Below are 144,179 nucleotides of genomic sequence, written 5' to 3' on the forward strand. Positions count from 1 at the left end.
CTTGGATGTACATGATTTCAGAGCTGACCGTTTGCAATTGAATAACCATTTCCCAGGCTCACCCCTGCGACAGACAGAGTCTCCCTCTCTCAGCAATCGTTAGTTTCCTGGAGCTCTGTGTCAATGCGATCCTGTGAGATGTTCCCATCCACGCTGCCAGGCCAGCTGTGCTGTCGCGGTTCAGGTCTTGTTTACACGGCCACATAGTTACGGTATGATAGGTGTAGCTTGTGCCGTTTCTAAGCACCACACTCTCAGAGCCGACGTCCTGGTCCCCTGGCTCTTCCTACTCTTACACTCTCTCTCTTTTTTTTTTAAAAGATTTATTTATTTATTATGTATATAACATTCTGTCCCCATGTAGGCCTGCACGCCAGAAGAGGGCGACAGATCTCATTACAGATGGTTGTGAGCCACCCTGTGGTTGCTGGGAATTGAACTCAGGACCTCTGGAAGAGCAGCCAGTGCTCTTAACCACTGAGTCACCTCTCCAGCCCTCTTACACTCTTTCTGTGCACCCCATTTGTGCTTTGTTCCTTAGGCCTCACATCTGGGGCTGTGCTGCAGCTGTGTTGATGGGGACTGGACACCCCATGGTCAGTTGTTGATTTCTGTTATGGCCTCCCTCTGCTACACAGAGAAAAGTTTCCTTCAAGAGGGATGAGGGAGAAACTCATTAGATCTGCGGGCAAACGACAAGCACTCAGCACGCAGCCAAGAATCATGCTGGTTTAGTAACATAACGGTATTGGGCTCTCCTCTAAGACCCTCACTTGCTTTTTCCCAAAAGAAAAACATTCAAAGTAAAACATGAACATTTAATTGCCTTTAAATAATACATGAAATAATTTACATGCTATACATCCCAAAACACAATGAACATAAATCCAATTTTATAAGACATTCACACAGACTTTTGCCAACATATGCCCTGTACATCACCCAGGATGTTATCTGTGTGTGAGCACACAAACACGTATGTGTATGTGAAGCTGGAGATTAGCATAATGAACCAAAATGATGACTATAGGAAGTCTGCCATAGAGGAGTCTAAAACCACAACCTGGTAGAACCAAGGCACAAAAGCTTCCTGGCCACAGAGATTAAGTTTCCTTTCCCAATGTCTAAACACCATTAATTATATGTTATATTTTTATAGTACATTTCTGTTACTTTTCAAATGCAGTGTTTTTATTACATAGATTTTACAGAAGTGAATTGTAAAAATAAACAGGACTAGAGAAAAATCACATACAATAAAGCTTTCTTCTTCTTCAAAAACAGATACATATGTTCAAAACTAATACAAGAAATATTATAGATACAGGTGTAATCAGGAGATATGTATGATAACTTATGTAGACTTCTTAGTGCCCTTGAACTGTACCTCATGCCTTCCATGGTATTAGACTCTGTTTTAAAGCCAGCTGGTAATACTGTCAATTGGAGGTGATTTTTGGAAAAGATGTGTACGCCCTAGTGCACAGAATAAACAATGACTGTAACAAAAGAAAACAAACCCTTCCCAGAGCTAAAGCTCCTTTTGTTGGACATTAACTGGCTCCCCTCAGTGCTCCCTTTCTGTTCCGTCTATATTTTAAGAGAAAAGAAACATATTCCACATAAAAATGATTGCTTCAAAACTCACATAACCAAGCAAAGTCCCCCACTACCAGTCCGCCCCTTTTTACTTCACCTGGAAGTTCACAGGCAGGTACACGACAGGGAAATGCTCTAGGAGATCAGGCAGTTCAGAATGTAGTTAGTACTCAGAACACGTTAGAGCTTTGCCACTTTAAACGTACAGTTATCAAAGGATTAAAGCCAACCACGAAGCAAGAATTAGGAGAATGCAGTAATCCGAAAGTAAATGCCAAATGTGCTTTACTAGTCTAAGAAATCAGTCTTCTAAGCTGTAAATAATGAACTGTCAGCTGCAGCTCAAACCAATGACAACCAGAACAAAGCCCTCAGAGGCCTTAGCGCTGAACATGGGTGGGCTTGGCCAATTGCGAACTACCAGAGTCTAGGCTCTCTATGCAGGAGCGCCGCCGCAGCTTGCGACCGTCAGGGAATGAGAGTGCAGTTCTTTTCATGAAGTAAGGCTGACTAAGGAGAAATCAGACATCTTGTCCATGGCTGTAACACCAAAAGAAAAAGCTGAGAATTTACTTTAAGGCTGTCTCAGAAGTATTTTCCATGGCACTTCGATGTTAAAATGTCACTATGTGGCAAAACACACAAAGAGTCACACATCTCAGACCCGAAAGCACATGCCGCGCCAGTCATCCAGGGGTCACACTGTCAGGTCTGTGTTCTCAGTTAAATCACACTTAAGGAAAGCTGCTTGAGCTTGGTTGTAATTAAGATCTGAATCAACAGCCTGTCGCTCACCGGTGTACCCTGTAAACCATTTTCAGTAAGTGCGCCCAATACCACCCACTTCCCACAGAAATGAATATCGCTCTTGCTACAAATGGCACTTAGCTGACTTATTCTTCTCAAGAGCAGTCATGATCCCTTTCTCAACTATTCACCTGCTGTTAAGCCCCAAAGTCATTCAAGAAATCCCCCTGCTACGTGTACAGAGCATCATCCTCCAGCGACACATTTCTTACACGACAGTCAGTCCAGGCAACACTGAAGGGGTCTAACAAGTCATTCTTGCCACACCGTACTCCAAGCTGACCACACCAGGCTCCGACTTGGAGAACTCCTCGGGGTAGTCACAGTACCGATTATCCGCTGGGCTGCTGCCCTCTATAGCGCGAAGCGTGTCGTTCACCGGGAGCAGGCTCTGCTCTTTCAGACACAGGGAGGTCTTGAGGGCAGGCGATTCAGTGTGACCGCCAAGCAGCAAGTCCTTCGTTAGGTTGCCATTTTTGCACTGCGTAATTTTCTAAGACAGAACATGGAGAAAACATTAGTAACTGCAGATACTAGGTGATCAGTCTAGGTTAAATGAAGAAAATCTGCTTCTGCAAATGTTCCCCTTGTACATGAGACACAATTATAAACTCAGCAACTAAAAATCCCAATAGTTTAAAATGTATCAAAGAAAATTTGTCAAAGGAAACTTCATTAACTTTTTACATTTGTTAACTGAGTCAACCAGATTTTACTGGAAAGATCTCTAGGTTTTCACATGCCGGAAGCACAAATATACTTAAGTTTAACAAGCAATCATTTTATAAGGACTCGGATGTAGAAGACATGCTCAACCTGAAGTCATTATAACACAACAATGATCACACATTATTCAGCTAAGGGTTCTGCTGATCATGACAAGATTCCCAGAGGGTGTCCCTCACTAAGGGCCACAAAGTGACCTTTGGGAGGTCACACAATCTTCTTACATTTTCTTTTTCTTTTTTTAAACATAAGATTTAAAGTGCCCTTTGGCAGGGCATCACACTCTCCAAATCAACTATCTCCAGACAATTGTCTCGTGCTGTCTGTCTTGCCCCTCCTTGCCTTAACACTAACATGTTCCTACAGCTGCCTCAGTGGCAGACAGGAGAGTTCCCCAAACAGAAACAACTGCTGAGCACTTAAACATATATATGTGTATATGTATAATTTGTTCATTTAGTTAATATATGATGGCAGAGAAATGATTATAGGAAAATCTTATCATGGAGCAAGATTTAATACACACATGTAACCGAGCATAAAGATAACAATAGTAAGGTGGAAAAGAGAACAGGCCAGACAAAGCTATTTTCATTAAACTGAACAGAGAATTAGTGCCTCATATATAAGGAACCCTGACAAATCATAACAAAAAAAAAAAAAAAAGGCAAACAGGCCAAGAGAAAGTGAGACAATTTGGAAGTTTATTCTCAACAGAAGGAAGTAAAATGTCCAATTAACTTTCTTCATCTGCAATTGAGGAAACCCAAAATGGAAGACACCTTTATGCAGTACATTAAACAAATGTTTTATTAGACAACCCAAAATACTTACAGCTTCTAGGTCTTTAATGTCGTCCTCTAACTGCTTGTTTTGCTCATTCATATTCATAATTATATTCAATACAGACTGTCGAGGATGGAGCGTCCGATCAAACTGGTGGTACATGTTTCTCCAAAACCTTTAAGACAAAGAAGTTTTTACCAAACACCATTGGATGGAGTAGTGAGCTCTGAGGCTCTCAGCACAGCTGAGTGGGAACAGCTCACATGGCCTGTTCTGAGCTCTGTAAACAACTGAAAGTAACTCACACACAGTAACGATGCTCCAGTCTGATTAGGACATGCTGTACCCAGGTTCTAAAATAACACACTGTTTATAAATATACACTGTTTGTTCATTAAAATCAAGAGAACAATGTGAAAGCATGGGAATGCTATCTTCATTTGGTCATACAACAATCACATTGCACCCCATAAATATGTTTAATTAATGTAATAGTTTTAGGGGCTGGAGAGATGGCTCCGTGGTGAAAAGCACTGGCTGTTCTTCCAGAGGCCCTGGGTTAAGTTCCCAGCACCCACACAGAAGCGCACAACTATCTGTAATTCCAGTTACGGGGAATCTGATGCCCTCTTCTGGCTTCCATAGGCCACACACACACACACACACACACACACACACACACAGAGTACAGATACCCACACAGGCAAAATACTCATGCAAATAATAATAATAAAATAAATACTGTTTAAAGTACCTAAAATTTGTTTTAGAAAAACCACATATAAATGCTTCAAAGGTGCCAACTTACTTAAAATTGAAAGAAACCGTATTTGGCTCCAAGACTGTCAGTCTCTCAGATTTGGAACTGTAGAGAGGATTTAAGTACTTCTGTCTGTCATCCAAAAGAAAGGGCCACAGGGAGTAAGTCTTCTCCTTCAACCTTCGAGAACAAGGACAACACAGAAGTCTCACCCAGGTGCACAGCATGCCGCTAATTCCACAGATGAGGCTGTCGCTTCCAGTGACTTCCAGCTGTAGACTAATCGCTCCTGTCTGAGCTCTCCTTTCCCTGAGTTTTCTTTCTCATTTGTGACTACGTGTAATAGATATGTCCTGAGCACAACACAGGTCAAGCACTGTTTCTCACCCTTGTTCATACGGGGATTCTTCTCATGCACCAGGACTGCCCAGCCCCACCATGTCCGCTCGGGGATTCTTCTCACACACCAGGAATGCCCGGCCCCACCATGTCCACTCGGGGATTCTTCTCACACACCAGGAATGCCCGGCCCCACCGCAGGGCACTGATGCAGCTGTTCCCCCTTGTTCTCATAACCCCATGCTGGGCCATGAGAGCTATTACATGGGACAGAAACACATTTCAGGGGAAGAATTTGAAATGCCAGTTACATGCTTGTCTAAAGCACACAGACAGCTGGTGAGCCTTATAGATGCTACAAGCATGTACCAGTGCCATGTGCCCTAAGATGTATGTTATAAGAACGACTACTAAGAAATATCCATTGTTATATCCCTCTTCTCATTGTTTGAGGATGTTTGGTACCAACTGAGAAGGTTTTCCTAAAATAGATTTTTGTACCCCAAGAAAAGTCAGCTGGCCAATTATAAAACGCAAAGCTAATTGCTCACCTCTGCACAATGCACTCATCTCTTACTCCCTGCACACCTTTAGAATTTCCCATGTCTCCTCGGTTCTGCTGTCAGCTCTCCTGGAAGTGTGGGCATGTGTCTATCTTCCACCTACAACCAGGGCCGGCCCCTCTCTACGTCACTCGGGAGATCTAGATTCACTGTTACGGTAATAAATCTAAACTCCAAATCCAAACCCAAAACACAGTCTTGTTAGGAAAGATCACGCATGTAGGCAGTGAGATTTACTGAGCTGGCTACATATCCTACATGCACTCTTTTGGATACTATTATTCTTCAAAATATATTTCAAAATGTATTTTTCCTATTACCTGGGAAGACATTAGTAGGGTACTTTAACTTCAAAACTATATACAATAAACTCTGAAGTAAATTCAGTCTTGTCTGAAATTGTCGAGGCCTTTCATTCTGCAGCCATGACCAGGGTGGGCTGACTTGGGGCGTGCAGGAGGAAAAGGTCCATTTTATCACCCACTTACTTGAGTTCCTCTCTTTCCTTTTGACAGTTCCCAATGAAGTTCCCGAACTGGCAAGAATGAACATGCTCGTGAATCTGAAGGAGAAACGCTTCGTTGAACTCAAAGGCTTGTGGGAACTGCTCAGTCAGATGCCACACACACTCCAAGAACTGAGTAAACACCGGGGAGACTTCCTTCGGGTCACCGTCCAAATGGCCACACCTAGCCCCCGCAGAGAGCACATGCTTTTAAAAATGCCTCTGAAAGACGTTCACTACTTAGGTATTGCCAATGTAAACACACAACACTAATACATACATTACACATAATACAGACATATAAAAGTCCACTTGTAACCATCATTTTAGTGCACATCTATAACCACTGCAGGAGGACCAGAAGTACAAGGACAGCATTGCTACAAGACTGTCTCAGAAAAAAACTCAATGGCCATGAGAACTAACAGAGACGCTACATCTGGTTTCATTCAATTCATAGTTACAGTTCTCGCACCACAGAGATGCAAAAATTCCCAAGAAAAGGAACACAGTGGTACAATTTTGCAAAGACAGAACTGCCACTCACCTCTCTGAAAATTTATGCCCAAACGATATCCAGTCTTTTTCTATTAAAACCTAGTGAGAGAGAGCAAAAGCAACTATATGATTATATGTAAAAAAATGTTGTGACAAGTCTGCTAAGAACAGAAATAAAAAGATAAAATACTACAGGTAAAAACATGGCCAGACCATAGACTGGAGTAAGGGCTACAGGAGAGTAAAGATCCACATGAAGTGGGCTCAGGACAGACTATTCCTGTTGTATTTAAGAGCACACCTGGTAGGGCAGAATTACATTTTTGTACCTATAAATTGATACCAAAAAGGCTAGGAAAAGCCAGGTGTGATCCAGCACTCAGAGGCTCAGGAAGGAGAACAGAGAACTCAAGACCAGTCAGGGCTTTATAGGGAAACCCTGTCCTCAAATAGAGTTTGGGCTGGGAGAGGGGAACTAGGAGAATGTAAACTAAAGCTCTAATAATGGCCAACTCTGAGTAGTACAGGGGGATGGGTGTTTTAAGCCATTTGGCTTATTTGCACATTGTTTACATAAATGTAAGAAAATAAAGAGCCAGACTCTATCTCTTGGAAAACAAAGCAAAGTCAATAAAAGTGACAGCCTTTACTCAGATCCCAGAGCTGATGTCCATACCTGGCTGAACTACACACTTGAGTCTTTATGTCATGGATTCTCTACTGAATAATCCCACCAAAATAAGAGCTCTTCCCCTTTTTTTTTTTTTTTTTTGAACCAGCTTCTTAATATGAAACCTAGGTTGGCCTGAACGCTCCATCCTCCTGTCTGAGCTTCTGAAATGCAGGAACTAAACACACACACCACCACAGCCAGTGAGGGAACACATCTCTAGTGTGTCCAGTCAGATCTGAAGCAACCTTAGACTCTCATCACACAGCCACCAAGCACGCTCTTGTCAAGATGGTCATCTTTTTTAGCATTGCCAATGTTGTCTTAAATCCATTTAACATAGCAAACTGGTCACTAATGCAGCTTCTCAAGCACATTCCCAACTCTATCAGGGATGGCTTTATCACCTCCACTCTGTGACCGTGGGTGGGAATATGGATGTCACACCGGGCCTCCGCCATCCTATGCATTCTAACTTGGTATCCTCTCGAGCCTGCTGCTCTCCTTAGCTTGGAAACCTAGGCAAGGACTCTGTTCCTCCAGTCTCATTAATCCATGGCTGCACTGGTCCTCCTTTGCCATGTCCCCTGAGCCCATCACCTCCGTCTACTTGTGTGTGCTCTGCTGCCTTACTTTCAATTCTCCCTCTTCAGTGGGCCTAACAGCTGCTATCCTGGACCCCCAGCCTCCATCCCACTCCCTTCTGACTTCAAGATGACAAGGTAACTTTATACAGAGCATCTATCTCTCATCAAGCAACTGTAGCTTTTTTGTATTACTTAAAGTACATATCCCAGCATCCTCTTCTTCAGACTCTCACCCTACAATTCCTGGGTACCAGGCTTACTCTCACACTCCCTCACGCATACCTATATCTCCTAAAGGTGCTCTGCTGTGCTCCTGGTCATTTCTTACACAGCTTCATCCAATTGCCCGGCAATGAGCTAAGAATAACACTTGTCACTTATATTCGCAAAGTAAGCTTAATTGTATTGTTATTAGCACCATTTCCATGTAGTTTCCCATTTCCAGTTAGCTTGTTATTTCCATCTGATTCAGTATGATAGCTGAGCCAAATAACAGTGTTGACCCTTGTCACAGGACACTATTTAATAATTATAAGCTTAGAAACTTCTCTAATGCCCTGTTACACACTCACCATGTATTTCTATGTAAATTTTTGTTTTTGTTTTAGACAAGGTTTCAGGTAGCTCAGGCTGGTCTCAAACTGATAACACAGTAAAGGATGACTGTGAACTCCTGACACTCCTGTCTTCACTCCCAAATGCTATGCTTGTAGGCCTAGCTTAATACAGCTGGCTTAAATGTAAAATTTGAAAGTAAATCTAATCAAATACAAAACAGAGGATAAAATCCTTACTAGAAGAAGACTGTTCAACTAGAAATTCGGTTTCACAGAAAAAAATGACCCCGTGGTGGTTCCCTTATCACCATGGTGATGTAAATAAACATGTGGGGGAAAAGATCAACAGTTTTGCTGGTAACAATTTAGGATGGTGGCCGTGGCGGGGAGATGGGGACGATGCATACCAACCCTAGATCTGGAGTGTTTTGCCAAAAATGTGGCACAAATGGGGATCAGTCTAAGCGCAGGTCCTCTGCCGTAGAAGCGCTGACACCAAGGGCCCCAGGATCTTTAACCAGAGCTGTCCTTTGCAGGGTCAACTGCCCAGCAGCATCTCCCAGCTGTACGACCTTAGTATAAAACTGTCTTTGAATATTGCCAAGCATCCCCTGGGCAGATGGATAAGTCCTTACCATGAATCCTTCCATCGTCCTGTAGTAAGGCTCCAACAAAAGCGAACCCAGGGAACAAACTTGGGAAGTCCGATCCCAGCCATCCGAACAGTGCACCAGCACACTCGCATTTTCAACCACTATTGCCTGAGGGGAAACGACACGTTCAAAGTCCTGTAAAACACCCTTCACACAAATCAGCAAGGTTTGGACTGAAACCACACCAGAAGGTATACATTATAAAGAAGAGCTGGCCCTGCAATGACACTGTGGCCACAGCAATTAAAACAACAAAAAGCAAACGAACAAAATGTTGTTTCTAAGTACTTGGGGATTGTAAACCTCTGTATTAGGTACCACTTCAAACTGAAGTGAATTCCATTAAAGAGGTGAAGAAGAGCGAGCAGAGGTTGTTTGAGCAGAACAAACCTCTATACCAAGGCTAAGTCCATTCCTTCCCAAACATGACAAACCCCAAACCAATGAGAGACAGTTACCTTGGCTAAGAAGATTGCAGCATCCAAAACAGCCTTGATATGGCGAAGCCATCCCGAGCTCTCCAAACCAGAGTAGAAATCGTTGACAGACAGTCCCTTGTTGCCATTCACTATGAAACAGGGAGCAAGGTGTTCAATTAGGACGGGGCTAGAGCTCCCATTCATCCTTTCGGGATTTCTCAAGGGGAGTGAAGTGGAGAAAATGCAAATAAATGAAAAGTGCTATAGAGGCTGAATAACACTTTGGGGACATTTTTCAGTCCCTAGGTGGAAAAGCAATGTTCAATCACCTTAAAAATCGTAGTGCAAATGTTTAAATGTTTTTAATTACATCATAACTAGGATGTGCTGAATATTCAATGATCTCTAACAACAGCGATTTGTAAAACTATTAGAACCATGCAGATAGAGCAGCTACCACCCAAAATGGGGCCACTGAGCACCTGAAATGTGGCTAGGCCAAAGTAAGCCATAAGTATAAAAACATTACTGCTTTCTAGGACTCGATGACAAGGAAAGATGGCGCTGGCTGTGGCTGTGCAGACCGAGAATCCCAACACCTGAGACGCTGAAGCAAGAGGACCAGGCCTTCAAGGCAAGCCTTGGCTACAGAATGAGTTCACGGAAACCATGAATCAAATAAAACCCTTCTCAAAAAGATGTGAGCAAGCAACTGAGTGAGAAAGAGAGAGAGGGAGGGAGAAGGGGGAGATGGAGAAAGAGAAGGGGAGGAAAGAAGGAAGAGGGAGGGGAGGGGAGAGAGACTAATCTACCAGTTTTTATACTGACTAGATACTAAAATAATACTTTTATCATCTTAAGTATATTATCAGCATCAATCCCATGTTCTCTTGACTTTAGGAGTGTGACTGACAGAGAATCCAGAGCCCTATGTGACCACCACTGTATTTCTATCTCACAAAGTTTTCTAAAAGGTGTACAACAATCATACCTTCTAGTAATTTCTGAAGACTGGATCTCATGACATGAATATTTTCTATTCCAACAAACTGAAATCTAATATTAGAATAGTTGTCTTCATTTTCATAACCTTTTCCGGCTGCTCTGTTAGCCATTGCATTCAGCTAAAATTCAAAATTTTAGAAATTTACAATCAAATTATTTTTCTTTAGTTTATCAAAAACACTAAATCACACATTTTAGGCAGGAGAGCATTTAAAGAAACACATCAAAATTGAGTTAGCTACTACTTTAACAAACAAAACTGCCACATCCCCAGCAGTGACGAAGGGCAGTGGGGGGAGGGGGGATGTGGCTGCCGGAAGAAAAGTCTAGTCCAACAGACTCGCCAACTCAGGAGACAATTCATCTACATTCTCATCAGCTTTCCATGTTCCCATAACAACTCAGAATTGGAACGAAAGGAATGGTTCCTGGAGAGCTCGGATTGCAGAATCAGACTGTGAGCTCAAAGCACGGGTGCCCTGAGAGCCAGATGTGGACTATGGCGCCATGCCATGAAGCTTGCGCATGGAGACTCGTCGCTGTGCTGTGTGCAGCATCACCCACAGTCTGGCACAGCTCCGAGAATCGTGCCTCTCATAAACTGGTCTCTAGAGGAGAAACAGACTGTTGACTCATCGGAGACCTTTAGGGTTCGGCTTGCTGGCTTCTGTCATACAATGTTACTATAATTAGCATTCTTTTCATAGGAGTATGAAGAAATAAAATGATCTAAACTGGCTGAAACTAATTTTTCATTAAGTGAATGGGCCTTGGGTTGGTAACAAGTGCAGGGAATTGGACCCACTGACTTATGAGTTACCAGCATCTATGGCTGAAGTAAAATTTAAACTGTTTCCACATCATCATTACTTAATTTTAATGTAGAAAAGCAAGTGAAAAAATGAGTATTTTCTGTATCAATGACAATTAGATAAATAAAAACTATTAGGTCTTAAGCTGCAAATCACAGTCAGACTTCATCTTCTAAATGTACATATTATAGTCATCTTTTATATCTAACATTGCCTAAATTTTGGTTCATTAGATTATAAGTCTCTAGTAACAAGGGAACACAGTTTTTCTTATGAGACATTACCAGCTCTTGAGTCCTCAGAAAGTCTTTTATACTTAACTAAAGATTATCAATACCAACGTCTAATTGTTAATACTTTCTAATTTACTCGCGCTATCCTCATCGTCCCTAGTCCCACGGTCTTGGGTGAGGCTGCACAGCGTGAGTGTCACTGGGAAACAACGTGTCCCTTCCACAGTCTGCCTAACGTCGCTTGAGGTCTACAGTGCTCACTCGCTTTCTCTCATCGCTTTCTCTTATTTTCTCATCATTCCAGATCTTTGAAGAGATCCTCACTATAATTCTGCCAATGTCCTTTTGTGTATCCCACCAGCTCTGCATGCGATGCTATAACAGAAATCAGAATAAAGTTAGCTGTCACTGCTGAAGACTGCAATCATTCTAATTTCACGGTCCTATGAGAATCAGCTCTCTACTGTGCAGAGAAGCACAGACTCAGACTCGGTCTCAATAATAAGAATTTAGCCTCGTACCACAGATGCCAGGAGAGCAGCAATTTCCTGTTCATTACAGTTCACTAGTTCAGTGTTTCCTACATTAAATAATTGTTTCTCAAGTTTTTAATCTTTCAAATTATGGCCAAATTATTTTAATACTAAGTGTTTTGTCAATCGACAGTTTTAGTAACAAAGGGAGTAATCAGTTGGGGTTGGTGGCACATGCCTACATGTCTATAACTCCGGCATTTGGGAGTAGAGGCAGAATGACCACAATCCTTAGCTACACAGTACAAATGTACAGAGACCTTGTCTCAAAAAAAAAAAGAAGAAGAAGAAAACTAGGGGGAGAGTAATATGTAGTATTAAGATAAGACTTAATACATCTTCAGAGTTCCATATGTGGTGGGGTGTGGTAGTACACATCTTTAATCCCAGCACTTGGGAGGCAGAGACAGCAAGATCTCTGTGAGTTAGGTCAGCCTGGTCTACATAATGAGTTCTAGGACAGTCAGAGCTACATAGTGATAGCTTCTCATGAAAAAACAAAAGCAGAAACAAAACAGAATTCCATATAGGTATGTACAGATGTGTGTGTGTGTGTGTGTGTGTGTGTGTGTGTGTGTGTGCGCGCGCGCATGCGTGTGCGTGCGTATTTCAGGAGACAGAAGAAATCATGACTTAGGGCACTAAGAACTGAGAACTGGTCTCCTAATTAGTATTCTTCAGAAGATTGATTTTCTTCATAACATTAGTCTCTGTTAATTTAAAACTACAATTCAAGTATCTCTGGGCACAAATATTTATTCCCATCAATTAAAGACATAAACAATAAAGATAAGAGACTGCACTTGGATACATACCTTGGGCCTGGTATCCACAACATACATGTAATGGTTTCCTGAGTTGGCTGCACTAATGGCTTTAAGCAACTTCTCATCCTCCACGCACCTGGCACTGAAGCCTGACAATGGCTGGCTACATCGACAAATGGCAGCCTAATTTTAAAAAGACAAACCAGATTATACAGAGACTCTTAGAAGTTTTGAAAAAGGCCTAAAGTGTGAAAAACAAACACACGATATATTTTAAAGTCAGCAAGAAAATAAGAAGACACTAACTTTTGAATACCTGTCAGAATCTAGGTGTTGTCTACATTTCCTTTGGTGTCTGAATGAAAACGGCTCCCACAGACTCACAGGGAGTGGCATTATTAGAGGTGTGGCCTTGGAGAAAGTGTGTCACTGAGCTTTGAGGGTTTAGATACTCAAGCCAGGCTTAGTGTCATACTCTCTTCCCATTGCCTACTGATCTGGATGCAGAACTCTCAGCTCCTTCTCCAGCACCATGTCTTCCTGCATGCCACCATGTTTCCCACCATGACAATAATGGACTAAACCTCTGAACCTGTAGGCCAGCCCCAATTAAATGCTGTCCTATATAAGAGTAGCAGTATGGTGTCTCATTACAGCAATAAACCTCTAGGGCACTTCCCAATATTCTCTTCTCCTAAGAAAACTAAATGTTTCCATACCTAGTTTGTACACACACACACACACACACACACACACACACACACACACACACCAAATTAAAAACACCATGGCCCCAAGAAGCAGCACTTGGCCAACTGTCTATCAAGGAGGAAACACCTGTATTCCAGGGGTCCTATGAGCTACAAATAACTTTCAGCTCAAGTTCAAGTAAAGAAGATGGGCTAGTAATACATATGGAACAGAAAATGCTAAGATGCTGCTGGGAATACTATGAGTGCTGGGCACTGAACTCAAGTCCTCTGAATGAGCAGGAAACCCTCTTAAGCACGAGCCATCTATTCGGCCCTTAAAGGAACTTTTAAATTAACAACATCTCGGGCTAGAGAGATGACTCAGCAGGTCAGAGCACCTATTGTTCTTCCAGAGGACCAGGTTTTGGTTCCCAGCACCTGCACAGAGACTCACAACCTTTTGAAACTCCAGTTCCAGGGGATCCAATGGGCACCAGGCACGTATCTGGTGCACAGACATATTTCCAGGGGATCCAATAGGCACTAGGCATGTACCTGGTGCACAGACATACTTCCAGGGGATCCAATGGGCACCAGACACACACCTGGTGCACAGACATACTTCCAGGGGATCCAATGGGCACCAGGCACACACCTGGTGCACAGACATTCTTCCAGGGGATCCAATGGGCACCAGGCACACACCTGGTGCACAGACATACTTCCAGGTGATCCAATGGACACCAGGCACATATCTGGTGCAGACATACTTCCAGGGGATCCAATGGGCACCAGGAACACACCTGGTGCACAGATATACTTCCAGGGGATCCAATAGGCACCTTTAGTAATGTGGCAGGATACAAGATCAACTCAAAAAATCAGTTGCCTTCCTATACACTAAGGATAAGGAAACAGAGAGGGAAATCAGAGAAGCATCACCTTTCACAATAGCCACAAATAGCATAAAATATCTTGGGGTAACTCTGACCAAGGAAGTGAAAGATCTATTTGACAAGAACTTTAAGTCTTTGAAGAAAGAAATTGAAGAGGACACCAGAAAATGGAAGGATCTCCCTTGCTCTTGGATTGGGAGGATCAATTCTACCAAAAGCAATCTATAGATTCAATGCAATCCCCATCAAAATTCTTCACAGATCTGGAGAAGACAATAATCAACTTTATATGGAAAAACAAGAAACCCAGGATAGCCAAAACAATCTTATACAATAAAGGATCGTCTGGAGGCATTACCACCCCTGACTTCAAACTCTATTACAGAGCTACAGTTTTGAAAACAGCTTGGCATAAAATAGGTATTGGCATAAAAACAGAGAAGTCGACCAATGGAATTGAATAGAAGACCCTGACTTTAACCCACAAACCTATGAACACCTGATTTTCGAGAAAGGAGATAAAAGTATACAATGGAAAAAAGAGAGCATCTTCAACAAATTGTGCTGGCAAAACTGGATGTCAATTTGTAGAAGACTGAAAATAGATCCATATCTATCAACATGCACAAAACTCAAGTCCAAATGGATTAAAGACCTCAATATCAGTCCGAACACACTGAACCTGATAGAAGAGAAAGTGGGAAGTACTCTACAACACATGGGCACAGGAGACCACTTCCTACGTATAACCCCAGCAGCACAAACATTAAGGGCCTCATTGAATAAATGGGACCTCCTGAGACTGAGAAGCTTCTGTAAAGCAAAGGACACTGCCACTAAGACAAAAAGGCAACCCACTGTCTGGGAGAAGACCTTCACCAACCCTGCAACTGACAAAGGTCTGATCTCCAAAATATATAAAGAACTCAAGAAACTAGACCATAAAAGGCTAATCAACCCAACTATAAAATGGGGCACTGAACTGAATAGAGAATTCTCAACAGAAGAAGTTCAAATAACCAAAAGACACTTAAGGTCATGCTCAACTTCCTTAGCGATCAGGGAAATGCAAATCAAGACAACTTTAAGATACCATCTTACACCTGTCAGAATGGCTAAAATAAAAAACACCAATAATAGCCTTTGCTGGAGAGGTTGTGGAGAAAGGGGTACACTCATCCATTGCTGGTGGGAATGCAAACTTGTGCAACCACTCTGGAAAGCAGTGTGGCGGTTTCTCAGGAAATTCGGGATCAACCTACCCCTGGACCCAGCAATACCACTCTTGGGAATATACCCAGGAGATACCCTATCATACAACAAAAATATATGCTCAACTATGTTCATAGAAGCATTTTTTGTAATAGCCAGAACCTGGAAACAACCTAGATGCCCTTCAATGGAAGAATGGACGAAGAAAGTATGGAATATATACATATTAGAGTACTACTCAGCAGTAAAAAACAAGGACTTCTTGAATTTTGCACGCAAATGGATGGAAATAGAAAACACTATCCTGAGTGAGGTAAGCCAGACCCGAAAAGAGGAACATGGGATGTACTCACTCATATTTGGTTTCTAGCCATAAACAAAGGACATTGAGCCTATAATTAGAAGGAGAACCCAAAGAAAAACATATAGGCATCCTCCTGAATATTAGCCTTCATCAGGCGATGAAAGGAAACAGAGACAGAGACCCACATTGGAACACCGGACTGAAATTTCAAGGTCAGGAGCAGAAGGAGAGAGAGCACAAGCAAGGAACTCAGGACCGCGAGGGGTGCACCCACACATTGAGACAATGGGGATGTTCTATCGGGAACTCACTAAGGCCAGCTGGCCTGGGTCTGAAAAAGCCTGGGATAAAACCGGACTCGCTGAACATAGCAGACAATGAGGACTACTGAGAAATCAAGAACAATGGCAATGGGTTTTTGATCCTACTGCACGTACTGGCTTTGTGGGAGCCTAGGCTGTTTGGATGCTCACCTTACCAGATCTGGATGGAGGTGGGTGGTCCTTGGACTTCCCACAGGGCAAGGAACCCTGATTGCTCTTTGGGCTGACGAGGGAGGGGGACTTGATTGGGGGAGGGGGAGGGAAATGGGAGGCGGTGGCGGGGAGGAGACAGAAATCTTTAATAAATAAATAAATAAATAAAACTAAAATATTTAGAAGCATATATCTTTCTTCACTATTCTCCACATCCCTATTAGCTTAACTCTACAGAAACACTCCAATAGAGTAGCATTGGGGGAAAGTGTTACAAGTACATATCTGTATATTTTTCTTGCACACACAAAATACTATCATAAAAACTACAATGGCAGAAGAAAATGAGGACTGTGATGTTGTTTTTAATGTTATCCCCTATCTTCTGACAATACACAACTTTTAGTCAGTTTCCTATTGTCTAATGTGGTGTCCTAGCTCTCTGAGCATAAACAGGCTTCTTGTTGGGTTTTTTTTGTTTGTTTGTTTGTTTTGTTTTTGAGACAGGGTTTCTCCGTAGCTTTTTGGTTCCTGTCCTGGAACTAGCTCTTGTAGACCAGGCTGGCCTCGAACTCACAGAGATCCGCTTGCCTCTGCTGGGATTAAAGGCGTGCACCACCACCGCCAGGCCTTGTTGTTGTTTTAAAAGAACATTTTACATGCCTTTTACACCTAGCCTCTATTACTAAGTCAACCACTGACTATTTTTAGCATCTGTCCAATAAACAATGTGCTCTAAAAGGGTGTGCCCAAGAAACTCCCTATGGCTTAAGGTACTAGAAGTAAGTTAGAAACTTGTTTAAAAAAATTTACCTGAGTAAAGTTCTACAAAATACAAGGCCTATGAAGCCACCAGGACAATCAAGGACAAAGAAATTCCAACAAAGGTGTGGTGGCATTTGGGGCAGCAGCAGACTGACAACAGGCAACTGGTTTGGCAGAGGAAGTGCCTGCTACAGGAAGGAGCACGGGAACCGAGCAGTAAAGCAAGGTCATAGCTGACACCTGCTGGAGCAGGGTGTAGCTCAAAAGACAAGCAGCTAAACACACATAAAGATGAGCTGTGACCTCCAGATCTTCCCTTGCTGAACACAAAGTTTAGTCTACAAAGAGGATTACCTTCACGATTGGACCCAGTAATGGATGAGAACGAAGCCCTGAACTTCCCTAACAAGAGGATAAAATATAGTCTACCCAGCAGAATGTGGGCTCGCACCACCCTGCAACTGTGACATCACACAAAGGCCTTTGGCTGATCCACCAGCAAAAGCACACTGAGAGGAAGGCAAATGCACAGAAGAAAAATAAAAAGTGCAAAGGCTTCAGACTCCTAACAGAACACGAGGGGAGAGAGAGGCACACAAAATTCCATAAACACACACACACACACAAAACCTGTCTGCTTGAGAGCTGTTGACATCAAATCAGAAAACAGGAAATAAACTAAAGAAATTCAGAAAAGGGAAAGAACAAGAAATAAAGAACATGAGAGTTGGATGAGAATACAGTGAAACTCTTCCAGAAAACAGAAAGATATGGAAAGCAGGAGGAAACCTATAGAAATGGAGGCTTACACTTGGAAGCCTCTCAACTTTAAAAACCAAAAATACAAAGAAAATGAACAGAGAAAAGAAAATGCTGCAGAGACGGAAGTGTCTTCTCCAAGCTGAGATCAGAGTTTCTGAGTTGTCTGTAAATGACATGCACATGCTTCTCTGTTGTAATTCATTTAACGTCACAAAGAGAAGCCACACCATGACACCATGCAACCAGGTTCTCACATAGGTCTACTGGAAGAGGAGAGAGAACGGACCACACATACCAGTTCCTGGGGACAAGAATGGTGGAGGAGAGAGGGGGGGGGGAGAGAGAGAGAGAGAGAGAGAGAGAGAAGAAAACAGAGAAAGAGGGGAAAGTAGCAAATGTGCACAGAGGTGCTCTTAGTGGCAGCAGCTGAGGATATAACCTGTCAGGACCCCAAGGGCAGGCCCGTACAGATGCCTGAATACTAACAACATCACGATGAAATTCCTGAACCCAGGAAAAAAACCTTCTGGGTGGGGAGGGGAATGTGTATAAAAGTGTGTTTACAAAGGCTTGGGAGTCGGAAATGGCAAGGTACTCAACCCACCCGTGTAGAAGTTGCCTCTGAACCTCAGCCATCAGCAAAGCCTGCTTTCTGAGCTTGAGAAGATGCACACAAGACACATTTAACACAGCACGTAAGCTGGGAAGGTAAGTTCCCAAGGGGTGAGGATAAAGCTCAGGGCAGAGCAGGGGACCCTGGGTTCCAGTATCAACAATAGGTGTGTACAGACACACAACATGAGCAAACCCTGCCATCACAGCAGTGTGGACATGTCTCCTCTACCTGCTCCTCACCAAATCTTCCCATGGGAAGGGCTCACACTGTTCAGACGGAGCCCAGATGCCCTGGGTTCCCTTCCTGCTTTCAGTGCCTGCCTTGGCTCAAGCAAGCGATTCATTTTCTCTAAGTACACACAGGACTAAAGGAAAACTACAGAAAAGAAACAGACCTATCTATTCATTGGCCCCATTATTAAAGAATTTCTGGAAGAGAAAGGTAGGAAAGGAGAATTTCAGGGGAATTTTCTTATAAAACTTCAAAAACAATAGTGAAAAGTCAGCATGTTTCTGTTAGCAACAGTTTAATGACAAACTTGTGAAGTAAAAGCTAGCATTCACTGCCCGGTGTGGTAGCATATGCCTTTAATTCCAGCACTCAGGAGGCAAAGGCAGGCAGATCTCATGAGTTCGAGGCCTGCTTAGTCTACATGGTGAGTTCTAGAACAGCTAGAGTTACATAGTGAAACTCTTATCTCAAACAAACAATAAGTTAATGTTCTTCTGGATACTTACAGCATTACCTGAGTTTACTGCACTTACAAAGTTAGAGAAGTCTCTTACCTCAGTGCCCTGCCGGCAGTAGGACAGGACAGGAAGTCTGCCCTTGCTCCGAAAGTTGGAACTGCCCATGATCATTGGCGGGGTGGCTGTTTTTGGAACATACAGCTCTCTTGGGTAAGTCTCACAGACCTGGAAATATCAAATGAGAGTACTTAACTCCAACTGGAAACCGTGAGGACAGTGGAAGCAGATGGCTTACTGTAGATCTTGAGCTCTCCTCCATCCATCCATGTGCAGTCCCCAAGGCGCATGCCTTCTGCTGTGGTCCCCCTCACTCTGTGCCCACATTCTCAGGAAGCTAAGCAGACCCTGGTGGAACACCCTGCTTTCCTCCCTCCTATGAACCCACTCATGCCTCCTGCCCATTCCAAAGTGTCAGCTCCCAATACCTAGAAACACATTTTACCTGCACCACCAGTGACCACACCTATCAGGCAGCACACAGTGATCACATTCTCCTAAGAACCAGAGAGGAAACAGTAACCAAGGAACAAAAGACCCACCCAAGAAAGACAAAACCAGACATCAGCACCTAGAATTACAATCACCCCAGAACTAAACGGCTAGATGTCAGAGTGAAAGCAACACTACCAGAAGGCTGTGAGTATTCCAACACCGATGAAGCACAAGAGAAAGACCTTGAAACAATCTCTATGAATATAGTAGAAGTCTTCTAAGAGGAAATGAGTAAATCCCTTAAAGAAATCTATGAACACACACATACACACACACATACAACCCACTAGAAATAAATAAATAAAACTGATCAAGACCTGAAGGTGGAAATAGAATTAATAAGGAAAACCCAAACTTAGAGAAGTGTGGAAATGAAAAATTCAGGAATTCAAACAGGAACATCAGAGGCCAGCTTCAGCACCAGAATACAAGAGATGAAAGAGAGAATCTCAGACATTGAAAACATGGTAGAAGAAATGGATACATTGGTCAAAGAATATGTTACCTAGAGAAACTCCTGCACAAAATATCTAGGAAACCTGGGACACTATGAAAAGACCAAATTTAGGAACAGAAGAAGAAACCCAGATAAAGGGCACAGAAAATACTTTCAACAACATCCTGGAAGAAAATTTCCCTCACCCAAAGGAATGACTATTAAAGCACAAGAGGCCTACAGACCAGCAAACAGACTAGACTAGAACAGAAGGTCCCCTCAGCATACATTAATCAAAGCACTAAATATACAGAACAAAGAAAGAATATTAAAAACTGCAAGGAAAAAAGAGCAAGTAACACATAAAGGCAGATCTATTAGAATTACATCTGACTTCTCAATGAAGATTCTAAAAGCTACTAGAACCTGGACAGATATTCTGCAGACTCTAAGAGACCACAGATGCAAGCCCAGACTACTATACCCAGCAAAGCTTTAAGTCACCATAGATGGAGAAAATTAGACATTTCATGATAAAACCAAATATAAGCAATATTTATCTATAAATCCACTCATACTAAAGGTGCTAGAAGGAAAACTCCAACCTAAAGAGGCTAACCACACCCAAGAACACACAGGAATAAATAATCCCAGACTAGCAAAATCAAGAGGGGAAGTGCGCACATGCTTACAATCACACATGCATGTCTAAGCATGCATGTGTGTGTGCACACACACACACAAAATCACCAACCTCACCACCACCATTAAAATGGCAGGAAACAAAAATCATTGGCCACTGATATCTCTCAATATCAAAGGTCTCACTTCCCTGATAAAAATACACAGATTAACAGAATGGATGGGAAAACAGGATCCATTCTTCTGCTGCATCCAAGAAACACACTCAACATCAAGGATTTATCGCCTCAGGAAGGGAAAAAAAATAGAAAAAGATATTCCAAGCAAATAAACCTAAGAAGTAAGCAGTGTAGCCATCTTAATATCTGGCAAAATAGACTTCAAACCAAAACTAATCAGAAGAGAAAGGGAAGGACACTACATACTCATCAAAGGAAAATCTCACCAAGAGAACATTGCAATTATTAACATCTACGCACCAAACACAAGGGCACCTACGTCCATAAAAGAAAGACTATATCTTAAATCACATATTGACCCCCACACACTGAGAATGGGAAACTTCAATATCCTACTCTTATAAGTAGACCGGTCATCCAGACAAAAACTGAACAGAGAAATGCCGGAGCTGATGGACACTATAAAGCAAATGAACCTCACGGATATTTACAGAACATTTCATCCTCACACAAACAAACATGTCTTTTTCTTTGCATCTCAAATTTCTCTAAACTTGACCACATACTCCAACACAAAGCCAAGTCTCAACAATACAGGAAAATTGAAATAATACCTTGCACCCTATCTAACCACCATGAATTAAAGCTGGATATCAAGAACAGAAATAACTGAAAGCTTGCAAACTCATGAAAACTGAACAACTCATGACCTAATATGAGTCAAGAAAGAAATTAGACCTTCTAGAATTGAATAGAAATAATATACAATATACCCAAACTTATAGGTGTTGCACAATATTTGACCACACTATGAACCCCAAGATTATGTTATTTACTGGAAAAACTTGCCTCTAGCTGTGGTGTGGCCCAGCTCTAGTACACATCTTTAATCCAAGAGCTTTCTGCTTATGGTAAACAAAATTAAATAAAATCAATCATAGGTCAAGAGGCAGAGCAAACGACTAGTTGACAGGAAGTAGTCATAGAGAGCCAGAGAGAGTCAGGAAGATGGATAGATGCACAGGAAGTAGTAGGGAGGGACTCTGAGTTTGGCAGTCCTTTTTGGTTTGGGGCAATAGCAGGTTTTCACCCCAGCATTTGGCTCTTCAGTCTTTATTGGTAAAATGAAGGACAAAGACATAGTTAAAACAACATTCATCTCTCTAAATGGAAGCGGCCAGGCGGTGGCTGCAGTGGCTCAGTCAGCAGCTGAGGCAGAGGTAAGATCGGGTGTAGCGGCTGTGCCTCAGACATAAAACAACATATGGGACCCAATGAAGGAAGTTCTAAGAGGCAAGTTCATAGCACTGTCTACATAAAATACTGGCGAGATTAAAAAATTAGACAAAAACCATGAGGCTAAGTTTAAAAAAAAAATCCAAAAAACTTCAAGACATTTAAAGAAGTGACAGCAGCACACTGTTCTTCTGATGGCTGGAGCCCTGCAGCATGCTACCCGCTGGAACTATGTCTTGACCTGCCCCAGAGGCTGGCTTACCTTGTACTCTCGGTTGGCATCTGACAGTTTCCAGTTCTCATTGGGCACGCCCATCCTCTCATATTCCTTAGCAAGGTCAATGACCTGCCAACCCTTCAGTCGTTCAGAATCATTTTGTTTGGGATTATAAGAGAATGCATAGAGATCTTCATATTTTGCTATAAAACAATAAAAATCAATACAATGTAATTTATAAGGCAATAGACTACAAACAAAACTAATTTCCAGGATTTTTCCCTCCTATTTTTTTTCTTTAGAATTTTCAACAAAGAGGAGGCTAAGACATGTACATATCTGAATTTAATATTTTCTGAGTTCCATAAAACCAATGACTATAGCTAAATACATATGTATAGACCCAAGATTTATGTCATAGCAAAAGGTGTCATCAAAGTTAAATCTTCTATTGCATGCTTTTCTTTTTTCTTTAATATTAAATTTTTAAAGTAAAAATAGACACATCTTACTCATCCTTTTCCCCAAATGCAATGGAAACAAAATACCGTAACAAAAAACTAGAAATGGCCAGGTGTAGTACCCGCCTAAAGCCCAGCATGCACAAGACCCAGGAGGACTCTGCCTGAGAGCAGCCTAGACCACACAGTGAGCGCACATCTAAGAAAGACAGGGAAGGGTCAAACAGTAACTAACAGGATGGAGACGGCAGAGAATAGGAAACTGCATTACACATTGTTCTCAATTACTCTAACGTGTATGGCTGTTCTGTTTGCACCTAAGTATGGGCAACACTTGTTCCTGGCACCTGTGCAGGCCAGAAGAGGGCATCGGATCCTCTGGAACTGGAATTACTGATGGTTGTGAACCATCTTGTGGGTGCTGGGAATCAAACTCAGGACCTCTGGAGGAGCAGACAGTACTCTTAACCACCGAATCATCTCCTCCAGCCCCAGAATCACCCATTCTTATAGGTCAGTAGAGACCCAAACCAGCAAGCTATCTCTATTATATACATATACCTTGATTCCACTAGGACAATGGAATGTATCAGGCTCTGTGTGCTCAGAGAGAGCATGGACCTGCTCCTAGGTCATTCATGAGGGCCTCCATCTAAACTGAAATCCATGCTAACAAGTAATCCAAGTCATGCTGGGGGCAGAAGTGTGGGGCCCACAGAAGGGGGTCTGCTCTACCTTGACTGGAGGTCAGAGAGCTTAAGCCTACTCTTGTTCTTTCAAAGTCATTGAGAAGAAGTCTGACGTAAGGAGCGGCTACAAACAAGATATCCTGACCTAGGGTGTGGTTACTTGGTGTTTTGGATATTAAAATGGTCCATAGAGGTAGATCTGCTCCACCTTGACCAAAGGTCAGAGAATTTAAGCCTATTCCTTCAAGGATATGACAGAGATTTGAGCCAGGAAGTGGCTGCCTACAGAATACTTGGTCTAACTGGTTATTACATATCCTGCCTAACAGAATACTTAAACTAAAGGATATAGTTGCTTGATATTTCAAGTACTGAAGCAAGAAATTGTTTCGTTTGTCCTTTGTGTCATGTTAAAGCAGTCTTTTGCCTTCTTCCCCGCCCCCTTTCTGGACTGGAGTGTATAAGCATATGGAGAATAAATGCGGACGTATTCGGTAATCACTGGATAGCTCTCCTGGTACTATCCTATGTCTCTGCATTCCTTTTGTATCTCTGTCCTTCCTCTCTAATTTTTCTAATCCAGTCGCCCCTACCCTGGAAGGTTCAAGCCCCATCAAGGCTGGACCCCAACATAGACGCCTTCAGAGCCCTAGGCCTGGGTAATGGTAAGATTCATTTTTAGGGCTTCTATCCTTCCCAGCCCTCCATCTACTAAGACGGGATTCACTCTTGTCTCTGATACATCTACCACCCTCGCCACTACTGCTAGAGGACCATGACCTTCTGGTACTTTCCATTTAGTAATACTGCTTTCATTAATAGAGAACACCCACATTTAAAACACAAGAGAGCAGCTAGGGAGGTAGGCTGGTCAGTAAAGTGCTTTCTATGAAAACAAGAAGACTTGAGTTCAATCCCCAGCGTCCAGGTGATAGCACATGGCTGGAACCCCAGTGCTGGAAAGGTGGAGCTTGCAGCAAGCCAGCTTCACCTAGGCTGGCAAGTCCCAGGTCCCAAATGACTGTCTCAAACAACAAAGCGATGGCTCCTAAGTAAAGGCACTGGACCCTGGCCTCCATACACACATGCACACATGTGCCGGCACATGGGCACACACATGAAGTGCTAATATAATCTAATAATATAATCTAAAGTAACATCAGGCCGTACTATATAAAAGTCTTCCCTTAACATTGTTCCTTCATTGGACACCATTCTTACAGTTCAAAGCAATTGTTTCTGTTATTTCTAAACCATAGTGGGGTATTTCTAGACCACTGAGGGGGTTGACAGTACATACAACGTAACTATAATGTAACGATAAAATAATAGTACCTTAAAGTATGCTGGAAACCCCATCTCAGTTGAGATTGAGAGTTTGGCTCTCTAAGAAGCACATACCTTGTTTTGACAGTTGCAGCAGAGAGTTATAGATATCATGGCAATCTCTTTCCCTGGGAACGATGAAATGCACAATCCTGAAGTTCTTGCACTGGATCACGAGTGGGCATCCAGAAGTGGTGAGAGCAAGTTTCTCCACAGAGGCAATATGGTGGTGTAGTATCTACGGCACAAACACCCGCATCATCAACACTCAAAGCACTGACGCATGCTCTTCTCCCGAGTGCATACATGGGAATGTTCCAATGACACCTAAAATGCTATGTGCTCTCATACTTAACACATTTCGATGACTTGATGCCTGAGCCAAGACTAGGTTGTCATTTTTGCTAGTTTTTTTTTTTTCCATGTCAGTATATGCTGGCTGGATGAGGAGCTGGGGCACAGTTCAGCAGCAGAATGCCTACCTGGCATGCACAAGGTCCTGGTTTCCAGCCCAAGCACCTCAAAAATTTTAATTAATTAATGTTTACCAAGTGTAGGAATAAAAAAGTCTCATTATAGACTATGGCTTGATGGCATCTTGAAAACATAAGATCATCTCCACTGCTACTGACACTTTGTTTGCTACTAAGAAATTTTACTCTTTCTTAATACCATTCCTAGCCACTTAAAACATTTAAAGAAAAATTTCTGGAGAAGAGGTTTTAGGTTCCTGAACGATAAAAACTCAGTCACAGAAGAGCTCCAGCAGTTCTAAATGCACCTTAAAATGCAGCAAAGGCTGCAGCAGCAAACTGCACCCTGCTGAGTAGGTTTTGTTTTATATCTGCTCGTCTTCAGTTGAAAGGTGAGGGAAGGATGACTTAAGTATGGTTTTATAATGCTAACATTACCCGTTATATTAACTGTATATATTAAACCTAAGGCTGACATGCAGAATAAGCACACATAAGTAATCAAGGAAAGCTTGAAAGAGCCTTAATGAGATACCGTGTCCATGAAAACTGCACAAATGGCTCACACACAGAGAGCTCACACTCAGGAACTAGCTCTACTAACATTTGCACAGAGTTGCTCATAACCATCTGACAGTGCCATCTCCACAGGGAACTAGGGACAAGAACCTATAAGATATATGACGTAAAGAGAATATTGTATCATCATTAGGATCCCAGCTAAGATCCCAGATCATTTCAGGAGAGAGACAAAGGGGCCTGACATCATGTGAGTGTAAAGGAAGCCTGTCTGTACAGAGAGAAAGAGGGCCCAGTGTCAGAAAGGCTGCTTCTAGGACCTCAGTGCTCCTGCTACACAGACCCCAGGAGAGACCAATGGGCTACGACAGTGAAGGCAGGAGAGACAGAGGAGAGGGGAACAGCAGCATCTCTTCACTGTCCCTCAGTCTGCTAACTCTTTATCTTACTCACTGCACTCACGCGTCAACGATAACCAACTCTACAAGAGAGCCTGCGTACTCTGAGCTGTACTGCAGGTGTGTGTGGTTCCCTAGGAGGCAGACACGGCATCTCATCTCAGTTCTGCTGCTCAGAAAAGGCTAAGGATAGCTGGGATTTACTGAGCTGCTACTTTAACAGATGCTTTGCCTATTTTCTCTTATTTAACATTCGCAAAAGTGTTCCATGATGAGTGACAGATACTACGCCCTTCACAGAGAGGTGTCAAGCAGAAACACTCAGTCTGCCATTCCCTTCCCTTCTCTCCTTACAATCTTCCATCTTCACCAAGATATCAAAAATGTCAGGACAATGGTGGTGCACACCTTTAATCCCAGCACTCGGGAGACAAAGGCAGGCAGATCTCTGTGAATTCCAGGCCAGCCTGGTCTACAGAGCAATTTCCAGGACAGGCTCCAAAGCTACACAGAAAAACCCTGTCTTGAAAAACCAAAAAGAAAAAGTCAGGAACCTGTATATATATATATGTGTGTGTGTGTGTGTGTGTGTGTGTATGTATGTATATGTATATATATATAATTTATATAATATTCTGCAATGTTTAGTTACTGTATTTAATTACTATACTTAAATATTTAACACTGTAAACATCATTCTGTAATGTTTAGTTACTACCCCCTCCTGAGGCTGACCACCAATGTCCATCTATCAAAGAACTGAAATCCAGCAATCAAAAGCCCCTTTGACACTAAAAAATAAATCTCCTAGTTGTAATTTGGCATTAAAATGTTATAGAATATGCTATATAATCCATATGATTATTAATGTGCACAAACATTACCTAGACTTCTAAAAAAAAAACTAAAGGAAGAAAGAGGTATTTTTTACAGATGTTAAAAAAGTCTAATATTCTACACAATTCCATATTACAAATGACATAAACGACCTATAAAAGGGAGGCAGAAGTCACTTGAGAAGAAAAAATTTGATTGATCTGTGAGTGGTAGCACAGGCCTGTAATCCCAGCTCTCCAGAAGATGACAGACTGCAAATTCAAGGACAGCCAGGGCCATTTAGCAAGACCCTGTCCAAAAGCAAAAGCAAAACTAACAAAAAAAAATGGGTTAAGATAAATAACGAGTGATTAAACAGCCATTAGCCCATTGTTACTGCGACAGCAGACAGTCCTGCTAAGGTCCACCTTACCCAGGTTTCTTTCTGCTGAGTGTCAATAAACAACAGATGTGTGGCCGTAAGATACAGGGTTCCCGTCAGTGACTTGTTGTTGGTACTAAACCGGTCAAGTAACTTCACTTGTTCAACCTAAGAAAGAAAAAGATGTTATTTTTCATTTCAAATATAATTATTTTTATTTCTGTTGCTGACCAAAACACTGACCAAAAGCAACATAGGGGAGAAACAGGTTTATTTGGCTTATAGTTCTAGGTCAAAGTCCACCACTGAGGGAAATCAGGGCAGAAACCTGAAGCAGAAGCCACAGAGAAACGCTGCTGGCTGGCTTGTTCGCGTGCTCCCAGGCTGACTTAGCTGGCTTGCTTACACAGCCCAATACCATCTGCCCAAGGAATGGTGCTGCCCACAGTGTGCTGGGCCCTTCTACATCAATTAACAATCAAGACTCAAAGACATGACCACAGAGCCATCTCATCCTGGCAATTCCTCCATGTGGATGACCCTACTCTATGCAAAGTGGATAATCAGGCTCACCAGGACAGTAGCTGAAGGGCTCTAGTAGGCCTGAGCATGGCAAACAGGGCTCTGGCAGGCCTTGCCCTTCCCCCATTTCCTCTGCCTTGCTAAACCATTAGATAACATTTCTAAAGCTGGCCACCAAGGTCCATTCCCTCATTTAGCCACTTCCTTCTACTGAGGCTGACCACCAAGGTCCAGCAATCAAAGTATTGAAATCCAGCAGTCAAAAGCCCCCTTTGACAACCCTAATTAACATGTCCAATTAAAATGAACTAACTCATCCAAACACAGGGTTTCCCCGTTTAACTTTATAAACTGCCATTTGCCTATATCTGTCTCTTCTCTAACCAGAGGCAATCCTTTGTCCCTCTGGGACAAATATCCCTGCCCTCTTCCCCTTGCTCCCTCTTCTTCTATCTCCTGTCTTTGTCTCTTATTCCCTGTCCTCTGACTCTCTGAAGCAAATAAATCTCCTTTGTGCTGAGAACTTGGTCTTGTGTCTTGTCCCAACTCTGAGGTCCTTTCAACAATATAAATGAAATTTTTCTAAGTCCAGAAACAGCATGCAACATTATGTTTTTTTTCCTCCTCTTTGTCCCCAAACACAAGAAGTTAGTTGATTAATATTCAGGGTAAAATTTCATCTGTCCTTGGAAGAACACAAAAAAGTCACAAGCAACACAGATATTATTTAGATGCCAATGCAAACCAGAGAAGATTTTAAGAAACACCAACACTAATATACAAGGAGTGTGCATTGTGTGAGCAAAGTACTTTTCACATCTAAAAGCCCATTTTACTGTATGTGTTGCTAAAGAGAGTACCTAGTATCTGTTGTGCAGCAGTTTCCTCCAAGATTGAAACATTCCCATTCTCCTTAATCAAGAAGGCAAACAACTCAAAAGAGCTTCAGGAAGTCCCTGAAACTGACCAGATTCACTAAGCCCCTCCCTTCCAGAGTAAGCAATAAAGTTGCTGAGAGTCACTCTTCAGACAAGTCAAGCTACAAAGCAGACTCTGTGCCCAAATCCTCTGCCTGAAAGAAGTAGAGACTAGAAACCAGCTGAGCTGGCTCAAAAAGGTTTAGATCAACTAAACCGCTTAGAAAGGACACTCTCAGCTGAGCGGTGGTGGCACACACCTTTAATCCCAGCACTGAGAAGCAGAGACAGGTAGATCTCTATGAGTTTGAGGCCAGCCTAGTCTACAAAGCAACTACAGAGCAAGTTCCAGGACAGGCAAGGCTACATAGAGAAACCCTGTCTCAAAAACAAAAAACGGGTATTCTCCAACCTGTTGAACTGCCTGCAGGTTGTGCAGTGTGTTCCAGGTACCAACTTTTATGTAGTGTGACCAGTGTTGGGTTGGGCTGTTGGTGTGGGAGGTCCTTCTGTAAATGTGTTACTTTTATTGGTTAATGAATAAAGAATCTGCCTTGGCCTGTGATAGGGTAGAATAGAGCTAGGAGGGGAAAACTAAACTGAATGCTGGGAGAAGAAGGCAGAGTCAAGAGATGCCATGTAGCCACTGCTGCAAACAGACATGCCGGAACCTTGCCAGTAAGCCACAGCCAGGTGGCAATACACAAATGAATAGAAATGGGTAAAATTAAGATGTAAGAGTTAGCCAATAAGAAGCTAGAGCGAATGAGCCAAGCAGTGACTTAATTAATACAGTTCCTGTGTGGTTATTTCAGGGCTGAGCAGCCGGGAACAAACCTCCTACAACAGGTTTGGTGATGCAATTGTCTTGGAGCCATGTATGATGTTGTGAGTAATCCTTCACTTACATTGCTGTAAGCAACTACAATAAAACTCATGGTTCACCAAGTTGGACTTCGGTGGTATCCTGTACTTTGGTCTGTTGTGGGCTCCCTATCTGAGCTGAGTAGAGATGTATGTAGTGTCTCCTCAGGAAGTTTTGTCACACAACACTATCCAATTATATAAAGTTCTAGAAGTATACGACTGGGCAAATTAAACCAAGAAACTACTGTTTGCAAGCTCCAGCTTACGCTCTATATTCTCCCTGCTGCACAGACATGGCTGCTGTGCAGCCAGCTCTGGTTCTTGCTCTCCTACAAGACTCTCTTCCATTCAGTCCAGTGACAAGCCCTATCCTAGACTCACCAATGCCCTACCACCAAAAGTAACTCTTACTTAGAAAGTTAATTTGTTACTTATGTCACCTTGTCTCTTTGCTCAGTTCTCTGACACAAACTATCCTAAGTTGCATTGGCTTCCTATGGTATCCAGGATGCTGGGATCCACAATATGTTATACAGGGGTATAACAGCATTCATGTCTATTAATACTGGTGTATACACACACACACACACACATACACACACACACACACATACACACATACAAAGCTGCTATAGGAGTGCAGAGTGGAACTGGGACTCGTCAGGAGACTATAGCTTTAAAATTTAATGGCATCCATTTTATAGGAAAAACATATAAAAATAAGTGTTTAATGTCCAGCTCTGTCAACGGAGGTTGTGCAGATCTTCAGACCAGAGAGCTCACCATTATATCATTAATTCTATACTTCCCTGACATGTTTACTGCTTCTCCTACCAGCTCAAGAACAATACACTCCCGTTATAAAGTGATTAATCAATAGCCACCACTCAGAAGGCTGATCATCTCACTCTTCTTCACTCTCTATAATTTTCTTCCATGGAGAATGAGCACTTTTAATACCACTGTTCGAATGAGTCAAAACTTCAATGTAATTAAAAATGTTTAATAGAAGACTTTATTTGTGTGATTAAGACAAACTTATTGTGGATACTGGAAACTGAGAGATATGATCTAATGCAACTCAGGTCTGACAGTGGATCTGACATATAACAAGTGATCATTTTACATAGACTCTCAAGAACACAGGAAAGCCAGGTGTGGCGGTGCCCTGGAGCGGCTGAGGAAGGAGGATCAGGGGTTTAAGACCAATGCATGGGGAGGGGGTGGTAAGAAAGTTTTGTGCTCATGAAGATTTCTCCTAAAGGTCAACATTTCTTTAATTGTCTAGGCCATTTATTTCTCAAGTAAAAATATGTGTAGTGATATTTCATTTGTATTTTAATAAATAAAGCATGCCTGGAGTTCAAAGAGTAAAACAGCCGCACTGATCAGCCTTACAGACCAGGCAGTGGTGACACATCCCTTTAATTCCAGTAACCACACTAGTTTGCCAAAGAAACCGGGCAGTAGTGGTGCACACCTTTAATCCCAGCCCTAGAGAGGAATATAAAATGGGAGGAGACAGCTCTCAGGCCCAGTCTCATTCTGAGATTCCTGGAGGCAGGATCGCCATTTCAGACTGAGGAAGAGGGAAGAGCCAGTGGCTGGCTGTTTTGCTCTTCTGACCTTCAAGCTGAATCCCAATTTCTGTCTCTGGGCTTTTATTAAGCATGCTATCAATATGGCTTCATTTTATCACACTGAAAACTGAAACTTTAATTTATATACCTTTAAAGACAAACATTCCTCTCCAACTGTCAAGAGCTGGCTGAAAAGGGACAAAGCCAGCAAACAAGACCAGACCACAGTGGGCTCTCAGGGCAGGCTCTCTCTTACCTCCCTTCCTTTCACAAGAGCGGTACTGAACACACATGGAGCTAAAAAGTATCAACACCACTGGGAAGATCAATGACTGGAGTACTTCAAAGAGCTCCTCAGAGAAAATAAAACAGGGTTTTAAGGGTGTGGCTATGAGCAAACAGGAAGTCTGCTTTAAAAGGAAGCCCATGTGAAGCTAAAGACAGAAATGCTTCTCTAACTCCAGCCTTAAACTGTCACTTTTTTTCATATTTGGTGCAATTTCTGCAAAGCTTGTCTGTAAGGGAGACAATCCCAGTTTCCACTCCAGTTTTAACTACTGGTCCCTCGCAGCTCTGCATTCCCAGTACAGACTAATACATCCTACACTGTGCTGGCCTCCTGCAGTGCTGGAGACAGGGAAGTGCTGCATGTGTCTCTATGGAAACTAGTGCACATCAACAGCCAGTTTCAAATTGAGGGAAGAAGAAAGATAGGAAGCATCTTATTCACCCAGATGAAGATTACACCTACTATTCACTATTACTTTTGATCGCAGGCTCATTCTCCTTTTTGGAGGGTACAGGAATAGTTTTGCTACGTAGCCAAGGTTACATTGGACCTTTCCATCTTCTTGATGCAAACTCCTGAGACCTGGGATTGAGGCATTACAGGCACACCTTGCCTTGAGCAGCTAAGGGTCTATTTTCCATATGAATCTTATCCATTACCATTATATTTCAATATATTATCACTATATCATTATATATCCCCAAACTCTGACTGAACTCTCCGAGTTCTTACTGTTTGCTATACATGTAAAAATATTTCCTTGCCGGGCAGTGATGGCACACACCTTTAATCCCAGCACTCAGGAGGCAGACACGGGCAGATGTCTTTGAGTTCGAGGCCAGCCTGGTCTACAGAGTAAGTCCCAAGACAGGTCCATAGCTACAGAGAAACCCTGTCTCAAAACAAAACAAAACAAAAAAAGAATATTTATTTCCTGACATAGTAGTATGATAAATTCTTGCCATCCATTATTTTCATTTTCACAAGCGCAGTGGGGACTTACTACCGAAACACAACTAGCAGCAGCTAGCTGCTAACCAGGACAGATGTTCCAACCTTGTGTGGGTTCACTCCTGAACTACAACACTTGGCCTGGCATTATGTTGTCTGCACTTGAACATCTTAGGAGTCACAAATCGCAGATTCCCCTCCCTCCCCTCACAAACACAACTCCAATTCTGCATTTCACACATGACTTATGTTATGCCATCCTCGTCAAGTTGCCAGCACTGGAAATCACCCTACTGACTTCCTGACTCATCCATCACCCACTCAAGCTCTGCTCCTCCCACCAATACCAGAGTACTGACAGAGCTAAGATGACCGTCTGTTCCAGTGCCCGTCTCTCCCACTAAAACTGGAAAGTATCTCAGTGCCTCCTTTTTCCTTCTGAGTTCCTCCAAAAGGCTAGAATAGTGTTTGATACAACGAAAGTTTACTGACCTAGATGAACTGCCACTGAGAACTTACTTCTCATAAGGGAAAACCAAATGGAAGATGTAACACAACACCTGATGATGGAAGTCACAAAATAATCCCACACCAGTTCAGAATTATTCATAATAAAAGGGTTTTTATTTAAGGGGAAAACGTATAGATCACTGTCCTAGACAACAGTCCTCTGCACCAACAGGAGTCAAGTCTAGCAGCCAGAAGCAGGAGCCGAAAGCAAGAGAGCGGGCACATGCTTTACAACTGCTATTACAGTATCAGAAACCACACCCAAGTGGGCTGGTACCTTAAAGGCTATTGGCTCAAGGAGTAGAATGTACTCCCACAGCACCTCCACCTTTTGTTTAAATAAGAGAGTTCTAAACCCAATACAAAACTATATACACTAGGAACAGATATCAAGTATAATTAGAATTGCAACCAGCATAAACAATATTAAGCAAGGAGCATATGTTAAATGTTTTAATAAACATTCTATCCTAAGGAGCCTAAGTCTTGTATTGGAAATGGCTTGGCTAGATCATAAGAGGGTGGTAATTATGACTATCTTATCTTCAACCCCATTGAAGGCCTAGAAAGGAGATAATATTACTTCGGCAGGCAGGAAGTATAACCCAGCAGCTTCCAAAGCAAGCAGTATATGATGGAGACAATTAGCTACCTGAGCAATCACCCAAACTCTCATTTGCAATTGGCATGGACACAGCACAAATATGATAGCAATAATCTGGAAAATGCCCTAGCAAAGATAGTCATTGTACAAGACAGCCACAGCAGCCGTCTGGCTGATGGCAATTCCAGAGCAGCCACTACAGCCACAGTGATCCCAAAGTCTCTCTCAGCTGGGGCAGATCCACCAGGCCGGGCACCACTGGGCTGGGGCAATGCGCCTCCCACCACTGCTAGGGGAGCTGAAGAGATTGCTCAGTGGTTAAGAGCACTGATTGCTCTTCCAGAGGTCCTGAGTTCAATTCCCAGTAACCATATGGTGGCGCACAACCATCCATAATGAAATCTGGTGCCCTCTTCTGGCCTGCAGGCAGACATGCAGGCAGAACACTGTATACATAGTAAGTAATTCTTTAAACATACACACTGACATATGTCCCTGAACATGTACATAGATACACAGTATTAAAGAAAGGGTACTTAATGGGTCTCTCAGTAAAAATCTATTGGCTATTAACTCAAGGCTAACCCATCTGGGTCTCATTTCCTCGCCTGGAACACAAAAGCAACTATTACTAAGGGAGGAACAGGTTATATAGTGAATGCCAAATATTATACCCTGGGTGTCCTACAAATAGAGGCAATAAAATAAATGAAACAAACCTTTGCAAAATTACAACAGTTATCTGGTAAGGCAGCCTGTGGCCTGCATGTCCTCGTTTTACCTATCTAAGCTCAAAAAGAGAAAGGAAAAGTGAACATGGTGTTTAAGGAGCAAATTCAGGGGCCGGCAAGTAAAGATGCTTGCATCTCTTCAGATATGCCCAGCTGAAGCCAATTCCTAGGCCCACACATGGTGGAAGGAGTGAACTGGCACAAGTTGTTCTTTGACCTTCACACACGTGCCATGGCAAATGTGTACCACAGCACATATTCCTCATCCTACCCTCCCCCCACACAAAATAATTTGTTTTTAAAAAGCAAATTTAGTACTTAATTAATTAGGCTATACTGTAGAGCAAACAGAACTGTCGATGGAGGAGCCACAGCAGTGTTGTATCTGATGGAGGAACACAAACTGGCTTTTAAGTGCCCCAGTGTCAACAGGGAGGGGAAATGCTGGGCCGGGCGGAGTAACCATCAGAGACTAAGGAACTGCAGGTGTGGATGAGGGCGGCAATCGGGCCTGAAGTAAGCAGAGCAGAGAGTCTAATAATTCTGGTCTAACAGCAAAACTGATGTCAGGAAGGAGAAACTGAAGAACCCTGTTTATTCATTAGTGTCGCCTTTCAGTTTGTCAGAATGGGCACCGAGAAGGGAAAGCGAGTCAGAGAACAGCCAGTCTTGAATACAGTCGATAATGGAGTTAATCGCTACCTTAGTAAGGGCCAGGTTACGTTCAGACCAGGGACTACAACGATGAAAATAATGACATAACCAGCAGGTTCTACAGCATCTTGGCATACAGAGGTTACAAATAGAGACATTTACTCTGAAGTTAAGCCAAAACATTTACTTTCTGCTTAAAGTTATAGAGAATATAAGAGTGGTTTGTGGGAAACACACTCATCATTCTGTCCTTTGCTGCAAATCAGCCTCCAAAAGACAGAAGTGCACCATTTTCTCTGCTATAATCATCAGCATACAAATGACAAGCCAGACTAGGGCCCAGCTGCTCCTTTCCATTTCCCCGCCCTGGGAGGAAGTACCCAGCTTTTCTTTCGGGTGCCTAAAGGTACCTGTTTTGGAAGCAACTACAACTATTTTAGGTCACTACCACTGAAGCATCATAAAAATAGCATCAGGACCCTTAGAAAGCAAAAAGTAAGTGGGGAAAAGGTAAAGGCAAAAGAATGAAAAAGCAATGGGGCAAGGAGAAAGAAACTGGAAGGTGTGGTCACTTTGTCCAGAGGTGATAAGTGCCAGCCACGTTACTTAACTGAACTGTTGCCAACTACAGGCTAAGGGCCTAGAGGAGAAATTTAAACTTAGCTGACACTGGAGATAAAAACACAGGCCACCACAAACAGAAAATTATAGTATAAGAAGTTCAGACCCTGTTCTTCCTTCTCTGCAAGGGGAAGGGACCAAGGGCCTCCTTCAACCAAACTTCTGCAACCATGAACTGTGGCTACTCTTAGCTATGCTACACTGTGGGCGATGGCTCCGGTGCACAGACCACAGTTAGCTACTGGGAGGACTCGGCTTCCTCCCTCCAGCCAGACCGCTCCTAAGACATTCAGACTGTTCCACAGACATCCTATGCAGAACTAGCCGTAGGAAAGGAAGAGGACATTATACTGGTGTGTATGCAGCAGACATTAAGTGAGGCACCGCCTCTTCGATTCTGTGTCCTCAGTTGCTAGGACATCTGGCAGCGTAAATTACCAGTAAAGCAATTACGGACTTCATAAGACAGGAAAGAGCAGTCTCGAATCATAAGTCCAGTGGGAGTTTTTCAGTTCTATTTCACTTGCTCTTCTGCAGTGTTGAGCACAGAACTTCCTATCTCAGAGAGAAAGCAAAGGTTTATAGAGGTGGCTCCATGGGTAAAGTCACTTGCTGCCAAGCCTGATGACCAGAGTTCAAATCTCAGGACTCGAGGCTGAAGAGAAGGGTAGAAGAGACATCTCCTGAAAGTTGTCCTTTGACTTCTATACATACACTGCAGCTTGCATGTCCCTGTCTCTGTCTCTCCCTCTCTCTCTCACACACAAAACTTTAAAAAGTTAAAAAGGTTTTACAGTAGCTTGCCCTCCCCCAATTTTAACACTCTATAGAATCCTCCTTTACTGACCCCGCTCTGGCTTCCTCACTAACTAGTTCTTAGCTACGAGGCTGGCAAAGGGGAATGTTGCTGCCTCAGCTGCCTGCCCCCCACCTCCCCCTTCCGATTTCTGTTGTCCATCCCACAGCGCCCTGGTAACCTTCAGAGTCCCTGCTTGCTTCATTTGCTCTCCCACATTTTCCACCACCTATCACAGCGTAGACCTGATCCATCAATTCTATTTATTGTTGTCTTTCCTGATTCAAAATACATTTTCTCAGAGCAGCTTTTGTCTGTGCAGTTCGCTGCCATCGGCCTTGTTTCCTAGTGTGTAGGACAGTGCCTGGCCGGAGCAGACGGCAGAGAGGGGCACAGAGAAGGGAGTTAGGGCAAGGATGGAGCTCTCCGGCCATCTCACTCACAGGTGAGGTGGCTCCTCCACCTCAGTGCCCTGACTTTGGCATGCACCTGTCTGCGGGCCCCTGGGCCCTAGCACTCCTCTTTTCTACGGAGTCTCAAAGGGTTCTCTTACACACTCTCCATGATTACCTAGACATCCACACTGCTTCTCTCCCTCAGCCTCTCCCCTCTCTCAACAACCTCCCGACTAACTGGTTACTACACAAAACCTCACTGCCTAGCTGCTCTCATGCATTTCTCGGTCTCCACCCCTACTCAGCTGCCTTGCCCCCACCGTCTAACCTCTTCACCGGGTAACTATTCTGTTACTACGCAGGTGACTGTGGTGATGAGAGAGGCTTTGTAAGAAAGACCTGGCTGGCAGAACCCAGCTCCTATCAGCAACCAGTGAGCCAATAATTCTCAGTCAGCTGATACAGGATGAGTTAATCTGACAAACTGCAGGTTTCTCACCTGTAACATGGGATAGCACTAAAGACAGACAAAATGGTGTCTTGCTTGGGGCAAGTGTTCAAATGTGTCTCAAAATCTAAGATCTCAGGGGCTGGAGAACTGGCTTGGGGATTAAGAGCACTTGTGGCCCCTACAGAGGACCTAGGCTTTGGTTCCCAGCACTCACACAGTTGCCCACAATCATCCCTAACTCCCGTTCAAAGACATGACCTCTGTGGGCACCAGGCATGCGCGTGGAACACATACACCTATGCAGGCAAAGCACTCGCACACATAAAAATAAATCTTTTTTTTTTTTTTTTTGATTTTTCGAGACAGGGTTTCTCCGTAGCTTTTGGTTCCTGTCCTGGAACTAGCTCTTGTAGACCAGGCTGGCCTCGAACTCACAGAGATCCGCCTGTCTCTGCCTCCCGAGTGCTGGGATTAAAGGCGTGCGCCACCGCCGCCCGGCAAAAATAAATCTTTAAACACAACTGGGGACTAGAGACATGGGCCATGGCTAAGGGCATTGTTGCTCTTATAGATGACCCAGGGTCAGTGCCCATTACCCACATGGCATTTCACAACCATCAGTAACTCCAGTTCCAAGGAATCCAACCCTCTTGGCCTCCTTGGGCATCAAGCATACACATGGTGCACAAATATATACGTGGGCAAGCATTCACACGTAAAAGAAATAAATCTATTTTTTTTTTACTGTGCTATACATATTTCTCTGCTCCCCTCTCTCCTTCTACTCTCTCCTGTGACCCCCACACTATATTTAGGAAGGCCATGAATTTGGGAGTATGGGGCAAAGGAGGATTTGGAGGGGGATGAAAGAAGTTGGAGGGAAGGGCAAAGCTTATGTAAACAAATACAGTACTTATGTATGAGGTTCTCAAAAAAACATTTTATTAGATTGATTTTTTTACATTTCCAGGAGGTGTTAACTAATCACATTCCGGATTGCCCCTCATCCCTGCCAGCAGTCATTTCCCAATCTGGAGCCTCTAGCTGAGACTTGTAGAGGAAGGTACTCGCTAATCAGGATTCTAGATCTAAGCCTTCGATTCTGGTTCACTGTGTTTCCTTCGGCCAGCCTTGACTTCTTCATTTGGTAAAGAGGTGTGGCTGTCACATAATCAGCATCAGTACAGCACCAGTAATAAAGTGCGACTGGATGGTGCCACAAAAATAAAATAAAAAATAAATCTAATAAAAAGAAACTTAAGGTTGCACGGCTGGGTAGATAGCTCAGTGGGTAAGAGCAATTGTTCTGCAAGCACAAGTAACTGAGCACAAGACTCTTAGTCTCAGGGTTGTCAGTTCGAGCCCCATGTGGGCACCATTTTGTAAACAGACTGCTCTTTTGTTGCCAACCACCCAGACCCGAAAAATAACACAAAAACTATATTAATTACAACACTGCTTAGCCTGTTAGCTCAGGCTTCTTACTAACTCTTACATCTTAAATTAACCCATTTCTCTTTACCTGTGTGTATCGGCATGAGGCTATGGCTTATTGGTAAGAGTCCAGCGTCTGACTCCTTCAGCAGCTACATGATGTCTCCCTGATTCCACCTACTCTTTCTCTACATCTCTGTTCAGATTTCCTGCCTGGCCTTGCTCTGCTAAGCCATTGGCTAAAACAGCTTTATTCATCAACTAATAAAAGCAACACATATATAGGACATCCCACATCAGTTTGAATTTCCAGCACCCACTTAAAAAGTTGCACGGTCATGCATGACTGTGGTCCCAGCCTTGGGGGAGCCAGACAGGAGACCAAAGGAGCTCAGTCAGCCTGTCTGAAAGGTTGAGCTTCTGGTTCAGTTAGAGACACTGTTTCGAGGCAAATGTGACGAAAATAGAGCAACATACTTAACACTGAATTTTGGAGCTAGTAAATTATTTAATTAGTACTCAGCTAAAAAACTAATCTCTAAAGCAGACCACAAAGCAAATAATAACTCTAAATGATGAAAAAACAAGAATATAAAACTATTACTTATTATAAATTTTAAAAGGAAATCCTTTTAGCCATTATTTCCTAAGTGAATACTAATTTAACAATTTTATTAAAACTATTCATTCTGGGAAAAGCACACCTAGCTTTTGAAATGAGACATCAGTTTAAACTCTGACCGCCGTACTGTATGTGGCTAACCTGGCAGGTCGTCCATACTCACCAATGTCTTCCTTCTCTACAAATGGAGACTCTAAAACCACTGCCAGCGTCCATTCTTAAATCAGTGACTGTCCTAGTTCCATTTCTGTCACTGTGATAAAATACTCTGACATAAAGCAAGGGTTGACTTGACTTAAAATTCCAGGTCACAACCCACCATTGTCGGGAAGTCACAGGAGCAGGGGCTTGAGAGTCAAGAGCAGAAAGAAAATAAATGCACGAAAGCTGTCCCCTTACTTTCTCTACTTTATACATTTAGAACCCAGACCACAAAATGCTGCTACCCACATCAGGATGGACCTCTACCCCAACCCAATTAAGAAAAAAAAAATCAATTAGGAAAAAACAAAACCCCTCACAAGCATGTTCTCAAGCCAAAGCGATCCAGGCAGTCCCTCATCGGGATATGCGTGTTCCCAGGCAATCCCTCACTGGAACAAGCATGTTCCCAGGCCAACATGATCCAGGCAGTCCCTCATTGGGCCTCCCTCCCCAAGTGATTCTATACTGTGGCATGTGGATAATTAAAAAGAACCACCATAGTCATAATATCTAATGAATTAACATATTTGTGAAATGTCAACATTGGGGAATTATGACAATATTACATAACTGTGTCCACTGATATAATTACCAACAAAAGGTAACTATAACTTTTCAAAAACAGCTGTTAAACAACATAAAACATCACTAAAACATCATACAGCATTATAGCCAATTAAAAATGTTTATTACTTTTCCTTGGGGTGGGGCAGGGTGGGCAAGCACAGGCCATGTGTGGAGGTCAAAGGGCCACTTTCAGACATCGGTTCTCTCCTTCCACCACGTGGGTTCTGGAGAACCAGTTCAGGTTATCAGGTTTGGGGCAGGCGCTTTTTCCCACTGAGCCATCTTGACAGCTCTACAAACAATTTCAGACCATGCTAACTAAACTACGCAGCAGAGTTGAAAACAGCAATCTATTTCCAGCTTTGAAATACAATTTTTTTGTAGCAAATTAAATATGTCTAGATGAAAAATACACATAACAAAAACAAAAATGTTGGCTATGTTTAAAGCAATCGTGTAAGAATATGCTCTTTTTCCAAACAAGGACTTACGGTAATGGTACGGTCTATATGATATATACACAGTATCAGGCTACATGGCGAGGTGCGTGTTGATCTTGCTGTGGTCTACCTAGTGTCAGTCAAGTACACTAGTACACTAGTATCTAGCAAACCTCTGTTCCACCGTAGTCCACATACACCCACTTAAGATTATTCCAGAGAAGTGACTGGATGCCACAACAATCACACACAGTAACAAAGGAGCTCCCCTGAGAAGCAACTTCAGTAGGAAACCAGCCGAAAAGCTCTTAGCTTTTAAAAAGACCTTAAAGGACCCTTTTCCAAACATCAGCAAAAGCAGCCTACCTAACGCCAGCATGGGCCAGCCATGAAAAGTCAGGCTTAATCAAGAACAGTCTTCAAGATCATAAAAGCTCCAGTTACACACACACACACACCCAAAGCCAGAGATATTTATCAATCATAAGCTGAAGGAGGCCATTTCTTAAATAATAAAGCGAATCATCGAGATTTTTTTCACCAGTGTTGACTCTCGCCATTCACTTAGGGATAGGGCGTGTTCTGCTCAGTGGATTCAGTGTGCTTTCACTGTGTGTGTGTGTGTGTGTGTGTGTGTGTGTGTGATTCATAGCAGCAAGCAAATGAGAGCTGCAATGAGGTTCAAAGAGTAGAAGGCAGTTTCTGCGCCAACAGCTGCTAGAGCCCTGTGACCTGTACAAAAACTGGTTCTCATGTCCACTGTTCCCTTCCCTACCTTAGCGCCTTCTCCTGGGTATCTAATCACCCTCCCGTTTCAAATTTTAAATGTCAGCAACTTAACCTCCCCAATTATTTTATTTTCCTTCTCCTTAAAGAAAAAAAAAAGTCTTGGAAAAGCCAGGAGAGCTAATTTCCCCATCTTAAAATGATATTCAAACCTATTGATCTCCGTTTCTGCTTTGGTCCCTTATGAAGCTGGAGTTTGGCTAACACATTGTTGGTAACAGTCCGGTGTCATTTCAGCTTTCAAACTTAAAACAAAAATCATTTTAAAAAATCGTTCATTCTCTAAATTCCTTTCACACAGAAAAATGAAGCACGGACTTGACAAGCTCAGTTATGGGGAAATTCCATGGACCTTTTACAATATGACACAGTCTTTCCCCTTCTGCATAACTGCTGTCAAGCTGGCTCCCGACACTTAGGACAATGCCTAAAGTTGGAAGCACAGAAGTACCAGATCTAAGTGACTGGCGGACTGGAAAAGTGAGCGGGCTCGGATGCTCTAGCATTAGCACCCCGAATGAGCGGGCGAGGTACGTAATCTAGAGTATGGCCAGTTCATCCGGCACATGATGCAGGAGCCACCCCGGCCTGGGGCGAGCCAGTCGGCGATCGGCCGAAACCCCAAAGTAAAAAGCAGCCCCGATCTTGCCCAAGAGAGTGGAGCTCCCTGGGCTGCCACCGTCCGTCGACTCCCCAAGCACCTCCGCCAAGGCGCCTGCGCCGTCCTCACGGCCTCCGCACCCCCAAACTGCCGGCCCGCAGCTGAGGCCCCGCACGCCTAAACTGCCCGCCCGCCTCCGCCGGATGGACCCCGGCGGCCGCGAGGATCTCCGCCGGCTACCTTGGTCGTCCGGATGTGCTCCATCACGGGGCGACGCCCGCAGGCAGCTGGCTTCAGGAGCGCACCATCGGGAGAGAAACGGGGCGGTGACAGCCGCCGGCAGGAACTCCCTCAACCCGCCAGCGTCAGCCAGCTCGCCGGCGGCGACCACTGCGCAGGCGTCGTCCGCGAGCGCTGTCGCCTAGAAACACTTCCGCAAACCCCAACCATCGAGGGGCCTGGCTGCGAGCAGAGCGTCTTCAACTGAGATGGGCGCTGGCAGGGTCGCACCCGTGGCAGATTATACAGCGCCCTCCCTGGTGGAGGACTGACATTGCCAAGGCCGACCCTTGTTCAGCCAGTCAAAGACCAACAAAGCTGGGTCCCTAAGGGGCTAGAAGACATTTCTAGGTTTGAAGATCAGTCCGAAATGAATTGGCCAGTGAGGGAGAGACTGGGTGTTTCTGAACTCCATTACCATGCCAGTTTAAATCACATTTAGAAACCCACGGGGCACTGGGCTGGTGTAAGGAACTATTAAAATCTATTATGGTTATTAGTATTAAATCTGAGTACATTTTATTTGATCTCTGTTGCCAAGAGTTAGGATATAACGCTTAGAGGTTTGTAGGCACGTCTGTGCTTTGACTTAAGATGCTACCTGAATGCCTTTTTTTTTTTTATTTGAAAGACATTTTTTTTTCAGGGCTGGAGAGATGGTTTATCAGTGAAGTTTGTATTGGAAACTTTCTTGATGTTTTGCTTTCCCGTAAATAAGCAAAGGCAGCTGGGGATAAACAGTTTAACTTCCTAATAGTTGTAGACCCTTGCTCCTCTGGCTGCCTTCTGCAAAAGACTCTTCAATTAAACCAATGCTTTTAAAACTGTGCCAAAGCAACACAGAGAAACCCTGTCTCGAAAAAACATAACAACAAAAAAAAAACTGTGCATGGGTGGGGGTTAGCTGACCAAAACTTAATTAAAAACCAAATATGCAGTCAATTCGAAGGATACAACTATTTCTGGCATTACTTCTCTTTGTGGACTTCGTTCATGCCAGTAACCACGGGTGCAGTGTCCCTGCTCAGATTTCATCTCTATATGTTAGGAACTGAAGTGTTTTCACCGTTTGTACAAAATGTTCTGCTCTTACAGAAACAGTGATTTAACTACAGAAAGCAAAAACTATCATATTTTCCTGTTATCATTCTTTAGTACTGTCAAATTAGTGTATCTTTTGTCTGAGCTGTGTTAGAAAAACATACCCATCTCTCTGTGAGTCCTTAATAAGTAGTTACAACAAATGTATCCAAAAGAATTGTTTTAAGAAACAATTTATGCTCCAGTGTATTGGGGCATGCCTTTAATCCCAGTGCTCCAAAGGCAGAGGCAGGTGATTCTCTCTAAGTCTCAGGCCACCCTGACCCACACAGTGAGACTGTGAAGAACAAACAAAAATATGTTCAGCAAATGTCTGATTTGTACACCCCCCCCCACGCCGTTAACACTGCCATTTTCTATGCAAACTTTTTAAAATCCCCTTTTAAAAGTCGCTAGCACATCATTGGGCAAATGTCCAGATGCTGAATTCAGCGTTATCTTTTCTTCTCCTTTCCCGTTCTTCATTTCACCATTGTCATCGTCATCTCCCTTTAAAATGCATTGTTTGCTATGTGGACATTGATAGTGCAGTAAGTCAGCGCTGCTGCGGGCGGCATCCTCCGGGCTTAAGAGCTAACATCTTCATCAGGGCAGCTGTGATGCTTGCACACTCAGACCTGTTGACAAACCCTCAATGGAGGAAGGAGCGAGGAGGGTCATGGGCCCATGAGATTCCAGCCAGACCCTCCAGTACTTCCCGTTGTCATTTGTCGTATGTTTCTGCCCCAATTGCACAGGGTCTCAAGTCTCCAGACATGCTGGAATATGTAGTGTGTGAAGGTTCACTGACAGAGGGACTTCATCTGTGCATCTGGGGAAGTAGGAGGCGAGAGCTGCTGGGAACATGAGAAGCAGCATTGGGGTCGCCCATGCTCTGTAAGTAATTCGCTAACTGGTTTGTCAGGTTAGACTTTGGTGGAATCACACTCGGGTTTGTTGGTGGTGTCCTGTAAAGAAGAGGCAGACATTTGTTTATGTCTCCCCAGAGAAAGAGTTCCTCAAACAGTTAAAAATAAATTAAATGGGGCCGGAAAGGTAGCTCAGCAATTAAGAGAACTGGTTGCTCTTCCAGAGGACTCTGGTTCAATTCCCAGCACCCACATGGCAGCTCACAACCATCTCTCACTCCAGTTCCTAGGGATCTAATACCCTCTTCTGACCCTCACAGGCATGTGGGGTACACACATACATGCAGGCAAAACACCGGCATACATAAATGTATAACATTTTTTTTTGAGACAGGGTTTCTCTGTGGCTTTGGGGCTAAGGGGCCCTACTTCTAGGCTCATCCCAGAGCTGTGACAATTACACAGCTTTGCATGCCAGTACCTGAAGCCTGCATGGAAACTTAACTCTTAGTGGAACCTGCCTGTAGAGGCTTTCACCAAGTTGTGCTCAGCTATCAGACGCTGAGGGCTACCCAGGCTGTCAGAAGACCAGCTTGTTCCTGCTCACTCCAAGATTTCTGCACAGGTCTGTGGTGAAATAACCTTTTTGTACACTGTGAAGATGTGTCTTTGCCAAGGCACCTTCTGATTGATTTAATAAAGAGCTGAATGGTCAAAAGGGCAGGAGGTTAGGTGGTACTTCCAGGCAGAGGGCAGAGAGAGAGAGAGAGAGAGAGAGAGAGAGAGAGAGAGAGAGAGAGAATAAATCTAGGCAGAAGAGAGCTGCCAGAGGACATGGAAACAGGAAATGCAAAAGAGGTAAAAAGACGTGAGGCAAAATGTAAATTAATATAAATGGGTTAATTTAAGTTATAAGAACTAACAGGACAAGCCTAAGTCATAGGCCAAGCTTTCATAATTAATAAGTCTCCATGTCTTTTTGTGAGTTGGCCGCCCAGAGAAAAATCCGTCTGCACAGATCAATTTAAGGGACCCAGCCAGTTGGTCCAAAACTCTTGCATTTTAGTTTGAGAAGCAATTCTACTACCCATAGGATTTACTTCAAAGAAATAAGACACTGTAGTTTTATTTGAAACAAATTCCCCATTTCCTCGTAACTGCAGTGCATTCATTCAAACGTTAGGGTAGACACCCATTAAAACTGACCCTGGGAGCCGGGCAGTGGTGGCGCACGCCTTTAATCCCAGCACTCGGGAGGCAGAGGCAGGCGGATCTCTGTGAGTTCGAGGCCAGCCTGGTCTACAAGAGCTAGTTCCAGGACAGGAACCAAAAGCTATGGAGAAACCCTGTCTCGAAAAAAAAAAAAAAAAAACAAAACAAAAAACTGACCCTGTGGAGGAGGACTGTGGAGGAGGGCAGGGGGGATGTGTAGGGGGGGGGAGTGAGAGAGTGGGGGGTGGGCTGGGGCTGGAGAGGTGATTGGTGGCTTAGCAGTTAAAAGCACTCGCCGCTGTAAAGCAGAACTCAGCTTTCAGCACCCACATCAAAGTCAGATGTGGTAAACCAAAAGCTGAGGGCAGATGAAGACAGGATAGCCAAGGTCTGCTGACCGCCAGCCTCACTGAAAAGCACTACCTTCAAGTCCAGTGATAAATCTTACCTCAGAGGAACAAGGTAAGAGTGATAGAGGTGGTCACCTGATGCCTGCCTCTGGCCTCTGTGTATGCATCCGCCCCCCCCCCACACACACACACATTTCATACACATAAACTAACTCTCTCTCAACCGGTGATGATGTATTTCTACAGGAACAAAAAGCTAGCCACAGTACAGCAAATTCAACGAGACCATAAAATAGTTTGTAAGGGTTACAAGCAGAGCCATGGGCAACTTTTGTAATTCCTCTGACACCATTTAGGAGCGTTTTCTTTCCATGGGAGGTAAAATCTGAAGGTGTTTTTGTTGTCTTGGCTGGGGGTTTGAACATAATACCACTGACATCTAGTGGATCCAAGCCAGCTGCAGTGTGCCAGAGAAGCCCACACAACAAAGTCCTCCTTCCCGCCCTAGAGGGCACCAGTGGAGAGGTGGAGAAGGCTGCTCCATGCCCTTCAAGACTACTAACTCAGCAGTTTCGCATTTGTAGTTAGAAAGTGGTACTTTTAGGTGGCTCAATGTGGAAAGCACTTGCAACAAAAATTTAACAATCCGAGTTCAATCCCCAGAACCTCTATACATGTCCTGTGGCACACACACACACACACACACACACACACACACACACACACACTGCTCTGCAAAGAATGGAAATGAGAAGAGTACAGAAAGGCAAATTCAACACATAGCAAGACTCCTACAAGGGAACTTTCATGTCGTTTTGATTCAATCTCTTATCTGCTTTTCACCCTCCCCCTCTTACTTCATGACAGTTCCCATTCTCTCTCTTCCAAATGATCAGGCAGTAATCCTGATGTTAGCTAATGTCTGCTGTGATTATAAGGTGACAGGAGGGCTGGAGAGATGGCTCAGCGGTTAAGAGCACTGGCTAGCTTTCCAAAGGTCCTAGGTTCAATTCCCAGCAACCACATGGTGGCTCACAACCATCTGTAATGAGATCTGGTGCCCTCTTCTGGCCTGCAGGCATATGTGCAGATAAAACACTATATACTACATAATAAATATATAAACTTAAAAAAATTAGGTGACAGAAAGGAAACTAAGTATCATTTCAGTGTTATAGGGCAAGTGCTGTGATGTCTCTTATTTCAAAGATGACAAAGCTGAAATACAATGAAGTAAGTTGTCTGATATGACAGAGTAGAAAAAGTCAAGAGTCATGGCAGAAAGCCAGACAGCCTGACTCCAGAGCCTGTGTTCTTTTGTTTTTATTTTTTTTTATTTATTTATTTTTTTCACTTTTTTCTATTTAATAAAAATACCATATAATAACTTATTTTATACAGAAAATACATAAAACATTCTATATTGACTTGCTTTTCAAAACCCCTATTAAAGTTCCATCTATTAGTAATATGAGAGGCCAGGAAATCATTCTGCTTAAAACAAAGCTCAAGTAATGGAAAACAGAAGCTCAAATTCCATGAAGCACTGAGTAACTGGTGAGATAGTAAGAACGTGTATATAGACATCTGAAGGGATGGGTGCATCCTCAGAGGCCAGCAGGACACTGACGCTGATGCCGCAGGAAGACCAATTCAGTCAGGCCAGTTGACTGTTTCGATACTCTCCCAGCACGCCCAGTTAAAAGCCCGAGTGCAGGGCCCAATTTAGGCGGGAATCTAATGGGAGAGCCACCTACATAAAGCCATAGTCAGAGAGACACTCAGACAATGCAATGCCCTGAAGAAGGAAATCTACCTGGGCACTGAGACGGGGAAATGCCTGACATTACAACATGACAATGTCACGAGACAGATTTACATCCTGGATTCATTTCCAGTTACCCAAGAACTGAAAATCAAGTTCTTTAGGGGTAAATGGAGTTTAAATGGGCCGGGGTTAATTGCACCTCAAGAGCTTATTGTAGCAAACACAAATCCTTCCTGGTAGAAAATGCCTCTTGTAGTAGGAGAGAGAGCGGGCTTGCTTTTCGTCCTGGCCACCCGGCTAGCTTACACCCGGCACCATTCTGTAACAGGAGGAGCGGGCCGTGTCCCTCTGCCTGGCTAGCTTAACCCCCAAAATAACCACACAGAAATTGTATTCATTAAATTACTGCCTGGCAGGGTTGGAGAGATGGCTCAGTGGTTAAGAGCATTGCCTGCTTTTCCAAAGGTCCTGAGTTTAATTCCCAGCAACCACATGGTGGCTCACAACCATCTGTAATGGGGTCTGGTGCCCTCTTCTGGCCTGCAGACATACACAGAGCGGAATATTGTATACATAATAACTAAGTAACTAACTAACTAAATAGAATATATATTTATATAAAAAATTACTGCCTGGCCCATTATCTCTAGCCTCTTGTTGGCTAACTCTCACATCTTGCTTTAACCTATTTCTAATAATTTGTGTATTACCACAAGGTCATGGTTTACCGGGAAAGATTCTAACCAGCGTCAGTCTCGGGTAGGAGAGCCATGGTGTCTGCCTCACTGTCTTTCTTCCCAGAATTCTGTTCTGTCTTCTCCTCCTACCTGAGTTCCACGCTATCAACTAGGCCAAGGCAGTTTCTTTAATAACCAATGAAAGCAACACAAATACAGGAGGACCTCCTACACCAGCGTTTGTAATGAGCCTCAAATAATTCTTATAATTAATCTCCTAAGGAATTTAAATTAAAACCACAGCAAAGTATCATAGGAGGAAAAGATCTTGAAGTAGGAGCAACACGATGACAAAAAGAGATTATATAACGATCAGGCTTAGCTTACTAAAATAATATGCTAGATATGTATAAGAAAATAAAAGACAATAGAAATATGTGTACTTAGACCATCCTTGAAGAAGGCCTTATTGCTTACACCAGAGTAGGTTCTGTGTGACCTTGTCCTAGGGAGCTGTGAACAAACGCCACTCACTAGGTAGAGCACAAAGGACACACCCCACCCACGTCTAATTTGGGCAGCCAACAAATTCATTGGGCTTACTTTCAGGAACAGGCTGGGGGCGGTTATGAGCACAAAACCCTGAAGTCTTAGCTCAGTACGGGGAGTGATGTCTCCACAAGTGTGTAGATGTAGTGCCTGCTTCACATGGTGTATCTTTACACACTACACACTCCAGCACCTCCTGACACCACCTGCTGCCGGGGCAGAACTACTACGAATGGGAAGTGTCAACAGAGACAGGACTTTTTAAGTTTGCTGTTCCTGGTAGCATGCCATAGGTAATACCTCTGATCAAACATTCCAGGTTGTTTTTTGTCTATGCCCCGAGTCTCTGTGGAATATGGGGCCACTTATCACTGTAGAATAACTGGACTTCGCCATACACCAAGCAAGAATATATGAAAATTTTATTAAGTTGAAAGAATAATTTTCTTGTTAACTTGGAGGGCTCATCTGAGAGCACAGCTTTTCTTCTTTTTCTATTTCTTCTCCTTCTCCTTCTGCAAAACCTTTTATTCGAGTTAGGTTGAAATTTTTAGTAAACTTTGAATTTTAAAGTCATAGATTTACAGATTACTGAGTGTAGTTGTTTTTTGTTTGTTTGTTTTCTTTTGGGGGGCCTGCCACCCAGCTCACAAAGAAATACATGAAGACTTATCTCTACTTATGAATGCCCAGCCTTGGCTTGACTTGTTTCTAGCCAGCTTTTCTAACTTAAATTATTCTATTTCTCTTTAACTACAGTTTGCCCCTGGGCTTTTTAACTTTCTTTATTTATATCTTTTTCTTTCCTTCTTACCCCATGGCTGACTGACTGTGTGGCTGTGTGGCTGGTCCCTGGCGACTTCCTCTCCTTTTCCTTTTCTTGATCTTCCCTTTCTTTTCCCCAGATTTCGCCTATGTATTCTTTCTGCCTGTCAGTCTTGCCAATCATTTCTCCTGCCTAGATCCTGGCCTGTCAGCTCTTTATTAGACCAGTCAGGTGTTTTAGACAGGCAAAGTAACTCAGCTTCACAGAGTTAAACAAATGTAGATAAAAGAATGCACCACATCTTTGCATCATTTAAACAAATATTCCACAGCACAAAAGAAAGTAGCACATCTTAAACTAATATTCCACAACAACTGTTCCAACATGCCCACAGCCAGTTTTTCTAACCATGAACTTGTTCGTCCCTACTATATTTTAACATAATCAACCCTTCCCACTGACTTCATGTGTCCTAAGTGCCAGACATGTTGCTCTTGCTAATTTTATGTTGATATCTTCAAGCTTTGGAAAGAGTACATTTGAGAATTAAGAGACTATCTTCCTATAAAAATCTGGATTCATCTTTAAAGTTTTTTTTTCAGTCAAAAGGAAATATTCTCAATTGCAAGACAGTTGTCCCACTATCCTACCCTCTAGCTATGATGTTCTCTAGAATTTAAACACATAATAACTATTTGTTTTCTCCATTTCAGCAGCTATGATTTTTCCCTGTACCAGTTCACATCCCTTTTCTTTAAAAAAAAATTATTTCTATTATCACTTTTGTTTCAAGTGCTATTTACTTTTCCTCTAGCATAAATTTTTATTCATTCTTTGATAATTTCATACATGTAGACAACGTGTTTAGGTCATACTACCCCCCATTCCACGTTCAACTCCTTCGACATCCTCCACCACCACATGCTCCCCCCAACTTTACAGCGTCTTTTCACAGTTCAGTGAGTCCCATCAGCACGCTCTTTGTGTGCATGTGTAGACCACACACTGGAGCACGGGTGCTCTTATAGAGGGCGCCTCTCTGAAGAAAACAGACTCTTCTACCCCAGAAATTATCAACTGCCAAAGCTCCCTAGCTAGGAGCAGGACTTCACGAGCCCTTCTCTCACCTGCACGGGCATTTTGGCTGCTTGATCTTGTGTAGGTCTTGTGTGGCTAACCATATCCACTGAGTGTAATGGATCTTACCTCTCTAGAAGGCAACCTTCCTAAACCCATCTTTTATCTTTCCGTCTCTTCCTTTAAGATGTTCTCTGAGCTACGTGTGTGTGTGTGTGTGGGGGGGGAGATAATATAAATATCTTATTTAGGAGTATGCATTCCAACACCACTCATTTTCTCCACTCTGATAGCTGCAGGTCTATGCTAATTTCTGTCTGCTGCAAAATTAAGCCTCTCTGATGAGGATCGAGTGCTGCACTAATCTTTGAATATAGAACTAGGCATTAGAAGGTAGTTTGTTCTGATACTATGCCTGGTTAGCAACATAATATCAGATTATCCTCTTGGCCAACCATGGGTTCTTGGCCAGTTTTACAGTGCCAGGCATGAGTTCCACCTATGGATTGCATGTCAAATTCAAGCGAAAGGGGACTGGTTACCCTATATCCTTCATGCCACTACTGCACCAATAAAGGTATCTTACCAGGTTAGTTCTTGTAGCTTGCACAGTTCACTGCTGAGAAACTGTTGATTTTTCTCACTTAGTAGACTCCAAAGCACCTTCTGGGCACTATGTACACTAGCCGGCAGGGAGGAAATTTTCAGGTCAGTACCTGCTTTATCCCTTCATATTCTGTGATCTAAGTGTGTGTGTGTGTGTGTGTGTGTGTGTGTGTGTGTGTGATATCTTCTCCAACAGGGTCTTACCACTAGTTCTGGTGAGTAACCAAGAGAAAATGGCAATAGCCTTTTTTGTTTTAGTAATCTATGGGACCCCTCTTTCAAGGCATAGATGGTATGTTAGTATGCTTGGGCTACTGTAACTAAATGTGTTCTTACAAATGCAATATACCAGAGTGGTAAAATACTTGCTTCTCACTGCTTTGGAGTTTGAAAGACTAAGATCAAGGTGCCCACAGACTGAGTTCCTGCAAACGGTCTTACTCCTACCTTTCGGAAAGCCCCTCCCAAGGTGGAGAGCTCTGTAATCTTAGAGGGTACTAATCTCATCATACGCAAAACACACCTTCTGATGTCATCTAACTTTAATCACCTACCAAAGGGAAATGATGAGGAACAGTGCATTAACATTGTAAGTGAAGGGACACTAGCCCACTGGAGCACGTGGCTCTGGCTCGCCTTGCCCTTCTCTCCCTCTGCCTTGCTAAAAACCCTTATATTATTACAGTTGGAAAGCTAGCCATAAAGTCTGTTTCCTTATCTGGTCACTTCCTCCTTCTAAGGCTGACCACCAAGGTCTAGTTATCAAAGTACTGAAGTCCAGCAATCAAAGCCCCATTTGGCTCATCTAATTAACATGTCCAATTAAAATTAAAATTAAACAGCTCATCCTAACCCGGTGTTTCCCCTTTTACCTTAATAAACCGCCATTTTTCTATGGGCCATGCTGTCTCCTCTCTGTTCAGAGCCAGTTCTTTGTCCCACTCCAGAACAAATATTCCTGCCCCTCTCCCTTATGCCTTTTCCCATCTCCCTTGTCCTCCATATTGTCTTTGTCTCTTGTTTCCTGCCCTCTGTCCCACTAGGACAAATAAATGTTTGTGCTGATATCTTGGTTTTGGTGTATCCTTAGCCTATATACCCTTACAATAACTATTTGGGGGACAGGATAGGACTATACTATGGATTTGGATGATGCCCTAATTCAGTCCACTGCAGGTCGCAATGCCCAACACAAAAGAAGGGCTGAATTATGGTTGAGTTGTAAGAAAGGAAGTTTCAAGAATTTGTCATATAGAGGGCACTGAGTGCTAGGTCTAGAGGCCTGTGAGCTTTTGTAGATTGTGCTTTAGAATAAATCTGAGGGATGGGATGATGGGATCAACTTCGTTGAACGTGACCCTGCAGGTAGGCAAAGCATTTGCAGGAACAACACGCCAACTTCTGACGGAGAGCTAAGAGCCACATCATGATGGCGGCGCCTCTAGACCACCTCTAGGAAGCTTTTCTTGGTGCTCACGTTACACCAGGTCCCTGAACATTCTCTTAGACAGTACGTTTCTGTTGTTGTATTTTCCACTTTGCAGTTCCTCCAGTAAATAGCCTAAGGTGTGGGAAAACCACGCGACCACGAAGCAGCCACTAGGGAAGGTCCCCAAGAATGGCAAACGCCACACCCCCAGAGTGGCAGCGGAGATAGGGAATGTAACGCCGCTAGAGAGCCCCTCCGGAGGCACACCGTCGGGAGCATCGGGAGAGGATCTGGCCGGAAGCGTGTGTGAATTAAAACCCGTGGGTTTCCGGACCATCAGAAAATACACACCCTTTTATATGGGGTGCAATGACACCCAACGAAACCCAGATGCCCCCTTGAAGGAATATGAGGGGATGACCAAGATCCTTTCCAATTCTGCGGAAAGAAACAGCCCTTGGGGGTCTTTATTCAGGAAATGAGGCACAAAGTACCGCGAGAATCTCTTGAGCAGTCGGCACTCTGGTGTTTATCTCTTCAAGAGAGTAGGCGGGGCGCCCAGCCGGGCAGCCTGACGCTAGCACCACCTCCAATCCTGTCCCAGGGTTCCTTGCGCGGCGGGTGCGCTTCCGGTTCTTTCGGCGCGCGCGGACGGCGGCGCGCATGTGGCTCCGCCTCCTCCGGTCTCGCCGCGCAGCTGCAGGGGTTGAACTTCCCGCCTGGTCCCTGCTGGGCCACGGCGATGCTGCAGGTCTTGGCGCGGCAGTGAGGGGACTGAAGCGTCCCAGGTCTCCAGCGTTGTTGACGGCGTCGCGCCCAGGGCCGCCATGTCCACGGGGTTCTCCTTTGGGTCCGGAGCGCTGGGATCCACCACCGTGGCCCCCGGAGGGACCGGCACGGGCAGCGGATTCTCCTTTGGGACCGGCACGTCTAGGTAACCGTGTTAACAAGTCTTCAATGGCCTGCTGCTTCCCCGCGTGGCTCGGCTTGTCGAGCTCTGACTCCAGGCTGCCTGGCTGCCCTGCCAACCCCGCAGCGGGCCGGCGACGGCGGGGTTGGGGACCTGTGATGCCAGGGCTCTGCGGTCCCCAGCCGCGCGGAGGCCCGACTGCGGGAGGCGGCCTGGCATCGCGCCTACGCCTTCGCGACACCTCGATCTCAGGAGTGAAACGGGTGTCGAATGAATGACAGCTTGTTGCTGGCTTTTCGGAGTAGAAAAATAGGAGGGGCTAAGTAAACATTTTCCCTTGATAGTTAAGATTTCATTAGTGTTTACGATTACGGTGCATTTTGAATTTGTGATTATTTTTGTTTCACGAGATTTTCAAGTCTTTGTGCCCCAGAGGAACCAATCCAGTCTTTTTAAGCCTTTATAGCACTTATTAGTAGTAATTTTGTACCGTATGCATAACATCCTAAAGAATTTTGTATTATAACCATCAACGTTATTGTTTCCTTTCACTACAAGCTTAAGTAGTACATTCATCAGTTTGTGTAATATATTCAGGTCAAGTGACAGATGCATAGCTAGGGATTTCAGACTGCCATTTCAATGAAGGAGCTACAGGTTAAAATGCAAGTCTTTGATAAAATCAGGAGCTGTGTACTTGAAGGACAGGGTATCACCTGAAGCTTAATGATAATGCGGATGTAGACTAAAATGGCTAGGGACTTAATATCCCAAGAAAGCTCATTTTTTCCCCATCCCATATTAGATACAGAAGATCAAAAATAACAGTACTATCAGATATGCCTTCTTGTACTACCTGTGTGCTGTCCAGACACAACTCACTGTATGCTATATTGTCTTTTTTTTAAACTTTCACTTTTTTCTTGTTTGATTAATTGGCTTTAGGTTTGTCGTTTTAATGGTGTATCTCACTTAGTTCTTTCTTATTGTTTTTGTTTAATATGTGTGTGTGTGTGTGTATGTGTGTGTATGTTTTGCCTGCTTCTGTGCACCATGCGTGTACATTGCCCTCAGGGGCCAGAATAGAGTTTCAGATTCTCCCCAGGCCTGGAGTTAATGCCCACTGTTGAGCTCCCACGTTTTAAATTTAGTGTGTGTGTGTGTGTGTGTGTGTGTGTGTAAGTGTGTAAGTCAGACCGTGCTTGCTACAGATCAGAGGCTGTGTTAAGTCATCTCGTGCGGGTGCTGAGACAAGAAGCACTTTACCTTGCTTTTTTTACACTGCCCCATCTCTCTAGCTCTACTTGGTTTTAATTGTAGTCAATAGTATGTTTTACAAATACTGGTTTCGAGCCGGTGGACGACCAGCACAATGGAGTGCTCCTGCTGCTGAACTCAATCCTGAGTTCCAGCTCTTCAGGAAGCTCCTCTGTCACTGCGAACCACTCATTAGACTTCATCTGCTACTTCAGCTTCCGTATTGAACCCATACATTCCTACTGCTTGAATTGCAGCTTTTCCCCTTGGGCTCCTAAAAGTGTGCCGAAAGCTGAATGACTCAACTGACTGGGATTGATGGTTTCTGGACTTCAGTAACTTGGAGTGATTAATATTCTGACCAGGACTGTGATTGTCTTCATTTAGCTAGCCAACAGTATGTTCGTTGAGTAGGAGCTGTCTTGGGGGTTGGTTGCACCTGAGGCTTTGTGCTTGGTAGGTGAGCCTCCACTCCTGAGTCATGCCCTGCCTCTTTTTAGGGTTTTCAAACAAGTATTCTGCTGCATTCAGCTGAAGGTGTTACCCATGTGCTCCATTACTGAACTGTATCCCCAACATCCTTTTTTATTTCATGGTAATCTGAGATATCCAGGTTGACCTTGAACTCACTCTGTAGCTCAGGTAGGCCTTGATTTGGCAACTTTTGAGACTCTCTGAGTTGCCTAGGCTAGCCTCAAACTTGTAATTCTTAATTCTCAGCTTCCTGAATAACTGTTTGCAAGCATGTTAGCATGCTTGGCATGATTTTGGTTTTCTGAAAGGGCAGAATTAGAAGTAATGAATATATAACGTGAGTAGTAAGATTGTAGCATGAATAATAAAACCCAGAGACAGGTATTGGGGTTCAGCCTGAAGATCCGAAAAGCAAAGCAGTCAGCCGCTGTCTCTTACCTCCTCTACCTCAGACCGAAATGGCGGTCCCACCTCCACAAATCTTCAGAATGAGACTGAGCTGAGACCTGTCTTTTCCTGTCTTATATTCATTCCTCTTTAGAACTGGGATTAAAAGCGTGTGCCACCATCTCCCAGCCTCTATGATTAACTAGTGTGGCTACTGGGATTAAAGGTGTGTGCCACCACTGCCTGGTCTGTATGGCTGTTTTACTCTCTGAACTTCAGGCCAGCTTTATTTATTAAAATGCAAATGAAATATCACTACATAAAATTTCCGATTGTGTTTTATGTGTTTTATATATAATCTATTAATTTCCTACAAAATTTTCAAGGTGTCAGATTGTTGAAACTTTTTATTTTCATAACCCCTCCCCCCATGGATAGCAAACACGGGCCTCTGAGGCTTGCTATGAACAATTAAGAAGTTTTGAACTTCCCATTCCCTGTTTTTACCATCTGTTCTTTATTCAGGTTTCCAGAAGTCTGTCCAGTTTCTTCTGTGAATACAATCTTGACAGAGGACATGGTACTTACTATAGCAGTGATGGGGTAGCAGTGGAGAGACCTAGAATATTGGACTGTGTGTCTTTCCACATGTGTGTTCTCACAACAGCTATGTGAGCAGCTGTTGTACTTAAGTGTGAACTGTATTTAGGTAGTTCAAAGGAAAAAACAATCATTTTTGGCAATTTCAATTATTCTAGGGTTTAGATTAAAAACTTCAGAGCCACATGTTTGTGACCCTGCTGCTGATTGTCTTACAATCCAGTCCTCATTGCTGAAGTAGTGAAGGGGAAGGGTCACGTGCTCCCTGCTGCACTGTACCTCAAGCCACACAGTTTTCTTAAGACGTGGTCTCATTAAGCTGCCCGGACTGACCTTGTACTCACTCTGTGGTCCAGCCGTGAAGTTGTGATTCCTTTGCTTTAGGCTCCTAAAGAGCTAACAGGTTCAGGTGTGTTTCCATATTGTATTATTTAAGATTAACTTTAGATTTGGCTTGTTTTTAAGGAGAAAAGGGAGGTATTTGAACTTGTTAGGAATATTCTTTTTAATATCTTTTGGATCAAGATGTTATGAGAGAAAACAATTCTAAGCAGTTTTTTTTTTTAATTTTTCCAAAGTAAATACTAGCCTTCGTAGCCTTTTTGTTTTGTTTTGTTTTGTTTTTTATAAACAAGCACACCTTCTGTGGGACTCAACTTTGGAACTCTCGGGAGCTCTGCCACCCCAGCATCTACATCCGCTTCTACCAGTGGTTTTGGAACAGGACTCTTCGGAGCTAAGCCTTCCACTGGCTTCACTCTAGGAGGAACAAGTTCAGGTAAGGTGGATAGTTTTGTTCTCGGGGGTAAACGAGGTATTTCTTTCCTGCTTTCCACCTCTCTTTAAGAGGCCGTCACTGATTGTAGAGCTCTAAAAAGAAGGAAAGATTTAGAGGATTGGGTGAAGGAGCAGCTCCAGACAAGCACTTGAAAGTAGCAAGTGTGAATCAGGATGATTCTTGTAGTAGATTATATAATGCAGTATATTTTTCTTCTTTAGTAAAGATTGCTTAAGGCACTTTTACCTATTTGTTTTAATTTTTGCTATTAAACCAGTTGTTTTAGCAGAAAAATGTCATTCTTGAAAATTTCTGATACACATTTGAGTGACTAGATGCTTCAGATAGCTGTTTCCGTATTTACCTTTAATTTCCTATCTTCAGAACCTCTTGCTTTCAGGTGCCGCCTTCCATTGGCTCTTCAGTGTGTGGAGCCCAGGAAATGAGATAACAGCAGGAATACCAACCAGCGATCATGATGAGCTAGTTCTCAGTCTAGGGTTCCCCTCGGAATAGCACCCCCCCCATTACCCTCCACACCTGCCCTTAACTTTGTTATAACTAATACTTGTTTACGTTTTATTCTCTTTTTAATCAAATTATACACAGCTTATCAGAACCATTGCCCTAGAAGAATTGTTTGTGTTTGTTGCTAGAAAACACATAATTAATCTTCTTAGAAGCATGTTAGTTTCTGAAGGTGGGGTCTAGAAGGAAGCTATTGTCATTGGTCATTCGATTTTATCTGTTTGTTTCTGGGAGTAGCAGCTACAACCATAAAATTAATTCTGGGTAAGAATTTTTGAGAAGAGATCAAACTCTGGATTTCTAATGAATTGAATAACTTTTCTCCTCTCATCTAGTATTTCAGAGTAGGAGCAAGGAAAATAATTATAAAGAATTTTTTTGGATCCCACATAATTGTTTTTCAAAACCTTTTCAGTATTTGAGTATATATAAAAAAACAATGCTGGTATACCGTGCCTTTTTAAGTTACAGAAGAATTTTAAGCATACATGGCTTTTGATGTGGAGGTTTATGTCACACTACATTTCCAGGTATATGACTTTAGTGGGAAAAGTACCAGACTAGGGGAGAGGATTAGGATTAAGCTCTGGTTGCATCTCTGAAAAGCTTTGCGTTGTTAATTGTCCTATCCTATCTTGGAGCAAAGCTTTTTGTTATCTCTAATATTTTAGAGTTATTGGACTTGGGACATAGCTCAGTGAAAGAGCACTTGCTCATTTGCATGTCTGCGTGGGAGGCTTAATCCTTGCTGCTGTCAAAATGAAAAAAAATAACATTAATGAAAATTTTGGATTCTCTTCCCCCTTGAAGACATGGTAGTTTCTTAGCGATAAGCTTAAGGGAACGTGAACAACTAGAGTGTCAGCCTGTCTTCAGGCTGGGTAGCAGCAGATAATGGGTGGCTACAAAATAGAAAGAGTGAAGGGATGTTAAAGCCCAGTGTGGTGTATGTCTGTAGTCCAAACACTCAGGAAGATCACAGGTTGAATACCAGTGTGGGCTATTCAGTGACTCCTAGGCCAGCCTGGGATAGCTAGCAGGATTGTCTCTAGAGAGAGGTATATTGCGTGTGTGTTAAAAGTCTGTGTAAGATTAAGGTCATCATTGGCAGACTTTCCAACTGTTTGCCAGTTAACTAATAGTTTTGACAGCATTGGCTGTGAGGCAGACAGCAGACGTTGTTCTTGTACAGCTCATCCTCACATAATTGTAAAGCACTGTGCCTGGGGATGAGCTCCCAGTTGTCTTGAGGGCTACCCAGCAGCCTGGCTCCTGACTTCTCAGTAACTCCAGGAGAAGCTCAAATATGGGTTGCATTTCTTCATTTAATATGATTTGAGCAGTTAGTGCTTCTGAACTGTGTAGCCTGCATATACATTATGCCTTGGACATTCAGTAGTAACTTGAATTTACAGTGGCGAACATGGTACTAAGAAGATGATTGTGTCAACTAGTGCAGGGACGAGGCATTTGTGAGCTCTGATATGGAGGAACATGTTCTTGTGTCTAATACAGTACTAAAGGACAGGAATGGCAGTGTGGAAGACAGAAGAGAGAAGGCTTATCTGGAGTGGGAAATATTTTACACAAAGCAGATAAAAATACAAAGTCGAAATCATAAAACAATCTAAGGGAATGTAAAAAATATTGTTCTTGGAGCTTAGGATTCAGAGGTGGAAGTGGAAGGAATAATTGATATGTGAAGATCTGGTTAAGACCACAGAAGAATGAGCAGTGTTTTGCCAGGCTCTGGACTTTTAGACATGCTTGAGAGCTCATGGGATCTTAAGGTGGACAGAGTTACCAGATGTTGTAGAGCACTGTCCTCTTAGCTTTTGCTGTTTCAAAATGAGGTTAATTGTGGTCAACCACCTGGGCTCATAAGATTGGACTCACTAACATTTCCTCTTTGGGAGGGGAGGCTCACTTACACTGGGTTGCTTGCAAAGGCAGGCCTCAGGTCCTAAGAGTATATAAACAGTTTGTAAATGCTGTGGGCAGAGAAACTGTTTTTCCAGTGTTGTAGTTGCCCATGCTCCTATAGCTAAGCCATCAATCACTCATGCTTCTTTGGGTCTCCCCAACTAAACTCATTGTTGACCAATGATTTCTTTTGTTTGTTTGTTTTCATATGGGATGAATAGACACTAGCTCATGTCTCCTAAAGGAAAGTTAATGCCAACACCAAGATGCCGTTAAAGTGACTGAGAAAATACTAAGAGTAGATGAGAGATTGGAAGAGACTGACAGGTTAAGAGGTTGTTGTTAGAGATGGCAGGTGCCAGTAATCCAGCAATATTTTTGAAATAGAATTATTAATAAGATTTGGAATTAAAGCAGTACACAAGTAGGAAAAAGTATCAAGATTTCTGCCTTGAGTGATTGAATTAACTGAGGTGAGGAACTTAGTAAGGTTTTGTTGTGAAATGCATGAGTCAAAGGGACATTAAGGTCCAGCAACCAGTGAGGATTCAGGTAGACAGATTTAGACTCATACAGAGGCTAAACCAGCAGCTTTGTGAATTCAAGGCTAGCATAGGCTACTTAGTGAGATCCTGCCAGTAAAAAAAAGAAGCTGATGGTGGTTAGGGCTAGATTCATGTACCTGTAGTTGGAATGATGACAGTGGAGAGAGCAGTGGAGGAAGCAGCAACAGAACCTGGGAGTACTAAGGCCTGAGTGGAGGAAGGAGATCTAGAGGCACAGACGGGAAAGGCAGAATAGGAAGAAGCTTGGTGTTGACAGAAGTGGGGTCCAGGAAGAAGAGGATTTTCAGGAGTATAGAATGGTGCTTGTGTAGTCTGGGAGAGCAAGGAGAGTAAAGGGGATAAGTGCTATTATAGGTGAGTGTCTCTTTTTCTTTGTTTTTGTTTGTTTATTTTTTAGATAGGGTCTCATTTTGTCTCTCAGGCTATCCTGGAACCCACTCTGTAGACCAGGCTGGTCTAGAACTCACAAGAGATCTGCCTGCCTCTACCTTCAGAGTGTTGGGACCAAAGGTGTGTGCCACCACACCCATCTTGCATTTCTTTTCCAAAGGACCATCTTTTTTTATATTCAGCAGGATTTAGTCCCAACTTAAGTCTTTTGTTTCATACCTAAAATCCTTTTATCCTATTTATGATAGAGAAAAGGATCACAGACATAAGGATACTAATTAAAACCAGCCTAATATCTATATGGTTGAGGTAAAATGAGATTTTGTTTTTTGTTTTTTATTTTTAAAACAGGAACACCAGCTACTACATCTGCAACTACAACAGGCTTCAGTTTAGGATTTAGTAAACCTGCAGCATCTGCCACACCATTTACCCTGCCTGGCACTTCTACCTCAGCGAGTGGGCTCACTCTTTCATCTGCTCTGACATCCACTCCAGCAGGTGAGACAGAATGGGAAGAAAGTTGAATTAGAAGAAAATTACATTAAAATTTTATCCAGTTAGAGAACATCAGTAACCATTTATATTAAACATAATATCAGGCAGGGGAGATGGTTCAATGGGTAAAGTGTTCATTGTACAAGCATAAAAAAATTTAAAAACAAGCATTCTTTGGAAATTTTCTAATTGGATTAGTTAGCAATTTTGTCTTACTGAACTATTGGCTTTTTCGAGCCAGGTTTAGTGGTCCACACCTAATGATTTGGGAGGATGCTTCAGTAGGATGTGGAGTTCAAGGCAAGGTTTGCCTATGTAATAAGACTTTATGTGGACTTAAGTTAGCACGACTGACATATGGCCTCTACTCAGAGTAAAGAGGACCAGAGGGGTGAAATGCAGAGATGTTTTTATCTTTGTTTTCAAGGGATTGTTTATGGCAGAAAGTAAAAAGACATTCGGAAACTCACCTGGCTCAGGATTCATTTACTTTTAAAGGCTGGGATTATAAACTATTGCTATTTAGAATCAGTTACTGGATCCATTGTAATAGTGCCCAAAGCTATTGTGTTGAGTGAAGGGACAGAGGGCAGGGTTCTGCCTTGAAGCTACCGTTCCTCTTTATTCTGAGTATTTCCAAAGCTTTCTTGAGCAAGTGGTTTCCCCCAAGATTCAGCTGTGTCAATGGGATTCTGTTTTTGAGAATGTACTGTTTTTCTGTGGTGTTAAGTGCTATTTCTATATGAAGGCTTATTCTTCTCTCTTAATTCTCAGCATCCACAGGATTTACTCTAAATAACTTGGGAACAACACCAGCCACAACTACAACAGCATCAACAGGGCTTTCCTTAGGGGGAGCCTTAGCTGGTTTGGGAGGCTCACTTTTCCAGAGTGCAAACACAGCAACATCAGGTAATTGATTGTATTTTTTTCCAGAATAGTGAATACTTGTATTTAAATTTACTTTATTTTAGCTTGTTAAAAAGAACACTTTTTAAAGATAATCTATTTTTCCTTAAGTATGAAAACCAAAATAATGGTTTTCCCATGTAAGGGAACATCTTAGCCATGTTTTAGAATAGTTGTCCTTTGTCCCCAGTGAGCCTGTTTAAGGAAATATTTAGAAAGCTTCCTCAGAAATTTGTCTTTTAAATGAATGTCAACTAAGTCTGGGGCAGGGGATGTGGCTCAGTGGTGAAATTTGCTTAGTTGGAGTTATAAGAAAGGCTTACATCCTCACTTCATGTGGTATAGCCAGGTAAGCCTGACTTTTAAGCGTGGTTTTCTTTCAGGAAGTCTAGAGAGGGCGTTTTTGAGAGTAAGTAAAGCTTACCTGTTACTTGAAGACATTGTATAATTATTTCACATAGGAATGTAATTTCAGGAATTTCTGGTTAATGGTTCATGAATTAGAAAAGGTTTATATTATATTTGTTTAAATTACAAATCTTGAAAATATATCATGGGAAACAAATTTTGTAGAAAAAGTTAAATAAAAATTACCTATATCAAATTAGATATAGTTGGGCCCTTTGATAATGAAAGATCCCCAACTTCCAAACTAAATATATTGTTAAATCCAGCGAGATTATCAATATTTACCCAAATCCTTTGCTACAGAGCTGTTTCATGTTATCTTCCTAAAACAGATAGTAAGAAAATTTGTATATTAAAGTATTGAGTCTTTGGTCAGTAACAGGGGATTCTTTTAAAGTCAGGAAAGTTGATAAATGGTATTTGGTTCATTTACAGGCCTTGGACAGAATGCTTTAAGCTTATCTTTGGGAACTACGGCACCTGTTTCAACTGCAGGCAATGAAGGCCTTGGTGGTATAGATTTTAGCACCTCCTCAGATAAAAAGAGTGAGTGATGTTACTCCAGTTTCCTGTAATGACAGCACTGTGAAGACGCTTCCTCAGTTTCCTGCCTGAAAGATCACTAGCTGTATAGCCATTAGTACCTTTAAATTTGTTTATATTATCATCCATATTTCACAGATTTGAGCATAAAGTACTGGCTTTTGTGAATAGTTTAAATTTGCATGTGTATATGTCTTACATAGCTACAGTAATGTGAATGTCAGTGCTTATTTATAAATCAAGATCATGATAAGTGTGTTTTGTAATCTACTCTTACTCAGCTAACATTGGAAATACTCATGTCAGCAATTTTAGTTGATTTTTTTTTTTTTAAACTCTGAAGAGAGGAGTAAGAGAAATGTACATCTTTATTTCCTTTCTTTCCTGATCCCTCCCCATTGTCCTACTTTTATCCTGTGTCTGTGCTGGAGTAGAACAAAGATGATGTGAGAATAAGTACCCATAGTCACATGTACCACCTTCCCTTTCCCTTCGTTGGGATTGTCTGTTAGGAGTAGTTTGTTAAATCACAGGATGTTTTCCCCCTTTCTCTGTTATGTGTATATGTGTGTGTATTGGAAGATGTAAAGGCTCACAGAGTTCAGAAAAAGAATCAGATCCCCTGGAGCTGGAACCACTGACACGGGCTCTAGTAACCTAACTGGGGTTCTGTGTGAGAGCAGGACGTGATCGTAGTCCACTTGTGCTGGTTAGTTTTGTCAGTTGAGAAAATGACCCCCTTAGATTGGCCATGGGCAAGTCTGCTAGGCATTTTCTTGATTGTTGGTTGATACAGGAGGGCCCAGCTTACTGTGCACTGGGCTGGTGGTCCTGGGATCTCCAAAAAAAACCGTTTCCCCCATTGTTGCTCCCATTGTTGATTTTGGTTGATTTTTTTTTTTTTTTTATCACAACAGTAGAAGCCTAACTAAGATACCATTGATTGTGTCTCCAGCCCTAGGTGTCTCTTTTTGTCTAGTAGCTATAGCAGTTAGCTCTGGACTTATATCTATGGGATTTGAAGAGGCAACATGGAGTAAGACTTTGCCCTTCTGAAGAATTAACAGAGGACAATATAGGCACAGGCATCAAATGTCAGAAGTTATTAATGACTTTTTATACCACATTGAGTTTTGTAATTAAACTGGAAGGTTTTGATGATTTGTTTTAAGATTTCAGAATATTTCTAAATGTTCATTTTAGTCAAGAGATGAAACCAGCCTAGATATCAGCAGATGAATGGACAAAAAGAAAAGGTGGCATATTCACAGTGCAGTTGGGTTCAGTTGTAAAGAAGAAGGAAATGATGATACTAGAGCAGAATTAGGTGATCCTGGAGATCATGTTAAACAGATAACCCAGATATCCCTTGATTCCCTCCTGCTTCCCCTCTCATGTAGGGGGTGGTGGTCATGAAAGGAGAAGAGGACTAAGGTCTAAAGGAATGGGGGGGGGGCAGGAGCAAAAAAATAATCAAATGTGTATGCCATGGAAGCAGGAGTGGGAAATGTTTGAGGGGAAGAAAGGGACCACCCGTACGAGAGATGGGGAGTGAGGAAATAAAGCAAGTTTAGTGATATGTGTGTGTGGAAAATAAAAGGGGGGAGTGGAGGGTAGAAGGATGAAGAACATTTGACTGCGTGAAAAGTAGCAAGCCAAAGACTGCAAGAGTAGGATAGGAATGTTTGTAAGTATATTTACTGAGGCAAAGTGGGTGGACGGATAGGGCCTATGATAATGTAGAGAATTATAGCGCAAAAGTAAAGTATCAAAGAAGCAGCACATGATGAATTACTCTTCTATTGCTGTGCTATAACACTGACCAAGGCAGCATCCAGAAGAGCAGAGATGGTCGGTGGCAGGCAGCTGGAACAGCACTTGAGAGCCTACATCAGGAACAGCAAACAGGAAGTGGGGAGAACAAACCGGGAATGGCGTTTGGCTTTTGAAAGCTGAGCCTGCCCCTGGTGACACACCTCTCCAGCAAGGCCACATATCCTAATCCTACTCAAAAAGCCCCACAAACTGGGATCCAAGTATTCAAATTCCCTAGTTGATGGAGAACATCTCAATTCAGACCACCATAGTACATCAGTTTTAAGAAAATGTGCTATTTGGGTTAAAAAAAAATTAAATTCTTATTTTTATTATCTTGTCTCATCAAATCTTATACATCATTTATAGAAAAGGAAGGTTCCAAATTCAGAAACGTTGAGCTGTGAATGATAATGATGATCTAATCCATATTCTCATGGGAAAATAAACATGAGTAGTCATATGGAAGAACTAAGTCAGAACTCATCTGTATGTAAAGACAAGTGACATTACAACGCAGAGGACTTGAGTTTTGCATGTGTTCTCATATTTTAACATCCCTGAAATCAATATGTGTCTTATAGATCCAATTTTAGAAACAGATGAATGAAATGTGATATGTCTGAATCAAAAATATGCTTTATATTGAATAGCTTGACAGTAATGTATGGATCACAGGCGTGAGCAGTTCACACATGTAGGAAGCATATTTATATAAAGAACATTTGAAAAAGTGTTTCCCTCATTACTGCTGTAAGAGAAAGGTAGATTGGCATTTAAGAATGATGCCCGTTGCTGAGAGTGAGATGCGTTCTGTGTTTGGGCAGATGGAAATGTACATGGACACAGTTAGCTGTCTTCAAGGATTGACAGAATGTTTTATTGAATTGTTTTAGGTTGGAGGCTTTAGAGCGTCGATACTGGGGATGGTGGTATTTAAGTGTCTAGAGTTAAATTGATGGACAGAGACATTAAAAACTGTCCATGCAGGAAACTTTTTTGAAAAGTTTCTTCTTGAGGGAAGTGGAAGCAGCTGAGCTCTGTAATGTGTTTGTTTGGTGTCAGATCACCATCATCATGCTGTGTTCTTCCGAGTTTAGGACAGGGAAAATCACATTGCATGATGTTAAAATACGTGTGTTTGTATTTTATTTAATTTCTGTCCATTTAGAACTTGGAATGTGTTAATGTATTGTTAAGTGACCTATTTTTACATTTTTATCTAGGTGATAAAACAGGAACAAGGCCAGAGTAAGTTTAAAATTTGACTTTAAAATATTTTAATTACATTTTATTTGTTGGCAGATTGTATAGAAAGAAGTAAATTATTACAAAGTATACATTTAGAAGGCAAAAATTAGTGTCTACCAAAAATGATAAATATATGTTTGGGAAAACCTGAAATGTCAGATCTTTGAGGAAATATAAAGCCGTTTTTCTTTTTTTGGAAAAGGTAGTTGACATTTCCCAAATAATACAAATACTTTAGTTTTAGCCTTCTCAGTATTTGTGCTTGCTAAGTGTGGGCTGCACTACCGAGTTATTCCTGCAGCTCTTACACTATTGGTTTTCCACCCACAAATTACTATGCCAGTACCATTTTACTCCCTCGTGTCTTCAGCCAAGATCATGCTTTCCATATGCATTATGTGCATGTCTGGAATATGATCACTGCTTTACTCTCCAGTCACTGAATCTCTTTATTGCCAATTACCCGCCCAGCTTGTGTTCTGTCAGTCATTGTGAGGACATGTCAGGTCCACTTCTCAGAAACGTGCGTTGCTCTAACCTGTTAAGGTCGAGTATCCATGACACCAGAAGTGTTTCAGATTTTGGGTATTTGTATAGATTAACAAGTTGAACATCTATCTCTAACCCCAAATTCAAAGCTGTAAAAGTTTTGAATGAAGCACCTGAGAGAAATTGGGGGTTCTAGCCAGCATTGTAAAATGACTTTCTTAGAGTGTGCCAACCTTTATTCTCTGTGTTATTTGTAATTAAGTAAGTAGGCTGTATTTTCCCATTTCAGAGAAGGTTATAAAGTACTAAACTATGTTGAGTACCTTGTGAAAAATGCTGTAGGTTTTCTTTAATTAATATCTTTCTGTTTTTTTTAATTGAATATCAGTCATAGAATTTTTGAATAAGTAGAAACATAGTTCAACATTTCAGTCTAGTACTTTCTGATTTTTTTCAGGCATTTATTTAAATATTTGTAAGGATATTTATGATGGACACCAGTCTTTAGTAACAAATGTTGGTGTCAGATAAATTAATAAAATTATTTACAAGTAAGCAAAATTATTTTCTTTATAAAGACTTTGAAATCAAAGAAAATATTAGTAGATAACATTGTTATATTTTCATTTCTTAATATAGAAAAATACAACTCTTTGTCAGTTCTTAGAATCTGCATAGTAGTGATGCATTTGTGGATGGCATTAATGTAGGTGTGACTCTTTCTTAGGGATAGTAAAGCACTGAAAGACGAGAATCTGCCTCCTGTCATCTGTCAGGATGTTGAAAATCTCCAGTAAGTACCAAGTGTAAACAGATAAATAAAACTGGAAAATTCTTGGGTACATTTTAGGGAAAACATCTTTGTGGTAACTATTTTGTGGGCTGGACCTTCCCACATTAATTAAAGAGAGAGAGAAACAGAGAGAGAGAGAGAGAGAGAGAGAGAGAGAGAGAGAGAGAGACCAACCCAACAGACTTGTCCACAGGACAATCCAATGGAGGCAATTCCTTAATTGAGGTTCCTCTTCTCTTTATAAGTGTCTCTAGTTTGTATCAAGCTTGTAAAAATTAGCAGGCACACACACAAATAATGTTGAAAAAAATTTAAGCGGAAAAGTAAGGATTATAACTCTTAAGTATCATGCTGTTAAAAAGTGTGAATTATAGTTTCAAACATTAGACTTTTGACAAACTTATTTTAAATGTACTTCTTTTTCTCTAGGGAAAAAAACTTTTTTTAAAAAAATTTTGGTTTCTTTTAATTTTTATTTATTTATTTATTTTTTTGCTTAAACTATTCTTCTGGAGATTTACTTTACATGTATGAGTATTTTGCCTGTCTGTATGCCTGCATTGTGTGTGTGCCTGGTGTCTGCTGGAAGAGGACCTTGGACTGGAGTTAGAGCTAGTTGTGGGCTGAGTGTGAGAATAGCATATTGCTCTTCCCGGCAGAGTTGTCTACATGTATATCATCTTCCTCCCTTCCCCAGCTCTAGTCCCATCCCCATTCCTGTCACTTGTTGTGTTCTTTTAGGAAATTTGTCAAAGAACAAAAACAAGTCCAAGAAGAAATTAGTCGAATGTCTTCCAAAGCGATGCTTAAAGTCCAGGAAGACATCAAGGCTCTGAAACAGCTTCTGTCGCTGGCTGCCAGTGGGCTGCAGAGGAATACCCTCAATATTGACAAACTGAAGTTGGAAACAGCTCAGGTGTGCCAGTCATCAGCCATATTACTGTGTGCATTTGGTTTGATTTTTTTTCACCCCGAAATAAGAGTTTACTTAAGTATAAAGTTTGATGTGTACACACTAATAAGAAAACTAGAGCATTTATAAAACTTTAAATTGCTATTTAAAGTTATATATGTGCTTGATACATATGTGTAACAATATCCTAAATAGCTTATACTCTTTTTAGTGTAGGTTAGTGTTCATGACAGCCATTTGGGGTAGATACTGTTGTCCTTATGCAATTAGGTACACAAAGAACTTTGTTAAGAGGCTGAGGAGCATTCCCTGCTAGTCTTAGCCTTAACCATGAGCTCACATAGAAGCTTCTTGCTGAGGTTTTATGACAAAGGAGGAAAATAACTGGACAGAAAGTGTTTTCTCTCGTTAGTTATTAGATTAAAAACTGGTGGTTATCTGCTAGTCTTGGTTAAACTCACCTGAGAATAACAGTGGGACTAATGTCATCTGTCACTTGAGCTTACCGAATTTTTCCACCTGTGGCATCATATAGATAATACAGTTAAGTGGTTCTTCTCTACACCATGGAAGAACAGTGATAATATATGACTGACTTGTGTTTTAAGTATTGTAATTAGAAAGTCATCTTTTCCTGTTGTCTTGACTGAGTTTTGGTAAGTCTCGTGTGATGACTTTTTACTGTAGACTTATCAATGCTGTGCTCTTCAGAAGTGAAGTGATAGAATTTTCACATGGATTATGTAGTATCTCATTAAGTCATTTATTAAGGAATACTTTGTAATCTTTTAAGTCATGTCATTAGGATAGTTGTTTTAAACTATGATATTTGCTGGACAGTGGACGCTCATGCCTTTAATCCCAGCACCTGGAAGACAGGGGCAGGCAGATCTCTGAGTTCAAGGCCAGCCTGGTCTACAAGAGTGAGTTCTAGGACATCCAGGACTACACAAACTATGATGTTTAAAAAGAGTTGGAAAACTTTGTTTTCTGTTCTCAGATTCCCATATCCTAGTCTCTTCATTAAATATGAATGCAGTATTCCTTTGTGTGTTTTTCTTAGTCACGTTTCCTTTACCATTAGGTACTTTTAAGGAAAAACAATGTTAATTATGCTTTAGAAGAGTGAATATTTAGGCATTGATTAAACATAAAATCATATGAAACTGAATATTGTATGTAAAATACTTGAGTTTATATATGTTTATAAAAAGTTTTAATTAGCCAATAATGGAGGTAGCAAACTAAGGCCACCTGTATTAGCCAAGGTTTTCTATAGGAAATATAGAACACACATAGACACAGACACACACACATCCATATACTTGTTCCATAAATATATATGTAGAGAGAGAGAGTAAGAAAGGAGATTTATTAGAATGACTTACAAACTGTGGTCTAGCTTGTCCAATAATGGCTGTTTACCTACTAGAGATCCAAGAATCTAGTGGTTGTTAAGTCTATGAAGCTGGATGTCTCAGCTGGTCCTCAGTATATACTGGAATCTTCAAAGAGAGCCCTCCTAGGAAATAAAGGGATTGTTCAGTAAAGGGTGACAGACCAAAATCTGATGGATACAAAGACTCATAAATACTTTGTTTATTCTTGTTTTTGGCAGAGTAACTCAAGAGTTGAAGTAGGTTCTCTTGATGGCAGGAGATGCCAGATGGTTTTAGGTGCTGTGTTGTTGGGTTTAGTTGTCATAGCATTCAGTGAACTCTGTTTTAAAAATCTATATTTTTCAGGGACTTTGGGTTTTAGGGACCAAAGGACTAATTCTGCTAAAACAACAACAAAATCCAAACAAACAAAACTTAAATAAATGAAACATAATATGTTAGGGCACAAAGGGCTTAAATCGACACTTTTACCTTGAATCTCATGTGTGATATGTTTGAATCTCGAAGGTTTGAAGTGTTGCAAGGGCTTGTGCAGGACAGAGAAGGGGCGATGGCCTGGAGTCTGACATGGGTGTGAAGACCTGCTGGCAGCTCATTGCTGCAGTGCTTGTCCAGGGCCATGCTGTGGTGGCAGGAGCCCAGGGGTAAAAAGGCAGGAGGTTGAGTCAGGGGAATTATGAGCTGAAGCTTATCTGGGTTACGTGTTTAGAGCTTTGTCTTAAAAACTAACAAAAAGGTCAGGCGGTGGTGGTGCACACCTTTAATCCCACCACTCGGAAACGGGTGGAACTCTGTGAGTTCAAGGCCACTTGGTCTACAGAGCGAGTTCCAGGACAGACTTCAAAGCTACAGAGAAACCCTGTCTCGAAAAACCAAAAATAAATAAATAAATAAATAAATAAATAAATAAAAGAAAGAAAGAAAAGGAAATCAAAAAGTAAAATGGTACAGAGAGCCAGTTAGGCTTAATAGTTTGGTAGTTTAATAAGGTAAAAAAGTTACTATTGGGAGCATAAATTTAAGGTGCTTATGTTAAAAAATAAGTTAAAGGATGTAAGTAGCTGGGTAGTGGTGGCATAAGCCTTTAATCCCAGCACTTGGGAGACAGAGACAGGTGGATCTCTGAGCGTTTCCGGCCAACCTAGTACTATAGAGGGGAATTCCAGGACAGCCAGAGCCGGGGTTACACAAGGAAATATTGTGTAGAAAAACCACCAACCAACCAAACAAACAAAAAACCACCTTGCAAAAGGAAAAGACAAAGAAAAAAAGAAAACAGTGGAATGACAAGTGTGTGGGTATAAAGTGTTAAAACAGAATATTATTCCTAAGGACTCATGGAATAGGCATTCAGATGACAATGAGCAGGAGGAGAGGACCAGTATTCAGCTCTCAGGCTTCCTACACACTGTATTAGGCAAGTGAAGTCTTTGTAGACCCACTTCCTCATTTAAGAAGAGAAGCGGCTAGCCAGGCGGTGGTTGCACACGCCTTTAATCCCAGCACTTGGGAGGCAGAGGCAGGCGGATCTCTGTGAGTTTGAGACCAGCCTGATCTACAAGAGCTAGTTCCAGGACAGGTTCCAAAACCACAGAGAAACCCTGTCTCGAAAAAACAAACAAACAAAAAAACAAAAACAAAAAAAAAAAAAGGAAGAGAAGCATCTGTACTACGGTCGGCTACCCGGATGGGAATCCCCGCTGGTACTGCCCGGCCTCTGCTTGGTTCTGCCTGTTTGCCTTTTCTACATTTGCTCCTGGAGGCTCTAAAACAGTACCATACTTCTTTTACTGTGGATGAATTCATTTTTATCAGTTTGCAGAATTTCATGCATAGTTCTTCAAAAAGAATTTCAATAAAATTTATTGAAAGTTTAATTTGTCTTCTTTAGAAAGAGTTTTCAGCAATATGTATAGCAGCTTGTTCTATTCCGTTTTTAAAGCATGTCTATCCAATTGTTTGACATCTCAGTCCAGAAATGGTTTGTATGCTAGCCTAACTCTTACCTATGCTTTTTTGTTTGTTTCCTATATGTGTTTAAAAAATCTCTGCTGTGTTAGGAGTTAAAGAACGCTGAGATAGCTTTAAGAACCCAGAAAACACCTCCTGGACTTCAACATGAAAATACAGCTCCTGCTGAGTAAGTTATTGGGTCTTTTTTTTTTTTAATGAAAGTTTTTCATTTAAGTAGAGCAATAATCACACACAGAAATTTTTTGAGAAGGCTTAACTTGAATCTTTATTTTGATTTCTCCTAATTATCCTAAGAGGCTAGTTTATTTCTGGCTCACTGCAAAGAAAGGCTAAGTAAGATCTGAATTTCCAGCCGTCTTTGCTAAGATAGCAGCATGAAGTAGTCCACATGCTCACCTTGGTCCTGTGCTACCCCATCTTTCAGTCTGTGACTTGTAGTCTTCATGACCTTGGAGTTCACAGAAGCTGGTCAGAGTGTGTGTGTGGGGGGTGTGCGTGTGTGCCTGTGTGCGTGCGCGTGTGATTCTTGCCCCTGTACTTTTCCACTTTTTACCCTGTCTCGAAAAACCAAAAAAAAAAAAAAGTTATTTTAGAATTGCAGAAAATTTCAACAACAGAAATTTCCTATGTACCTTATCCAAATTCCCTACTTCCTAAATTTATCTTGTATATTTTGTTTTTATATTCTGTATGTTTACATCCCTCCCCCAACACCTTGCATTATTTGCAAACATAATAGTTTAACTGTGAATTTCTAAAAAAATAAGGATAATTGCTTATATTATGCTATAGTTACTCAAGTTGAGGCAATAACTGTGATACTGATCTTACTCAGATTAACATGACATGCATCCATAATGATTTCCTCTTGCCTTTTTCATACCAACAACAGAGTTCATGTTGCCAAAAGCTTTCATTCTTCCTGTCCCCCTTTCCTCTTTTTCCCTCTCCCCTCCCCTCTGTCCCATTTTCCTGGAAAGTAAGTGCTTTATCACTAAACTGCCCTTCTATCTGTTACCCATTTCTTACCAAAAAAAAAAAAAATACAAATTTCCTTTATTATTCTAAAAGCTATTAAGTACTTTATTGTAAAATTTAGTGATAGCCACATTTTAATTTTAAACTTTACACTTTCAGAGAACTTATAAAAATAGTAGTACAAAGAATTTGCATAAATTCCTTATTTCGTTGTCACCAATATTAACATATTGTAGAACTATAAAACTAACTTTGATAAAATGATTTTTTTGTTTGATTTTGGTTTTTGTGTTTTCCGAGATAGGGTTTCTGTGTGTAGCACTGGCTGTCCTGGAACTCTCTCTGTAGACCAGGCTGGCCTAAAATTTAGAGATTCACCTGCCTTTGCCTCCCAAGTGCTAGGATTAAAGGTGTGCACCACCACTACCCAGCTATAAAACGTTTGTAACTAAAACAACTTATTAGAATTTTACTGATTCCCCTCCTCCCCACCTAAGCTTCTGTTGTGGGGTTATATTGCATTTATTTGTAGTTTCCTTAATCTCTACCTGTCTATAATAGTTAAGTTCTAGGTTGTGTTGGATGACCTTGCTGTTTCTAAAGACTGTGAAGTCACTTTTTGTAATTTGTCCTCCATGATTGGAATAGTGATACATCAATAATGTTTAGTGCTTGGGAGTTGCTTCAGTGCTATCTGTTAATTATATCTTCATCCTAAACTGAAAGCCCCACTTAAAAGAGGACAATTACTACTTACTTTTTTTTTTTTTTTTTTTGCTTTTTCAAGACAGGGTTTCTCTGTGGTTTTGGAGCCTGTCCTGGAACTAGCTCTTGTAGACCAGGCTGGTCTTGAACTCACAGAGATCCGCCTGCTCTGCCTCCCAAGTGCTGGGATTAAAGGCGTGTGCCACCACCGCCTGGCCTACTTACTTTTTTTTTTTTTTAAGTATAAAGGAAACAATGTTTTAAATATTTGATCTAACTTTTTATAGCTACTTCAGAGTCTTGGTTCAGCAGTTTGAAGTGCAGCTTCAGCAGTACAGGCAGCAGATTGAAGAACTAGAAAATCATCTTGCCACTCAAGCAAACAATTCGCATATAACCCCTCAAGGTAATAATCCCTACCATGGCAGATTTTGAGGGCACCATTGTGTTTATTGGTGGGTGGTTAAACTTGGATAGCAGACATGCATACAACTCCTAGTGCTTGTCCTAAGCTGCTTTAAGAAAATTTCCTAGAAAGTTTTTGGTAAGTCTTGGTTCCCTGGAAATTTGCAACGCTTTTATTGAAAGTCATTGCTGTGGTAACGGGGGTGGGGGGCTTGGGGTGGGGAGCCTTTCCAGGTCACTAATGAAAACGGCCTTCTCTCAGGCTTAGTCTACTGTCTTCTGTAGTTGTAGAGGAACATTGATAGAGTCTTTTCTAAAATAGGACTGAGTAGTAGAAAAACAAAATAAAAAATATTACATATTTGTTTCATAATTTTCTCTTATAGATTTATCAATGGCTATGCAGAAAATTTATCAAACATTTGTAGCTTTAGCTGCACAACTCCAGTCTATTCATGAAAATGTCAAGGTAAGTGTTCATTGTCAGTTCACCATCTGCGTATGTAGATGCCAATATTTACCTGGTAACGTTGCCGTGCTTATTCAGGAACAGCTCAAATGATGTGTAAGTAAAAAGGCCAGTACTACTCTAACTCATGATCATACCCAAACACATTCATTAATAAAAACTGAAAAGAAAGAAAAAAGCTTTAAATTAGTACCTTGGGAATAATTTCGATATCAATGCCCATTTTCCCTCATTACTATTTTTGATAATTTACAGTGATTGTGTGTTCGTGTGATGCCTGTGTAACCAACATTCAGGTTTCCATCTCTTTCCCAATATAAATAGCACTATAGAAAACAAACATCCATAGTGGCAAATTCTTTTTTATGCTGACCTAGTCTAATTGTGTTTTATTAATATTTATTTATCATAAAGTTAAAGAAAACTTGCTTAAAATTCCTTCTAAGTAGAGGAAATCTTCTTACCAAATAATATATTTGTTTAAGTACCGTATATTGAATAATGTAAATGAAGTAATTTTTCACTGAGTATTTTGATCTTTATGTGATAATGCTAATTTTAAATTTTGTTTATGTACAGACCAGACAGATGGCCCTCTTTTAATTTAAGTGAAACATAAAATAAAGTACACTTTTCTTATTTGCAGCTAATTAAACAAATATAAGTTTTTAGTTACCTGTACTACAGAAAAACCTTGAAAATTCAAAGAAACTAAACCTAAATCTAAGTAAATTATATGAACATTTCATTGAGTATGATCATATCTGCTTGCTTTGTGATAATGGAGTTTTTTTTAAAGTTAACTTTGAAAATGGGTCATTTTTAAGTTTTTAGCACTTGTGAACAGATTGGAAACAAAAACATTTTTAATTTAAGTTTAATTTCTGAATGAAGGTTATAAGATTCTTTAAAATCTCATCACTATAGCAAATGTTGCTTTAAGATTTTAAACTGATAAAAATGATTTTGTGTTGAGGTATGTGATGATATTAAAATTAGTTTATCATGAATGTTTCTAAAACAAACAAAATAGTAGAATGGGTGCCTAGGTTCCTCTGCTTCCCCTCAGCCATCACCAGAACCTGATTGTTTGATAATTATGCCACTCTCAGAGCTTTTGCTTCTTTGATTATTTTAAATTTTTTTTAGAAGTTATTTTTATGTGTATGAGTGTTTGCGTGCATATGTGTGCACCATGTCTGTGCCTTGTGCCTATGGAGACTGGAAGAGGGCATTACCTCCCCCTCCCCCGGAACTGGAGTTATAAATGGTTGTGAGCTAATAAGTTGCACAAGTCAGCCTTGAGCTCCCTCTACATCCCAGGCAAGCCTTTAGTTAGTTATATCCTGCTTATCCTCTAGAGTATCTGGGATTATAGACCTTTGACACTAGGACTCGTCACAAAGTTGTCTGCAATGGACTTCCTCCCCTCTGGTTTGAAAAATAACCTTTTTAGTAATGAGACCAGAAAATGGCTGATATTGCCATAAATAGATATTTGAATAGCCTGTTGTCTTTAATCTGTTTTCTATTTGAGTCAGTGTCTTGTATATCGCTAAATAGGCCTGGAGCTCCTGTTGCAGCTCCCCTAGTTGTTTCCAAGAACTAAAGATTTTACTCTGATCAGATTCGTTATGTGTTTTAGGGTTTCTAGGGTTTCTATTGGGGTGATAAACACCATGACCAAAAGCAACTTGGGGAGGAAAGGATTGATTTCCTCTTATAAATCTCTGGTTACACTCATTACTTGGGAAAGTCAGGATAAGAACTGAAGCAGAAGCCATACAGGAGTCTTGCTTACCAGCTTGCTTCTTATTGCTCGCTCATACAACTCGGGATCACCTGGCCCGGGTTAGCACCACTCATAATGGCCTAGGTCCTCTCACATCAATAACTAATTAAGAAAATACTTGATAGACTTGGCAATAAGTCAGTTTTCTGAAGGCATGCTCTAATTTGAGAGTCCATCTTTCCAAGTGAGTCTAGCTTGTGTCTTGATAGTTAACGACTATCTAGGAAAGTATGTTACCATTTATCTTCAGCTGAAGTAGTAAGTGAGCTAAACATAGAAGCTCTAGATTTGTTCATCTTTGCAAATCTCACAAGAAATTGTCCAGCACACCCCAGTGACGTTAACAAAGTGGGAAGTTTGAGAATTCATCATATAATCCGTGACTGGTGTTAGGTTTGTGGTTGGTCCCCCCCCCCACCCATGTTTTTGTAGTCTTAGGCCATTATTTCTCATTGGAAGTTGTACTATATGTGGGAATGTATATGAAACGCAGGGAAAGTAAGAATGGATTTGAAGACAGTAATGAGATTGTTTCCTTCACCTGCTGCTAATGCCACATTTCTTAATATTCAGTTCTTAGCAGGTCCACTTTGGTCCTTTATAACAGTAGTGAAGCTTGGAACTGGAGTATTAAAAATGGACAGCCACACAAAGGAATGATAATAACTTTAAGTTCTATAAGTAATAGTAAAATTTTAAGTGTGTTTCTGGTAGTGGTAAAGAGCTTAATGTTTAAGAAAGGTAAGAAATATGAAAACTCTACCTCTCTTTAGATCTATATAACTAAGTTACATCTGTAATAAAAATGTTTAATAATTAATGTGAAATAGGGTTAGTGGCTTTAATGGGGCTTTATATTGCATTAGGTAACTTGGTAATTTTTTTTACCCTGGAGTTGTAAAACTCAAATCTTAGGGGTCAGAAGGAAGACTTGGGTATAAAGGCTTACATCTCCATTGTGTAATAATAGATTAGAATTAACAAAGTTGAAGCTCTGCTTAGACCCTCAGCCTTTCTGTGCTAAAGGTGTAAAATCTTGCTTTATCATGTGGTTCCCACTCATTTAAAAATGTTTACTTAACTGGTATATATTTAGTACTTCCATCTAAAAGTTATAAAAAAAACCTGGTTGCTTAAGGGGAAAGTTAGGTGATAAGCTATAGTATCTATTTAAATATTCTGCTTGCCTATAATTTTAGCCTATGAAGCCATAATATTTTAGGTGGAATATTCTAAAGATTCGTGACAGCAGTAACAAGCATTGTTCACGGTAGTGCTAGCGCTCTCAAGCCCCACCCTTGTCTTGTCAGTGTCAGTGGGTCAGTTAGTAGTTTTATTTGTAGCTCACCTGGAGCTGGAATGTCTAATATGGCCATTGCCTTGGACTTTTGACAGCTTATTTCATATGAGTACATATTCTCAACCTAGAACCTAATTTTTTTTCCCTCCCCTCCACTCCTTTTTTTTTTTTTTTTTTTTAGGTGCTTAAAGAACAGTACCTTAGCTACAGAAAAATGTTTTTGGGTGATGCAGTAGATGTGTTTGAAGCCAGGAGAACAGAAGCCAAGAAGTGGCAGAATGCACCCAGAGTTACTACTGGACCTACTCCTTTCAGCACCATGCCAAATGCAGCAGCCGTTGCCATGGCTGCAACACTTACACAGCAGCAACAGCCTGCTACAGGTCTGAACGCATTCAAGTTATAGCTTCTTACTGTTCAAATGCAGAGAACATTATGTGCATTTTTATAAGTCTTCCTTTTGTGTGAGCACTGACAAAATTTCTATCAATAGTTGTTCTAATACAAATCTAAAAATTGTGGTAGACACAATTATAAACACACCTGAAACAAAAGGCAGGGTAGTCTAGCAATAATTAATTATACATCAGATATTGAATATTGTGAATTTAGTTACTGTTATTTGCTGTATTGCTATAGATGCCCTTTAGAACATAGTGTTTCACTGCTGAATTACATTTAAGAAAAACATTAGATTCTCAAGTTGTGATTGTATCCTTTATTGGTTTAAACTCAGAGGTAATCCCACCCATACTTTGTGTTTTTTAATGATAATAATAGATGGTGCATTCTTACTCTCATACATATTGATTGCAGAGTACTTGTATTCTGGATGCAGTATCTTTCTGTTGACTGTTGGTGTATTGAAGGTCAGTAGGTTCATTTGGATGTTATTTGACTTGAAACAAAATAACAGGTTCTCTCTAGGAGTCCAAACCAGAGTTAAAGAAGATGCATGCTAGGGTTTTTATAACTCCAGCATGGACTGAACAGTAGCAAGATTAGGAAGAAGGTTTGAGATGGATTGTACATTATGTAGACCTTAGTGGTTGAACACCATTTGTAGTGTTTATGAGGTGTGATTTCTTGGTGATTCATTTGGAATTTTGGAAGTTGCTTAGTTGCCTTATTCTTGGTAGTTTTCTTTTTTTTTTTTTTAATTAGGTTTCATGTTTGACATAGAAAGTGCAGTATTAATAGTTTAACTTTTTTCCCTTGGTCATTTACAGATTTTTGAGTGAGGCTTACTTATTCTGTAGTATATGTCTTTCTGACAAATTCTGTATAATCCAGTAAATTGCAACATTAAAAAGTGAAAACCAAACAAAATCCATGTTTGGGTTACATTCAGGCCACCTATACTAAAGAAGCATGCTCTAGTTACTGTCTTCATATTTGAATGACAGCATTGACCCTCCATCATTAAAGAGTTGTTGATGGACTTAGGCCAAACCCTCCACATTCCATCCCTGCATATGTGTAAATGGTGGCTCCCATGAGCACTATCTAGTAGCTCTCTAGCTAGCTGGAGTATAGACTTCTGTGGACAGATTGTGGGAGTCTTTGCTCTATAGTAGGATTTTTCATTTTCACTATTTAATAAACAGCTAATAAGTCACAATTAGTCCTAAGATAGGTCAGAGAAATGTGATCTGGATAAGTGTTAATAAATTATAGTTTATTTTCAAGAGAATAAACAAAGCTTGAGAAAAGTGAACTGTCCATACTCTTGTGCTTTAAGTTAATCTCTTCTATGGTAAATAGCTAAATATGAAGCAAAATCACTTGTCAAAGGGCTTTGTTTTTTCTTTTTCTTTGGTTTTTTTTTTTATAGACTAGAGTTTCTCTGTGAACCCCTGGCTATCCTAAAACCAGAGATCTGTCTGCCTCTTTCTCCAGAGTGCAGAGATTAAAGTCATGTGCCACCATGCCTGGCTTTTTTTTTTTTTAATCATGTAGACTATAATCTCGATGTTTGTAGGGTGCAGGCATGAAGACAAATGCTTATTCTATAAATGAATGTCTCCTATGAGGTAGGTTTGTGGAATGCAAAGGTAGTCCGTGCAAGAAAGGCCTTGGCTTTGTGTCATTTAAAGAATATTTGTTTAACCTTGCAGAAATTATTGGGAGCTTTTGCTCATGCGCTTTAATTTTGCCTGTACTTTTACCAGGCTTTGCCCTCCTCACACCCCACATCCTCACACCAGGGGCAATAACTGCTTTTAGTGTGTCCTTGTAGTTTTTAGGGTGTATATAAGACTTTCTAATTAGGTAGCGGGAATTGGAATTTATCAACCTCAGAAATATTACAGTATATACTTTGGAGTTGTATTAAGTTGTTGAACTATTGATAAACAACAGTGCTTACAATGATACCTTCTGTTTCTTTCCCTTTTTTATTTTTTCCCTAAAAGCTTCTCCCAGGTTCTGTAGTCACTCTATAACCCTCCCATTACAAATGCTTGTTTAGTTCTTCTTAGGACGCTGGATTGTGGCGGTTAGGAGTTTTGTTAGGTCCATGGGTAATGGTGTTATCAACTGCATCCCATTTAGTAAAGCCCTGTTATGTTTTGTTTTGTATCCAGGGAGGCACTCCTGTGCAGTACTTTTCATGAAATCCTTCTAAGTCCCAATTTAAAACAACTTGCATAATGTTTTTATACTCAATCGTTACTGTATAGATGTATTAAAGTATTTGCTTCATTTTCATATGGATTCTTGATTTAATTGGTGTGAACAGGGACACAAGGACAATAGCTTTTTGAAGGTAGCTTTTTTTTTTCTCTTTCTAGAAGGTGGAAAGGTGGACTTAATTTTAAATGACTTGCTGGGTTTTGTTTTGTGTTTTGTTTGTTTGTTTGTTTGGTGGTGGTTCTGGGATTGAACCCAGGACCTTATATATGCTAATAAACACATACTCTACTACTGAACTCCTCCCCAACCCTTCATTCTTTTTAAATGAAAACAAATACACATTTGGGCTTAGGCATGTTCAATTTGTGGCTGTTTGCTATGAAGGCTGAGTTCATAAAAACCCAATCAGCTATTCATGCATAAGATAAGCATCGATGCATGAACAAGTTCATGTACACTCGCCCACAAATGCTCCTCAAACCTCCCAAAAAACTTAGTAGATTTTATATTGGGATTTTCAATATGATCTTGATTTAGGATAGATTTTTTTCAGTGTATTGAGATTGAATTTTGTTGTTGTGTTTTCACACTTAAATGTTGTTGATGTTTACATAAGACTTTTCTCGTGTGACTTAGCTGCTGCTTTTACGGAGAGCTGAGGTGTTTGTGAGGAATTCCTGCTTTCTGACTCTAGGTGAAGGTTTGGACATTTAAGGTGTATAGTTAAATCAGAAATGTTAAGTATTTCATCTTAGTTTCTTATGGATTTGTGATTTTGTTGTTTTAGTAACCAAAGGAACATTCCCCATTAGAAGTAACAAGAATAAATTTTTCTTACCAGGGGAAGACATTTTTGTTATTTTAAAAGGTAACTTAGGAGCAAGGTTGGTAGTTACACTAGACATTTTTTGTGACTATGGAAAATTATAAGAAATTCTAGCACTTTAGCTATAAATGGAAGTTTTACATTAAATAAGGTAATATTTATTCTAGAAAATACGGATTACAGTGCAAACCTGATTTTGTTGTGTGAATTTATCATGGAAACTTTTGTAAAATGTTTCTTTACATGGAAATTTCACTCTAGGCAATCATTGGTTTATATTTATTGATTTGATTTCATCTTGTGAAACTAAGAGCCTCTCATTGAATGACTATTCAGATTTCAAAGTGACTTGAATTGTTTACATAGCTTCTACCTGAAGGATTTAGAATCTGTTTTCTGATAGTGAAACTAATATATATATATTATGGCCAGAGTATCATATGTTAACACTTTGGCGTGGGAGATAAGTCATCATAAGCTTTTACTACTTAAAATGTTATACATTTGCCTACTAGTTTTATAAATGATGTTGCCTTCAGAATTTGTGTGAAGGTAGAAACTCAAACTATCTCGCATCTATTGTGCAATGGGAGTCTGTCACTGTTAGATGCGTTCTGTGTCCTTATATGATGATTGCAGAAACTGTTTTGTTGCTCTTAAAAATGGACCCACACATAACAAAACCATGGATTTGGGTGACTCCCCATTTGTAAGGCTGAGGACTGTGGTGGGCATTGGTCTTTAGCGTCTTCACCAGCAGTGCCTCCTGCTAAAATGTGACAGTCTCCCAATGTTAAAGAAACTGGACATGTGCTCTCTCTGTTATTTTTGTTAGATGTAGAAAGTAATAAGCAAATTTTTTCCCCTGTTGTAACATTTTACAAAAGAGTTGCTAGTCAGGTCTTTATTCTTAAATTAATCTCAAACTGGATGTAAAAACTTAAAAAATATTTTTTAATTTATTTTTTTAATAGTAGTGTAAGAACTCTGGCTGCTATTTAGTTATTCTGTTTTCTGGATAGAAGCTATTTGAAAAGTCCAGTTTCTGTCCCAGGGTAGCAAAATGTACTTCCTCATTTTGTTGTTTTGTGCTTTATAACTTTACACTACCTTTTGAATATACAAACCTCATTCTTCATTGAACAGCGTGAAGACTTTGATTTTTTTGAAGTTAAATTTGAAGATGCATATGTCTGTGGCATTCCCTTGCCTCTGAGATGTACTAACCAGTGAGGGCAGAGGCCAGAGCTAAGACTGTACTGTGAGACTTACTGAGGAGTTTCCATAAATCAGTATCAAATAACAGTCCTTAAATTTTTGTATTCTGCTGTTGACAAAAAAAAAAAAAAAGAAAGAAAGAAAGTGTAGTTACTGTGAGGTTCCTAGTAATGCTGTTCTTGCCAAACAAACTCAGCCAAAATCCCTAAAGTGGCAGTGTGGAGAGGATGACACATGGCTCTGAGTGCATTTTCACGAAGTCTTGAATGTATCGGGTCTGTCAAGGTACACACGTGCCTTTGTGAATATTCATTTTGGATCTCACGAATCAGGCGATGAGTGGTGGAATGTAGCAGAGCTGGAGGATAGAACTCAATAACCTTGTGAACAAGTTGGAATTGTCATGTTACTGTGTAATTGGTTTGCTTTTAAAATGAACAATAAATTAAATAAAATAAAACATTGTCTTGTTTTTTATCTATTATATATACCATTTCTATACTATAAGAAGTCATGCCTAATTTTTTGGGTACTTTATGAAGTAACATGATAGTTTTGCTATATTAGTGTCAGTCTCTTGATTATTGGGACTTGACTCTAATACTGGGAGCTTGTTTTTTTAAAAAGGAAAGTGAAATCTTACTTATTACACCAAATAGTTCTATCAGAAAACAAATAGAACTAAAACAGTTCTAGAAATAAAAAAAACCTATAATTTGTGATGCATTAAATATTTCAGACTATTAGTACATTAAACATTTGAACATTTTTTCATTGTGGTAAGCCTCTTAACTGTGTAGCTATACGCAGATTAATTAAAAATTCTTTTTCAGATAAAACATTTGGGATAGATAAGCTAGGTCAGAAAGGAATCTTGAGATCAAAGTTTTAACATGGAATTTGTTTAAAAAGTAATCAATGTTCAGTTTTAAAATAATCTCATATAGGAACTTTAATCTTGAAAGAGTAAGGCAAATTTGTTTTCCCCCCCGTTTTTTTTTTCATACCAGGGCCACAGCCATCTCTGGGAGTTAGTTTTGGAACGCCATTCGGCTCAGGTATTGGCACTGGCTTGCAATCAAGTGGCTTAGGTTCTTCAAACCTTGGAGGTACACTTTCCCTTTTCTCCTATTTCATTGAGCGATGACATTTGAACTGCTGGTAGCTATAACACATCTCTGAGAGGATCTGCTGCTGCTTGGGAAGTTAAGGCTCCTTCCACCTGGCAAAAAGGATTCTCCAAACATAATCACTGCTTTCTAGCATTAGCTTCAGAGCTTAAAAAATTCTGTCCTCTATGGAAAGTAGATTTAAAAAACAAAATAGAAAACCTAAGTGGCAGGGAGGGTGTTTTTCAATCAGAATGCTGAAATGTGAATTTGAGAATTAGTTTAAATCAAATTAGTTTTAAATATTAGTTCTAATGTAACTTTGAGATCCAATCTACACCTAGATTATATACATACTCCTGATCATTATCTTTTTACCTGATAGTGACCTCTTAAAATGTAATTAATTGTATTGTAAATTAAATAGCTCAGCTTTTGTCATTTCTATGTATGCTAGGCATATTTGACTGTATGCATACATAAGCAATTCAGATTATTCTAATTGTTTCATAAATTAGTAAGGTAAGTCTATAAAACATGTTAATTATAAGTGCACTCACAATTCTTTGTGCATAATTGGGAATTTATTATATTTTGACAGAAGTATGATATTGTAAAGAAGGTTCCTGTATGAAGGTTTCACTAAAATACAAAGAAAGGCTACATGCTATCACAGTTATTTCATACTATCTGTTCTAATTGAGAATTTTAGAACCACGGCAGGTAGCATAATCTCTTGACTACCATCCACTTTCCATAGTGTTTTTATAAGCAGTGATAGTTCATTTTCAACTTAACTATTTCAGTAAAGCCATTGCAGAATAGCAAGAGGAATTTGGCTTTTCTGGAGGTACATCTTAGCTGTACAGTGCTTATCCAGCACACGTGAAGGCCTGGTTCCATCCCCAACTGCAGATAGAGAGTGGTGTTGCATCCCTGGAATCCCAGCACTCAGGAGGCAGAGGCAGGAGATCAGAAGGTCATCTGCAGCTACATGGGAAATAACATAAGACTGTAATAAAAATAATTGGAGTTTGTATGGAGAATTTCTGGTGAACTATCTTTGAGTACTTAGAATTTCTTCATGGGCTTTGTATGACAAAAATTTTTAAGAGGGAAGACAGTTTTGTTAGTGTTAATATGGAGAGTAACATGGCAAAATTGACTGTAACACATAGAATGAGGTAGCTAACTGTCCTGTACTTAGTAATGAGTGGAGAGCACATACCTTGGAATATTGTAGTATTTACACTGTTGTGCAAGTCACGCTTGCTTATGAATTTAGTCAGCCTTTTTATTTTTCCAAAATGAAGTAATGTTTTAGCTAGGTATATATTTAACAGTCTAGTCATTTCAGTGGTCAGAATACCAATATGATCTTGACTTTAGTAGCCTCGTTTTTAAAAATTGCTGCTAGGTCATGAACTAGTCTGGATAAAGTAGTGTTTTATTCAGAATTAATCTGCTCAAGAAGTCTTAGGTAAGGGAGTAGGTCGCAGACTTGCTGAGTCGTGTGTGAACACCGTTGACTTGACCTGTGGTGGTGGTTGGTTTTCTTGAGTGCCCTGTGAACTGTGTTTTATGCGCACTGTGTATCTCTCTGTTACCTTCCACTAGGATTTGGAGCTAGCTCTGGTTTCGGATGCGGCACCACAGGGGCCTCCACATTTGGATTTGGAACAACAGATAAACCCTCAGGAAGTCTTAGTGCAGGTTTGTGTGCTTCTGCCTGAATTCCAGGCAGGCTAAAAAGTACAAATCATTTTACTAAAGATTACATACGTTCTTATTCCCAGTAACCCCTGGAGATCCCCAATTTACTTTCTGCTCTGGGGAAGCATGTTCAACTGACAACTGACTAAATTGTGTAGCCTTACTTTTTTGTTGTATGTAACAAGACCTGTAAACAGTTAACTAGAGAGTCAATTTGAATCCTAGTGAGTGACTTTATGGTTAAGGCTTCTTTCCTCCCTAGTAACCCAGTAGTTATAGTTGGTGCTTTGTTTTTCCATGCTGGAGAACTTTTTTTTTTTGTACTGGGGGTGGACATTATGGTTTTACCCATGATAAGCAAGGAGTATACCACTGAGCTATTTCTCCAGCCTAGTTTTACCTTTCACCTTGAACCACAGTCTCACTGAGTTGTGCAGGCTGCTCCTGCCTCAGCCTCCTGAGTAGCTGATACAGTAGACCTGTACCACCAGGCAGCCCAACTAGGAGATGCATCTTAGTCCAAGCAGGTCATCTTTGGTTGTTAGTACCTCTGATTTTAAGGTATAGTGTAGTTTATGAATAATGGCTAACTTGGTTCTTTGTTCATTTTAAATAGGTTTAATCTACTCCTAGTAGAAAACTCAAAATTATGTGTGCCTTTCTATTCACTTTATATTTGTAAATATTACTTGTTTTGATATGTAATGTGTAGGGATAAGTAGCATGTCTAAAATAATGATATAACTGTTAAAAATGTGCTCAAATTTAGGAAATTCCACTTATTATAAGAAGTGTTTAAAATCAACACTGCCAGTGGAGTAAGATTTGTAATCATTGGTATCAGGACTAGAATCTAAATACTACATCGGACAACCAGGCAGTCAAAACACTTGCTCTTCATTGTAAAGGTTCTTATAATATACACTATTGCCTTCTCTTGAACATTGAGGTGGGTTGAGGCTTTGCTGAAAGGGCTTGGAATCTGAGGGCAGGTCCAGATGCCGTGAAGGCCTTTTCTAAAATATTTTTTGTGAGCTTGAGTAGGAAGGTACTAACAATGTGTATATAATGATGTAAGGTAATTTTGTACACACAGCACATAAAATGTTAGCATACAGACAAGGAAGTTTCTGGCAGCTTTAATTTCCCTGCAGATTTCAATTATCTGTGCTAGCTTGCTTTCTTGGTCTGTATCACTGGACTTCTATCTCAAGATGCTCTTTAGCTGTTACCTAAATTACTTTTCTCTGAAGTTCCATGTTAGAAATTCAAGGGCTGTAGACATTTTCTACTCTTAAAAATTGTATATTCTCAGGTAGAAATTTCCACTCATCCTTGTGTTTTATAGTTGTTTTTGTGATTTAACTTCTCATTTGAATATTTTCTTCCTTGAACATAAGGCTTTGGCAGCTCAAGTACGTCTGGGTTTAACTTCAGCAATCCTGGCATCACGGCATCAGCTGGTTTGACATTTGGGGTGTCCAATCCTGCCTCTGCGGGGTTTGGAACAGGAGGACAACTCCTTCAGTTGAAGAGACCTCCAGCTGGAAACAAAAGAGGAAAGAGATAAACATACGGGTCGATGTGTTGGGAATGCTTAGCAGGCGCCGCTCATTCTATGATTCTATTTTTCTAATGATGTAGTAATTGAACTGCATCTCGGGAGATTTATAAAGTTTTGATATTCTTACTCTGGAAATTGAACTTTGTTTACCTTACCAACATCTTTCTTGTGAATTCAAAATCCAGTTGCAGTTTTGTTGCTATTATTTTTGACTCTCCATGTAAGAAATATTGTGAAATTACTGATTGATAGCAGTTAAAAAAAAACCCATCAACCTATGATTTATTCTAGTGTTAATAGCAATGCTTTTGTGGCTAAGGTTTATGCTGTGAATACATGCACATTGATTTCTTACACAGATTGTATGAACTCCATGGCTTTTGTTAGAAGTAGTTTGTTCCTTGACAAGGCCTTTAGAACTGTGCTGCAGGGCATTTTGTGGATATGTATGTAATTATATATAGAGTAATGCACACAACGTGTGTGCACATGAAATATATATTTACACACCTACAACTCTTGCCTCAGACTGTTCTCCTTTTCTAGTGTAATCAGTTACTCATTTTTATGCTTTAGATCCTCAGTGCTTATCGGAGGAGCTCGGGGTACCTTGTCATTTCATTTGTTCACTAGAAGTGATTATTGGCATAAATATTTAATCCATTCAACTTTATTTATATTTTGACCCTTAGTAGTTACTCCAACTGAGGAATGCTCTAAGGTTCATCAAACAGATTTTAGAAACCTTTATTATCCTATATATTCTCATGGTACTACTATGGAATCTTTTGTCATAGATGCGATGGACTTTAAGGAGTGTATGTGAACTCCAGACTCATGCTCTGGGGCAAAGAGCTATTAAGCCAAATTGAATCTATGCAGGTAAAGGATGCAATGTTAACTGAGTGAGAACTTGTTTAGCTGTTCCAATACAGAATTCCTTTTTATAGGTCTATTGAGAAACCAAATGAGGTGGCTTCTCAGCCTCTTAATATCTTAAGTGCTTAATTTGGACTAGAGAAACTGCATTTTAGGCTAAGTCATTGTAGCAACCGTAAACTTCCTGGTTTCAAGAGTGGGTAGAGTTCCAGGGAGTGCCACAGAAGTATGTTAGGTTGTGTCTGTGACCTCTGTCTGTGCCACCATCTGGTGTTGAGTGAGTGGAGAACATCGTAGAGGGAATTGCTATAGGACTGTGTCAGCATGAAATGTCGCTCGATAGTTTCCCGGTGTAAGGAAAACATGCAATTGTACAAAAATAGGCTAATTTTTTATGTAGAACGTTTCATACATAATGTTCATCAGTGAATATTTTCAGAATCATTTTTCACCGAGGCACCTTTTTTCTAAAATAGGTGTGGTGTATATAGATGCATATATACACATATATTTTTAGTATAATGTTAGTTGGGTTTGAAGTATTGCTGGTCTGTTTTATTTATCTGCATATAACTGATTGGCATTCCTGAATTCAATATTTGCATTTTGATGTATTAACATAAGGAGAGCTATCTGTCTCTGAGTACTAAACTTGTTTTTATTTGTATATTTTTGTAATTCTGCAATCCTCAGTCTGGATTACAGGGGAGGATAGGAAAAAGGTGTACTTTGACATTTTAAATTACTGTCAGTTACATATACCATTACAAAAATAATACTGCTTTGTTGTTTTTTAAGGACATTGTAATGTGTGCTGCAAATACCTGAATATTTATATTTCTCTTTTTTCTTTATACATTTTCATATGTTGAACCACTGGAGACTTGTAATGTTCATTTGTGGTAGGAGTCAGTGTTGTCCTTGTCTCCTTTGTCTTCACCTGTCCAGAGCCTGTTATGGAAACAATAAAATGGTTAGTTGCTTTCAATCCTTGTAGGTCTCAGCAGTTGTACATATATAATTTTGTTATTGCTTCTTTGTTCTCTCTCTCTGTCGTTTCTTGAGACAGAGTTTCTCTGTGTAACCGCGGTGGCTGTGCTGGAACTTGCTCATGTAGACCAAGCTGGCCTCACTTCCTTATTCTCTTTGGTTGACTTTTAGTGTTTTCTACACTAGTAAGTTATAGTCTTGCTTTCTTCTTTTGTTTTTAACAATCTAAAGAAAATGGAGTACATTCTGTCTGGGCAAATGGCCCAGTTGTTAATGTGCTTGGCAAGTGAGCGCTCTGTGTGTGTGTGTGTGTGTGTGTGTGTGTGTGTGTGTGTGTGTGTGTGTGATGGCCCGCCTGATTTCAGCCACGTGAGCTGGTTAGGGAGACTAGCCACACCAGCAAGCTCTGGGTTTGACCAAGAGACCCTGCCTCAATGAATAAGGTAGAAAAGCATTCAAGAATGAGTTCTAGCTTCAACCTAAATGTACCCCCCCCCATACATATAAATGGGAAGAGGGAAAAGGAGGATAGTAAGTTCTTTGTTTGGTGTTGTCTTCTAAAAAATATCATTACACATCATAATTAGGCAGGTGGACATGGGAGTAAAAAGCTAAGGCTCCTTCAGTTAGCCTCAGTCTTACCTGACCAAGTGTGCTCTTTAATTGCTTGGGTCTGTCTTGCCACACTGTTCTACAAATACCCTTTCAGTGTGTATGAGTGATCATTCTGCTTTTTTTTTCCTGCGGTATTCTCATTTTATTTTCTCTTAGCTTCTTTTCAACAAGCAGGTTGCTAACAACAAAACTATCCTATGACTTTGATTTCCTTTGTGGTATATTAACCCCCTCTTCCCATGTCAGTTGACGGAGATCGCCATTCGTACACTTTCCCTCTCCTCCCTACCCCAATGGCTATTCTCTGTTGTTGGTCATTGGGTTCAGTTCTGTAGTTGTGGTGAGTATCCTTGCACGTGGCATGGTAGGAGGCCCCAAGAAGTTAACAGGAAATGCCGCAGCTGGTCAGCGCTTTGCGGTATCTCACTATCCTCTGTCGCTAGATTCCTTGCCCCTGCACGACAAATGGCTTGTGGTTAATTCTGCTGCTTGCTTATGGGGCAGTTGAGCAGTCTCTATTAAACAAGCACAGTATAACCAATCAAAATACCTATCCCTCTGAGTTGCTCTGGCTGTGGATAAGGGATCAGAGCAGGTTAAAGGCTCTCTGTTCAGCTGGATGGCCTTCAGCCTGTAGACTGTTGTCTGCTGGGCTGTTGTATGCATACAAGTAAAACTACTTCTTGCTCTCAGCTTGGGGTTTTCATCCCTTGGTTTCCTGTGGCATTTCTGATGAATTGACCAGGAAGTGGTTTCACTTCTTTTTTCTTTCTCCTCCCCCTCTTCCCCGGTGTGTGGGGGGCTGTGTTTTCAGGGCTTCGGGAGTGGCTACTTGCCTGGCACAAATGGGCCATTTAATCTGTAAGATCTTGATTGGCTTTTCTTATTGACTTTTCTGGGGAACTGGGACAAAGCTGAATGTGCAGCTGAATCCAGACCCATGAACCAGGTCAGATCTCATCAAATTGGTAAGAACTCAGTTCGTATGGTTTTGGTTCTAGTTAGCTCACTCCATTGAGTGGGAGAGAACAGTTGTCTAAGAGTCCTAGAGCTGTCTGTGTAACCTGGTTACAAACAACAGGACAGCGGCTCTGCAGTGACTTCTGAGCATCGGGCAAGGGGTGGGGGTGGAGTGAGTGTATTCTAACTGTGGACAAAGGGTGGAGAATCCTGTATATTTGAAGAACTGAGAAAGAGCCGAGTGTCGTCTACTGGGTGGCCAACAGTAAGCCTACACCTGTAGATTGTATTACAAACAATTTCCAAAAGGGGTATTCAGGGTTTGCAGTGAATGCGAAACTCCCAAAAACGTGGGCTTTTTGTGAAACATACTGGCTGAATTTGGAGGTGGGACAGCCCCATGATAAAGAGATAGTAAGGTGTTTAAGACAGGAGATTGAGAGCACCCCGGCCACAGGACACTGCCCTCTCAAGTATGTGCTGCCTAAAAGCCTGCTTGGAAAAGAACTGTAAAACATGGTGGTAGGATAATAGTCTTCTTAATATAGATCAGAGCATAAGCCTGCCATGGAACCTCTTTGAGCTGAGGAGCCAGGAGAAGTCCTACCATATATACAGTTGTACCCCTCTCACTGCCGTCACCGATGCCATCCCCACCTGTGGGAATGGAGCCCCGATACTCCAGCCCTGCCAGTGCCAGCATCATCATGAGCACTCTTCAGCAGAACCATCATTTCTAACTCCCCTCCTTGGGAACAACCATTCCTTCCGAGACCCCTGGAACCACTAGATATAACTTCCTACACGCCAGTGGGAAAGAGTAGAGAAAGCCAAATCCCAGCCCATTGGACATGATAGACACCCTGGATGCTCTGCAGGTACCATTCTGAGAGATTTGAACAAATAAGAACAGGTCCTAGGAGACAGTGTACCAACTTTTCTGCCACTGACTTCTTAAACTGGAAAAATCACACCCCTCACAAAAAAAGGCCCAGCCTTGACTCAGTGCATCTCTTATCCAAACCCAAGTTGGTAACACATGGACAGGTTGCTTACCACTACTCCTAAGCATGCTTAGCCCCAAATGATGACATCCAAGGCCTGCTTCCTCAGGAGGTCCCTTTGGGACCCCATTGATGGGGGTGGGGTGGGATTGGAGAGGTTCAGGTGATACACTGGAGATGCTTTTAATCTGAAACAAAAGAGGTAGAAAGGCAATAAACATGGGGGGGGGATCTGAGAAGTGCTTTGGGGACCTGTGGAGAGCCTCTGAAGCACCCCACACTCCATTTGACTTAATAGCAGCTAAGAAAGTTGCTTTCTTGGAAGGATAACAAAGTCAATGCAACCTGGGTTGGCAAGGTTTAGAGCCTTCAGATGCAAGTTGCAGAAACTTGGGGAGGTTTTGAATGGGTGCCTTAGAAAGTTTCTGAGACTAGGAAGCCAAATGTGAGGCCGATCAAAGGTTAAAAAGAAAAGTAAATGTGCTGTTGTTGCCCTGGTAGAACATTCAGGGCACACATGGGGCAGTGTTCACCAAACTGGAACTGAGGCCAATAGGGAGGATGGCAGGACCACCTTGATCGGAGGTGGAATCGGTTCAGCCAGTGCATATTGCCATAGAAAAACTATTGGAAAAATCAATACCCATGCAAAGCAGAGAATGCCTGCTCAGGTCCCAGGCAAGGAGAGCCTGGATGGTAGCAGCCTAGACTCTGAAAGTCAGAGGACCCAGGAAAATGAGATTATAGGCTTAGCTGATAGAGAAAACTGAGGAAGAGTAGACTAGGTCTATTCCATTGGGCCTGAATACAGTCAACTTCTGGAGCTGGACAGTTGACCTTATATGGATGCTGGGACCACCTATTTGTTAGTGACCATGGCCCCATGACTGGCTGTTGGGCGTCTAGGAAACCATGAAGTTATCTGTTACTTTCTGTATCATCCTGATTGTATAGTGTCCCTGCTGGGTCTACCTGGGAAAGCTGCAAGCTCAAATAACCTTTATTTAATTCCCCAGGACCAGGAAACTTAAACTCCGGGAAGACCTGAAACAAAAGTGTTGACTCCTACTGTCCACTGAGGGAAGGAATGATGACTCTTTGGCCTGGCTGAGAAGCCACAACAGGCACCTGAGCTCCCTCTCACATTTCTTGGGTTATGGACTGGGGTCAGCTCACTAGGGCTCTCCTGAAATATTCCTCCAATTAAGACCAGGGATAGCCCTCTCATCAGAGGCAATATTCCTCTCAAAGAGGCATAAGTTGGGCTTTAAAATGTCTAGAAAAACTCCTAAAATACAGAATCCTTTAGTCCTGTCAAAGAGGTTGGGGGACACCTCTCCTGCCAGGCCAGAAACACAGGACTGATGATCACAGGACTTAGGGGCAGTGAATCACAGTAACGTTTCATCCAACTGTCCCCTGCCCTTACATCGTCCTTGAGTGTCTGATCCTGCTGAGGCTGTTCACTTTAGATGGAAAGAATCAGCTTCTGGATTCACACCCCCCCATCCCAACAGCCTATTTTTGCCTTTCAATGGGAAATTCCTGAAAACAGTGACAAAAGTCAATTAACTTGGACCAGATTGCCCCAGATTTTAAAATTCCCTTACCATTTTTGGCACTGTGCTCATTGACCAGTGTAACTGTAGGCTGCTCCAATATGTAGATGATTTACTGCTGGCCGGAGCCACCAAAGGCTGGAGAAACATAGCACGCTCTATCCTGCTATGGAAAACTGAGTGTTAGCGCTAATAAGAAGCCCCTATCTAGCCAGGTTTTCTGACCTTCAATCCCAGGACTTGGGAGGCAGAGGCAGGCAGACCAAATTGAGTCTGAGGATTGTCTGGTTTACATAGCAAGTTCCAGGCCAGCCAGAGCTACATAGAGAGACTGTCTCAAAACAACCCCCATGCCATACACACAAACACACAAATCTGACAAGAAAAGGTTAAATATCTCAGGTTCTAGTCGCAAGGGCAACTCCAGCTTAGTCCTCAGAGAAAGCAGGCCATTCGCTCTGTTCAGTTCTGCAGACCCCCGTGTCAGAGGTTTCTTGGAGAGATTTGTCAGGGTTACCAAATTTCTCTGTCCTGGCAGGGGGGTGGGGGACACGTCAACAGCTTTATAAAGGGGCAGAGCAGGGAGAAAGCCTTGCTGTGGAGAAAAAGGCCAATAAAAAGCTTTAGAAGAAATCAAGCTTCTGGTTTCTTGTGTGTAAACATGCTGTCAGATGTGGGGTCTCTGCCTTCCCCCATAGCTTATCTTCATAGACTGTTGGGGCTGTGACTTTGTGCCGGCTGCCCTGCCTATGTGCATCCATGCCACAGCACTCTTGGTAAGGCCGACAAATTGTGAGGATTTAACTCTTGGCTCCATTTCTTTTCCATATTGGGTTTCATAGTCTAAGTTGATGAGGACAACTGACCCGGTTTCTTCCTCAAGAGGGCAGCAGATCTCATTGCAGATGGTTGCTGGGAATTGAACTCAGGACCTTTGGAAGAGCAGGCAGTGCTCTTATACTGACTCACAAATGCTAGGATGGCCAGATAGCAGGGAATGCTGTGTGAAGCCCATGCATTTGCCTACAAATGGTTCAAAATCTAAACCCTGCAGCATTGCCTGTTGGGCCAGGTTAGCCAAGTCATGACCCGTTGATGCCGTGATGAGGTATTTTCTGGCAGGCCAGATCTTACAGACATACCTAAAGATCCTGATGTAGCCTGTCTTATTGATGGCAATAATTTTATAGAAGGAGAAGGGTACTCTGATGACCCTCAATTCTTCCACAGAGGCAAAGAGTCTGCCCAAGGGGACCAACACAAAAGGTAGACCTCAGCTTCCATAAGAGTGCCGCAGGTGGCGGTGGGATGAACGGGAGCAGATGTACAGGTTCGTGTGCTGCACCTTGTTGCTTGTGCTCAGGGCTGTATATAAAGACAGGGGTTGATCAACTCGGGAAGGAAAGGTATAAAACACAGCAAAGAAATCAGAACTCTTAGAGGATGTGTAGCCCCTAAGCAGATGGCTGCTGTGCAGTGCTGGGGACATCAGAAGGGAAGTGCTATAACTTCCAGGGGAACTGCAGAGAGGATCAAGAGGTGAAACTACCGGAAGGGCAGGGCTGGCAGGTGCTACAGTCCCATTATTACCCAGCCAGCCAGGGAAAATGGCTTGGCTTAAGACTGAAAATGGGAACTCCCGTGGGGTGGTGGAAATTTCAAAGATGAGGATCACCATTGCTGAAGCCATTGCCTCTGTATGGGACCTCATGTCAGCTGGACATCTCTGGAAAGTATGTTAGGTTGATACTTATATTCCTGTTTCCCCATGTGGCTTGACGAACTTGTGAACACCCGTGCCTGGAATAACCTGTTGGAGGAACCCTATTTGAGACTGTGGTTGTTGACTTTACAGAGCCCCCCAAGCTAGGGGCAGCAAATGCTTGTTTGTCTTTGTATGTGCATCGTCAGGTTGGTTAGAAAGAAGTCTTTTTTATGCTTATGGGAAGGGCATCTGAAGTAATATGGCTTCTAAGAGAAGTAACTTCTGGGCATGGGATTCCTATTGCTCTAGGGTCAGACATTAGACCAGCATTTGCAGCAGAGGAAGTACAATTGGTAGCTAGGGGGTTAAAAATCACCAGGAAGCTACACAAATCCTACCATCCATAGAGCTCTTGAGAGGTGGGGTATGTGAACAGTAAAATTACAAATAAGCAAACCGGCAAAAGGCTCACTAAACATTGGGACCAGTTGTTGACAGTTGCTTTGTTAAGAATCAGATCCACTACCAAACAGACAGGGTTTTCTGTTTATGAAATCCTTTGTGGGCATCTTCTTGTCAGAGGAATACAGGGGAATTTAAAAGGATTGGGCAATAGCACTTTAAGACAGTAGATGCAGGGGCTACGCTCAGCCCTGCTCCCATTCCTCACAAAGCCAGGAAGCCTAACTCCAAACACACACTCCTTTAAGCCAGGAGATGCAGTCTGCATAGAAGAATGGAATGCCCAGGCCCTGGAGCCTTTGTGGAAAAGTCAACTCACTGTTACTTTATCCACTCACACTGCAGTAAAGGCGGCCAGCGAGACTCCCAGGATTCATCACAGCCAAGAGAATCCAGCCTCCCATAGCTGGGAATGTACTCTTGATCCAGCGACGCCGTGCAAGCTGACCATCCGAAGGAATCTAGCTGCACCACGAAAGGACTTGAAGAGATCAAGAGACACAACTAGACCAGAGAACAGCAGCAGCCATCTCCAGCAAGCTGACTGACCCACTCATGCTGGAACCTTGGGGAATCAGCCATCGGTGGGACAAAAGCTGCTGCTCTTCCTACTGGCTCGTGAATGCATTACCAATACCTTGCTCTTAGCTCTTGCAATCCTCCTGCTTTGGGCGTTAGCTACAGGTGGCTGCCCCAGCGGACTGGTGGCCAGAGGCTCCTGTTAGCCATCTCTTACCTTTTGCAATCCTCCTGCTTTGGGCCTTAGCTACAGGTGGCTGCCCCAGCAGACTGGTGGCTAGAGGCTCCTGTTAGCCATCTCTTACCTCTTGCACAAGATACATGGCTGTCAATCTGTTTCTGGTAACTTGGCTCTCTGTCACGGTCTCTGAACCATTCTGCAATTCTTGCATGGGGTTACCTGGATTCTGTTCTGTCACACTCATTTTGAATCTCAGGAAAATACCTGAAGAACTTGACTCTGAAGACCAGTGTACCTGTTTTAACCCCTAGTACCTGCCCCCTTTTGTGAGTGGTTAGAAATTCAAAGATGGAACAAAACCCTTTTACAAAAACACAGCCTCTGATCCCTCTGCATCAAAGACAATCTCTTTTGATGTATATGGAATCGTAAGACAAGCTCAGTCCATTACAGCAGCTTATGTGGCAGCCTCCAACAAGGACAGTCATACAGTCAATAAAATAATTCCCATATAAACAATCCTAATTTGTGCTGGGTCTAGAACAAGCTAGCTATAAAATTCTCGGGGGCGCCCGGTTCCCCAAAGAAACTGAGGACAACAGAGTAATGACATATCTTCAGTTGAGTAGTTGGGGTGCCTCCAGGTGGATGTAGCCACACCTTGCTGTGAGTCGGCCTGAATAGCATTTTGACTTTACTGTCTTTGAACCAGGAAGCCCAGAATCGAGAAAGGTCCTCTGTTTGAAATATACATAGTCAGTTTGAACTCAAGGACTTTCCTGTAGGTTGAAGGGTTAATGTCTTGCACTGAGCCTCCGCCCATGCAGCCTTCTTTCTCCTGTGAGGGTGTACTATAATGAGATCAGATACCCCACCTAAATACAGGGGTCTGGCTCCTCAAAACTTAAATCACTGGGGAAACTATCACTTCACCTGTGGAAATCTTGGCATGTTTGGGCCAGAGGCTTTAGGATGCTACCACCCAAAGAACTCTGGTGAGTATCTCCTCACTGCTATGAACCCAACTCCCATCCACTGTCACACCGTTCTCGCCTCTGACAGGGATGGGATGATGTGGAGCCCCATGTGGAGTGTGTTGGCTCTTTGGGAGAATAGCATGAACTCCACCAAATTAGCCAGACCTCTGCGTAACGATGGTGCCACATGGCCTTTCTCCTTCCTACTCCCTCTGGAACAGAGAACAGACAGAGGATGCGTGTGCAAGGGCTGGATATTCAGGGAAAGAAAAAACACTAGCTGTAAAAACTAGTGACCAGTTTTTATGACTCAATATTCTCCGGTCCAGTCACTAGGATAGTAGATAGGTCCCGGAGCTAGCACACTGTCTCTGTATGTTAAACTGCAACATTAGGTCACACACTGTCTTTAGATTTATGATTAATACAACTTAACCCTGCTCTTGAGTTGCTAACTAATCAACAAGACAAGATATATAGTGCAGTTTATCAAAACCATTTGGACCTGCGTCTGTGGAAAGTTCAGCCTACGCAGAACAGCAGAGACTGTAGAGGGCATCGCAGATGGGGTGACAAAGCTTGCTCATCCCCAGTCCAAATTTGAAAGACTTTGGGATCCCTGGGATTTATCGGAAGATGGTTCTGGTGCTTGGGGGAATTCAAAAGCCTCTTAGGTGCTGTGCCTTTTGATCCTGGTTGGTTGCTATTCTGCCCTCTAGTTTCCTTGGCTAAAAACATCTGTGCTCATAGTAGAAGGCACAATTGAGATAAAAAACTGACACTTACGATGAGATGGGAATAAAAGCCTGTAAGCCAAGACGATGTGTTGTGACCCGAAAAGGGATCTAGCATCAAAGCCGGGGAATGGAGCAGAAGGGCCTCCGGAAGCAACAGGCTAACATTCCTGAGACATCTCACTGTGCCTCTTCCTTCCTGCACTATAAATGGCTTGTAAATTCTGCTGCTTGGGTGAAAAGTTCTGCCTATGGGGGAACTGGGCAAACTCTATTAAGCAAGCTCGATAAACCAGTCCAAAATACCTATCCCCTCTGGATTGCTGTGGCTGGGGGTAAGGGATCAGAGCAGGTTAAAGGGCTCTTGTCCAGCTGGAGGCCTTCAGCCCAATAGACTTGCCTGCTAGGCTGTTGTATTAACACAGTAAAACTGCTTCTGGCTCTCAGCTTGGGGCTTTCTTCTCTTGGTTTGCTGTCTCTTGTGTCTATGTTTAATGCTTCTTTGCGATTGATTCTCAAAAGAATTTGCTAAATGGCGTGTAAAGTTCGTTTTAAAATTAGACTGTCTCCCGCCATTGTCCTGCACATCACTACCGGTGTGTAGCGGCATCCATTTCCTCCTCAGATTCTTTGTAATTCCAATTCTCAGCTGAAAATCAGTAGTTGCCGGAGTGGAGCTTTTAAATACGCGTGCCCACACATCTTAGCTGTGTGCATTCGTGTAATTGCATGCAGCAGCCTTTGCCTTTTTGAACACCAAGTCACCTGGCAGTTTTTCCTTGGTGGCTCATAGGATCTCTGTTAATGGGTACTGAGATTTTTTTTTTTTTAATTGCTGTGAGATGTCTGGAGTCAGCTGGGTTCGGAACCGTGTCTTCACACTGCGTGATCTTTTCTAACCCAGACCTCAGCCCTTTCAGCTGAAGGTGAACCTGATGTGCACGGTGGTTGTATTAAGAAAACGATGTACCAGAAACAGCTCAGGAAGAGCCCTGTCTTTTGTTCATTCTCTTTGCTTTTGTGTGAGGTGTCTGTTCTAGGACACACTGATTCGTGTGTTAATTTTCACTGACAGTTCCGCTCATTTGTGAACGTTAGCTGTTTTCACCCCACCCTCCTTTCTCCTCTGCCTCCTCTCCTATGGAAGCCCTGTTTCCCATCAAGCCCCTCGTTTATTACGTGTGCATGGGGGTTTGCCTGCATGTTATGTCCATGCACCACATGCATAGCTGGTGCTGTAGGAGCCCACAAAGGGGCACTGGATCCCCCGGAACTGGAATTACAGACAGTTGTGAGAAGCCATGTGGGTGCTGGCCGCTGAACCTGTGTCCTCTAGAAGAGCAACCAGTGCTCTTAACCACTGAGCCATCTCTCCCGCCCCAGTCCCACTCCTGTCATTTCTCCCTTTTGTGTCATTTACTGAGTCGAGTGTTTTTTTGTCTGAGCACGAGTGGGAAGCTCTTTACTGGAACCGGGACCACATATCACAGCTGTGGGAGGAGTGGGACCTTGCTGGATGTTTTCATTGTTCAGTTTATGGTTTGCTATGTCACTCAAAGTCATGTCTTCCTGGCTCTGCCCCTGAAGCCTGGGTTACAGATGCTCACCATTAATGGTCAGCATCTGGGACATTTGCTGTTTAAGATAAGCTTTTTTTTTTCTTTTTGTTTGTTAGTTTTTTGTTTGTTTGTTTGTTTTATTTTGGTTTTTCAAGACAGGGTTTCTCTGTGAAATAGCTCTGGCTGCCCTGGAACTCACTCTGTAGACCAGGCTGACCTCGAACTCACAGAGATCCGCCTGCCTCTGCCTCCTGAGTGCTGGGATTAAAGGTGTGCGCCACCACCGCCCAACTAAGATAAGTTTTTTTTTTATCAAGCTTGATTTTTCTTTCGAAAGTCTCAACTGAGATTTTGATTGTATTCACAATTAGCGTGCTGCTCTGAAGAGAAGTGACATCCATGTAAAACAGTGGTAGGGCACTTGTCTGGCATGTAGAAAGCCCGAGTTCCATTCCTGCTTCCCTTCCAAAACCATGCATTGCAGATAGCTAACATCCTATCCATCTCAAACTATTTATTTATTTATTTATTTTTCCCCCAAATGTGAATTTGATACTTAGGAAATACTGTTCTAAGATACTTATCTTGTGATATGCTCTGTGCCAGTGCTGGGCTTGCATCTGTGTTCCTCTCCTGTGTGTAAGCCAGTCTGAACCCAGTTGAAGGCTTGTTCAGAAAGTGGTCCCTATGCAGTACAGGGTGTCATGTTTACTGTGTAGAAGCCGTTCTGGCTGCCACACTTGGCCCTCACGTGCCTGACCTTATACATAGGTCTTAGTACCACCCCATGAGCAGAAATCTCTCGAGGTTCTTCCTTTGTTTCATTTGTGCCACAATGAGATTGAACGCAGGGCCTCACTTAGGAAGGCTCTACCACTGAGCTATGCCCCCAGCACTTTTTTTGTTTTATCTTAAAACCAGGTGTTGCCCAGTTGCTCAGACTGGCCGTGCACTCTAGCTCAGTGGACCTTAAACTTGTGATTCTCCTGCCTCAGCCTTCAGAGTAGCACAGGTTATAGACCTGTGCCCCCAGGCCTGGCTGGAAATCTTTAATTTATAGATGAAGGAACCGAGGCTGGAGTTAAGCAACTTGAGGTCATAGGACTGGCTGGCCATAGGCCTGAGGGTCGAACCTGGATCTGTTTAATTCTGAAGAATGGTTTACGGCCTGTGCCTGCGTCTTGGCACGGTGCATTGATGATGTTCATGCCCAGCTGCTACAAAGCACAAGAGGAATGGAGTCACATGACTTATGTGCATGATTGTAAGCAAATCACAGACTGTAGATCAGGGAAAGGGAGGTAAGTAGCCAAGGCTGTGGGATTTTTAAGGGGAAAGTGGGTACAAAGGGTGTCCTGAAAAAGAGGACATCACTGAGAGTTTCATGGAGAAAATACACTTACCCTAGCAAGCAGGGTTGGGGGTTTGTCTGCCCTGGAGAGGGTTGAGGGGCGGCTGTAACTATTTGATTTTTAGGAGATGTTGAAGAGACGTTTACAGGAACATCTACAGGAAGCTTGTGTGACTCCTGCTGCAGACTGGCTCTCTCACCTTTGGCTAGAACTCCAGCGGGCCCTTGAAATAGCCTAAGAGAACCCATAGGATGAAGAGAAATGATTGCTGGTCTAGAACGGCCTGCTACTTTTCTTTCTCGCTCTCATGCATTTCTTGCTTTTCTAACTGGTCTACTTGTCAACGAAACCAGAATGTCTTCAGCGGCTCAGCAAGGTCGCAGTGTTCCCGTGTGTTTGAACTAGTGATACTTTCTTGTCCGTTTCCCTTCGTGGTAAGTTAAATGATTTCAGTACACATTTTTCGGTCACACGGTGTTGTCAACCACTAGTGTGAAGTTAGTGCTGTCTGTATCTACTGGAAGTTGTCAGCACCGAAGCAGGTAGGACCTCCTCTAGGTGCTCCATATATTATTTCCCCAGCCCTATGAGGTGAGTACCACCTCTAACATGAGGAACTGGGCACAGAGACAAATACTGCAACAGGGACTGAACGAATAAATGGATAAGCCTAGATTCAAATGAGCAAGCTATGATAGGCTTTTAACTACACACTGTAAGAAAGGATTCTTGTTAATTGATAGAGTTGCAATTAATCTGCTTAAGTGGCAACAAGACAGTAGTTGGTTTATAGCAATGAGGATGAGTTTGGTTTATGAAGCATCACAAAATTAAAGAGCCAAACAATTTAAAGTAATCCTTGAGGTTGCAGGGGTAGCTTAGAGGTGAAGCATTTGCCCAGTACACATGAGGGCTTGGGTTCAGCACTGTAAATCATCTACATTTGAACATATTAAAAGTGCTCCAAAATTTAATTTGTGCTCCACTCTCCATGTCCCTGTTAAGCCTTTTTCATCTTGTTCCATAGTTCTTTGTGGCTTACAACTGTTTCTTTTGTTGACAATTAGAAGTTGTCCTTCTGCTAGGATAGTTGATGTTGGTGTCTAGTCATGGTAAATCTAGTTTACCGTGTGTGATTTTCTTTGCCCTTCATCTGGCGACAGAAGCAGCCCAGCGAATGTTGTGCTAAGGCATGATGCTAAGACACACTCACCCCAGGTACCTTTCACGCAGAACCTTGCAGTCTGTAGTTCCCCGTGTTAATACTGCTCTCTGTGAAAAGAAAGCTTCCTCTGTGGCCAGTAAGCATTTTCCCCACCTGTTTCTTTTGCAATTTTGCCCTGTAACTGAACACAAGGACTTAAAGATACTAAATCCAGATAGAAAGCCCAAGTGTGAATTCCACATCTCCGCAGGTCCTGCTTGGAGAGCGAACCCCACTGGACCTCTGGACTGTGCTTCCTGGAGGTAATGGTTCTGCTGAACTTTAAAAACTGTCACTTTAAAGCATATTTTGTACTATAACTACTATGAGTGTATACATAAACTTGAATACAATTTAAAACATGATTGGAAATTATCCCTGTCTTATTTTTTATTGAAAAGATATGAATTAGCACATGTCATCTTATTATGGTATTTCAGATAAAACTGTTGATTTTCACCCCTTCTTCTCAGCCCTCCAGCCCCTCGTGCACTCTCCCGTACTCCATAGCCCCCTTGACACTTTCCTGTCCTGTGCGCCCTGGTGCCCACCCTCCACTGCTCAACTTTGTATCTGTGGTCTTTCTAGTTTCAGAAGTGTGTCGTCTCTCACTTAAGTGTACACGTATATTATAAGCCAGGATCCACAGATGAGATGACATGATACTTTGTCTCTGTGAGTCTGGGTTCTTGATTTAATCTTCACGCTTTCAGGGGTCACCCATTTTGCCTTCATTTCTGGAGACGCCCCACAAACACACAGTCATCCTTTGAAATGTGCCTTTAATGAGAGTTTCAGGCAACGTGCTGTGGGCATTTGGGCCCCTACCTCCCCACCGACCTCCTCCCAGATCCACCCCACCTTCCTACCACAACAACCTTTTCAATAACCTGCTGGCTCTGCTTTGTAACTATCCATACACTTATGGGTGTGTGTGTGTATATACACATACATACTGGGGCTGTCCAGAAGGACATGGTCAGCCTACCAGGAGTTTGCACAAGCCTACCTAGTCTGCACCCTTGAGGAAAACTCACTCTCCTAATCCCAGAAGCTTGTCCATTGCTCCTCAGGGGTAGAGCACCATGCACCCCTTCCAGTCCATTACAGAACATTGGCCTACTTGATTTTGTTTAGGCAACCACCGCTGTGTGGCCTCATGAATACCAAGGCCTGTCGTGCCCAGAAGACCCCATTCTCCCTGCTCTCTGGTGCTTCCAATCTTCCCACCTCCCTCTTCCTCAGTAGTCTGTGAACCTTGTGGAGGTGGTGTGGTACAGATGTCCCATTGTGGCTGAGTGTTCCACTCACACATTCTCGGCACTTCGACCAATTGTGAGCATCTGTGATACCCACTGTCTACTGCAGAAAGAAACCTCTCTGGTGAGGTCAGAGCTGCACCAGTCCACTAGTCCAGCTAGGAGCTGGGAAGGTGGTTTGACACTGTGCATTTAGTGGGGTAAAAGCAGTAGGCTCACCTGTGAGTGTGTAAGCTCACCAACTGTAGGTTCTTGGCCAGATTTACTGTACCAGGCACATGTTTCTTCCTATGGATCAGGGATTAAATCCAAGCAGACAGCAGTGACTTCCCCTCATGACAGCTGTACTTCTATTGCATGACCTATCTTGCCACGGTGGTTATTATTGTAACTCATAGAGTTCACAGCTGAGTAAGGCCATTGATAACTTTCCCCTACAGCAGCCTGCATCACACTCTCCAGTAAGAAAAACTAGTCAGCAAGAAAGAAGCTTTCTGGTCAGTGCCAATTTGACCTCCCTGTGAACTGTGACCCAGGTCTGTGCTGTCTTCAGCAGTGGGGGTCTTACCATCAATTTCTGATGAGCAGTCAAAGCAATGGCAATATCCCATACTGTTTGGGGTTTCTCTGTTTAGCAGCTCAAGGGAAGTACCCTGTACCTGGCACTGGAATCTTTATTTGACAGCCTAGTCTTCTGGAAAGAGCATCACACCTCATAGAGGATAACACCAATTAAACTCCTTTATATGAATATATATTCATATATATATACATTTATGTACATATATCATGTAAAGGAAACTTTAAAAATTATAGGGTTTCCATGTGGTTTTTTAAAAAAAATCCTTTGTGGGGCTGACTGCGAGCTTCTGCCCCACGTGTTCGACTTGCTATGATGGAAGTCAAAGAGAAGAAAAAATTCACGGGACAAAGGCCAAAGACAGCACAAGGATAGAATAGATTTCATAAAAACAGTGATTCCGCTTCTTCAAAAACCATCCCGAGGAAAGCTGGTAAGGAAGGTGGGCCTTAAGTCACATCTAAGAACTTTGAGAAAGGCGCCACCAAACCTGGCAGAAAGGGTGTAAAGCAGTTCAAGAACAAGCCACAGGGGGGCAAAGGACCGAAGGACAAATTCCAGAAGCCAAATAAATTCAACAAGAAGAGGAAATTCCAGCCAGATGGTAAAAGCGATGAGTCAGCAGCCAAGAAACCCAAGTGGGATGACTTCAAGAAGAAGAAGGAGGAGCTGAAGCAGAGCAGGCAGCTCAGTGATAAGACCAACTATGACATCGTGGTTCGAGCAAAGCACATCTGGGAGAGCTTGAGAAGGAAGGACTGTGACAAGGGAAAGAGAGTGAAGCTGATGAGTGACTTGCAGAAGCTGATCCAAGGCAAAACCAAAACTATTGCCTTTGCACATAACTCAACACGCGTGATCCAGTGCTTCATCCAGAATGGGAATGAAGAGCAGAGGAAGCAGGCTTTTGAAGAATTGCAAGGTGACTTGGTTGAACTAAGTAAAGCCAAATATTCCAGGAATATCGTCAAGAAATTTCTCATGTATGGGAGTAAACCTCAGATAGCAGAGATAATCAGAAGTTTTAAAGGTCACGTGAGGAAGATGCTGTGGCACTCGGAGGCATCGGCCATCGTGGAGTATGCGTGCAATGACAAGGCCATTTTGGAACAGAGGAACATGCTGACAGAAGAGCTCTATGGGAACACGTTTCAGCTTTACAAGTCGGCCGATCACCCAACTCTGGACAAGGTGCTGGAGGTGCAGCCGGGAAAGCTGGAGCTTATTATGGATGAGATGAAGCAGATTCTGACTCCCATGGCCCAAAAGGAAGCTGTGATTAAACACTCACTGGTTCATAAAGTATTCTTGGGCTTTTTTACCTTTGCACCCCCAAAACTTCGATCAGAATTAATTGAAGCCATCCGGGAAGCAGTGGTATACCTGGCCCCCACACACGATGGCGCCAGAGTGACCATGCACTGCTTGTGGCAGGGTACACCCAAGGACAGGAAAGTGATTGTGAAAACAATGAAGACCTACGTGGAAAAAGTGGCTAACGGCCAGTACTCGCATTTGGTTTTACTGGCAGCATTTGATTGTATTGATGATACTAAGCTTGTGAAGCAGATAATCATATCAGAAATCATCAGTTCCCTGCCCAGCATAGTAAATGACAAATACGGGAGGAAAGTCCTGTTGTACTTGCTCAGTCCCAGAGATCCCGCCCACATGGTTCCAGAAATCATCGAGCTTCTGTAGAAGGGTGATGGCAATGCACACAGTAAGAAAGACACCGCCATCCACCAGTGTGAGCTCTTGGAATCCATCTCCCCAGCTCTGCTAAATCACCTGCAAGGACATGTGCAAGAGGTGGTGCTGGACAGGTCTGCATGTGTGTTGGTGTCTGACATCCTAGGATCTGCCACTGGAGATGTTCAGCCTGCCATGGATGCCATTGCCAGTTTGGCAGCTGTGGAACTGCATCCTGGTGGCAAGGACGGAGAGCTGCATGTTGCTGAGCATCCTGCGGGACATCTCGTTCTCAAATGGTTAATAGAGCAAGATAAAAAGAGGAAAGAAAATGGAAGAGAAGGCTGTTTTGCAAAGACCCTTGTAGAGCGCGTTGGCATGAAGAACCTCAAGTCCTGGGCCAGCATCAACCGAGGCACCATTATTCTTTCCAGCCTTCTAAAGAGCTGTGACCAGGAAGTTGTAAACAAAGTCAAAGCTGGACTCAAAAGCCTGATTCCAACGTTGGAAAAAAACAAAAGCACCAGCAGAGGAGTGGAAACTCTGCTGGAGAAGCTGACCGCATAGGCGTGCTGGGCGAGAAAGCTTGGGCCCGCTTCCATGAAGAAGGGCAGATCCCCATACTCATAACTGGACACTCTGTACATGCATTCTTTGTTAAAGGATCTATTTATATAAAATTGTTTCTGAAAGAGAAAAAAATCCTTTGTGTTATTTCTCAGCCTTCTTTTCTTTCTTATCCTCCTATCCCTCTTTCCACTCAAACCTGATCTTTTTCTAGTTTCTTGAATTCCATAGGAATCTGTATAAACACATAAACATATAAATCTGTGTATATTTACTATATAAATCTGTATAAAGATCCACACAGGAGTGAGAATGAGAACATGCCACTTTTGTCTCCCTGGGTCTGAGTTCATCTTGTTTATTTTATATAACAGTATTGTTCTCTCAAGTTAGTGGTAGTATGGTTGGTTTAAACTCTTGGAAATACTATAATGAGTTTCCATTTTTAAAATTCAAAGTTATTTTGAAACTTTGGAAAGTAGGGTTTTTTTTAGGTTTTACTCAGAGATACGGCTTTTTAAAACTATCTTGAGAATTTTATAAAACATTTATGGTTTGTTTTCTCTCTGACCCCTTGACACTTTGGCATACTGTAAACATGTCACTATTAAACCATATCTGACCTTTTGTTTACCTCCGAGATCTCATGTTAATATAATATAAAACATAGTCCAACTCAAAGTCACATGATCATTAAAAATTTTGATACTTTTCATGTCCAAGTTTCATTAAAAAAATCCAACTTCTTTTTAAAAGTTCAATGTCTCTCAAGTAAAATAATAAACAAATTACAAAAACACCCACATTATATACTTTTTATTCCAAGAGGAAAGAACGAAAGCATACATCTACTACACTTAGGAAAACCAGTATCCAGTAGTGTAGCTCCAAGTCTTATGGTTCAGGGTCAGACATCTGGTACCTGTGATCTTCTGGACTTCAAAGGGTTTGGGCAACTTCGTTTCTGCGATGCCATACATAACATACACAACTTGTCTCACAGGCTCAGGCCAACTCCATTCCACATCCAGCTGCTATTATCCTTGGTGGTCATAGCATGTGTGTACTGTGCCATGGTCTTGGCAACTCCATTGTGCTGGAGTCTACTGCAACGGAGGCTGCACCTTCACCAGCGTCCTCTCCTGGCCTCAGCTGCTCTCCATGGCCCCTTCATGTCTTTAAAGCCAGTACCATCTGGCAAGCTCTTACCTATTATCCAGTTCTGCTTCCAGCTTGAGACGACGCCGTAGTCCCCCTCTGAACCCTTGCTTCTGTGTGGTGACCCTGAGTAAACACTTGGAAGAAGATTTGACCTTAGTAACGCTGGTCTCCCACAGCCACACCTGACGTTTCAGCCATGGCTAGCTAGCACTAACTGTCCAGTAAGCAAAGGTTTCGTTGCCGAGGCGCTAGTCTCCTGTCAATCATAGCTGATTCTTCTGTCTCAGCTGACGACGAGAAACCACAGATTCTTAATCCAGATATATTGCATGAATAACCCTGAAAGAGTCTTGGCTTCCCTCTGAAACTTCACTTTCCATGTCTTTGCCATCTGCACGTCTCTATACACTCTTCTGAGATTTCCAAATACTTCTACAAGTCCTACCTAAAACAGCATGGTCAAGTCTGGCACAACGATACTCCAAACTCCTGGTATCAGTTTTTTTCCTAGTATGTTTTCTATTGCTGTGACGAGTACTGTTACCCCAGCAACTTGGTGAGGAGAAGGTTTCTTTGGCTTACACATCCCAGTTACACTCCATCTTTGAGGAAATTGAGGCAGGAACTTAAGTAGGACCCTTTGGAGGAAAGCGGCTTGCTGGCTTGCTCGCCATGGCTTGCTTGCTCAGCTTGCACCATTCGCCTAGGGGTGGCACCACCCACAGTGGGCTAGGCCCTCACATCAACCATCAGTTTACAAAATGCCCCCATCCCTGCACCACAGGCCAATTAGAGGAATTTTCTCAACTGAGATCCCCTCTTCCCAGGTACTTTAGTTTGTGCCAAATTGACAAAAACCTAGCCAGCACACTCTCCTATTCTTTCCAACTCCAACAAACACATTTTTTCCAAACTTTATGTTCTTTTTTTTTTCTCCAGAAACATTTGACTTTATTATTGTTTAGAAGTGACAGTTACCAAATTCAGAAGGGATTTAATATCTCTGAATTAAAAATTAATTTTTAATATTAAATGCAATGCAATTTATTTAACTTAAGCAGTTCAACTGCATAAATCAGAAACGTTACCTGGATGGGAACAAAGGCTTACAACAGTCACTTTTAGGCTGTTAGAGGTTATTGTTTAGCTCTTTGTATTTCTTTAACCTTGAGAAACATATTAGAGTAGCAAATGTGTTTTTTTCTTCTTTGATGAAGTATAGAGCATAATTATCTAAAATGACTTCACATGGCTTCTCTACAAATGGAAAGTAGCTGTAAAATATTGGCTTTTTAAACTTCTGCTGACCTCAGGACAGCAGCCATTTTAGACTCTTCATGGTGTTTACAGTCCACTGGGTGACAACCCTTGTCACCACCACCTACCTCCTTTTTCAGAGATAAGACAATCCGGCAGAGGGCATTCAAATCACCACACTCATGGTCCCATAGTGCACAGAGCTTGCTGTGCAATACTTGGGTACTTTCTAAGTATTTCAACATTATCAGTGCATTACTGATCTGTATGCTATCTGATAGAGATTCCAATTGTCCCATTTTGTCCAAGCTGCACAGCAAAGCACCAGAGAAGAAAATACAGCCCAAGCAAGAGAGGCCAGGATCAGAAATCAGGGTGGCCCCTGGACAAATCTGCTGTGGGATCTTCCTGGTTGGCAGATAGCTATCTTCCCATAATGTGCTCACATGGACAAGGAAGGAGAAGGAATGAGGGAGGGAGGGAGGAGGCAAGCTCTTTTTCTAAAGGTGAATATTTCTTAGAAAAATACATTTTTCAGTGACTTGCTGGAGTGGGTGCTCATGGCAACAGGCTTCCATCCTCTGTCCCTTTCTTATTCTCTCTGTTCTTTTTTTAAAGTTTTTTTTTTTTAATTTTATTCTATGTGATGGGTGCTTTACTTGCATGTGTATTTGTCCAACCATACGACTGATGCCCTCAGAGGTCAGAAGAGAGCACTGGGTCTATCTGTAACTGGAGTTTCTGATAGGTTGTGAGCTGCCACGTGGGTGCTGAGTGTTAAACCCGAGTCCTGAGTAAGAGCAGCCAGTAATGCTGAGCCGTTGTTTCAGCTCCGTGTTCTCCCTCTTTCTCTTTTTTCTTTTTCTAAATCCCGCTGAGTGTACTTATTGCTGCCAGAATGTTCATGTTGTAGAACCACATAGTACTGGAGCTTGGGTAGCCTTTCAGAGACTCTCCTAGAAGAAACCAGACTCTTCTCTAAGCAGGCATCAGCTGTCGATAGTTCCTCAGCCGGCGCTGGGACTTAATGAGCCCTACCCCTCCATGCTGAAATGCTGGCTGGTTTGATCTTGTACATGACAACCACAGCCTCTGTGAGGTCAGAAGCAGTTGGGGAAGTCTGATAGGACTCTAGGGTTTCCACAAAGAAAATAGTCTCTAGTTTCTCTGTTTTGAAATGTCCATTTTCAGTCCCATCTTTACACTGGTAGAAATACAAATGACAATTAAGGTTAAAATTTAGCTTTCCTGATCTCCTGATTTGGCCATTTCTTTCTTTGCTTGCTTCCTGTTCTCGGTGTCTTTGCCGTTTGTGGGCACCCTTTGAGGTTTTAATGCCCTTATACCATTATTCAAAATTTATCTAATTTAAGCTTCTTTCCTTTTCCACTTTTAGAAGTTCTCATTGGTCCCTTAAAAATCATGTCTGGCCACTTTTCAATAATAATACTCAACACATTTGTATTTGTCATTGATAACTTTAATATTTAAAGTGATCAAGAGGCTGGGCATATTGTACATGCCTATAGTCCTAGCATTTGGGAGGCAGAGGCAGGAGGATCTCCCTAAGTATGAGGCCAATACAAGTTCTAGATCAGCCAGGACTACATGGCAATACCCCATCTCAAAAGTCAAAGTACTTGGGAGGCAGAGGCAAGTGGATCTCTGAGTTTGAGGCTAGCCTGGTCTACAGAGTGAGTTCCAGAACATCTAGGGCTACCCAGAGAAACTCTGTCTTAAAATCTGCTACCCCACAAAAAGTCAAAGCAAATGTTTGAGGGTCACCTTGTGTTTGTATCTTGCTGACTTTCACTCAGCGTGACTAGTCTGCCCCCTTTTATATTTATTCTTTGTGAACTTGTCTTTGATGGGCATTTATCATTTGGAAATTTCTTGAGGCTGGTGATAAATTCTTCAGAGGAAATTTCATTTGTTTCTGTGAGGTTCCTGAGCACACACCCCAACAGGACTGCATTAAAATAAACCCCACTTAGAGAGTCTTCTTGAGAAATAGGTAGTTCATGCCACAGTTTGCCTCTCTTTTTCTTTCCTTTTAGCCTGCTTGCTTGTTTTTTTTTTTTTTTTTTTTTTTTTAGTTTTGAAATAGCCTATATCCCTGGCTGGCCTAGAACTATGTAGCCCAGGCTGTCTTTAATCTTGGCCTAGTCCTCCTGGCTCTGCATTCAGAGTTCTAGGAGTGTTGGAAGTGTGTGCCACCCCTTGGCCTGCAGTTCCTTCTGAGAATCACACCAAAATGATGAATTCTCAGAACATGGATTAGTTTTTCCCCTTAAGAAGTCAAGGCTGCAAGACCCAAGTTATTTATTTATTTATTTATTTATTTGTGTTGTATGTATTTATTTGTAAGACACCTTTGTGGCTAAGAGAGGGCAATGGTATTAACAAAATGTTGACAAACTATGGAATGCTAAACAAAGCCATCCCACCGACTGTTTTTGTAAATAAAGCTTTATTGGAGCACAGCCATGTCTGTTTATTGGCAAGTTACCTTTGGTACTTCTGTAGTATGTGGTAGAGTTCAGTTGGGAAGGCAAACACAGTCTTCTGACTCATTGCAGAGAATAACTTGCTGATTATCCTGGTTTATGGAGTTCACTGATCTTTCCACACATGGCTTAAATAGGGCAGAAAGCTTTGTTAACTGACTTAAATGTCGTGGTCTAAAGGTTACTTCTCTGACACGATCATTCAGGCCGAGTGGGTGTGGCTGCTCCATGGGGTCAGATGCTCAGACTCCTCTAGGGAAGACCTGCCAGTCCTCGAGTAATTTCTTCTGAACAGCAGAGTCAGTGTGTTTTCCGGCTTCAGCACAGAAAGGCACAGTGGAGAGTCCGCCTTCTTTCTTTGTAAGACTGTGATCCGAAGGTGACCTGCATCCCTGCTGCATACCACACTGACCAGAACCTCGTCACATGGCTGCATGTGGGGCCGTGACGTGTCCTTTGATAGGTGTCATGAACTCAGAATCCTGCAGGAAAACAGAAGGGGATTTACACTGCCACAAGCGCCTGGCCTTGCTTGTCCACTGAGAGCCACTAGAAGCTTTGATGGCCACCAGTCTTGGTGCACCACATATGTGTCTGGTCCCTGTGGATGCCAGAAGAGGCCATTAGATCCCTGGAATTCTCTATGTTTAAATCCCCTCTCAGAAAACAATGAGATATGTGTTATGAGATACCATGAGGTTCAAGCCTTGTGTTGAGTGCCACTTGTTACAAGATGTCACAAGAGTCTGTTGAGTGTTCTCAAGAATTTATTCAGGTATAAAATGGCTAAACACTCATTGATACAGATGGTTTAGACACCACCCCTGATCCAGCTGCCTTCATCTGGAGTTCTGTCCAGGGGTGAAGAGCAAGCCGCCTGCTCTGCTCTGACCACCCAAGAGAGCACAGGAGCAAGAGAGGGCGAGACCCTCTGCCTAAGCTTAAATGTTGTCACGTTTGCAGACGGTACCATGCCCTAGGATTTGAAATCCCCCAAAGCCATTGACTAAAGGGATCGAAATCCCATAGCATACCTGTTATAAGCTAACCAAGAATTTGGTAAGTAATTCTTCTGTAGGTGAAAAAATATGGAATCTGCGCCATCTAAAATGGTAACTCCTGGTCACATGGGACTTGAAGTATGGCAAGTTCAACTAGGAATGGAGCTTTAAAATGACATTTTAAAAAGTTTAAAAAATGCATTTAAAATGACACTTATCTAAAATATTAAACGTTCAAATGTGTTTAGAACAACTTGTGTTTAGGAATCTGTATTTTCTTCTTTATTTTTTTGAGACAGGTGTTGGTTGTCCTGAAACTTGCTTTGTAGATCAAGAAGTCCTTGAACTCACAGAGATCTGCCTTCCCCTGCCTCTCCAGTGTTGAGATTAAAGACATATGCCACCATTGCCTGGTTTAGAATCTGCATTTTCAATTTACTTATTTTAAACCAAATGCAAACCAAGTAATTTTCAGGAAAACCTGAGGTCATTTACATGTAAAATTCACATTGGATTTTAAAGATTTATTGTAAAAAAATATGCAAATTTCATATTAATGGCATATGTGTATTGGTTATAATATATTTTGCTGAACCTAGGGCTTTATGCATGTTAGACAAGCACAAGCCACATCCCCAGACCCTTAATGCAATCAGTGTAACTTTTAAATTTATGTAAACAGTTTGTCCTGTACCTCTGTGAAGCCATGCTGTTTTCTTCTGCGCTACTAGCCATGATTGGAAGACCACCCCAGCTTACATACTTTAAAGAGGAAGGAATTCCAGGTGTTTAATTCACTCCTTGTCTTTTAAACTCTGAAATCAATTGTTCACACAGCGTCTGGCCTGGGATCTTGCTCTCATTGCTATACCCCTATTTCTCCTCAGAGTTCGTACACTTCATCTCTTCAGAATGCAAAGATGACCACGTGAAGCCCTTACTCATGGCTCCTCGTTATTCCATGTTGTAGCTCATCACACACAAGGGCCCTCAGTCTGACTCTTACTCCCTTCACCAAACCTTTCGTCTGGACCTCTCATTCAGAGACCTTTCCAAAACCTTGTGTGCCCTGGGACAGTTTCAGTTCACAGCATGGGTGGTTTCTCTCATCTGAGACAAACATTAGCTTGTGGGTGCCCCCTTTCTCTATCCTCCCTCCGATCCTACAGCAGACAGTCTTTAGTAAAAGGAGCGGGCCACGTCCCACCGTCCGGCTAGCTTACACCCGAAATAATCACACAGAAATTGTATTAATTAAATTATTGCCTGCCCCATTATATCTAGCCTCTTCTTGGCCAACTCTCACATCTTGATCTAACCCATTTCTATTAATCTGTGTTTACCACGAGGTCGTGGCTTACCGGGAAAGATTCAGCATGTCTGACCTTGCAGCTTCATGGTGGCTCTCTGTCTCTCTTCTTTCTCCCAGCATTCATTTCTGTCCTCCCCGCCTCTGCCCTATCAAAAGGCCAAGGCAGTTTTTTTATTCAACCGATGAAAGCAATACAAATACAGAAGGACCTCCTACACCAGGTCTGCAACCACCTCACTCTGGCAGATGGTAGACCTGTGTATGATAAATACCACATTCATAAGTTTTTTGCTGCCATGCCCAAGGCAACCTACAGAAAGAGGAGCTTACTTGGTTTCATTAGTTCCAGCAGGGATGAGAGTCCATCCTCATCATAGGGGGGAGGCATGGCAGCAGACAGGCCTGGTAGCTGGAGCAGCAAGCCGAGAGCTCATATCTTGAACCACCAGCATGCAGCGGAAAGAGTGAAGCGGGAACGATGAGCGTACTTAACTTTCTCCAACAAGGCCACCCTTTCTAAGCCTCCCCAAACAATGCCACCAACTGGGGACCAAGTATCCAAATACATGAGACTGTGGGTGATACCTGGTTCAAACCACACCCGCCATGTTGTAGTTTCTATTGTTTGGTGATACACTGACGTCCCTTGTTAATCCCAGAGGTCCTATCTTGTTTTTATGTGTTTGGATCTGTATCATCAATACTTAGCGTGGGATTCAATTTTATGAATATTTCTTAATTGATAACTAATCACCCTCCTCCATACAGGCATTCAACTGTGTGTCTAGGGTTGGATCTCATTACCATCACTAAACAGAGCTGCCATTAGGTCAATGGTTGAGCATCCTGTGCCTCCTTAGTAAAAAGGAGGTAACACTTGCCTTATAGAGTGAACATTTGGATAAGTTAGCACTGGTAAGTGTGTAAATGTGGGCCTTGTGCCAGGCCAGAATGTGATGAATAATAGTTATTATTTTCGTAGCAGTCTAAACTATTTCTCTCTTTCTCTCAGGCCAAAAATCACGTGTTTTAACTGGATTTCGAAAGCCTAGTGTTACAGAAACCAATGAACTGGGAAGAAAAATCCAGTTCTGAGCAGTCACTGAAATCAACAATATCTACTTTGCAAGGAACGTCTGCCACTCCTTTTGTGACTCTTGTTATTTCAGAAGAACGATGTGAGGCATAGAGGGAGTTGGCTCAAGATGCTTAGAGTTCAGGAAGGAAAACTTGGCCTCCACGTTTTAGAATAAACTAATAGATCATGTATTAGACCTGGGGGTTGGGAAGATGGCTACCGACTCAGTTATAGTGGATTGTGGGAAATACTCAGATGACGTAGGCAGCATTGATACAAAATAAAATGGACCAAGTAGAGTGAACTGAATATTTATAATTTTAATTGTGCCACTCTGAAAGTCTTGTTGAGATACAATGCATGTTTGTCTAATAGCAGTCTACAGTTCAGTGGGTTTTTTATTTATTTACTGACCACTCAAACTCCATTGTCTTTAGCTTTCATCCCCCATTTTCCCCACTATTTCTCTGCCTCCCTTAGCTCTCTGTTCCCCACCTCTCTATAGTTTCCTATCTGAGTATTCCATATAGCTTCCTTTCAACTAGCACGATGATTTCAAGGACATTATGCATCAGTACTTTGTTCCTTTCTTTGCTAAATGATATTTGGTTGTGTGGCTCTGATCTGTTGATCTACCTATCGGTCAGCAAACATACAGTTTACTCTTTTCAGTGAGTACAGCTAATGTTACTGTGAGCAATTATGGACAGGAGTTTCTGTATGAACAAATGACTGTGGTTGTCCCGGAGTCTGTACTAAAAAGTAGAAATTCTGGGTCATGTGGTAACTATATTTACTATCGTAAGGGACTGTGGAACTTTGCAAAGCAGCAGCACGTTCTCCGTTCTTGCCAGCACTGCATGAGTAACCCGGTTTCTGTCTAGATTTTGTTATTGTCACCTGAGGGGTAGAGAGAATAAATAGGAGGAGAAATCTATGTTGAAAAAGTGAAAAGGGGCTCTTTCTTCCTATCCCACCCAGCTTGCATCCAGAACCCTCCCCACTTCGGCCCCCCTGCTCTCTGTGGGCACATAACATCACCCAGCTCAGCCTGTCTGGGCGCTGGGTCCGAATCCTCAGGGCAACCAAATGGGAGGGAGTTCCTTTGTTTCAATACCCTGCCTGCACCAAGCAAGGTAGGCGCTTTGTTTACAAGCTACCCAACCAGCACGGAGACCTGATCTTGGCCCCAGGAGAGCCAGCATTGGGGAGAGCCATCATTGGGCACGAAGATCTGATCTCGGCACCAGAAGAGCCATCACTGGGAAGGTACATCTGTAGGCAAGGAGACCTGATCCTGTAAAAGAAGATCCATAGGGGAGCATTCGGAGGAAGAGATGGGCAGGTGCCAATGCAAGAATTCACCCAACAATCTGAAAAGCAACATGAAGCCACCAGAATCCAGTGACCTCACAACGGGACAACATGAACACCTTAATCAAGAAGAAGTAGAAAAGATTGACTTCATGAAAGTGATTGACGCCCTTAAACAGCATGTAAAGAATGCCCTTATAGAAATGGATGAGAAATATAACAGAAAGTTTGAAGAATTGAATAAATCAGTGAATGATACCCTAGAAAACCAAGGAAAAACAATCAAACAGATAATGGAAACAGTTCAAGACTTGAAAACTGAAATGGAGGCAAAGAAGAAAACACAAACAGAGGGCCGGCTGGACATGGAAAATTTAAGTAAACAGAGACTACAGAAACAAGCATAACCAACAGAATACAAGAGATAGAAGAAAGAATCTCAGATTCTGAAGATACCATAGAGAAAATAAACGCACTGATCAAAGAAAACAGCATGTCCAACAAACTCTCATCACAAAACATTCAGGAAATCTGGGACACAATAAAAAGACCAAACCTAAGAATAATAGGAGTAGAAGAAGGAGAAGAAGTGCAGCTCAATGTTCCGGAAAATATATTTAATAAAATTATAGAAGAAAACTTTCCCAACCTAAAGAAAGATATACCTATGAAGGTTCAAGAAGCATACAGAACACCGAATAGGCTGGATCAAAAAAAAAAACAAAAACAAAAACAAAAACCATCCCCTCACCATATAATAATCAAAACACAAAGCATACAGAATAAAGAAAGAATATTAAGAGCTGCAAAGGAAAAAGGCCAAGTTACTTATAAAGGTAAACCTATCAGACTTACACCTGACTTCTCCATGGAAACCATGAAAGCCAGAAGGTCCTGGATAGATGTACTGCAGAAACTGAGAGACCATGGATGCAAGCCCAGACTACTATACCCAGCCAAGCTTTCATTCACTATAAATGGAGAAAATAAAATTTTCCAGGATAAAAACAAATTTAAACAATACGTAGCCACAAATCCAGCCTTACAGAAAGTAATAGAAGAAAAATCACTAACCAAGGAGTCCAACAATGACCACAATAACTCAGACATCTAGAGACCCTTCACCAACACAACTCAAAGAAGGGAAACACACAAACTCTACGACTCAAAAAGTGACCAGAGTTAACAACCACTGGTCATTAATATCACTTAATGTCAATGGACTCAACTCACCTATTAAAAGGCACAGGCTAAGAGATTGGATAAGAAAACAGGATCCAACATTCTGCTGTTTGCAAGAAACACACCTCAACCACAAAGACAGACACCTACTCAGAGTAAAGGGCTGGGAAAAGGCTTATCAAGCAAATGGACCTAAGAAACAAGCAGGTGTGGCCATACTAATCTCTAACAAAGTTGACTTCAAACTTAAATCAATCAGAAGAGATGGAAAGGGGCATTTTATACTCATAACAGGAACAGTTCATCAGAATGAAGTCTCAATCCTGAATATCTATGCCCCTAATGTAAAAGCACCCACGTACATAAAAGAAACATTACTAAAACTCAAGGCAGCCATCAAACCGCACACACTAATAGTAGGAGACTTCAACACTCCTCTCTCTCCAATGGACAGGTCAATCAGACAGAAACCTAACAGAGAAATAAGAGAATTAATGGAGGTAATGAAGCAAATGGACTTAACAGACATCTATAGAACATTCCACCCAAATAGGAAAGAATATACCTTCTTCTCTGCAGCTCATGGAACCTTCTCGAAAATCGACCACATAGTCGGTAACAAAGCAAACATCCACAGTTACAAAAAAATATTAGTAACCACCTGTGTCTTATCAGATCACCATGGATTAAAGTTAGAATTCAACAACAATGCTACCCCCAGAAAGCCTACAGATTCATGGAAACTGAACAGTCAACTACTGAACCATACCTGGATTAAGGAAGAAATAAAGAAAGAAATTAAAGTCTTCCTGGAATTCAATGAAAATAAAGAAACAACATACTCAAACTTATGGGACACTATGAAAGCAGTCCTAAGAGGAAAGTTCATAGCACTAAGTGCCCACTTAAAGAAAACAGAGAAAGCTCACATTGGAGACTTAACAGCCCACCTGAAAGCTCTAGAAAAAAAAGAAGCATACTCACCTAGGAGGAGTACAAGACTGGAAATAATCAAACTGAGGGCTGAAATCAACAAAATAGAAACACAGAAAACAATCCAAAGAATCAATGAAACAAAAAGCTGGTTCCTGGAGAAAATCAACAAGATTGACAAACCCCTATCCAAACTAATCAAACGGCAGAGAGAGAATTTGCAAATTAATAAGATCAGAAATGAAAAGGGGGACATAACCACAGACACAGAGGAAATTCAGAGAGTCATTAGATCTTACTACAAAAGCCTGTATGCCACAAAACTGGAAAATGTAAAGGAAATGGATACTTTTTTAGATAAATACCATATACCAAAGTTAAACCAGGACCAGGTGAACAATCTAAATAGACCTGTTAGTCGCGAAGAATTAGAAGCAGTTATCAAAAACCTCCCTACCAAAAAAAGCCCAAGACCAGATGGTTTCAATGCGGAATTCTACCAGAACTTCCAAAAAGACCTAATACCTATACTCCTTAATGTATTTCACAATATAGAAACAGAAGAGGCATTGCCAAATTCCTTTTATGAAGCTACAGTTACTCTAATACCAAAACCACACAAAGACTCAACCAAGAAAGAGAATTATAGGCCAATCTCACTCATGAACATCGACGCAAAAATCCTCAACAAAATACTGGCAAACCGAATCCAAGAACACATTAGAAAAATTATCCATTATGATCAAGTAGGCTTCATCCCAGAGACGCAGGGCTGGTTCAACATACGAAAATCTATCAATGTAATCCATCATATAAATAAACTGAAAGAAAAAAACCATATGATCATTTCATTAGATGCTGAAAAAGCATTTGACAAAATTCAACATCCCTTTATGATAAAAGTATTGGAGAGATTAGGGATACAAGGGTCATACCTAAATATAATAAAAGCTATATACAGCAAGCCGACAGCTAACATCAAATTAAATGGAGAGAAACTCAAAGCCATCCGACTAAAATCAGAAACAAGACAAGGATGTCCACTCTCTCCATACCTCTTCTATATAGTGCTTGAAGTTCTAGCAATAGCAATAAGGCAACATAAAGGGGTCAAGGGGATTCGAATTGGAAAGGAAGAAGTTAAACTTTCGTTATTTGCAGATGATATGATGGTGAACATAAGTGACCCCCAAAACTCCATCAAAGAACTTTTACAGCTGATAAACACCTTTAGTAATGTGGCAGGATACAAGATCAACTCCAAAAAATCAGTTGCCCTCTTATACACAAAGGATATGGAAGCAGAGAGGGAAATCAGAGAAGCTTCACCTTTCACGATAGCCACAAACAGCATAAAATATCTTGGGTAACTCTAACCAAGGAAGTGAAAGATCTATTTGACAAGAACTTTAAGGAATTAAAGAAAGAAATTGAAGAGGATACCAGAAAATGGAAGGACCTCCCTTGCTCTTGGATTGGGAGGATCAACATAGTAAAAATGGCAATTCTACCAAAGGCAATTTATAGATTCAATGCAATCCCCATCAGTCCCATCAAAATTCTTCACAGATCTTGAGAGGACAATAATCAACTTTATATCGAAAAACAAAAAACCCAGGATAGCCAAAACAATCCTATACAATAAAGGATCGTCTGGAGGCATTACCATTCCTGACTTCAAACTCTATTACAGAGCTACAGTAATGAAAACAGTGTGGTACTGGCATAAAAACAGAGAAGTCAACCAATGGAATCGTATAGAAGACCTGAATTTTAACCCACAAACCTATGATCACCTCATTTTCGATAAAGGAGCTAAAAGTATACAATGGAAGAAAGAAAGCATCTTCAACAAATGGTGCTGGCACAACTGGATGTCAACCTGTAGAAGAATGAAAATAGACCCATATCTATCACCATGCACAAAACTCAAGTCCAAATGGATCAAAGACCTCAATATCAGTCCGAACACACTGAACCTGATAGAAGAGAAAGTGGGAAGTACCCTACAACAGATGGGCACAGGAGATCGCTTCCTATGTATAACCCCAGCAGCACAGACATTAAGGGCAACATTGAATAAAAGGGACCTACTAAAACTGAGAAGCTTCTGTAAAGCAAAGGACACTATCACTAAGACAAAAAGGCAACCTACTGACTGGGAGAAGATCTTTACTAACCCCGCAACAGACAAAGGTCTGATCTCCAAAATATATAGAGAACTCAAGAAACTAGATTTTAAAATGCTAATTAACCCAATTAAAAAATGGGGCACTGAACTGAACAGAGAATTCTCAACAGAAGAAGTTCAAATGGCCAAAAGACACTTAAGGTCATGCTCAACCTCCTTAGCGATCAGGGAAATGCAAATCAAAACAACTTTGAGATATCATCTTACACCTGTCAGAATGGCTAAAATCAAAAACTCCAATGATAGCCTTTGCTGGAGAGGCTGTGGAGGAAGGGGTACCCTCATCCATTGCTGGTGGGAATGCAATCTTGTGCAACCACTTTGGAAATCAGTGTTTCGGTTTCTCAGGAAATTCGGGATCAACCTACCCCTGAACCCAGCAATACCACTCTTGGGAATATACCCAAGAGATGCCCTATCATATGACAAGAGCATTTGTTCAACTATGTTCATAGCAGTATTATTTGTAATAGCCAGAACCTGGAAACGACCTAGATGCCCTTCAATGGAAGAATGGATGAAGAAAGTATGGAATATATACACATTAGAGTACTACGCTGTGGTAAAAAACAATGACTTCTCAAATTTTGCATGCAAATGGATGGAAATAGAAAACACTATACTGAGTGAGGTAACCCAGACCCAAAGAGATGAACATGGGATGTACTCACTCATAATTGGTTTCTAGCCATAAATAAGGGTCATGGAGTCTACAATTGGTGAACCTAAAGAAGCTAAGTAAGAAGGTGAACCCAAGGAAAAACATATAGTTATCCTCTTGGCTATGGGAAGTAGACAAAATTGCCGGGGAGAAAATTGGGATCTTGGGGGTGGGGTGGGATGGGGGTAAGGGGAGATGGGGAGAGAAAAGTGAGAAGGGGAAGATGGGGGGATCTTGGGGAAAAAGGATGATTGGGATAAACGAAGGTTGGATAGGGGAGCACGGAAGCACAATTCTTAGTTAAGGGAGCCACCTTAGGGTTGGCAAGAGACTTGAACCTAGAATGGCTCCCAGGAGCCCAAGGCGATGTCCCCAGTTACATCCTTGGGCAGCTGAGGATAGGGAACCTGAAATGACCCTATCCTATAGCAATACTGACGAATATCTTGCATATCACCATAGAACCTTCATCTGGTGATGGATGGAGATAGAGACAGAGACAGACCCACACTGGAGCACTGGACTGAGCTCCCAAGGTCCCAATGAGGAGCAGAAGGAGGGAGAAGATGAGCAAGGAAGTCAGGACCAAGAGGGGTGCACCCACCCATGGAGACAGTGGAGCTTATCTATTGGGAGCTCACCAAGGCCAGCTGGACTGTGGCTGAAAAAGCAGGGGATAAAACTGGACTCTCTGAATATGGCAGACAATGAGGGCTGATGAGAAGCCAAGGACAATGGCACTGGGTTTTGATCCTACGTAATGTGCTGGCTTTGTGGGAGCCTAGCCAGTTTGGATGTTCACCTTCCTAGATATGGACGGAGAGGGGAGGACCTTGGACTTTTCACAGGGCAGGGAACCCTGACTGCTCTTCAGACTGGAGAGGGAGGGGGAGAGGAGTGGGGGGAGGGGGAGAAAGGTGGGAAGAGGGGGAGGGAAATGGGAGGCTAGAAACTTTTTTTTTCCTTTTCACAATTAAAAAAAAAAGAAAAAGTGAAAAGGAAAGGAAATGGAGAGAATGAAGAATACACCCAGAGCAAGAAGCCAGGCAGATGCTAGCCAGACATAGGGAAGCAGTGAATGTAAGATATACAGAAGTAAGGAAGGTAATAAGCCCTGAGACAAAAGGTAGACAAAGGAAAACAGGTTGATTTAAGTTATAAGAGCTAGCTAGAAACATACCAAAGCTAGGCTGAACATTCATTACTAATAATAAGTCTCTGTGCCATGATTTGAGAGCTGGTTCGTGGTCCCAAAGAAAAACCCTGGTACACATAATGGTGGCATTTGGCTTTCTGCTTTAGAGGGGAAGGACTCAGGACTCAGGATGGGGAAGAGCAGAGAAGATCAGTAGCGAAGGGGTGCTTTGCCCCTTTTGAGGCTGCCGTCAGGGATTCACCACCCTGGTAGATATGGCCAGTCATTCTCCTTTAGCCTGGCTGATTTGGGCATGTAAGTGACAGTCTTGGTTTGAATCAGGTCTCAGGTTCTTTCATGCAGGGACAAATGAGCTGGAGAAGGATGGGAGAGGGTGGGGTTAGACTGTAGAAGAATACTAAATAAGGATAATATGATTGCAGATTCTGAGGAATGATGATATACATTGTTGAAGTCAGTATTCAATTTAGAGTGTAGAACAAGATAAATACTGCTGAAACTTGGGGGCTGGATTTGGTCTAAGCACATTATATGCATACACGTATGAATGTTAAATATTTAAAAACGTTATTGAAACTATCTTCTCAGCCTTGTCTCCTGAGAGGATAAGCCAATGTCCTGGGATTTAATTTTACATTTTCTTTGATGTCTTAAAAATAACTGTATGACTTGTGCATATTTCCCTAAACACTTCCCTTTTATTATTTTTTTAGTGCTATGAGTATATTGTTTGTTCCTTTACAAATCGCTTATACTTGCTCATATTTTTCATATTTGCCCATATTACATTTATGCACAGCTTGTGAGTTCTTCCCTGTACTCGTTAGTTGTGACTATTTAGCTACCCCTTCTCCAGACAGCAGACACCTACTGACCCCACATTGCTTCCTATTATGAAAAATGGTTGTCATGAATGTTTTCCACGTGTTTCCTGAGACATCCTGTGAGAGATTATCTTGGGAGGTGTTTTGTCAAACTGTGGGTCGTGATACATAAGCCACGAAAGTCAATTTAGAAGACAGCATTAGCATTACAGAAGCAAGGGGGGTTTAGGAGCGTGTGAAGGTTCCAGGTTCCAGCCAGATCTGCATCTGTCCCAGGTCTTTATCTGCTCAGTAGGAAGCCACACACAGGAGCTGTAGGCATTCAGGAATGAGGAGGGGCCTACCTGGAGACCTCACAGACGTTTCCATGGCAAAAGTGGAATCTAGAATGTCAGACACTACGGCTGAGTTTGGTGGCTCCAACAGCTGCTTGCCAAGAGTGTGATCTGAGCGTCTGGGCACTGTCACAAGCGGAGACAGGTTCCTGAAAGTGAAGAGAAACCATGGACGCCAAATGGAAGCCAAAAGAGAGAGACTCGCGGGCTCAAAGGAAACAGCTGAGCGCTCTACCCCCGGGAAGCCGCTTCGTGAAGCACCAGGGTAAGGAATCAGCGCACCTACATAAATTTCTGCAGGGAGGGTGTAAAAGACGTGAAAACCCAGAAAATGTCATCCTGTATCACACATAGTAAGAGCAAGTGCGTTTTCGTTAAACCAATTTCACTTGTAAGCATTCTGAGCTTGCTATTTCTAGCTCTGCACCGAGGTACAGGCTCGCTCTTTTTCTTTTTTCCTTGATTTTTTTGAGACAGGGTTTCTCTGTGTGTCCTGAAACTCTCCCTGTAGACTAGGCTGGTCTTGAACTCAGAGATCCGCGAGGTACAGGTTATTTCTTACCCACACTGAGGTACAGGGTATTTCTCATGGTGGTGGTGTCGGTAAGAAGACAGAATGGGGGATGCGCCTGTGCAGTTTTTCCATGTGAATTTGTGCCTGTATTCTTCCCGTGTTCCTGCCGTATAACTACGCTGGCATGCTCAACAAGAGATCCCTTGACTGTTGGTAATCTAGTTGGTTCTCTGTGGTGTCTCCTGGTGGTGCTCTAAAATTTTAAAACTTGCGTTTTCAGATCTATCCCTAGTACATGAGCTGGCTGTTTGGAGCCCATTTCCTATACAGAGACACCTTGCTCAGCCTAGACACAGGCAGGAGGGTCTGGGTCAGGCATCAATGCAGTGATGGAACAGACTTCATTGACTCCCCGTGGGAGGCCATACCTTCCCTGAGGAGATGGGAGCAGGCCAGGGGAAGGTGTGGGGAGCCAGATAAGGGGGAGGAAGGAGAACTAGGATTAATCTGTAAAATTAAGAAACAAACAAAAAACCAAAGTATTAAAAAAAACCCTCACATTTTCCTTTTCTTAATAATGCGAGCATCCCAGCTATTCACCTTTGGTTGGCTATGTTACTCCTAGTTTGTGTCTTCTTTCCCCACCTATGATGTCTTCTGATGGATAGAAGTAGTTCTTGGCTTTAATGCCATTGGACTTCATTTTTTTTTTCCTTCATGGGTTTGTATGGTTTATAAAAATGTTTTTATTTCAAAGACACAGGACGTTCTTATCTATTGCATTATTGCAGTTTTAGCCTTTCTGATGGAAACAGACTTAATGTGCGATGCGAGAAATCAAACCTCTCTCTCTCTCTCTCTTTCTCTCTCTCTCTCTCTGGAAACTCAGCAGTTTATTGACTCTGTTCACTCCTCACTGCTTGAATGTGAACTGTTTTATGGAGCTTTCTGGTGTGTACTGTATGTGTGTGTGTATTGTATGTGTGTGTGTGTTGTGTGTGTTGATTGTATATGTGTGTGTATTTGTATTGCAAGGACCTGAACCTCAGCCCGTTTCACGCTAGGCCAATCCTCTCCCGCTGACTTTATCCCAGCCTCTCATACTCCCTTCTCACCTAATGTGTGTTCGGCTTTTTCCGGTTCTACGTGGAGTTGGAAAGAATATATTTTTTATTTTAAAATTACTTCTATGTATTTATTGTATACGTACACATACATACTTAAGCACACCATTATATGTGTGGAGGTCAGAGAACAGCTCGTGGGAGTTAGTTCTCTCCGTCCCACGTGGGCTTGGGCTTGAATCTAATCATCAGGCTTGGTGGCAAATGCCTTAACATGTTGAGCCATCTCAAAGCCCAGAAAGCACGTTGATTATTTTCAATGGGCAAAATCCTTATGCATATCCTATACATCCTGCTTTATTGGTTACATTGCTTAGGTCGTCATCCTTATTTTTGCCTATATTACTTGATTTGCATTGAGAATGGTAACTGAAACTAAAATTTATTATTAGCTTGATGTCTTTTTCTCCTTACATCTCCTATAGCTTTATGCTTTGTAAAAGTGACTGACAGTTTATTTGGAGCACAGATCATCACTATCTCCATTGTCAAGGCTTTGAGAATTATGATGTTTTTGCTATATGTAATACTTTTATGGGCTGAAATTCTGCTTTGATGTCATAATCTCAATATTAGCGGTCTTATTTTACTTTACCCTTCCCTTTGGTCTAGCCCTTGGAGTCACTGTGTTTTGTTTTGTTATAGGAGGCATATAATAAATCTACTATGTGAGCCAAATTGAACCCCCCCTTTATAGTGTGTTAAGTGAGCCCATCACATTTATTGATACAGTTAGTATACTTAAGCCTAACTCAATTGTGTTTTATGTTGTAATTATTTTATTTTGCGTTTGTTATGTTTCTCCATATATTGTCCATAATGGTTGAGATTTTAATTTCTGATGGTAAGAAAGACTTCAGTTTAGGGGAGCTAAAGATGTCTCAGCAGTTAAGAGTACTGGTTGTTCTCCCAGAGGACCTGGGTTTGGTTCCCAGCACCCATGGCTCACACCTGTCCATAACTTCAGTCCCAGGGGATCTGACACCATCCTCTGTCCCCCTTAGGGATATATATATATGTATATATATATACACAAAATTTTATACACATAAAATAAAATTTAAAAAATGACTTCAGTTTCTGTTCTATTTACTTAGTACTTAGACTTTTTTTTTTTTTTACTGCCTTTGCTCTCCATTTTCCCACTTAACCATCTTCCTACCTTGTTTGCTAGGTTCTTCCCTCTGTCCTTCCCTCCCTTCCCTTCTCCTTCCTCACTCCCTATTTTCTGATCAAATCCTGCTGTGTTACCCAGACTGGCCTTAAACTCACAGCCCTCCTGCTGCCCTATCCCCAGTGCTAGAGTTATACAGCCCAAATGTCTTGTTTGTTATATACAGGCCTGTCTTGTTTTGTTTGCTGATCTCTAATATTGTTGACTTCTGATTATTACCTATGTAATAATCAGCGAACTTATTCCACCTTCTTTCCCCACTCGCATTTATGCATGCGGATGATGTCACCTAGTCAAAACCTACAGTGGATGCTCTACTCAGGGACCCTCACTACAGTCCCCTTAGGTGTGCATTTGAACACACTAACTGCTCACGGCTGCACCTTTTGCTGCCAGTTAGAAAGAGTTCATCTTCTGTGATGCTCCTCGGGGTCTTGTGAGGATGGCGCTTGACACTTGCGTACACGGTGCATTTCATGTCTGTCGGTTGTTAGCTTTTTGTAGTCCTTCCTTCCTTCCTTCCTTTCTTTCTTTCTTTCTTTCTTTCTTTCTTTCTGTCTTTCTGTCTTTCCTTTCTCTCGCTCTCCTTCTCCTTCTCCTCCTCCTCCTCCTCCTCCTCCTCCTCCTCCTCCTCCTCTTTCTTCTCCTTCTTCTTCTTTGATTTTTGTGACAGGGTTTATTACTCTGAAGCTTTGGAGCCTGTCCTGGAACTAGCTCTTGTAGACCAGGCTGGTCTCGAACTCACAGAGATCTGCCTGCCTGTGCCTCTTGAGTGCTGGGATTAAAGATGTGTGCCACCACTGCCTGGCTTGTAGCCTTTCTTATCTAAAAATATTTTATGTGTATAATTGTTTTGTCTGCATCTATGTGTGTGTACTTCACACGTGTCCAGTGTTCAAAGGAGGTCAGAAAAAGGCATCAGATCCCCTAGAACCAGAATTATGGATGGTTGCGTGAGCCACGTTGTGGGTGCTGGGAACTGATGCCATCTCCCCAGCCCCTGTAGCTTATGTCTTTAAGGAACAGAGCAGGCTCATTCTTGCCTCCTCTTTCGTTCATATTCTGGCCCAGTGTCTCTGCTTTCCTCTGCACTGATGCTTCTATATGCTACCTCTTCTATGTTAACGCTTAGAGAGCAGTCCAAGTCTTTTGCCCCTGACTCCCTTTATATCTAAATAAAAGCATTTTAAAATTTTTATTTGGTATTTTGTTTTTGATTTTTTTTTGAGGTAAAGTTTCTCTGCTGTCCTGAACAGACAGTGTAGCCCTGACTTGTTGTCTTAGAACTCACGCTGAAGACCATGTTGGCCTTAAACTTAGAAATCTGCCTGACTCTCCTCCTGAATGCTGGGATTAAAGGCGTTTGCTACTACTGCCTGGCACAAGTCTAAAAGCTTTAACTAGGCTCTGTTTATTTTGACTGTTTAGTCAGGTTTTGTTTAATGTGAGAAACATTCTCTGTGTTATGAGTATAGCTTGGGAGAAACTCTCCTGATGGTCCTTTGTAAATGCCAGTATATATGTCAGACCTTCATTTTTGTCTTCTGTTTCAACTTTTTTTTTTTTTACTTTTAAAATTTATTTTACTTTTAGTTATTTGTAGCGTTGTGCTCACAGGGCCCAGAAGAGGATGTCAGATGACCTGGAGTTGGAGTTACAGGCGGCTGTACGTTTCCAGATATGGGTGCTGAGCCCCCAACTCTGGTCTGATGGAAGAGCAGTGTCAGAGATTGAGCCATCTCTCCAAGCCCCCATTCCAACATTTTCTTCTTCTTAATTTCTTGTTTATGTTCTTTCCTGTTTTCCTTCTTTTATTTAATGCTCATTATAAAATTTCCATTTGAGCCTATTCTTCCTTTGCTAATCAGTAATTAACTTGACTTTCATTTCTGAGATGATGTTACCTTTTGCTATAATTTATTTCCTTGTTTTAACTGGAATTTATCCCCTTCTTCCTGTCTGTAAGTGACTTGCAGCCAAGACATGCTCCTCGCACCAGTACACTTTGAATCCTGTGTGAGTATTGTGCTTGCTAGCGCTTCTTCCTGCTGCTTGAGGAGGGTACTGTGCACAAGTTCTTTGGTATAAATGCTTTGGTTCTTATTTTACTGGGTTTTTCATTTTGTTGTGTTTTTCCCTCAGTAGGTTTGCATAGATGCACATTGGTTATATCTGTATGTGTGTATCAGTCAGCATATATATATATATATATATATATATTTTCTCTGTAGCTTTGGAGCCTTGGTGTGGGAAGGTCATATGTCTGTTGATTTCATTGATTAATAAAGAAACTGCCTTGGCCCATTTGATAGGCCAGCCCTTAGGTGGGTTGAGTAGACAGAACAGAATGCTGGGAAGAAGGGAAGTGAGCCAGACGCGATGAAGATCTGGCCCAAGATGGACGTAGGCTAGAATCCTTCCCAGTAAGCTACTGCCTCGTGGTGCTACACAGATTATTAGAAATGGGTTAGTTGGGCCGGGCCGTGGTGGCGCACGCCTTTAATCCCAGCTCTCAGGAGGCAGAGGCAGGCGGATCTCTTTGAGTTCAAGACCAGCCTGGTCTACAGAGCTAGTTCCAGGACAGGCTCCAAAGCCACAGAGAAACCCTGTCTCGAAAAAACAAAACAAAACAAAACAAAAAAAGAAATGGTTTAGTCGAGATGTGAGAGTTAGCCAAGAAGAGGCTAGATATAATGGGCCAGGCAGTATTTAAAAGAATACAATTTGTGTGTTGTTATTTCCAGGGCTAAGCTAGCCGTGCAGGAGCCTGGCAGGACAAAAAGCAGGCCTGCCCGCAGCTCCTTCTACAGAGCCTGTCCTGGAACTAGTTCTTGTAGACCAGGTTGGCTTTGAACTCACAGAGATCTGCCTGCCTTTGCCTCCTTAGTGCCGGGATTAAAGGTATGCACCACCACTGCCCGGTTAGCTCTTTATTTTTTGACAGCAACAAATTATCACAAAATTACTTATTCAGGACCAAAATTTCAGTGGCTTATAAATATGTATTGCTGAGCAGATGGAGCTTCAGGTACCTTACCTGGCGCATTCACAAAGCCACATTCAGCTTCTGGGTTGGCTGATGACAGGGATGGATAGCTTGGTCCCTGTGTCCCTGCAGCCTTTGGACTAAAGGTGACACCCTAAGAAAGTGTCAGTGGAAACTGTGAACATGCGTGAGGCCTCATCTCAGACCTTCCAGAGTGACAATTCCACTGTGTCCTGGCAACAGAAATCACGGTACTAGCCGAGATTCAAAGGAAGGAGAAATCAAGCCCCCAGGAATACTGAAGAGACTTAGGTAGCTGAGAAGAGGGGTTGGTGCACTAGTCCTTGTGAATAGCATAGGAAATTCCTGGCTCAAGGGGGCAGTGTGTTTGAAAGAGATGCAGCAGACACTGTGTGTTATTCTTCTGAGGATGCTAAGGCGACAACTCCCTTGTCTCTCTCTGGCACGCTTTTATCTTTGGAACACTGAACCCACTACTACTCAGCATTAGTTTGTTACCTTGTTACTAAGTCTCCAAAGGGAACTCACTTGCCAGTCTTAGTTCCCCAAGGTAGCAGCTCAGGTCTCACACACAGCTAAGCCCTCCCTGTCCTCAGAGCTCGCTGTCATTTTCAGCATGGTCACCCTTGGGAAGGCGTTTTCTTCCCTACTGGGTTTTTATTTTGATTTGTTCTTGAGACATGTCTTACCTTCTATTCCAGATTGGCCTTTATCTCAGTGGTCCTGCCACAGCCTCCCCTAGAGCAGGAATGGCGGGCATGCAGTACCATGCCGCCCAATTTTAGGTAAATCTTAAACCCTTGTGTCTTAGTTACTTTTCTATTGCTGTGATAAGACACCATGACCAAGGCAACTTAGAAAGAAAGAGTTTGATTGGCTTCTGCCTCCAGAGGATTAGCGTCTACGATGGCAGTATGAAGGCATGGCCACAGGTATTTGAAGCAGTAGCTGAGAGCTCACATTCTACTCACGAGCAGGAGGCCGAGGTCACACTGGGGCCACACCCCCTCATCCTTCCTAAACGCTTCTACCAGCTGGGGAGCAAACATTCAAACACAAGAGCCTGTGGGGGTCATTCTCATCCAAACCACCACATCTTGCGTTCTTTGCCTTCTCTTCCATGGTGACTGACTTTCCTAGTCTCCTGGCAAAGGCTGGGGCTGGGATCTTAGTTACATCTTTCCTGGACGTTGCTATTTAGTTTTCTGTGTTCAGGTTATTTGAGGTCTGTAGTCCTTTTTGTCGCCAGTGTCTACAGCTCACATAGATTAGTTTATTTGTCCTTCGCTGTTTGCTGAACATTGTGTAGAGGTTCAGCTGCTGATGGCCACCACTGTCTTGGCCTTTGATGACTAATATTTCTGTCTTCTTGTTCTCCATATTGAACATCTAAATAACATTTTCACATTTTCTTACAAATCCTCTTTCCAGCTGAAACAGCCATTTTTACTTAAGGTATATTTTTGTTTTGGCGGTTTCCAGCTTACGCAGGGAGTTCAGTTCTTACATTGGATTTATGGGGGGAAATACTGCCTCAGGGGTATCCTTACCCATCTTACAAGTTTCCTCTTGGCTCATGGGTCTTATTTTGGCTCACTGCTTTTCCTTGAAAATGTTTCCAATCTTTTTGTTTGTTTGTTTCTTTTTTTTGTTTCTTTTGTTTGTTTCCAATCTTTTGTACCCCATGAACCCACATTTGTCAATACCCTTTTCTATAAACTTCCTTTTAATGCTTTCAAAAGTTTGATAACATCACTTATGAGGCCCAGGACTCGTCCCCATGGGCTATTTTCTATGACAGTCATATTCATTGTCACTGGGCTGGTGGCAGCCTGATGAGAAAGAACCATTAGGAAGAGCAGAAGGGATTGACTAGATGCGCAGAAACAGAAGAAATAAGTTTTAGATAGACCGAGGACTGACGTAACATGTGACATGAGGCAGACCAGGGTAGGACCTAGGAATCGTTTGTGTCTCCAGGGTCTGCCTCCGAGGACACGGCTGCCATGCTTATGTGATTGAGCATGCTGTGGTCTGATCTGACAACGACGGAGGCTTGCTTTAATCCATTCATTCGCTGTCTCAGCGGATGAGGCTGATGACAAGCCCCAAAGCCTGTCCTCTATTTATAGCTCGAGTGCGGTGTGTGTGGTTCCAGCTCGCAGCACAAGATGCCTTTTGGGCCTTCTGAATCCTCTCCCGGGCTCCCCAGAGACTGTTCTGTGGATTTTAGCCATTTTTGCTGAGCAATCTCGAAGCTGCCAGTTTCTGATGCAAAGACTTTTTAAGTACCAATCCTCTCATTTCCCACAAGGCTGACTCACTCTTGTCCCCTGCCCTTGACTTCCACCTTTCTCTTTTATTGATATAATTTGCCATTTGATAGGTATGCCCATAACCTAAGCCTGCCTGCATCCCTCAGAACAGGATGGTGATGATTCTGTTTGGAAAGAGAGAAACTGAAATGACTAGGGCCAGCCCACAGCCGGAAGCGGCACCATGAGTGAAATACAGAGCTCTTTCTTATAAGATAGCTCTGTAGTTGGGGTCATTGAACCACCACAACTAGACAAATGTCTTGGATGGGGGATGTGGTATGGGAAGTTACATTTACTTATTTGCTTGTTTTGTGTGTATGTGTGTGTGTCTTGACATGCTCATGGGCATCAAAAGACAACTCTCGTGAGTCTGTTCTCTCATTCCTCCATCTGAGTGCCAGGGATGACATTTCAGTCTTCAGGTTAGGCAGCACACACTGTGCCCACCGAGCTACTTTACAGGTCTGGCTTGGGGCAGGGGTGTTTAGTAGCAATCTGTTTTCCTCTATAGGCCTTTGGGGCAGCTCTGTGGGTTAACAGAACATCCTTTCTGTGAGCAGGGCCTGGATGGCACATGCCTGTAACTTGGCTCTCTAGAGAAGCTGGGGTGTGAGGCCATCAGGGGCTATATAATAACCTGTCTAAACAAACACCCTTTGTATGGCCTAGGGGAAAGAGAGGGAAACAATTCTGAAAATTTAAATGCCAGAGAAAAGCTCTCCTAAAGGGTCCAGCAGAGTGGCTGAAAATGCAGAATCATGACAATTAATGCTGCTTCCGACCTGAGTGGTCCCATGACGGAGAAGGACATATACAGAGCTCGCTGCCCACTTGCCCTTCTTCTGCAGCAGTGGCCATCTTGTTAGCCAGTGTCCCTTCAGTCTTTAGGTCTGACAAAGATCAGGACGTCAATGGGGGATGTTTTTCAGGAAGTCAAAGGCTCCGTCCCTGAGAAGGCCACATAAACACCCCACCTTCTGAAAGACAAGACCATGACTGTCAATGGTAGAGACAGATGTGGCTTTTCAATGAGTTCTCTGCAATAGTTTTTTTTATAGGGCCCTGGAACAACCTACCCCTGCCTTGATTCGGTGGCTTCATAACTAAACAGGCAGAATGTCTCTTAACTCCATCTCTGTGTCCCCAGTTGCCCACTATGGGTGGCTTCTGCAGAGTCCATACCGTGTTATGCACATCTTACCTGTCCTCCCCTTGCCCTCTCAGCATCCCAGGGGAAATGCACAGTTCACTTTCCAGAAGGATGAGAGAGATCTGGGTCCAGACTACACGGCTCCACTTGTTCCTCCAGTTCACTAACAAGACATTTTAGCACCCCTCAGCCCCTGCTCTTCAAAGAAATACATGCCTATTGGGAAAACTGGAAAAATATAGAAGGAAAAGAGGGAGGTATGGAGGGGAGGAAGGAAAGCATTAATGCTGGGTGAGATCATCCATGGGTCTCCAATTACAATTTCAATTGAATAGTTTAAAATGCAATAACCTAGTGAAACATTAGCAGAGAGACTTTGGTATAGGAACATTTCCTGGTGTGACCTGAGCACACAGATCCTTTATGAAGATCAGGGTTAAAAACCTTACCGTGAAAACAAGTTAAAGACCAAAGCCATAAATGATATTGCTTTCCCAACAGCTTCTCAGGTGATGAAGGAAGACCACCCTAAACAGTGATTATTGAGTACACGGGGTAAAGATCGACAGCTGTGTCCTCTGCCATCACAGTCTTAATTTTGCTCCCTGGAGTTTAGTAAACCTTTACTATCCTTCTAGAACCATCCTCAAAAAAGGAATGAAGGTTCAAGTTTGAACAGGGAGAACACAAACAATAACTTGAGAAATGGGTCATTGCTTTAGAGGGTGGCCTGGGACAAAGAGTGTTCTCCAACATGAATTCCATAACGTTCAAGGTGATGCCCTGAAAGAATTTGACGGCCTGAAGCATCTTGACGGTCTGTAGGCTTGCTTTCCTGGTCCTGTATCTCCTGGGTCCTGTGCTACCTGTGGTCTTCACCATTGACAGCCTCTTCTAACTCCTGCAAGCTCGGCGGCCTGTTTAATCTTGGTCCCTCAAGCTCTGTCCAGGAGGTGTGTGAGGGCACACCATAGTATCTGTATCTCGGAGCACCTAGGCCTTGCCCTGGCTCAGTGGTTCACTGGCTTTGGGTATCTGAGGGTCATGCTCTTTCATTAATTCTGTGGGGGTTCACCATAGTCAGCATCTGAAAGGAATCTCTAACAGATAATTGTTCTTGGGGTGGGGGAATCTCATGCTCAGCTCTGAAACAAAACAAAATGGAAAGAAAAATAACACAATATCGTGTGAATAAAGTGCCAATTAGAGAAACATAGACTTGAGAATGTCAATGGCAGCTAGGCATGGTGGTGCGGGTTTTTAGTTTTAGCATTCAGGAGGCAGAGGCAGGGGAATCTATGAGCTTGAGGCCAGTCTGGTCTACAGAGTTCCAGGACAGCCAGGGTTACCTAGTGAGACCCTAAGGTTCTGTCTCAAAAAAAAAAAAAATTACAAAAATGGATGCTATCACCAACAAGCATGAAAAAGCGTGTAGTTTTCCTGAGCAAAGCTATACAAGCTTTCCAAAAAGGGCGCTGGATGCCTCTGACTAGCTACACTGTCAAGATGAGCCACTGGCTGCCTTACAAGGCTACTTGTTTGCTCTCGGGGGACTCTGTTCTGAAGTGGAACTCTACGACCTTGACTTTCATTAATGTGTGGTTTTTCTATGGCCAGGTCTTCCCCATTTCCCTGAGCTTTTTCTCTTATCTGTAAGGGAGGAGGGAAGGGAGATGTGTGTGCTGGAGTCTTAGAGTCTGCTGAGTAAGCCTGGGTACTAGAGGAAAGGAAGAGAGAAGAAGGGAGGGGCAGGGGTGGGGTGAGTAGAGGCCAGAAGAGGCAGCATTGCCTTTACTTGAATGCTCAGGGCCCTGTAGCGCCTGGTGACCTCCTCCAGCATATGAGGCCATAAAACACCAGGATGCTGTCATAACATGCAAGTGAGCATGTGGGGGTTTGTTCCCAAGATCTGAAGGCAGCCTATGAGTGAGTCTTCCAGTCTCTGACATTTGGAAGTCAGCAATGCTCTTACCGCATCCTGTTTGTTCCTACTCTTTATTTGTAAGTGAGCACTATGCTCCCCATAAGATGAGAGGAGAATTGGGCTGAGTATATTTAATAGGCTTGTTTTTCTAAAGGTCAATGAAATGGTATCTATCGGCAGTGTTTTCCGGGGAGAAATAATTGGATTCATTCTGGCAAATATTCAAATGTGTGATCCAAACAGAGCTACTCTAATGCCACAGAAGTGGGGTTCACCTGCTCTGTGCTGGGTAGCCTCTGGCAGCCGAGGCCTTCCACTTTCTGGTAGGTTGCAGTTTGGTGGGCTGCACAAGCTGTGTATCGGGAACCTATCTTGAACTTTCCCTCTCTTGTCTGGTCTAGTTCAGACCTATAAAGTGTTAGCTCCTCCTCTTCCTCAATGGCCATCACATTCAGAAGGCCCAGAGATTGCTCCATTCCCTCAGTGTGCAACCCACAGCATTTTTGGATGCTAAATTTTTCAAGACTGGTCTTGGCTGAAATGTGTCTGCCTTTGCTATTTCTTTGTATTCAGCTAAAGAGATCAGAAAACAGTGAGGGAAAGATGTGGACACACATGGACACCGAGCTAAAGTGTTTTTAGCCCCCTGAAAACAATGGATCTGTCTGCAAATCAACTTCGCAAGGTGACTGGCAAAAATACCTTTAAATTTTGCCCATGTAGGAAATCCTCACCACTGAGGAGCCCCTTTGCCGAGATGGAGATGTTCCTGTTGAGGGGAGAAAGGAGTGTGTGTGTGTTGTGTGTGTGTCCCCCAATACACACTTTAATGTGTTTAGTAAATTCCAGTGTAGGCGCTCTGAGGTCCCCCCGCACCCACTTTCCTTTTCTCAAGTGGGAAGAATTCCCATGGCCTAAATCAAGCTGCAGTCCAGATACCGGGTGGAGGAAAGAGACATATTGACTGTAACTGATAGCATCGGGCTGGATCAACAGAGAGAGCAAACACTGCTGGGTGCTCTTCTGAGTGCTGAGGCTGCGCCCCCAAAGCTGCAGCTCTTGGTTCTGCTCTTGGAGCCGGTCTGAAGAGGGAGGGGCACAGGGGCCTCCCCTAGACCCACTCCTTCCCAGGCTTTGTCCTCTGTGTCATCCTGACCCACTCCTCTTCATCTAATAACCTGTGCTTGTCTCCGTAATTACATCATAGAACAACCCAGTCTTTTCTTCAGTCTGCTGTGCATTTCCCCAGCTGCAGTGGGCCAAGCTGCTGGTAGCACAGGAACTCTGCCCTGTGGACTTAGTGTCTGTCTCCTTGCTCTGCTTGCACAGCTGTGGTCATGAGCATGTTTGCTGTGCCCGCTCTTCTGGGCAGGTACCGGGGGTGGATATCCACATTTCTCCCATGTCTGTCTTGGGCATGTAGGGGAGAGGGCAGTCTTTGCATCCCTGACTATTTGGAGGTACTGATTACATGATCTGATTTCAACTGTAGCAATGCTCACACAGTTTACAAGTTTGCTAAGAGAAAAAGACTGGGGAATCACAGTCGTTATTGGTAGATGGTGTGGTGTTGCAAGGTATCTCCTTCAGGGAACACACAGGCTCTTAAAGCTAATAGAAAGTCTTTAGATCCAGGTAGCTCTCTATAGTTTCCTGTTCTAGGGTGGAGACATCTGGAGCCTCTGGCAAAGATGGAGGAAGTTCCTGGGACCCTGGAACATCTCCCGTTGTACCTCCTCTAGGAACTGTCCATTACTTACACTATTGACCCAGGGAAACCAAGCTTCTCCCACCCCAGTCTCGCTGGGGCTTCCAGAATGTTTTGAGGTAACGCCTTCAAATAACACACTGAACTTTTTTTTGTTGTTGTTTTTGTTTTATTTTGTTTTCGTTTTTGTTTTTTGGTTTTGTTTTACAAGACAGGATCTTTCTATATGGTCTTGGTTGTCCTGAAACTCACTACATAGACCAGGCTGGCCTTGATCTCAGAGATCTACTTGTCTCTGCCTCCCGAGTGCTGGGATTTAGGGCATGTGCTCAGCCTCAAACACGTGGGCTCTTAAAGCCAATAGAAAGTCTTTATTTACTGACTAGCGGGCTATGTAGGGAACTTCCCCAAATGATATAGCCCAAACTCTCACTGTTCTTTTGCCTTTTATGTCTAAAAACCACATTGTAGTAGACACACTCTGTTTAGGAAGACCAGTTAATGAGAAGCAAAACTACAGAAGACCAAAAAAGAAGTTAGTACAAATATAATGTAGAAGTCATTACTTCTACACATCCTTTTGTGTTCTATACTCTCATCCTTCCTCCCTCAAACAGCAAGTCCTCCTGAGATGATTTCACAGAGGGTCCAGTATCAAAGTCACCTTTTAGCCTCTGACTACAAAGACAGAGAGGTAAGAATGGTGTGGGTGGCAGCTGTACCTCCAAGGCTGTTTTCCTGATTGTTTCTTGAAGCCCTGTGTGTCTTAGGGCAGGGCGACAAGTATGCACGCCCCTACTCTTCTTCTGCTCACTGGAATGCCATAGAATAGGTGCTTGGACAGCTGCCTGTCTGCTCAGTCACAGAGAAACACCCCTGGGTTGAAGACGACTCCTGTTCTTGGTCACATGTGTATGCTCTGTGCTGTCACACCTCCCTTGAGATCACGGTGTTCTCATCTCAGCCCTCTTTCTTCTCTGGGTCTCCACACACCTATCCCTGCAGTTAGGGTCTAGGGTTCTCTCCATCTGAGCCCACCCACAGTGGTTCTGACTCTGCTCACCAGGTACCTGAGCTTTGCTCACCACTGGAGGCCCCAGGAGGCAGAGATCTATCTGTGGGTTCAGTGACCGAAGAGAGCACACCTGCTTCCTGCTGATGCAAAACACAGATGACTGGGCCAAATCTGAAGTCATTTTCTCAGAGTGAGGCACAGATTATGCATATGCAAATCACCTGGATGCTTCTAAAACTCAGATACACCGGACTCTCCAAAGTCATAATTAGGCAGAGGTAGGAAGTGGGGATCTGCAGGTCAGTAAATGCCCCAGTTTAACTAGAGGAGAAAATTATGAACGAAAGTTGGACATCGACTAGCCTAAGACCTGAGAAGGAAAGGCGAGTGGACTGAGTAGTTCTGCCATAAGGGGAGGAAAAGGCTTTGTACCGTGGTGAGTACAAAACCAAAATACTGACGTACACAAGAGGCATTGGGTACCTGAAGGGGTCAAGAAGAGCAGAGCGGTCATTTCCAAAACAATGCCCTAGTTGCACAATGGGAGTGTGGGGATACCCATTCCTGAGCACAGTCAGAGGGAGTCCATTGCCGAGCACGTGCAGTTTCAGAACCCGGAGCCTGTGTGAGAAATAGAAACACCTTGGGGCATGTTCAGCTTGTGCCACGAAATGTTAACTGACAATAAAGAAAAGGCTACCGTGGAGGCACAGTGACAGAGGAGTCTGTCTCTAACGGCACTGTCCTTATTTAGTGGTCAGCACTAGCTGCTTTATACAATGTGGGTTTGTCATTTTGTAACCATCGACTTTCAGAGTTTGAAGGGATCTACTCACAGCATTTTGCTGTGGAGAAACAAGGCCAAAATTCATGTAGTGACTTGGCCAAGAAGCCACATTCTTTATCTCACATGTTCTCAGTGACAGCTTCATGAATGATTTACTTATTGATGGGGGAAGCAAATTGGTAAAAGAAAGGCCGAGGGAAAGAGAGATGAGCAAGCGAGGGTGGTATTTATGCACCAATCACTTTCCAAATCCTTCTGCAAATGGGAGACCAACTTCCTCTGGTGATCAGATTGGCCTAGAGTAAATACAAAGTGAAAACACAAGAACTGGACGGTCAAAGCTGTCAAATCTGTTTTGCTCCACATTGAAAGGCGCTTATGTCATGCAACTTGATCTTTTAGAAATAATATATTCAGGCATGGTAGTACAAGCCTCTCATCCCAGCACTCAGGAGGCTGAGGCAAGACTGGGAGTTTGAGGCCAGTCTGAGCCACATCATGAGTTCAAGACTAGCTTAGGATTGCAAGAATTAGCACGCCTTGCAAGAACAGGTATTTTAAAAAAGCATTTAAAAGCTTATATATTTCTGTGACATTTCTAATGCCAATATTTAAAAATTAAAGAAGAAACATTTTAAAATTAAGAAAAAAAAAGCCTAGAAGGCTGTTATGTGGGTGCTTAGACACTGAGCCCTGAGTCTGTTGTAAGAAAAGCAACAGATTGAGAAAACGTTTGATGAGCTGTGTCGTTCCTGAAGTGAGGAGGCGGTTACTATTTTGGCTTCAGATTTCCCGTGTCACTCAGCACAACCTTGAACCTGTGATCAGTCTGCCTCTGCCTCCCAAGAGCTGGGATTACAGGTCTGCTCCATCACACCGAATCTGTGTGGTGTTGGGGACAGAATCCAAGGCCTCCTGCATGCTAGGCCTGAGTTACAAGCCAAGCTACATCTCAGGCCTGGAAGCAGTTACTTTAGTCAAGGAAAATGAGATAAATGAAGACGGCGAGGGAGACTTCTCAGAGCCATGTCAAGCTGTGGTCTTAATGGCTTTTCCCGTACGCTTTACACACTGGGAAACAAGAATACCCCAATACGCATGCAGGTGCGAGGTTACAGTTTTTTGTTTGTTTGTTTGCTTTTGAAGCATGATAGGGCAAGCATGGTACACTGGATATGGCTCACCTAGAGTTGGGCTAATCACCCCATCCAAATGAACCAGGGTTCCAGGGCTCTAGAGTGGGGCTGCACCATGGGTTATTAGCCGATGCTCATAAGCAAGCGTTGAGAGATGCTTGAGAGGCAGTGGGTGGCTTCCCTTTTATGCTGACATGCTTGTGTATGCCCACGTTCCATATAATGGCCTGCTCCAGGTGAGTGCGATGAGGAGCAAGGACAACAGCGAGTCCATACTCTTTTGCTGATGAATGTTACCGTAATTTGTATTGTCCTGGTTGTAGCTTGAGGACGGTTACTTCCCATTCCCGGCCATCTCCATTCTCCTTCCAGATGTCTAGACCCTAAGTGAAGCAGTCCTAGGGGTGAGCTATTCCATCCTTAAAACTTTTCCATACACGCATTCTAGAGCTGTAGATATTCTGGAATAACTGGAACTTACTGCCCTATGAAGTCCAGTGGGGCCTCAGAAGGGCTGATTACCTGGGGCAAGCTGCATCATCAGAAACTCAGTCCCCTGACAGCTGAGATGACCATAGAGTCTCCAGGAAGCCCCCAGTTAATACCCTCTCCAAATGGAAAGTCTCTGCCTTTTGGTGTCTTGCTCTGCCTCTGAGTCACAGCCCCAGCCCTCTGGCGGGTCCTGCTTGGGTCATGTGATCACCAACAGATGAAGTGTTGGAGAGGTGGACCTGTGTGGTTGTGCTACTGTTGGACTTTGAAGCTCATCCCTAGAGAGCAAAGAGCCAGCCATCCATAGATGCGTTGCCTTGTCAACCTCTGGGAGTAGCTGTCACAGAAAGCTCAGATGCCCAGTTGAAGCTTTCTGTGCTGCTGACATTAAAATACGGCTTTTAATTTGTGCTCTTGACAGTCGAGAATTAATGTTTGAACTTGCCAATTCTCTGTGGCAAGTCTGCTTTGGGCCAGCTCACATTCTGTTACAAGTCTGTTTGATGATGTGGGTAAACTCTTTAACTCCTCTGACCCAGAATTCCCTCATCTGCAAAACAGATGCCGGCATGCTCAGCCCTTCACATTGCTTTGAAACTTAATGGAGAAAGTGCTAGCAATCCATTTATCCTGTTAGCTGATCTGGAGTAGGCACTCTGTCGTCACTGTTGTAGAAACACATCATACGCAGAAGACCATCTGACATCACTCAACTGCTGTGTTAGCAGAGGAAGTCCCCACGATTCTTGGTTGTGTTGTGTTTACCAAAGAGATACCTTGTCTCTCCCTGTGGTCGGTTGATTTCATGGTGCTGGGAATCAAATGTAGAGTCACTCACAAGCTAGGCAAGTGTTCTGCTAGGGAGTCACAGCCTCAACCCGCCCCCATCCTCTCGTCTAGACATTCGCCTCTTCCCCATCACTCCATACCCGCACTACTCCATTTTCTGCTGATACCCCAGTACCACAAATGGGGCAGATTATAAAGAGCAGGGATTGCTGCTCTCTATTCTACCCCAAGGTTGATTGACAGAGTCCTGGGGTGGTGTAGACCATTAGCTGGCAAGAGACAGGGAGGTGCGCCTGTGTCTTCCGTTTTCTCTTCCTCCTTACAGGTCTAGCAGCGTCCCATTGTGGGGGCTCTACCCTGATGATCTTATGGGATCCCGAGTTCCTTCTCAAGACTCATTCACTAAGGACCACAGTTAGATTGAGGCCTTCCTGTCTTTCCCTTCACCATGAGGAAAACTTGTATTCCAACCACAGCAGCAACCATTGCTGTGGTTCTTTCAATATTCACTGCAGGCACAAGTCCTGGAAGAAGTGCCTTTTAGGGCGATGGTCCCTCTGTAATCCTATATATCATCGGAGATTATGTCTGTGACCCCAGTAATTAGGATATTAAAAATCAAGGCTTTGTCGGAAAGCAACAAAAAGAGGACTGTTTCCTATTTTTTTTAAAGTTGTAAAACTGGCCAGTGAAATGGCCAAGCCTGATGAATTAAGTTCTACCCCTTGAGCCCACTTGCCAGTGGGAGAAAAGTGAACCCTGCAAATTGCCCTCTGACCTCCATATGAGTGCTGTGGCATAAATATGTTCTCATCACAGAAATAAATAAATGAAATTAAGAGAAATTTCAAAATGTAAAGATAAAGAAGGATCTAGAAGTTTTAATACTCATTTCTCTAGATGTGGACATAGATACATAATATAAAGACATATTGATGATGACAAGTGTTCATATAGTTTGCATATATCTATTGAAGATAGGTGTATATATATATACACACACACACATACATTATATATGTATACATATAGATTCACATCTCCACTCCCATTTTTGGAGATAAGATCTTACTGTATATAGCCTAGGTTGGTCTCTAACTCAAGATCATCCTGTCTCAGCCTTCTGAGGTACTGGGCCGCATGACAGACATTTATTCTTTTTTCATTAAGGGTTACATTATAAGGACTGGAGAAATAACTCAGTGATTGAGAGCAACTGTCGCTCTTCCAGAGGACCTGGGCTCAATTCCTAGCATCCACACGGTAGCTCACAACCATCCATCCCTCCCGTTTCAAGGGATCTGACAGCCTCTTCTGACCTCTGCGTGTACCAGACACTTATATGGTACACATACATCTATGTAGGCAAAACATTCATATACACGTAATAAACCTAATATAAAGATTTTTAAAAGGTTATATTCAGTAACATGGTTAGAAAATCAAACTTGGGTTTGATGAATTACTTGACTGACTCAGATTAGGACGTTTAACTTGTCTTTATCATTTATCACTAACAAAGCAATTGCAAGTGGAAGCCTTTGATCGAAAAAAATTAAACTATTGGGTTTGTGAATGCACCCTTTTCCAGAACTGTTTTGTTCAGTTTTCTTAGATTAATACTGGTTGGGATGACTTGGTGTCTGATGTGTAGTACTACACACCTAACTTACGGTGCTCAAATGAGCAAATCCTAATGCTTGTTGCAGATGAAAACACATTAAAGGTACTTTGCAGTAAAATAAATAAATAACTGAAAAGGTTATATTATAAATACTTTTCAATTTATCAAGTAGTCTTAAAACATTTGTATTTAAAGACTGTCAAGGTTCTCTTTATACAGTAATGGTGGGAATGATGCAGATACTATAGAAATTCCCATGGAGATTCTTCAGAAAGCTAAAAACTAGCATGTGATTCAACTGTACTACTCTTAGGTCTATATCTGATTCTGATTTAATACACCAAAGACACTTGCACACCCATGTCCATTGCTCTAGTATTCACAACAGCCAGGAAATGGAACCAACTTAGCTGTTCATCAACAGATGAATGGTAGAGAAAAAGTGATACATATGTAAAATTTTATTCAGTTATGAATGAAAATGAAATAAGGACATCTATAGGCAAATGCATGCAACAGTAAATCATTGTTAAGCAAAATAAGTCAGACCCAGAAAATATGACATTTTTTCTTATATGTGGAATGTAGGTTTAAATCTCTCTTTTTCTGTGTGTGTGTGTGTTTTGTGTGTAGGTTGTGAAAGTAAAAAAAAAAGCTACCATGAGAGGGGCAAACAGCATCTTGAAGAAGAGAAGTATAAGAATGTAGAATGTAGTTGGCTGGGCATGGTGGTGCACACCTTTGATCCCAGTACTTGGGAGGCAGAGGCAGGTGGATCTCTATGAGTTGGAGGCCAGCCTGGTCTACTTGTCAAGTTTCATGCCAGTCAAGCCTGCATAGTGAGATTCTGTCTCAGAATAAAAGGAATTGACATGAAAGGACTGTCATCTAGGGACAGACAGGGGCTTGGAGAATGACCGTGGAGGAAAGAGATGAAGTGAGCAAGCTATATATGTCTGAAAATGCCACAATGGAGCTTTTCTTTCCATGGCACACCAACTTTAAATATTAAAATAATTCAGGGCATTTTATTTATTTGCACATCTTCTTACTCACTGGGCTTGTTCTCCAAAATTTTCCTGCTGAAATAACTTGACCACTACAGCATTTAAAATGTTATTTCTTCTATTTGTATTTCAAAGGTCAAGACAGTGAACTGCAAGCCTCTTGACTATACAATTTGACAGTCTTAGCATACACACCTCGTATGTACCCTTTGTTGACAATAGTCTTAGCATATGCACCCCATATCTACCCTTTGTTGACAAACAAGTTTCTGTGACCCCGGAAGTTCCCTTGAGTCCCTTTCCCTCCCAGCAAACCTCCACAACTTGACCGGTATTGTTGTGAATCCAGCTGAGTCAGGTCACTCAGTCATGTTGAATGGGTTTCTAGATTCATCTCCGTTGTTTGCTGATCTGCTCCCTGTTGCTGAGTCACCTTCCATTTTAGGACCAGACTCCAGCTGTGCTTCCGTGACCTGTTAATGGCTGTTTGGACTGTCTCCAGTTTGGAGCTATTATGAACGAGGTTGCTATTAATACTAGTTTTGAGTATTTCTGTAGAAATGTTCACTTCTCTTGGGTATCTGAAAGTAGACTTTCTTAGCCACAAGAAAGGTGCATATTGATCTTTCTGAGAAACCGCTAGGTCTTATTTGTCTGTCCTTTAAGTGGTTATAGCAATCTACACCCCCACTAGCAATATATAAGTTTGGGTAGCTCAGCATCCTCCACAGTATTTGGAATTATTTTTTGATTTGGACATGCTGACCATGGCAAAATAGATTACTATTTTAATTTTCACATTCCCGGTGACTACTGACAATTGTCACCTTTCAGGTGACTATGTGCATTTTGCTTATCTTCTTTGATAAGTGTCTGTTTAGGTATTTTGACCAGTTTTGAAAACCTTGATTTGTGGGAATGATTTACATATAGAAAGTCCTTTGATTTAAGTGTTGCGGAAAAATCTCTTCCCAGTTCATGGCCTGCCTCTTCTCCATCTTGTCCTATCTTTTGCTGAGTAGAAGCTTGTTTCTAATGCTAATAATGTTTACTTTTATGGCTAGCACTTTTCATGTCCTTGCATGACATCTTTCCCCCATTTTTTCTTGAAGATTGAAATACTTTTTTCTTTTTTAGTATTTATGATTCATTATAAGTGTTGCGCATGAATAAAAGGCTACACCCCCTCCCCATTCTGGGCATTAAGCTGCCACAAGATTGTCTATTGAGAAGATTGTCTCCACTCTCCTGAGTTGCTTTACCATATGGCTCTGGGTCTATTTCTAGACCCTCTGTTCTGTTTCAACGAGCTAGTTCTCTATTTATTGCTGACACTCTACGGTCTCCTTGCTCTTACCATGTTCTCTGGGAGTCTGCATGCCATGTAGTCAGCATATTAAGTGTGGAGAACTCACACATCTTTTATTAAGTTTTCTATACACTGTACAGTGTGCTTTCAGTAATATTTTATTAAAATTAAATGAGCTCGTTTCTAGTTCTGCTAGATTGTATTTCCCCAAATGGCTGCAGCAATGTTTCCACCTCCCATGCTCTCCCAGCATCTTGTCGCTCTGTCTCCTGCCTGCTTGTGCCGACTGGGCCTTTGTGACTGTCTGGACAACCAGGATGGGGCAGAAGTGGCACACCCTGAGTTCCCAGGCCAGGTTAGGACAGGTGGCCCTGTGTCTTGAACTATCTACTCTTGGAATCCCATCACCTGGTTTCAACAAGCCCAGGAGCAGAGGTCCCAGCAGCAGGCCAGTAGCAGATGCCAGACAATGAAAGGACGAATAGAATAATTGATGGGAGGAGCTCCTTGGTGACTGTCCTGGTTTCACTGGGAAGACAGGGAGCCGCAGCCTACTACGTCTTTATTCTGTGCACAGTTTGGGGACACCACTATCTTTCAAAAAGGAAAGGAACTCTTTAGAAATGAGAATTCAGATAGAACTTAGGGCATCAAAATGTAGCCGTGGAATCTTTAGTAAGAATCTGTCGAAAACAGATTTACAAGATGTGATTTCCCTTCAAAGACCGTTTACCCAATACTGTCAGAATTGACTGTTAGCTTGTTGGTCTGTAAATAACAAGCAAGAAGAGAAAGTATACAAGGAAGGAAGGAGTTAGTCTGTGGACAGGAGGAAAGGAAAGAATCAGGTTGGGTTATAGGCCCACACTGGGATATTTTGATTGACATTTTCTTTCAATGTGCTGTATGCATGTCCTTTTCTTTTTTAAATATTGCATATGTATAATAGTCACACGCACTTGAAAAGAAACTGTTCTAGGGCTGGTAGCTTAGTCAATTTCAGTAATGCTGGCTCTCCCCAGGCATCATTCCTCCTCTGACAGGCTGCTCTGTTCTTGACTTGGGAAAACCTGCAGCCATGGCCAATGAATTGAAGCAATGATCTTGAAGG

General features: G+C 42.2%; 3 protein-coding genes across 3 annotated transcripts; 2 read left to right on the plus strand and 1 right to left on the minus strand.

Moving 5' to 3' along the window:
• Positions 1 to 804: 804 nt before the first annotated feature.
• Mtmr6 (myotubularin related protein 6) lies at positions 805 to 42,496 on the minus strand. The gene is made up of 14 exons (XM_041634078.1): positions 42,340 to 42,496; positions 27,609 to 27,725; positions 25,045 to 25,207; positions 22,539 to 22,696; positions 19,328 to 19,456; positions 12,868 to 13,002; positions 10,461 to 10,593; positions 9,509 to 9,618; positions 9,033 to 9,158; positions 6,633 to 6,682; positions 6,069 to 6,269; positions 4,727 to 4,858; positions 3,967 to 4,093; positions 805 to 2,899 (listed from the first exon to the last, which is right to left on the minus strand). The coding sequence occupies exons 1-14, from the start codon at positions 42,361 to 42,363 to the stop codon at positions 2,651 to 2,653; spliced, it is 1,854 nt and encodes a 617-aa protein (XP_041490012.1). The 5' UTR covers positions 42,364 to 42,496; the 3' UTR covers positions 805 to 2,650.
• A 10,958-nt stretch (positions 42,497 to 53,454) lies between these two features.
• Positions 53,455 to 88,147, plus strand: Nup58 (nucleoporin 58). Its single transcript, XM_041633924.1, has 15 exons — positions 53,455 to 53,695; positions 57,025 to 57,167; positions 60,926 to 61,075; positions 61,847 to 61,984; positions 62,825 to 62,935; positions 65,974 to 65,998; positions 67,215 to 67,280; positions 68,022 to 68,196; positions 71,654 to 71,733; positions 73,538 to 73,656; positions 74,042 to 74,124; positions 77,398 to 77,599; positions 82,905 to 83,003; positions 84,621 to 84,716; positions 86,117 to 88,147. Exons 1-15 carry the CDS (start codon positions 53,589 to 53,591, stop codon positions 86,284 to 86,286), a joined length of 1,764 nt encoding a protein of 587 aa, XP_041489858.1. The 5' UTR covers positions 53,455 to 53,588; the 3' UTR covers positions 86,287 to 88,147.
• Positions 88,148 to 103,131: 14,984 nt separating this feature from the next.
• LOC121434938 (pumilio homolog 3-like) lies at positions 103,132 to 105,080 on the plus strand. The gene is given in 1 exon segment (XM_041633923.1): positions 103,132 to 105,080. A coding segment is annotated over 1 exon segment (1,947 nt). The 3' UTR covers positions 105,079 to 105,080.
• The last annotated feature ends 39,099 nt before the right edge of the window (positions 105,081 to 144,179 follow it).

The sequence above is a fragment of the Microtus oregoni genome, unplaced genomic scaffold, assembly GCF_018167655.1.
Source record: "Microtus oregoni isolate MIOR12 unplaced genomic scaffold, Mior012 000045F_ref0000178, whole genome shotgun sequence".
In the NCBI taxonomy this organism is placed as follows: Eukaryota; Metazoa; Chordata; class Mammalia; order Rodentia; family Cricetidae; genus Microtus; species Microtus oregoni.

Excerpts from the sequence above, each read along its gene's own strand:
- Mtmr6 (XM_041634078.1), bottom strand. The coding sequence starts at position 42,363 with ATGGAGCACATCCGGACGACCAAG. Across the intron at positions 25,208-27,608 it reads CTCAGCAGAAAGAAACCTGG|ATACTACACCACCATATTGC; the intron begins GTAAGGTGGACC and ends TTTGTGCCGTAG. Across the intron at positions 6,683-9,032 it reads GGACGATGGAAGGATTCATG|GTTTTAATAGAAAAAGACTG; the intron begins GTAAGGACTTAT and ends CTCTCTCACTAG.
- Nup58 (XM_041633924.1), top strand. The coding sequence starts at position 53,589 with ATGTCCACGGGGTTCTCCTTTGGGTCCGGAGCGCTGGGATCCACCACC. Across the intron at positions 61,076-61,846 it reads TCTGACATCCACTCCAGCAG|CATCCACAGGATTTACTCTA; the intron begins GTGAGACAGAAT and ends CTTAATTCTCAG. Across the intron at positions 61,985-62,824 it reads TGCAAACACAGCAACATCAG|GCCTTGGACAGAATGCTTTA; the intron begins GTAATTGATTGT and ends GTTCATTTACAG.